The sequence below is a fragment of the Canis lupus genome, chromosome 26 (assembly GCF_011100685.1).
Source record: "Canis lupus familiaris isolate Mischka breed German Shepherd chromosome 26, alternate assembly UU_Cfam_GSD_1.0, whole genome shotgun sequence".
NCBI lineage: Eukaryota > Metazoa > Chordata > Mammalia > Carnivora > Canidae > Canis > Canis lupus.
In genome coordinates, this window is record NC_049247.1 from 17469337 (window position 1) to 17574939 (window position 105603).

At 42.6% G+C, this 105603-nt stretch overlaps 2 protein-coding genes, 1 long non-coding RNA gene and 1 pseudogene across 17 annotated transcripts; 3 read left to right on the forward strand and 1 right to left on the reverse strand.

Annotated features, from left to right (window-relative positions):
* Nucleotides 1-9663: 9663 nt before the first annotated feature.
* Nucleotides 9664-15292, forward strand: LOC102152728. The gene is made up of 2 exons (XR_005379280.1): nucleotides 9664-9845; nucleotides 14003-15292. It is a non-coding gene; the product is annotated as an uncharacterized LOC102152728 (long non-coding RNA).
* A 2568-nt stretch (nucleotides 15293-17860) lies between these two features.
* On the reverse strand, nucleotides 17861-50371 carry ANKRD13A (ankyrin repeat domain 13A). 2 transcript variants are annotated; one of them, XM_038575365.1, is made up of 15 exons: nucleotides 50205-50371; nucleotides 38754-38886; nucleotides 37839-37963; nucleotides 35375-35420; nucleotides 34075-34218; nucleotides 32879-33068; nucleotides 28996-29062; nucleotides 27555-27636; nucleotides 26596-26657; nucleotides 25544-25674; nucleotides 24651-24808; nucleotides 23908-24036; nucleotides 22157-22317; nucleotides 20549-20616; nucleotides 17861-19939 (listed from the first exon to the last, which is right to left on the reverse strand). In XM_038575365.1, the coding sequence occupies exons 1-15, from the start codon at nucleotides 50298-50300 to the stop codon at nucleotides 19744-19746; spliced, it is 1788 nt and encodes a 595-aa protein (XP_038431293.1). In that variant the 5' UTR covers nucleotides 50301-50371; the 3' UTR covers nucleotides 17861-19743. The 2 variants fall into 2 exon arrangements, with proteins under 2 accessions (XP_038431293.1, XP_038431294.1); XM_038575366.1 differs by having other exon boundaries at nucleotides 23908-24021; nucleotides 50205-50368.
* On the forward strand, nucleotides 33702-33786 carry LOC119866262 (annotated as a pseudogene).
* A 2685-nt stretch (nucleotides 50372-53056) lies between the features above and the next one.
* GIT2 (GIT ArfGAP 2) lies at nucleotides 53057-100065 on the forward strand. 14 transcript variants are annotated; one of them, XM_038575367.1, is made up of 20 exons: nucleotides 53057-53244; nucleotides 57624-57757; nucleotides 59253-59365; nucleotides 60004-60109; nucleotides 62017-62103; nucleotides 62221-62351; nucleotides 64390-64484; nucleotides 71507-71552; nucleotides 72734-72785; nucleotides 76299-76371; nucleotides 76624-76721; nucleotides 77765-77876; nucleotides 79244-79386; nucleotides 81357-81506; nucleotides 85161-85409; nucleotides 87043-87132; nucleotides 90895-90977; nucleotides 91569-91757; nucleotides 96081-96144; nucleotides 96848-100065. In XM_038575367.1, exons 1-20 carry the CDS (start codon nucleotides 53193-53195, stop codon nucleotides 97058-97060), a joined length of 2280 nt encoding a protein of 759 aa, XP_038431295.1. In that variant the 5' UTR covers nucleotides 53057-53192; the 3' UTR covers nucleotides 97061-100065. The 14 variants fall into 14 exon arrangements, with proteins under 14 accessions (XP_038431295.1, XP_038431297.1, XP_038431296.1 ...); XM_038575369.1 differs by having other exon boundaries at nucleotides 81357-81461; XM_038575368.1 differs by having other exon boundaries at nucleotides 72737-72785.
* The last annotated feature ends 5538 nt before the right edge of the window (nucleotides 100066-105603 follow it).

Consider the following 105603-nt stretch of genomic DNA (forward strand, 5'->3'; position numbering starts at 1 on the left):
ATCCTTCCCTGGACCATGCAGTGGCAGGGCACAGAGCCCCATCTCATCTTAGAGGGACCCCTCCACCCTACCCCAGGACTCTGCTAATCCTCCAGACCCTGCTTCCTCTGTCACCAACAGGTATTTTTCCAAAGAAAACAAAAACACTAATTCAAAAAGATATAGGCACCCTCATGTTTATTGCAGCATTATTTATAATAGCCAAGATATGGAAGCAACTCAAGTGTCTATCAACTCAAGTGTCTACACACACACACACACACACACACACACACACACACACAGGAATATTACTCAGCCATTAAAAAAAAAACAAACCATGATATCTGCCATTCGCAACAACATGGATGGACCTAAAGGGTATTATGGTAAGTGAAATAAGTCAGTCAGAGAAAGACAAATACCGTGTGATTTCACTCATATGTGTAATATATGGAAACAAAACAAACAAACCAGACTCTTAAATACAGAGAACGAACTGATGGTTGCCAGAGGGGAGGTAGGTAGGGCATGGGTGAAATAGATGAAGGGGATTAAGAGGTACAAACTTCCAAATATAAAATAAATAAGTCGGGCAGCCCAGGTGGCTCAGCGGTTTAGCGCCTGCCTTCTGCCCAGAGCCTGATCCTGAAGACCCGGGATTGAGTCCCACGTCAGGCTCCCTGCATGGAGCCTGCTTCTCCCCCCCTTCTCTCTCTCTCTCTCTCTCTCTCTCTCTCTCTCAGTGGTTGAGCATCTGCCTTTGGCTCAGGTTGTGATTCCAGGGTCCTGGAATCGAGTCTCTGCCTATGTCTGCCTTTGTGTGTGTCTCTCATGAATAAATAAAATCTTTTAAAAAAAGAATTATCAAATCAATATGTTGTGCACCTAAAGTTAACATAACATTGCATGTATATCATTTATATTGGATGTATCTCAATTATATTTCATAATAAAAAAGAAAATATATAAGATGATGAATTATAGGCAGCCTAGTTCCCGATTTATACTAGTGCTCTAAAACATCAGAGGGGGACACTTGATGGGATGAGCACTTGGTGTTATGCTATACGTTGGCAAATTGAACTCCAATTAAAAAAATAAAAATAAAAATAAATAAATTAATTAAATTAAAACATCAAAAAAATAAAATAAAATAAAACATTTGCTAAAAGCAAGATTTCAGGTTAGCCATTGTCTTGATACTGGAGTAGAAAGAAAAAAAAAACTGGATAAAGATGGTAAGCTGGTGATCTCCCTCACTGGTAAGTTCCAAAAGCTGCTCACTAGGTCACCTTTTATGTCTTTAACCCTAGCATCTGGATGTGTTTCTGAGGTCAGAGAAGCCAAACCAGGGCTCAAAGTCTGAGTCAGTCTGCCCAATTCCTGTCCCTTAGTGGAGAAAGACATACTCTGGGGCCTGAGCTCAAGGACTAAGGCAGACAGAACATGCTGGTCTCCATAATTGCACTTCCTAATCCTGACCTGCCCTCCAGCTAAAGTCCAGGCCATTCAAACAGGCAGCATCTCTTTGTCTTTGGACTGACTACCAAATTACCAAAGGATTTGCATCAAGCCTAACTCTGCAGAGATGAGACACGTGGCGTTTCTAGTCTTTGTCATCATATACAAACCAACACACATAAATACGAACTCACATCCTTACTATAATGAACCCTGACAGTCAGGAGGGAGGTTAAGCATACAACTGACCCAGAAGTGAGTTTTGGGTCTGAGAAACACTCGCCACACATGAGCATCATCTCATTTGGCCTTTGCAACAGCCCAACGAAGCAGAATATCTGTTATCACATCCATCTTACAAAAGAGGAACTCAAGACCCATAGAGGTTAAGACACATAGTTAGAAAAAAGGGAAGTGAGAATTTGACCCCTAGCATCTTGGCTCAAGAATCTATATTGTAACCACCTTATTCTACTTTTGCTGGAGCAGTTCTGGGTACAGAGAGGAAAATAAACAGACTTTCCAAAAGGAAAGTTAGAAGCATGTGGTAAGGAAAATGATGGGGTCGTGGCGGCTTTCCAGACCCTAGAATGTACAGAGAAAAAACTGTGGCTTCAAGTCACATAATCTAAGCATGATGCAATCATTGTCAATTCTGTTGCATTGCAAATGTCTCACTTAACTCCTTCAAATCTAGATTTAGGCGTGTTCTTCAGTCCCCAGTTCAGTGGAAGAGTTGGTATTTAGAGTCCTGAGGCAAAGACAAGTACCTATCACAGCCCCTAAGGAAATACTGAGTATCCAGCAAATGTAAATATCAGGGTAACTTTCCATATAATCCCTTTCACTATTTCTTATATTCCGTGTATGAGTGAAACCGTATAATGATTGTCCTTCTCCGACTGACTTGTAAGGGAAAGGAGGGGAACTGAATGGGAAAAATTAGAGAAGGAGACAAACCATGAGAGACTCCTAACTCTGGGAAACAACAAAGGTAGTGGAAGGGGAGGTGGGTAGAGGGATGGGGTAGCTGGGTGACGGGCACTGAGGGGGGCACTTGATGGGACTAGCACTGGGTGTTATATGTTAGCAAATCGAACTCCAATAAAAAAATATACTAAATAAATAAATAATAAAAAAATTAAAAAAATCTTGATAGTTTCAAATATATATACATATGTATTTTAATTTTAATATCTCTTTTTAAGATTTTATTTATTTATTCATGAGAGAGAGAGAGAGGCAGACACAGGCAGAGGGAGAAGCAGGCTCCATGCAGGGAGCCCGACATGGGACTCAGTCCTGGGTCTCCAGGATCACGCCCTGGCCGAAGGCAGGCGCTTAACCGCTGAGCCACCCAGGGATCCCTAATTTTAATATATCTAATTTTAATATATTTAATTACATATACAATTACTCTGATACATATATGTGCATATGTACATATATAATTATATATATAATTACTCTGATACATACATACACACAAATATGTATCAGAGTAATTTCTTCAAAGATCCTTTACCCTGCCCTTGCCTACTCCCTGGACAAGAGCCTTTCCACACAAATTGCAAAATGTAGAGAATGAGACAAACAAACTCGTGTTTGTTTCCTGTTGATTGGAAAAAAGTGTTTGGTGACAGGTTCCAAATTGTTTACTTGTCATTGGAGTTAGTTCCCAAAGCTTAACACAAACTTTGAAAGGGGATTATTGGAAAAAAAAAAAAAAAAGGTTCATTTGCACAGTAAACTCCCTGGCCAGGGACACAAGTTTCTGGAACACAGTTGTGACTTGATGTCACCAAACAAACAAAATGTGTAACTTTAGAAGTCCTCAAAGTAGTTGTTCTCAGATTGACAAAAGGCAAAAGCTGCCAGAGTTGATGGTTTTAAAATGTTCACAAAAGTAAATTTCACCCTGTCTCAGTACACAAAAGCATAAACATGATTCTGTGTGAGGAAAATTTTTAAAAAGGCAAAACCTTAATCAACAACAGAAGGGACAAAAAAAAAAAAAAAAAAAAAAAAACCAGAAAGGACAAATGGTACAGGAGAAGCCTCTTAATTCTCTGCTCTAAATGTAGCTGAAATATACATTTTGCAGCTGTATTTTAAATATATAACTTTTTTGGAAGCCAGCCCTCTGCCATCATCTGACACTCCACTTCTGCTGGAGTTTTAACATTTTCAAAATGTAATCTTCAATCCCCAAGTAAGAAAAATAGTCTAAAAGACATGAAGGCCATATGGGGATTCCTATTTCACAGCAACATGAACTGAGATGAACTGCCAATGTCAGAGGGAGGAGGCGAGAGTGCAGATGCTTGTGTCAGACGGTCAACAACCGAGACAGCCATCCCCTTGGCTAAGATAACTGGAGTACTTCTTCACCTTGGGTTTCTCTGGATCCACCATGTGTCAGGACTACCCAACTCAGCAGATAAGCCAAAGCAGAAAAAAAAAAAAAATGATAGGCTTAAGTGACTGCATGATTGCAGTCACTGCAAAATCTAGCCCAGGGGTCCTGGGCTAGATGCTCCATGTAATCAGACTTCCACGGTTTCCACCACCATGGTTATGCCAGATCTCTCTTCTTCCGTGTTGGTTTCATCATTCCAACAGAGGCCCAGAGTGGCTTTTAAAAACTCAAGCAAAAAAAAAAAGTATAATTTGGGTATAATTCCCATTGGTCTAGCTCAGAGTCACATGCTCAGGGATCTGAACACATCACTGTAGCCAGAGGGATGGCTGATGCTGATTGGTCACATCTGGGTCATGTGTTCACTGGTGGAGCTAGGAACATGTGTATTGCCCCATAAGCCTGGAAGGATGGGTGATTCCCCACAAGTCACCTGCTGTAATTGGAAGGAGGGAAATAGATCTTGGGCAGGCAAAAACAGAATTCATTCTATCTTCAACATGGCGTGTCCCAAGCCTTTTAAAATACAGCTGCAAAATGTATATTTTCAGCTACATTTAAAGCAGAGAAGCAAAGTTTTTCTCTTGTATCATTTGTCCCTTATAGGTTTTTTAAAAATTTTTATTTATTTATTCATGATAGAGAGAGAGAGAGAGAGGCAGAGACACAGGCAGAGGGAGAAGCAGGCTCCATGGCAGGAGCCTGACGCAGGACTTGATCCAGGGACTCCAGGATCATGCCCTGGACCAAAGGCAGGCGCTAAACCGCTGAGCCACCCAGGGATCCCCATCCCTTCTGTTTTTAATTATGGCTTTGCCTTCTTTATTTTCCCAAGATGTTCGCATCTCCAGTGATTCTCACGATGTTCACTTCCTCCTCAGAACTTCTGTGTTTTCCTGTGATTTGCTCAACACTCTTAAGGCTGCAGTTTTGTCTTTCGCCTGAATCACCTCAACAATGGACACTACCCCCCCTCCTTTATTGGCCAAAATGCCCCTATTATGCATTTTTGTGCATAATTCCTGCTCTGGGATGATTATTTGTGTCCCCCTCAACTCATATGTTGAAATCCTAACCCCCAGTGTGATGGCACTGGGAGGTGATTAGGCTATGAAGGTGGAATCCTCACAAATGGGATTATAAAAGAGATCCCACAGGGGCACCTGGATGGCTCAGTCCATTAAGAAGTCAACTCTTTTTCTTTTTTTTAAGATTTATTTGAGAGAGAGAGTGCATGAGCACAAGTGGGAAGGAGAAGCAGACTCCCCACTGAGCAGGGAGCCCAACACAGGGCTTCATTCCAGGAACCTGGGATCATGACCTGAGCTGAAGGCAGATGCTTAACCAACTGAGCCACCCAGGCACCCTAGTTGTTAACTCTTGATTTTGGCTCAGGTCGTGATCTCCAGGTCCATGCTCAGCACGGAGTCTACTTGAGGATTCTCTCTCTCTCTCTGCCTCTCCCCCAACCCAAATAAATAAATAAATCTTTTTTTAAAAAGAGAGAGGGGACAACTGGGTGGCTCAGCAGTTGGGCGTCTGCCTTGGGCTGAGTGCGTAATCCCAGGGTCTTGGGATTGAGTCCTGTATCGGGCTCCCAGAGCCTGCTTTTCCCTCTGCCTGTGTCTCTGCCTCTCTGTGTCTCTCATGGATAAATAAATAAAATCTTAATAAAATAAAATAAAGAGAGAGGGAGAGAGAGAGATCTCACAGAGTTCCCTTATCCCTTCCACCATGACAAAGCAATGAACAAGGAAGGGGACTCTCACCAGAAAATGACCATGATGCCGTAGACAGCACTCCATCTGGTCTTAGGGTTAACTTGCTTCAAGTGAACATACTCTACTTGCTGACCTAAGGCCCTTGACCTGTAACAGAACTAATTTCCTTGCCTTGAGATTTACAGGCCACTCGCCTTAAAGAATGAAGAACCAGAACTTTCCCAGGGCACAAAGGCTATATCATACATATAATATATATAATGAAAAAACATATATATATATATATATATATATATAATGGAAAATTACTCAACATAAAAAGGAATGAAATCTTGCCATTTTCAACAACATAGATGGATCTAAAGGGTATAATGCTAAGTGAAATAAGCCAGTCAGACAAAGACAAATACCATATAATTTCACTCATCTGTGGAACTGAAGAAACAAAACAAACAAAGAAAGAAAAAGAGACAAGCAAAAAAACCAACTCTTAAATATAGGGAACAAACTGGTGGTTGCCAGAGGGGAGTTGGGTGGGAGATGGGAGAAACAGGTGATAGAGATTAAGATTACACTTATCATGATAAGCACTGAGTAATGTATAAAATTGTTGAATCATGGGTCACCTGCATGGCTCAGTTGGTTAAGTAGCTGATTCTTGGTCTTAGCTCGGGTCTTTTTCTTTAAGATTTTTAAAATTTATTTGACAGAGAGCCCAAGCAGGAGAAGCAGCAGAGGGAGAGAGAGAAGCAGACAGCCTGATACTGAGCTCTATCCCAGGACCCTGGGATCATGGCCAGAGCCAAAGGCAGACGCTTAACTGACTGAGACACCTAGGCATCCTTCAGCTCAGGTCTCGATCTCTGGGTCATGCGTCTGGGCCCCACATGGGGCTCCACACTGGTCATGAAGCCTACTTTTAAAAAGAAGAAGAAGAATTGTCGAATCGTTATGTTATACACTGAAACTAATATAACACTGTATATTAATTATACTGGAATTTAAAAATAAATATGTATTTTTAGAAAACTAGTGCCTCCCAGTGCAAATCAAAACCACAATGACATACCATTTTAAAACTACTAGGATGGGGGCCCTTAGGTGGCTCAGGCAGTTGGGCATTGGGCTCTTGATTTCAGCTCAGGTGATGATCTCAAAGTCGTGATATCAAGCCCAATATTGGCTGTAGAGATTACTTAAATAAATAAAACATTTTTAAAAAGAAATATATATAATGGAATATTATTCAGCCACGAACAATAATGAAATTTTGAAGTATGTGATCATATGAATGGACCTTGAAAACATGCTTGGTGAAATGAGCCAGACACAGAAGAACAAATATTAGATGATTCCATTTACATGAAGTACCCAGAATAGTTAAGCTCATAGGACAGAAAGTGGGATAGAGTGACTAGGGGAGGAAAGAAGGGAGAGTTATTGTCTAATGGGTAGATAGTTTTAGTGCAACATGATGAATAAGTTTTAGATATACATAACAGTAATGGTAATTACATGAGATTATTAATGTATTTAATGCCACTGAACTGTACACTTATGAATGATAAAAACAATAAACATTATGTTATGTATATTTAACTGCAATATTAATTAGTTGATTGATTGATTGGCAACTCCCAAAATTTTGTCATTTTTGCTTTTGTTGTTGCTTTTTTTTTTACAGGAAAAAGCTATAAATAGAAATGTACTGGGATCCCTGGATGGCTCAGCGGTTGAGTGCCTACCTTCAGCCCAGGGTGTGATCCTGGAGTCCGGGGATCGAGTCCCACATTGGGCTCCCTGCATGGAGCCTGCTTCTCTCTCTGCCTATGTCTCTGTCTCTCTCTGTGTTTCTCTCATGAATAAATAAATAAAATCTTAAAAAAAAAGAAATGTATTACCTGAAATATAGGGACTTGGATATCACAAATTAATACTACAGTCTGTGATCGTGCAAGTATTCATTACACAAGCATTTATTGAATACCTAGTGTGTGCAAAGCATACACCACATTAGGAACTTAGAGAAGAAGGGTACAAAAATAAATGAATTTCAGATTGTGCCCTGAAGATAGAATTGTTATATTTAGCAAATAAAAACAAAAGATTGCCCAATTACATTTGAAGTTCAGGTAAACAACAAATATGATATCCCATGCAATATTAGGAATGTCCTTTTACTAAATGTTATTCATTGCTTATGTGAAATCAAAATTTCACATAATGAAATTTGTGAAATTTGTGAATGTCCTGCACTCCTGATGGAAGAAGTTTATCATCCAATTAGAGAAATAAGACATTTACAATCACCAGAATACAAAGTACAATGAGCTGAGCATCAAAAGGTCAAGGGCTGTGGGAATTTGGAGGTAGAAATTATATTTAATTGTAAATGGTCTGATATTTGGGGTTTTTTAAAAAGATTTTATTTATTTATTCATGAGAGACACACAGAGAGAGGCAGAGACATAGGCAGAGGAAGAAGCAGGCTCCATGTAGGGAGCCCAATGTGGGACTCAACCCCAGGACCTAGGGATCATGATCTGAGCCAAAGGCAGACACTCAACCACTAAGCCACCCAGGTGCCCCAATGGTCTGCTATTTTAGTATGTACAAATATATGTGACGTTACTAAGTGGAGAAAACAAGGCTATTTTCAATACTTTGTTTTTCTTCTGCCCCTCGCTTTTTTGTTTACTCAACATTATTGCTGCTCCACATCCATCCGACAGATATTTGAGAAAAACTTTCCTGTTCCCAGAACTGCTCCAGGCACCAAGGGCAGACAGACATTGTCCTGCCTTCATGGAGTTCACAGTTTGGTGGGGAAGACAGGCAACAACAGAAAAAAGTCAAAGAACAGAATTACTTGAGATAGTGATGACAACTATACAGAGACGATGGGCTGAGTGTGGTGGCTGTGTCAGGGACTCCGGAAAGGGCACTCTGAGGAATGGACCTTGGGTGGAGACTTCAGTGGTGTACAGTTGCCTGCCATGCACATGTGCCAGGGAAAAGTACTGCAGGCAAAGGGAACAGTAAAAATCCTGAAGCAGAAACAAAAACGAAGTCAAATGCCTGGGGCATAATTACATGTCATACATTATCATTAAACAATTGCTTATTCTATAAGAAATAGTGAAAGGGACCATAAGAGAAAGGAGGGGAAACTGAGTGGGGGAAAAATTAGAGAGGAAGACAAATGATAAGAGACTCATAACTCGGGATCCCTGGGTGGCGCAGCGGTTTGGCGCCTGCCTTTAGCCCAGGGCGCGATCCTGGAGACCCGGGACCGAATCCCACGTCAGGCTCCCGGTGCATGGAGCCTGCTTCTCCCTCTGCCTGTGTTTCTGCCTCCCCCCCCTCTCTCTCTCTCTCTCTCTCTCTCTCTGATTATCATAAATAAATAAAAATTTAAAAAAAAAAGAGAGACTCATAACTCTGGGAAACAAACGAAGGGCTGCAGAAGGGAAGGAGGGTCGGGGGATGGGGTAACCAGGTGACAGGGACTAAGGAGGGCACATGATGGGATGAGCACTGGGTATTATACTATATGTTGACAAACTGAATTTAAGTAAAATTTTGTAAAAAGTTAACTGAGGATGAGTTTAGAGGGATAGAAGATGAAAGAGGCAACGGGGTAGCGAGAGTGTATGTATGTTGAGCAAGTGGGAAGGTTGCAATTTTAGAAAAGCATGTCCAGGTAAGGGCTTCCTGAGAAGGAGGCATTTGTCAAATGGTAATACAGTGTCTATTTCTTGGGCCTGTAGCGAAGATCTAATAAGAAAATGCACGGATTCATAGAAAAAAGAAAAACCTTTGATAGGCCCAAAGTGGCCCCAAGAGACTCCTATGGAAAGATGCCCGCCTGAAGCTCACAAAAGGGGGACGTAGTCACGGCGGAGTGGTGATCCAGATGGACGTTGCCCCAGACGGAAGGGCGATCCCGCTGAACACGGCCCCGGCGGACGGGCGCAGCGGGAGGAGCCCCAAGCGCCCAGGGCGTCTGGTTACCCTGGCAACAGCGCGCGCTGGGTGGGAGGAGACGGCGGCGGAAGGAGGCGCGCGGGCCGGGGCGGAGGCGGGGCTTTGGGCGGAAGTGCGCTCTCCGCCGCTGCGGCCCGAGAAGATGCAGCGCCCCGTGTGCTGGTGGCTGAGCTTCGGCCTGGGGAGCTTCCTGGCCGGGCGGGCGGAGGCCCCGAGCCCCGTAGAGCCACCGGAGCGGAGCCGGCCCTACGCGGTGCTGCGCGGGCAGAACCTGGGTGAGCGGCGGGGGCGGGGCGGGGCGGGGCGGGGCGGGCGTGCCTCGCGGTCGGCTCCCTGCACCAGCGCGGTTGCTTCAGTGACCTGGTGGCCGGGCCCCTCTTCTCTGGCTGCGTGGGCCCGGGCTGGGCCACAAGGGTCCTTTAATGAGAGAGCTGAGAATTGCAGCCCTGATTTGAAGGTGAAAGTGAAACTCAGGGAGGCGAGGCTACCTGCCCCGGTGTACACAGCTAGGATAGCGGGGGAGGCCGGGGCTGGTACCGGTCAGCCTACTTTTCGGACGTTCTCGTTATTCCCCTTCGCAACTAGGAAAAGACCCGAATGAGTATCTGTTTTACGTAACCTAAAGAAACCCGAAGAGGATTTTTCCCTTTTGCGAAAAAAGTGAAAAGAGCGCTCGCTCAGCAGGTTTTTTTGCATTACACACCCGGAGCAGCGAGAGTGGCCCCACCAGACTCTGTCCCCGAGAGCTGCACTCGGCATCCTAGCATCACGGCGATATAGCTTTGAAATGTGTCTGTATCTGTCCCTGTTCTCGATTTTTAAAAAAGATTTATTTACTTATTCATTCATTTATTTATGATAGAGAGAGAAGCAGGCCCCATGCCGGGAGCCCGACGCGGGACTCGATCCCGGGACTCGATCCCGGGACTCCAGGATCACGCCCTGGGCCAAAGGCAGACGCCAAACCGCTGAGCCACCCAGGGATCCCCTCCTGTTCCCGATTTATTCTGGGTATCCTCCATTAGCTAAATGTGTCTTAAGGTATCAGAAAAGCCTGAGGTTATTTTGGGGGTCTGGGAAGGCCAAAATTTTTTCCTTGTAAATTAATGGCAACTTTTTTCACTTTATGCCATTTCTGCTTACTAAAGGTTTCATAGGCACAGGATGTTCAGTGAACATGGGAAACCAGTACTAGACCTTAGGTTTTGTGGAGCTTGAAAGGTACCTTTTGGGAGGAGCTCTGAAAGACACATATATATACATATGGGTACACCTGGTGTACATGGCTTTGGAAGGGGTCTTGGAGCTTAAAGTTTGACAAAATTCACAGTAACCCTCCCTCTCATTCTGCCAGAGCCACCCTTTCCACTGTACCTCATTGATACATGTACCTCATTGATAACATGTGTATCTCTATGCCACGTAGTGTCATCTTTGCATTATCTTGACTCTACATGAACTCTTGCATTGAATTTATGTATTGAGGGCAGCCCGGGTGGCTCAGTGGTTTAGCTCAGCGGTTTAGTGCTGCCTTGGGCCTGGGGCATAACCCTGGAGACCAGGGATCGAGTCCCATGTAGGGCTCCCTGCATGGAGCCTGCTTCTCCCTCTGCCTGTGTCTCTGTCTCTCTCTTCTCTCCATATCTCTATGAATAAATAAATCTAAAAAAAAAAGGAAGAATTTATGTATTGAGCACTTACTGTGTACCTAGCACCCTGCTGAATGATTTCCACGTGCTCTGCTGCTCCATCCTTTGGAGCAGTTTCTCCACCAGGGTACTACTGACATGGTGGACCAGATGGGTCTTTGTGGGCGAGGTGAAGTGAGGCACAGTATCCTGAGCATTGTAAAACGTTGAGTGGCGTCCGCGGCCTTTATCTGCTAGATGCCAGGACCACACTTAACTCCCTGTCTGGATAATCAGAATATCTGAAGACATTATCAGATGTCCACTGGGGCAAAATCCCCCTGGTTAAGAACCACTACTGCAGAATAATACTATTCGAAGAGTGGCCTGAGTGGCTCAGCGGTTGTGTCTGCCTTCGGCTCAGGGTATAATCCCGAGATCAGAATCAAGTCCGCCATCGGGCTCCCTGGGGGAAGCCTGCTTCTCCCTCTGCCTATGTCACTGCCTCTCTCTCTGTCTCTGTCTCTCTCTCTCTTTCTGTCTCTCATGAATAAATAAATAAATCTTAAAAAAAAAAAATCGGTCTGCAAACTGATGGGGTGTCCATACTATTTACCTGCAAAGAAAGGACCACAGACATTAAATGTTTAGGGATTTAACAGTTTGACACTGTTGCAACATCCAAGCAAGTAGACACCAATCCTATAGGAGTCCCTGGACTGACAAGGACTGCTTACTAGTCATGCCCATAGTAATGGCCCGGGACAGGCTACAAGCTATAAACACTAGTCCTTTACCACAGATAGTTTGGGAAACACTACCCTACACCATCCTGTGCAGTGGGTGTTTTTATCTCTGTCTTTACAGAGGAGGAAACAGAGATTGTGGAACTTAGGTGAGAACACAGCCTGTCAGTGTAGATTGGACTCCAAACCCTGAATTCTTGACCACTGTGCTATGCTGCCAGTTTTGGTCATAATGCCTTCATCTATCATGTGCATGTTATATATCCACACTCTAAGGAGTGCTTTTCATAGGGTACCACAGTCAGGTTTCAGAAACCCTTGTGAGGTGGGTTTCACTTGCCACTTGTGTAGATGTACGAAATGAAGCTCAACGATGGGAAGTGACTAGTAAGGAAGGACCTAACTAGTCTTAGGTTCAGCCTGAGCCTGCCATTCAGGCAACTAATACCGTGTGCAAAGTGTGGGAGAGTTAAAAAGATGTAGGCTGGGAGAATTTATCAATCCCCACATGGACATTATGTACCTAACCACCCGTGATTTTAAGCCTTTTCAAATGCTCTTTGAGGTTCCATTCTCCACTTCTAGTCCCCTGCATACCTGCTTTGGGAGTTTGCTTGGGTTTTGGGAGGCGGTGTTTTCTTAAGAGCCCTTTCAGAATGTCAAATGCAAGAAAGTGGCTTAAAAGGAATAAGGCAAATTGAGATCCATTGCAGTGAGAACCTTAGAAATTCATAGAATTCAAGATTTTGATTTTAAGGGCAGGTATTTAGGTAACAAGGCCTGTTTTGAGATGGGACATTTAGCGTGTATGAGTTGTAGGTTGTCTTTGTCACTTCCTGTGTTCTTTCCCTTCCTCACCAAAAAAAGTTTTTCTGTATGGTCAGTGTTTAAGTAATAACTGGGTTCCATGTGGGGGCATTCTGTAGGAGTCACAGATATCTCCAAATTACTGATTTAAGCAAAACAAAACTGTGGTCAAATCCTTTTTTTTTCAGTAGCCACACTAGAGAACAGCCATGTTTAGGCTCCCACTGGAACCTGGGATGGGCCCACATACTTGCAAACAAATGTACATTTGCTTGCTAAAAGGTAACATTTTGAACTCTCCTAAGAGCTCTGAGGCAGTCACACAAATGGGACTGCCCTTCACTTCACTGGGTTGCTGGTTATGTTAAAACCCCAGTCCTTGTGTCTAGTCTTGTACTGAGGCTCAACCAGAGTAATCAGTTGGAGGTCCCAGTTCTCACCTGAGCACTCTGGAGATTTTAGACGTGAAATTTACTCCAAATTGTCTCCAAGATGGAATAGATTTGTGACGTTAGTTCATTGCTTCTTGGATTAGAAGGCCTTTGTCTCATCCAGATATTGAAATGTTTTACTCTTTTTTTCATCTCCAGTTTTTATGAATGGCTTTAAAAACGTTGGGTTCCCTGCTTCTGTTTTTGTCCCCTGCAGTCAGATGGTTCTCCATACAGCAGCCAGAGGGATCTGTTTTCCCAGCTGAATCAGATCATGTCATTCTTTGCCTTCGGCCCTCTCTCTAAACTTACAATAAATCCATGTTGCCTTCATGGTTTACAAGGCCCTGGATGAACTGGCTCCAGCCTTCCTCTGGCTTCATTTCCTGCCTTGCTTCCTTCCCCCTCAGCTATGCTTGCCTGTTTTCATTGGGCTTGCCTCTTTTCTCTTTCTGGGCTTGTCTGGCCCTGAGTGCTTTCTTTTGCTGACCTGCAGATCTTCCCATGGCTGGCTCCCTCTTTTCATCTTGGTCCCAGCTTGCATATTACCTCCTCAGGTGCTTTCTCTACTGCCCTACCTACTATTACCCACCCCCCATCACCATCACATTTCTTCAACCCCCAAAGATGCTCTCACTTGTTTACGTCTCTTCCCCCATGTATGTGGAAACATCCCAAGAGAAAATCTGTTTGTGACCATTTCCCACACACCTGGTGCTGTGCCTGGCACTGAGTGGCATTTGGCAAATCATCATCAATGAGTAGAAGGAAGACAGGACCTGAAGCTGCCATTAGGAGATAACATGTTTTCCTTTTGCAGTGTTGATGGGAACCATTTTCAGCATCCTGCTGGTGACTGTGATCCTTATGGCATTTTGTGTCTACAAGCCCATTCGGCGTCGGTGACAGCCAAGCAAACAAGTTCTTCCACAAGTACTGGAGAAAAGATCAATTGTGTTGCACGTGGGTCATTGGAGAAGTTGGAATCAGAACTCCGCCACTTGGAAGTCCGACCACTTCAGTCTGGACAGTTGGTAAATGTGAAATGATTTAGAAAAAACATTAGGTAGTTTTTTTTTTCCTAACACTGTAATGTAAGTAACTGGGTCTGCCTCTTAGTGTTTCTTTGTATATCTGGCTACATTCAACACTTGTTACACCTTAAGACCTGAAGCTCCCAGTTTCAGTGTAAAGATGGGAAAGCGGTTAACTAACTATGTGAGTGGTGTGAAAACCACACAGGAAAGGACTAATCCTGAATGTTGGGAAATATTCATAAGAGGAAGACTTAACGTGTAGACATTCTATACTGGAGACCCATTTGGTCACAGTGGGGTTAAGAATCACATGTTTTTAGTTATATTGAGTTGGCTTGGAATGCCCTCGTTGCAAAGCTGTCTCAGCTGTGGGGAACTTGGGCCACCACTCCTCATGCTGCATGGCTCTGTACTCCAATGCCCCCAGTGAAGTCAGGGTCACATCAGGTAGGCCTATGACCAAGAGCACCCTGGGGTTGGAAGGCTCTGAGTTGGACTAGAAATGTGACTGAGAAAGAACTCCATCCTGCTGAAACACGTTGATCTTCCTGGGGCTGCACTCAAGCCTTTCCAGCCCCTGGCCTAAAACATGTGGCAGCTTTTCAGATTTGGGATCTAAAAGAAATTCAGCAGGAACTCTTTTTAGCCCTGGGTGAGGAGGTCCTCAGAAGTATATGTTCTGGTAGAAGAGCGAGTGTCAGGTGGGTGTGTGTTTACACAGATTTCATCTCAACCTTGAAAATGCTGCTGTTTTGCAATGTTGAACTGGATTTTTTCTTTCCTATTGAAATGATACTTTTGTACTTACAAAGTGGTTGTTATCAGTATTTATTTTAAAGATGCTAGGTTTAATTTGTTATTAAATTGAAATGCTTATCTTGTATTCCGTTCAGTAACTGCACTGACTTTTTTTTTTAACACCCTGCACTGAATGTGAAACAAATTAACGTGGGATACTGTAACTGTTGAACTTAAGGATTTTGTGTGTAACCCTAACATTGAGCCATTGAAGTGTTCACTGTTTTGTGCTTTGCGCCAAGTGTCAATTAAAATTAAAGTAAAATCTTACATGCTGTTTGACTCCTGGTGATTTAAGATTTTATTTATTTAGTCATGAGAGACACAGAGAGAGGTAGAGACACAGGCAGAGGGAGAAGCAGGCTCCACGCAGGGAGCCCAATGTGGGACTCGATCCCGGTACTCTAGAATCACACCCTGGGCTGAAGGCAGGTGCTAAACCACTGAGCCACTCAGGGATCCCCTGGTGATTATTTTCTAAGCGTCTAAAATGCAGGTGTATGTTGGCATTTGATCTACTCTCTCAGAGAAGCGCCGAGAAGTTAATTTTTTTTTTAAGATTTTATTTATTCATGAGAGACACAGGCAGAGGGAGAAGCAGGCTCCATGCAAGGAGCCCGACGTGGGACTCGATCCCGGGTCTCCAGGATCACGCCCTGGGCCAAAGTCAGCACTAAACCGCTGAGCCACCCGGGCTGCCCAAATTTTAAAATTTATGTGTGAAATAAGACAGTTGCCCCAAGGCGTGAGATATTATTTCGGAGACTGAGCCGTAAGTAATCTCCCAGGCCAGCCCAAGGGTCTGAAGACCTGGATTCGTGTCTCCACTCTTAAATACAAACAGGCTTAACTTCTCCAGAGCCTCAGTTTTTTCATCTGTAAAGTGGTGCTATACACTCCTTATCTTTCTTAATTATGGTGAAGATCAGACACCGTGAAACCAATACCACCAGGGTGGGGTCACCATCTTTGGCCTGTCCCTTAAAAGACCGTGGTTATTGATGGACTGCAGGGAGGAGGAGCAGGTGGGATTCTGAGAAACTGGCAGTGACAGCCAAGTCCCAAGAGTGCACAGCCCCACCTCATCTGGAGTGCCATGTTTTGATACACTGCCTAAAAATGTATTGCCATTTTTAGGATTTTAGAGGGGAACAGTAAAAACTTGGTAGGCCCATAAACCAACCTGGTAACCTACTGTTTGCTCAGGAATCACTATGCATTTTACTTTTCTGAAACAACCTTGTGATAGTTAATCCATATACAAATCCAACACCCAGCCTACCTCTTCATTCCAATGTTACCATCTGTTTAGTATGAGATTTCAAGCTAAAGTCAGGCGGAGTAATCTTTGTAGAAAAAGGCTTATTGTAGAGATGAGGAAGGGCACAAACCTCAATTCTGGGAAGAGAGAATTCTAAAAACGTTTATGCACCAGAGACTGACTAGTACTTTTCAAGTGGCATTATTTTACCTTCATCTCTGGGAATATGGGGTATGGAGGCAGCCTAAACCTCATAAAATGAACTGTGCTCCGAATATTTACCGTGTACCCAAATGAACATATTCACTTCATTTATACCAGTCATGCAAATGACTTAGCATTAATCTTCACTTTTTTTAAATTTGAGATTAATAAATCTGCAAGTGCTTTTTGGGATCTCGGGGCTCAGGAAGTCTTAATTTTTTTCAGCTGGACCGCAATCTGAAATCCACACATTTCCAGACATGGGCCTACTTTGGATTTTGAACCCCATCACTTAACTGCATGTACTGCAAATAGTCCCGTAAAGCAGTTGTCACACAACTTGTCCTCCTTGAAGTCTTCTGTGTTCAGCAACAAATTTGTTGTTACAGTAAATCTCTTTCCCATCATTTAGATTGGACTTCCCTTCCTTGACAGGCATGTTATGTGTGGTGTATTGGACATGCTCATGGTGCAGTGTCAAGCACTTTGTTAGACTTAGTTCCTAGTAATGTCTTATAGAAATGGCTGTTTCCTGCTGATAACTGAACCACCTAAACTTTAAGGAACCTAAAGGTGAAGAAGCTATAGTTTCTTAATAATCCACAGGTATTCCATCTCTTGGCCTAAGGTGACCTGGGTTTTCTTCATTATGCCCCACTGGCTTAGAGTATTGTGTACTTTCCCCCAAAGCATAGCAACTCCCTCACATCTTCCTGGAAATGCCAAGGCCTCATTTCTGGAGCCCAGATGTTTTTTACTGGTCACTGCTTCCGTTTTGTTTTTTGTTTAGATTTTTTTGAAAGAGAAATAGCACAAGTTGGGTGAGGAACAGAGGGAGATGGACTCCCCACTAAGCAGGGAGCCCAGCATGGGATTGAATCCTAGGACCCCAGGATCATGCCATGAGCAGAAGGTAGACGCTTCACTGACTGAGCCACCTAGGCAACCCTCTCCCCTTTTTTGTTTTAATACCAATGTAATTGGGTGTAGGATAAATCTGGAAGCCTAATTATCACCTGAATTTGTAAGAAAAGCCTCACAAGGACTTTACCCTCAGAGGGGAGAGCAGATTCAGTCCCACGAGAGATACGATGTTGGTGTGGCTTCCTGGACTCAAGAGGCAGCAGGATGACTGCCGTCTCTCAGCAGCCCTGATGCTGGCTGGCTTTTTGTTTCTTGTGTGAAACAAGTAGCATGGCGTGTGCAGATTGTATGACCCAGGTGGGAAGACTGAGAGGAGCAGGTCACCTTTATAATACATGCAGAGTGTTGCGAGGCACTCCCATGTGCCAGTCACATACGTAACAGGAAGTATGGGGACATACAGTGACTAGAAAAACCACATAAAAAGGAAAAAAGACTAAAAGGCTGTCTAGGATATTGTACAAGCACCCTCTTGGGAAGCAATCTTTATTTGCATTTTAAGAGAGTGAACACATATATGAAAAACGCTGCAACAGTTGACACAACACTCAGTCCCTTTTAACTGGCTTCCTGGGGAGTCCAAGACCTCAGTAAGCAGGACAATGGAATGCAAACATAGAAATCATTGATGATACACCTCAGTGTGTAAACAATGTGGCCTGACTGCAGCCATTCCCAAGAAGTGTCTTCACTCAGGGTAAACACAAAGTAAACAGAATGCCAAGCTGTGTATTTGAAACAAACGTGACACCACAGTATACTGGCCTTGTGTGCGCAATAGAAGGAATTCTGTCTGGTTGGACCATGACATAAAAGGCAGATGGTTATGTGGAATCCAAAGCACAAATCTCTGTGACTAAGAATATTTTACTGGCAACACTAACTGGAGGATACAGATGCTAACTGCAGTGTAGCTTCTGTCTCTCTTCCTATCCTGAAAGCAGCACAGCAGATAGACAGATGCAGAGCTGAGGAGGCCATTGTTACCAGGTTATGTCAGTGCAGCCTGTGGGAACGAATAGACGGGCCAGAGTGAGGGCGCCCTCAGCACTCCTCCCCGGGATCTTCCGTGTGGTGTGCGGTGCTTATTTACAGAAGGGTCAGATAAAATCGTTGAACTACTAAAGGTATCCAAAAAAGGCCTGAGAAAATCTGGTTAAAATGTATAACCTTGTATTGCTACTGATGGGAGTAGTTGTTTTTATATCTTTCAAAAATAATAAAAAGATTCTGTTAAAAAATATATTTATCCAGAAAGATGTTGATTTGAACTCTAAAAAGCAATACAGAATCCTCATTTTCCCTTTTGAATACAGAGCTATTGAGTTCTGCTTGTAGCTCCCTTTCTAACTACAAGGTCACCCCTTCCTCTCTAGTGAGCCTAGGCCTGTAGTGGGGTCTTCCTAAGCCTCTCCATGGCAATCTGTCACTAGGGAAGGCGTGGAACATACTTGGTTTGGTTCCGTGCTGTCCAATGTTTTGGCCAGCCTGCCCGCTTCGAGAACAAGCCTCAGGCTCTCCTAGCTGCTCCTTCAGGGCCAGGATTAGCTGCCTTGGATTTAGCCTGGAGGATCCTGCTCTCAAAGGAACGGCCTTTATAAATTCAAATCAGACCCCTCAGTAAGTGGAGTGAGGTGGTTTGAAACTATTGGTAATTTTTAAGGCTAAGGCAACATCCGTGGTCATTTGTATATCCTAATGTGATGCAAGTAGTTAAGCCTAATCTAAAACATATCCTGTACATGTCTCCTCTTTAACTCTAGCTGGGGATGGGAGGAGTGGAGTAAGGTGGAGGAGGAGCAGTGATGGTGTTCTAGAAACCCTGTATAAAGGTAAAAACAAAAGAGTAGATCGGCACAGATTATCCATTTCTTTGGTGAACTGTAAAGAAGTGCCTCATAGATTCTCATAAACCATGCTCTAAAAAGGCTGCTGCTCTCATATAGAAAAGCACCCTGACTCTGCAATAACTTGTTTTGTTATCACTCCTTGATAAAAATTAATCTACAAACTTGCGGGGATTGGGGTGTTTGTCTAAAGCTGGTAGTAAGAACGTGACCTGCAAGCCAATACAGCTAATGGAAAGTGACAATGCTCTCCTCCCCTTAGCCTGGAGGCAGGGCGCCTGCCAGTCCCCAGGACCCCCCCGGCCCCGGGGAGTGTCGTGGATGGGCCTGGGAGTTCCTGGTCTTGCACCTCTGTGTAAAAAAAGGGCAGCTGCTGTCTGCTGCATACATGCGAAGTGCGGTCCCTCAGCCCCGGGGCACTAGTAATGCAGCACTCCCGTGCAGCCTAGAACCTCTGCTTTGTGCAGCCCGTGAGCATGAGCAGAAAGGTCTATTTCTCGGTAAGAGACAGCTGTAAGACTTGCTGGAGCTCCTCCTCCTCCTCCCGGAGCCGGAGCTCCCGCTCCTCCAGCTCTCTGGCAGACAGCTCCATGGCCAGCTGCAAGTCGCTGTCAAAACGGCTCGTCTCACTCGAGACACCAGGGCACAGACCTTCTGAGCTGGTAAGCAGGCTCTCCTGGATGGCCCTGTGATGGAAAAAAGCGGAAAGAAACCAATGACCAGCATCATCAGGCCAGCGGCAGCGTCCACATATAACCGCTCACAAAGAGCATACCACACCAGGCACTGGATGTGCACTCCATGGGCACGCTACCATTCAATCCCATAGGACTCTAGAGGTGTGGGTGCTGCGCACACGTGAGATACTCAAGGCTCAGAGAGGTGAAGAAACCTGCCCAGGATCACCCAGCTGCTAAGTGATAGTATTAGGAACTGAACTTGGATCTGTTTTAAAGCAAAATCCAAGTTGTTCTTCAATAAGCTTGCACATATGCCTGGAGTATGTGAAAATACTTCACAAAGTAAATCTTTGCAGTTTTTACCATCCCCTCCTTTGAATAGATTATTTACTCATCTCTGTAGCTGCTCCTCAAAGTCCCCTCATTCTTAAAATTGTATATACTTCCCACTGAGGGTATCTAGACCCTGTGTGAGCATACATTCTTTGTAGAGGAACCAGGCCAATCAAAAAGGTGTCGTTTTCCCAACGGCACTGGCCTGGGAACTAGTCAACTGTATCGACACTAAGTGCCTGTGTTGGCCAAAGCTTAAGCCTTAAGAGTCACGCCAATTACCTCTCATATTGGGCATCGTAGGCATGTGTCTGATTGATCCCTCCATTCGAAGCTGGTCCTGAAAGTTCCTACAAAAAATAAACAAGATGGGCATGAATACCTCCTAGAAGGAACAGGCATCGTACCATTAAGGAGATCAAAGCAGTGTGTTATTGATAGCACTGCATGAAAAACTGATAGGGACTTAGGCTATCTCAAAAATGACACCTAAATGTCAGCTAGTATATGGTACACTACCCTGCTTAACGGCCACAGCCTCTCACGCTTGACACAGAATCTATCAAAAACAGCCCTGGGCAAAGTTTAAATGAATAAGGCAAATAATTCTTGTAAAGCAAGACTGCAATACATAATTCAACATTTGTCATCTTTGGCCACTCCCCTTTGCAAAATTTATGGTCAATACATGCAGATATCAAGGGGGAAAATAAGCTCACCTACAGAAGGGAAAGGAAGGTGCACTGGAGGGAGGGACAATGAGGTCCAGGGGCTCGGACTGCTCCCAGGAGGCCTCCCAAAGGGAATATGCTGGCTCTGGGTGTGGCCCTTGGCCCAGCAGCTTCAGAAAACTAAATGGTTCAAAGAATGGATTGATGGGAAATGCAAGAGGGGTAGGGCACACACTGCCCAACCTCAGAGCCTCAAGAATAAAACCAGAATACCAAAATCTGAGCTTGGACACTGGAGTGTGGGTACCACTCTCAAAGCTTAGTGGGCCTATGAGTGCAGGGGCTGAGGCTGCTTCACCAAAGAATCCCTACTCTGCAAACACGTTCCAAACAAGTGACAGAAGGAAACAAGAAACCAATGAACAGACAGACAGTAGAGCCCAGGACACACCAAGAGGTAGTGGACACAGAAAGAGCCTCCACTCCAGCAGAGTCAGGAAGCCACAGCAGGGTGGGAATGAAAGGAGTTGATGTGGAGGGGATGGCAGGGGTGGGGGGGGGTGGGGGGGGTGGGGGGGGGCAGGGGGGAAGAGCTCACGCCCTGCACTGCCCCAGGCAGGTGAGATCTGAAGGAAGAAAACACCAACTATTCTTAACGCTGGTCTGTCTGCTCTATCCTTAGCTCTACCCTTAGCCAGATACTCTGACAGTTTGGGATTATACCCCTTGCAACAGAATAAAAAATAGGAGTAAAAAACAAATTTAACAAGGAATCAACCACCATTTTCATCGCACACTAAACAGCCATAACACAGTGATTAGTCTTTCTTGGGGAGGAAGCTGCGATTCAAAACCCATATGCCTTCTTACAAGACTATCAACACATGAACAGTATTCCAGAAAAAACAGGATGATGAAAACAAGCATGGACCTACAGTTTCAGTACCAGCAAATTGGACAGCATACTCCCAAAAATATGACTGTTAGCTGCATGGGTGAACTGAAGAGAAGGACAGTCTGTCAGGAAACATCCTATGAATGATACAGACTAGGGTTGTACACATGGTGTCACATAAGAAGCTTCTGAGAGAGACCAGGTACAAAAAATAGAATCTCTCTAACACTGTGAATACGCCCAATGTGTGATGTACAGTGAGTCTTACAAGCCAGCTACAAATTAAACCCTCCCGTGCCCTGCCATTTGTTCTGCTAAATGCACCTGGCTCCTGCTGGACTCCAGTAAACTCTGCTGGATGGCAAACTGCATTATCTCGTAATCTTCATCTTGCAAATGCACATTTCTGCCATTGTCCTGAACGTGGTAAGATTCCGGAATTTCAAATACAGACTGATCAACCTCAAAGTTTGTGACGTGGGAAGCTGAAACACAAAAGGTGACAGTCCAGTGCCTCAATCAGTAAAATAAATTTCTCCTTCAAACTTATAATTTAAAATTTATAAAAATTTTTTCAATTAACAAAACAAAAGGATTAAAATGATTAAAATCAAGGTTTGCTACTACGTGAGAGTGATTTTGAGTAAGAATAACCTTGCCAGGGCAGCCTGGATGGTTCAGTGGTTTAGCGCCGCCTTCAGCCTAGAGTGTGATCCTAGAGACCCGGGATCAAGTCCCATGACGGGCTCCCTGCATGGAGCCTACTTTCTCCCTCTACCTATGTCTGTGCCTCTCTCATGAATGAATAAATAAAATCTTTATAAAAAGAAAAAAGAATAACGTTGACACAGAAAAGTACCAAAATACAGCCTTTTTCTTTTTGTCTTGTTTTTTTTTTAAGTAATAAAATTAACTCACAGTCATAAAAAAATAAAGATCTCTCTCTCCCTAAACTCTTTCTCGGGATCCCTGGGTGGCGCAGCGGTTTAGCGCCTGCCTTTGGCCCAGGGCGCGATCCTGGAGACCCGGGATCGAATCCCACGTCAGGCTCCCGGTGCATGGAGCCTGCTTTTCCCTCTGCCTGTGTCTCTGCCTCTCTCTCTCTCTCTCTCTCTGTGCCTATCATAAATAAATAAAAATTAAAATAAATAAATAAATAAAAAACTCTTTCTCTTATTTCCAAAGTCCAAAGGTAACCAGTGTTTCCTGTTTGTTTTTGAGGAATGCAGTGTATGTACACAACCACAACAAGGTCTCTTTGTATTTTTCCTTTTTATTATGAAATATAATAAACACATAAAAGAAAGTATATAAGATGTCTGTAAACTAAAATAAAAATGGTAAAATGGGGCACGTGGGTGGCTCGGTTGGGCATCCAACTCTTGGTTTCAGCTGAGGTCATGAGATTGAGCCCCTTGTTGAGCCCCTCATTGGGCTACATGCTCAGCATGGCTTGAGATCCTTTCTCTCCCTCTGCCCCTCCTCCACCCCACTGGAACCATACTCACTCTCCCTCTCTCAAAAAACAATAAAACAAATGCCTGTGTATCTTTCAACTAGTCCCAGACACAGAACAACATTTACCACAGTAAAACAAAACAACTAAAAAAAAATTCAGTTATGTTTCCATACACTACCAATGACTAACTGGAAAATAAAATTAAGTAAATAATCCATTTACAGTAGCATCCAAAAGATAATTTGGATGGACTGCAAGGGAGCCTGAGGAAATTTTGTGGGGTAATAGAAATGCTCTGCATCTTGATTGTGGTAGTGATTACCGAGGTACCCACATTTGTCAAAATGCACTGAACTATCACACTTAATGTAGGAGTATTTTATTGTATATATGGTACACTTCAATAAAGTTGGCTTTTAAGACTATGTTTCCTTTAATACAAGTGGGGTCATATTATACAAGTGGTTTTTTTCACTGAATCTAAATGAAATCTAAAATTTTCATTCAGTGCAGAGATCTGCTTCATAAGATACTCCAATGTCAAACTGAATAATTAGTATACTAACTGAATGTGTATTTTTCTTTGAAATCACAAAGCCCAACTTTTTTTTTTTACCTGAATCAGGCTGGGTCCCTTCAAGATTTTGAGATCCAGTTTCTTCAGCAGTGCTACAGCCATTAACATTTCCAAATGTAATCCGTGCATTTAAGACATGAAACAAGGGAATTTCTAACAAAATAAGAGCTTTTATAAATAAACTTTATGAGAATAATAGCCATCATTTACTGAGTGCTTACTATGCTAGGTCCATGTCAAATACATGAACATAACAACCCTTCCCAATATACAGTGAGAAAATTAATATTCAGAGGGGTTAAGCAACTTTTCTAGATCACAGTAAATAATTGATCAAGACTGTGCTGAAGAATGTCACAAATATGCAACTATCTAAACTGTAACTACCTCACAGATTCTATGTATTGTTTATGAGATTATGCATTCCAGTGCAGGCCCTAAAACATACTTCTGTATCAAAGGATCTTGGTGTCAACAGTCTTCCTCAAAAACAATCTAATTTGATGCTTAAATAAAGTGTGACATGAAAACAATGAATGCTCACATTTTTTATGCCTTTTTACATCTGTTAGCACCATCTGTGAATAGAACTGATGATCTCCTAATTTTGATATGGCAAGTGAACCAAAAGCCATATTAAACTAGAGCATCATTGTGACCTCCTCTGTTATGTCTACTCTCTGCTACTTTTGCCTAAAATGTTCTGGTGTTCTGAAGCACAATCTGTCACCCACAGAAACAGGCAGAACCTACAGGTGCTCCTGTGGTTTGGTAGAAAGTACCTATCTTGACAGGAAATCCAGGCGGGAATTCCAGTTTGATGAAATCTCTCAGCCGTGCAAAATGAGCGCTGGTTCGGGCCATGAGGTCAATGATAGGAATGACCTGCTCCACAAGAGAGAGGGGAAAGTCCTCACACATCCACAGCATTGCTTTAAACCTACAAGACGGACCAAGACAAGAGTGAGGCCATCACCCCCAGCCAGGGAAACTGAATGACTTCTATGCAGCCAGGTAGACAGCACTCCTCCTTATGCAGCCTTCCCAGCCACCGTACTTCTCTTAATGCGGAGCAGGAAAGAAACTAGACCCACACAACATTCCGATCACCATAAGATCTGGCTGTCAGGAGAAATGCCCTACACTCTGACCTCCCCCTGCAGCAGCCAGAATTGAGAGCAAGCATGAAGGAATCAAGAGCTGGTGGATCATTTCATCTGATCAGCTGAAGCTTGCTGGCAGTAAAAAATACAAGGAATTTTATATCCTATCTCTACTCTATTTGGAGAAGGGCTAATTAGAAGGTGGGCAATTGGGATGCCTGAGTGGCTTAGTGGTTGAGCATCTGCCTTTGGCTCAGGGCATGATCCCGAGGTCCTGGGATCGAGTCCCACATCAGCCTCGCCCACAGGGAGCTGCTTCTTCCTCTGCCTGTGTCTGGGCCTCTCTCTGTTTCTCTCATGATAAATAAAATCTTGAAAAAAAAAAAAAGAAAAGAAAAGAAAAGAAAAGAAAAGAAAAAGGTGGGCAATCTGCTATTTGTTTTTCTCAGATAAAGTTACTTCCAAATTATTTTTAAAGGAAGGGGACACAAAAATGACAACATGACCCCATGAAACAGCAAAACTTCTGAAATAAGAATCCATCAGTTGAAAATGGCCACTGAGCCTCTTACTTTTGCGTTCTAATTGTCAGCTCTTTCGGCCTCCCGATGTCCCGGTCCTTCAGATCAAACTCTTCATTAAAATACTCGTCAGGCGTGATGGCTGTGGGGTTGTTGGCAGTGGCACATTCTGTGGTGAGGTCCTGTCAAGCCAGAACTCAGGGATATCAGAAATGCCTAATGGTGCTCACAAGTGGAGACCTACAGCATTCAGCCTCTGCAGTGGACACACTAACCAGTTATAGATCAGGAAATTCTAGTCATTTCTCCCCCAACCTCCACCCCCGACTTTTTTAAACTAAGTTACTGCAAAGAACAAGAAATTCTACAAAGGTGTGAGGATATGACATAGGAAGCCTAATAGGTCTCCATGTCAAATATTTCTCCACTCTCTTGCATTTTTATCTCCTGACTGTAGAAAAGAAAAAAGAAATACCTGAAAGCATATAAGATCTGGAAGACCTGGAGTTTAAGCTCCAGCTCTGTCAGGCTCTCACTCAGGACACTGGGAAGGAAATCTCATTTTTCTAACCCTCTGACAGCCATTATACTAACTCTACATAGTTCTCATAGGGATCAAGTAAGAAAATGTTTGTTAAGGTGCTCAGTTAAGGGGCTCCTGGGTGGCTCAGTCAGTTAGCATTTGCCTTTGGCTCAGATCGTGATCTCGGGATCCGGGGTCAAGCCCTATGTTGGGCTCCCCGCTGAGTGGGGAAGTCTTCTTCTCCCTATCTCTCTGCCCTTTCTCCTGCTTGTGCTCTCTTGCTAATAAATAAATAAAACCTTTAAAAAAAAAAAAGTTCTGGTCAAAATAGAAAGTCCTGAATCCTTTTTAAGTTTACAGATGAGAGAGAAAGCACCTGACTTCTATATCATGACCCTCCTCTAAAATCTTTAGGTATAAGACTCATCTGTTTCTCTTCCAAAAGAGTATCTCAGATTTCAGCTTGGGAATGCTCTTCAGACTTGCAGACAGAGTGGCCTGTTCAAATTCAGTAAATGCCATCACAGCACAGAAAAGTCATGTCCTTTCTTGAACCTGGGAGCTCACTTCTTCCACTTACCCCTTGGGCTCCAAACTGGTGTTCCACAGTTCCCAGCAGAGATTCCAGTGGGTTCCTGTCCGCTAAGAAAGGGGGGAAAGTTTAGTGTCTAATATTATACCTCATTTGTGACTACAGAAGGAGATTCTCATCCTATTCTCAAGTTCTGGATCCCAGCTACCTATATTAGGAAGTCTATTTATGGACAGGCTGATAAAATCATCTACTATAACCATCAGCTAATCTATCCCTTACAAGACACTCATTTATTATTTATTTATTTATTTATTTATTTACTTACTTATTTATTTCAAGACACTCTTTATTAGGGTCTCTAACCTAGATGAGTAAGAGTTACAAGAACTACAGCAAAAAGACTGAGTTTAGGACTGAACCTGGATGGGCCACAGAGTCCTCATCTGTCAAACCGGAGTCCTAGTAACAGTGGTGGTGGAGGTAGCCAAGTACTACTGCGTGCTTGCTGCACTCTGCAGGAACCTTCCAAAGGTTTGCATGAGGAGACTCAACCCATTCTCCTGAGCACCGCCATTTCACTGCTAAGGAACCTGAGCCACAAAGGGTAGATAAGTTAAGACCACACCACTGGCCTCTGGTGGGTGGAACTGCCATAGAACAACTACATATTGGTTGGGCTCAGAGCCCAAGTTCCACCCAGATCTTTCATGGTCAGAGTTTGGAATGAATCACTTATTCCAGTGAAAACTAGTCTCTAATACCCTCATCTACCATTCCGGTCAAATCCATCTTTAGAACACAAAAACAAACCCTCCTGAGTGGCTTTAATTCCACTTGAAGCCAACTATAGGTAATACCTACAGGAATGGGCTGGACTAAGGAAGTTAGTTTTTCTGTAAAAAGGAAGTTAGGGTTAGGATGACCCTGACCTGACCACACTAACCCCAAAATTTGGTGAAGCCAATGAAGGCTCTCTCTTAGCTAAACAAAAGGGGAAGGATTACCTTTATATCTCTTTTTTTCTTCCTCCGTCAGATGTTCTGTCCGGATTTTGGTTATCACACTCACATTGTTTACTGTGTAAACCTTGAGAGACGTGTGCAAAAGAAAACAGTGACACAGGGAATCAAAACTCAAAAAATAAGCATAGCAAGAGCAAGAATGCTGAAGCCAAATTAAAAAAAAAAAAGAAAGAAAGAAAAAATTTCAGCAAAATAAAAATGGGAAATGGTTGACAATCATTAGGATCCTTCAGAGAAAATATACAGGCTATCAACTTAGAAATGCATCAGCAGTTAATTTGCATCTCTGACAGTTTTAAATACTGAGGAGTGAACAGGGACGCTGTGTCTTCCCGCCTGCCCTTTGTGTAACTAAACACCCTCAAACAAAGGTACTGATACTTAGGCCTCCCAGCTGGATTGCTATCGTGCTGAGGCACCCAAACCTGTATCCTGGGCTTCTGCACTGATCTGTGGTAATCTTATAACAGGACTGATTTAGCCAGCCATCTGCTGAAAACGGAATGAACACAAGGTTCTCTATACCTGCAAGACTTAACGAGGAAACCAGCAAATCACTAGGTAAAAGCTACTCCGTCTATGGACAAAAAGGTATTTGTCACCACCGGAGCCAGTGCTCTTTTCTCAAGGCCACCTGAGGAACATGGGTGGGAGTGGGGGGTCTGGAAGACCGACTCTCCCGGTGAGCAGAATTAAGTGTACGTGTCGTACGTGGATTCCCCAGGATCAGAGACTCGAGGAAACACACGCAGCACCGGAGCCACTGTTTCTAAGTGCATCTTGCTGAGCATGATGGAAGCGTCTTGGCCCACTCGGGTCACCAGAGGATCCTGCAGCATCCCGCTACAGCTCCAGGAGCCAGCAATCCCTGCTGGACTGCAGGGCTACCTGAAGGCCAGCAAACAGAGCACTCCGGCTGACAAGATGCCGAGGACCCAACTGACAGCTGTCTCCACCCTGATGACTATACTCTTAATGCACTGATGTCATGTGAGTGGGCTGTCAAGCCACTGGTTACAATTAGGCTGACTACGAAAACGGAGGCTCATTAAAGCTACTTTACTTTTTTTTTTTTAACCCACTCAGGTTATAAAAAAAGATGAACATACAGGTTTGAGTCTAATCCTTTCTTTTCCTCCTTAAAGAATGAAAGGAGCAGTCACTCCTACAGGGACGACTGGCACCTGGACTCACTTCTCTACACCACCATTGATCTCTGGCATACCCAGGGGCCTCCTCGGGACATACTAGCCTATTTTCTAAACATCAGGTAAAATACACATCCAAGTGAGAGACCCTAAGCAGTACTTTATTCCCCAGAGCATCTCCACGGCACAGAGGCATGAAAAAATCTGAACAGACTCCTCATTTGCATAGAAGCTAAATAGCTATATTAAATCTTATTTTAAGAGTTTCCTTTTACCTTTGCTTCGTAACCATTAACAACTTCTGCTTTATCTGTCCTCCAGCCCCAGAATCCGGATTTAGTTCTGATAAAAAGTGAACACCACAAATTTCTACATGTACAATATGCTGACATTCAGATTTATCCCTGCAGCCTTTACAGTTTATTTCCCCCAGCTTAAGGTGGTGAAGGACACTTGATGATTATGGTCCTACTGTCCACAAAAGGATGTTCTCAGTGACAGATGGCTTAAGCATCCCCACCCCCTCCCACAGTTATTAATCAATTTGCCTCACCCCTGGCATAGAAAGCCTCCATTCTTGGCTTCTTTACAAAAACTGCCAGCATAGGCAACAAAGGTGGTGACATTGACTGGACTGCTGTCCTAAAGAAATGAGTGAAGATGACCAGTGTCCAAGGGCTCGCCAAAAGGTGGTATCTGGGCCAGAGCATTTATCTGGATCATCGTAACTGTGGGCAAAGACATCAGCAGTTCTGTCCCCATGAGCAGCCACATCTCAATCGAGGAATTCTTAGAACAACAAGGCACAGACCATCCTGCTCCTCAGGAGAGTGGGTGGGGCAGGAACTCATCACTGTGGTGAGCTGCTTGGAGAAGCCATTAAGGCCTGCAAAACAGCTCGGGAGTCACACGTTTTATCAGGTTTGGTGCAGTAGAAGAAAGGTTATTATGTTAAAAGCAGTTTTTTAGCCCAGGCATGGATTCCAGGCCTGTGGAACCGCTTTTAAAGTAGCCCAGCATTCCAGCGGCAGCTACAGCATTGGTAAAGTGCCTGAAAACTCAGTTATTCAACTTAACATACTCCTGGGCGAAAAATGCATTTAGAGGCAAGAACAGCCAAGAAACTCTGGTTCTTTTTCAAAGCAGCTCACCCTGGGAAATACTACCACTCACAAGGGAACCCTGACCAGCCTGGTCTGCCCTTTTGTCTAGGACATCACATCCTAGCTCCACTGTGACTGCTGCACTTAGCTCCATATAGAACAACTGTCTGCCTTCTGCTCTAACCCCAGAAGGAAGTGGGATGTCACGCAGGAAGCTCCAGGAACTGCCAGATCGCCCAACTCACAAAGAAGATACATGTCATTTGTATCTCATGCTTTCAAACACCTTCATTAGTCCAGATGGGGTATGCAGTGTTTTACATGTATGTTTATAGCCCATCAGAGAAAGGAAGGACCAGAGCTTTACTCTTCCAATTAGTTGTCCACAATTAATGCAGCATGACCCATGGAGGGAGAGAGAGAAACACTAAAGGAATTACACCAAATGCTAGCTATTTCCACTTCACTTTTCAGAAACAAAACTGCAATCCTGGGGGAAAGGGCTTAGGGTCCACATTGATTCATAAACCAGAGTCCTCTCTTAGCCATCAATAATTGAAAATCAAGATAGTCCTTTTAAGTTAACAGAGTCAGTCCTCAGTTCCTTGTCCTTCACCAAGTCACTTGATATTTTGGCCTAGGAAAGAACTGCTTTCTGGCACACAGTCTTCCAAGGTACCAAAGGATGACTCAGTCTGCTCTCCTTCATCCTGCGAGCCTGCTGGGGAAGCAGAGCTGTGTGGTTCTCCCTGGGGACCGCCATGCAGCTCACTCCTCTGCATCTGCTCGGCTGGCAATCCTGGCTGCTCCACTTCCCTTTCCATTCCCATTCTGACAGCTTGCTTATTAAATTCAGCGTCCTATTTTAAAACCCAAATTCTATAACTCCTTGGCCCTTGATTAACTTTACAGGCAGAGACATCTGAAAATGACAGTACACCTAGCTCCCCCTCTGCCATTTTTACCTCTGCCTGTCTCCACTGAGACTGCCATACCAAAAGCCACTGAGCAAGCACTGTGGCTTGCAGGCTACTGAGCAATTCAGAGAAAGGCTCTGAGGGTGACAGGGAACATTCTGTTTAAGTCTGGCAGAGCATAATCTTTCAGAGAAGAGAAAAGCCCAGACTGCAGCCAGGGGGTGCATACTGGCAGGCCAAAAACTCATGCAGGAAGCAGGTATCAGAATCTCAGATCAGAGGAGAGAGATGGAGGAGAACGACTATCACAAGTGAGCACAACTTCCAAATTCAAACAAATACACACTCCCACCACCAGTGGAAAGGATATGTACACACTTCTTCTACAACTCAAGTGGCTCAAATCCTTGCTTGATGCACAAGAAACTCACTGACTGCCTGCATTCTGAGCACCATAAAAAAAAAAAAAAAGCAGCCATCTTCCTGAAACACTCTCTCCAAAACCAACCATTGGTTTCAAAAGGAGGTTAGCTTGAACCTTCTGAAGACCTAGTGACCAAATACCAGATGTACCTTAGTCCTCCATAAAAATGGAATGTGCCCTCATGTACCATCTACCCCCCTCACTGGGGCAGCTGCCAGTAATCGTCACACTCTTTGGAAATTACACTGGCAAACACAGACTTAAACAATGCTGCCAACAAACCAGAGGAACCAGGAGCTCTTCTCATGACATCTTAGGGTCATGGGGACTTTAGCAACGTCATTTCAAGATTCACTCCTTTCTTTCCTTCAAGGAAACTGAAAGCCGAAGAGACTGAGCCACTCCCAGAGCCGCACGGTACTTCAGCAGCCCTGTCAGTGGCATGTTCTTCCCACCCCTATCTCCACAGCTGGGCTGCAGGGGGTGCAGTGGGAGGGGCGGGGTTGGGAGGCTCCTCTATTCCCAGCTTCACCACAGAGCCCTAGCTGAAGGTGCTCTGTCTACAGAGGGATGTGCCAAAGCCTCAGGGGTCTTCCCCAGGCCCTCCCAGGTAAAGCCACAGTCAGCTCCTAATAGACAGCCATCACCTGGCAAGGCCAGGGCAAGGAGGCTAGTGACGGGGCGGGGGGGGGGGGGGGGGGGCAGTGATGACCCTGTCTCTTGGGGGTACCACTCCCCAAGCACCAGTGGTATCAAGACACCACACAAACTGGCATTTTGGTTTTCTCTTCTGCTACTAATAGATGCCCTAATTCCTAATTCCTAAATCTGAAGAAAAAGGCACTTCAGTCTTATGTCTGACTCAACAGAAAACTCTCATTCTTACAAATTTTCTGGAAACCAAGAAAAGAAAAAGAGAGGAAAGTCAGTACATTCATTTAGAGTAAAGCCGAAATCCAGGATAATATGTGTCCACGTTAGCTCAGGTTATGCTGCTTTGGTTTACAGAGCTGGATGTGACATCCTAGGCAAACGCTCAGGGCTCTTACTCCCTCAGCTCAAGGTGTCCTGTGGTAAAAACACTCAGGCCAACAGCTCTGACAGCCTCTACTTCCATTAACATTCAGAAGTGCTCCATGCCTCTGCAATGCCCAGAGGCAGATGACCAGAGACAGTGCTGTCATCCAGGTTAACCAAGGCACAAACCTCTCCAGAAGCTTCTTCTGGTAGAATCTGGAATAGAACTGAAAACACCTCCAGACTTTTGCTCTAAACTGTTAGTCCTCACAGAGGGAAAGGACCACACTTAACTATATGGTAAATGTGAATTTGACTAGCCAGTACAACCACAATCAACACTGGGCCAATTCTACCTTCCAGAATCTCAAAGCTGCATGGTTTGGGACTAGGGAGCCTGTGGATCTCCAAACACCAAAACAAAAAATTCAAGTAAAAGCCATTATAAAGGGCCCATAAAAGAATATGAAGCCATTTCTCTAAGACTTAACCAATGTGTTATAAAAATGATCTATGAAAGAGGATGTCAGCTATGGCTTCTACTTGGTTAGAACAGAAAGCAACATTAAAACCCTCTATGTTTATTATGCCATATTAGAAAAATCCCAATCCACCCATAATTTCCAATTCATATCTATATGCCACTAAAGATGGCAGTAAAGGGATTAGACATTAAAATGCAGAACCTAATGCGTACCTTTCAAAAGCAATATTTTTAGTATCGAGGCTGGTATTAATGACTGGGCTTGTGAGCCGCCTCTCAACTTCCCTGCCTTTTGGCTTCATCAAGTCCAGAGTGAGGCGCTCCATTTCCTGAGAAAGGTCAAAATGCTCAGTGGTGACCACTCTGTCATCATGGTTGACTTCCATCAGCTCTGCCCGGTTGTCTGTTAATGGAAACAAGAGTGTAACTGAGCACCATGCAAGGAAGATACAAAAACAAGGAAGGCTCAAAGTTAAAATACTGAATCATCTTTGACATTCCCCCCTCCCCCCCAGCCAAGTGCTATCAGATAAAACCTAAAGACTATTGATTATTGACTACCTACTTACATGGAGATTATCTGGCCAGTTTCCACAGCCCATAGGTCATCTTCCCCTAAGTTCCAGACATTTAAAACAATTTGCCTTCTTTGTTGGCAATACATCTGTGTACTTTTAAAAATGTATGATTTACTTAATTAATGTAAACTGTTTATGCACAACGCTGGACTGGCAATACCATTTTTCTCACCCTCCACTAGGAGGATCATGCCTTCTTATGGAGGGAATATATGGAGATATAAGACAGAGTCTCAAAATGAGTGGGAAAAATCAGAGAGGGTGACAAAACATGAGAGACCCCTAACCCTAGGAAACAAACAAGGGGTAGTGGAAGGGGAGATGGATGGGGGGAGGTAGATGGAGGGATGGAGTGACTGGGTGACGGGCACTGAAGGGGGCACTTGGAGGAATGAACATTGGGTGTTATACTATATGTTGGCAGGTCAAATTCTAATAAAAAAAATATACAAAAAAAAAGCTTTGCGCAGTGGCAGTATTGTAGCCAATGAGGTTTATCCGAGGCGTGATTATTGCTAATTGAAAACAAACAAACAAACAAACAAAAAGAGTCTCAAACTCAAGGCTCAAGAATGTGGGACAAAGACATGTCAAAGAGTAATAGTATTGGGTGGTAAATGATACAGACAAGAAAATTAAGAGAACTATCCAAAAAGAATAAAATAGAGGAATGGAGAGCTGAAAGTTAATAGGAATAACCAAAAAAGAAAAAAAAAAAAAAGCCCCAGACATGATCAGATAAAGTATAGAAATGCAAACACATTTTGATGGTTAAAAATCACTGTAACTCAGCGTTAGCAGCAATCATGAAAACAGAACAGAACCACTCACCTTCTCCCTTAAATATAAAACTACGCCTCCCTCTTATCCAGCTCATGTTCTCAAATCCCAGCAATGTGATATCCACACGCAGTTTGGCACCACTTTTCCAAATGCGACAGACATCATTAGGGCATATTCGGGAAACCAAGGGCACTGGAGAAGAGAAATGTACTACTGAGGAAAATCCTGAGGGCCAAGCAGAACACGCAGGCCCAGGAAATCAGCATTCGGAGTTTAACAAAATTATAGGAGTGGCACAACAGGGACTGACAGACCTAGGCTTGGCTCCCACACTGAGAATATAGGAAGTCACTTTCAAAAACTAAAAGTGGACCTTCTGTTCTATAGCTCTTTATAACGGTGCAGTTGTATGTCTTATCCAGAGAAAACCCTAAATGAATTTCCCAAGGGTATTCTTAATCCCAAAACTGAACCTCTCTTTCTGACGGTCGATCACCATTAGAGCTATAGTGTGTCCATCTGGCCTTCTCGCTCACATATGCTGTTCCTGCCATATGGCTGTGGCCTACCACATTGCCATACCCATCCTTTGAAATATCAAACCTAATACATCTAAGATCTGCTGCTGCTTCACCTGTGGGTATTTGCATTGGAAAAGAACTTGTAAGGTTTCCAAAAGAACCTGAAGTTCTCTTCTGTTGCGTACTCTTTACATCATTTAAAATGCTTCATTACAAATATGACTTCTTGCCTGACAAAGAAGTCAGAGTGAAACCTGGGAATTAAGAGCTGTCATTAACTAAGTTACTGGAAATAAAAGTGGAACACCTATGAAAATTACTGTCAGTCAATTTGCCTTACATAAGATTTTGGAGAAATACATTCATTTTGTAAAAAACCAAGCTATCCCAACAGTCATCTAATTTTCTTCCTTAGAATAACAAGTTTAAAATAAGTTGAACCACATAAGAAAATGAGCAATAAATTATGGTAAATCTACTTACTAAAATCTTAAATCCATTTAAAGTGACATTAAAAATACTAATAATATGGACAGGTATCAGCTATTGAGTGACAAAAGGAGGAGACAAAATTGTCTATATGTTATATTCACAGATGCTCAGGAGAAAAACCCTATGTGTGAAGGAAAAAACTAAGAAGGAAAATATACAAAGTATTAATGGTAGTTGTACTTAAGTGGGACTATAGATGCCAGTTTTTCCTTATTCTTTTCTAAGCATTTCTTAGATTAAAAAAAATACATTCCACTTTTATAACGGAAAAGTAAACTTATATTCAGGCTCAATAAATTTGGAAACAAATAACTTATAAACCCAGAGCCACTCACCCCAACTGGTGAATTCCCATTTCATCTGCACATAGAAATCTGGAGCCTGAAGGACAAAAGTTTAAAGTAAATGACCCTTGGCACTATTAACTGAACACAAACATGGTAAGGGTTAATGAGGTTTTAAAGGAGGGGAAGAAGCGAGAATACAGAAAATAAGAAACATAAAATGCAAACCCATCAAAGTAAATGCCTATTTTATAGGCAGGCTATTATTTTCTCTTGATATAAAATATGTCTAGACTGTTAATAAAGTTAACTGAGAGCAACAAGGTTAGAGAAGGATAAAATCAAATCTGATTCAGGACTCAGTCTGGTGCCTAACAGTAGCAGAAAGATGAGCCTGGAAGATGGGCTTATGCACTGCCATGCAATGTGGATAACAAGCAATTCTGAACAAAGAGAAAAAACATCATTCCATCTATTCTGTGGGAGAGCTTGACTGAAAGGTTTTGTGTTCTGGGACATGCTTCATATTTACTGGGCCTCAAAACCAAAAGAGGCTATCAGACATCACTTCCCCAGGGAGTTGGCTTTCCCTCCAGTTAACAGACATCTGTCCTCATTCTCCCCCTTAAACTTTTAGAATTTGGCTCTATAAAATTTTACACCACCAGAGCAGCCCTGTTTATTAGGACAGCTTTCTGACCTACTCTCAGTTCTTACAGAAGGTTCTTGGAGAGCTACTTATGAAATCCAACGGTTACCAGCCAAGAAGAGAAATGCTACAAATTCCAGGTGTTTCTCTGTTCCCTCCCACCCCCATGGCTTTTTACAGAAGCACAGGACAGGAAGACCAAGAATCTACCCTAGAGTAAAACCAGAATTCTAGTAATGGGTAAAGGCTCTCAAAGGGGCAGCAGACAAGAAATTGGGCCTATTTTAAGGAGATAATGTTGAAAGACAAAACGTCAGCAACAACATCTGGCGCCACTGGGCACACAGGTCATTCATAGGCTGTCTCTAACTTCAAGCAAAACACTCCAATGCTGTTTACTGCTCTAAATTAATACAGGTGAAAAAAAAAAATCCTTTACATGGAATTTTTTAAATGAAGAGTGACTCCATGTTAAGTCAGTTTCTGTTTTGCAAGTGGGCAAATGTGTTTTTAGTTCCTCCTACAGTAAGTTAGATACGAAAACAATAAATCCACTTAATCTTCTGTCACACTGCTTAAAAACAATGCATACAACTATTTCATATTTCCTAGATGGTTTCATGTAGTACACGACAAAATGAGTTGTCTTCAGGAATGATTTTGCTTGAGTGTCACAGAAATACATTTTTAAAAAAGAGTGCTCAGATAATGAGCAGTGATTGTCTTACTTACAGCAAAGTTGTTCCTTTTCTCAACAGAGCTGTTCATTTTTCTTTTCCTTTTTTTTTTTTTTGAGCTATTCATTTTTCTGAAGAAATATGTTGACTAAAGTTGTAAAGTAGATTTATCTAGCAAATACCTTTGGAGGTATTTTCACAAGTTCACTTATGTGCTTAAATTGAGAATAAATAACAGGAAAATGAAAGCACTGGTGCTTTTTGTCCCTTGCTGCCCTGAGAACATTGCACTATTGGCTCAAAAGATCATTCTTGCAGGTAACAGAGACTATATATATGAAGAATGGCAACCAGCATGCAAAACAGTCCATGAGCCTAGAAGCAAATTTTTATAAAAATGATCTCCAAAAAATAAAAATAATAAAAATAATAAAAAATAAATGATCTCCAAGTGTCACAAAGCCCATACACTTTAATTCATTGATAATGGTCTTTACCAGCCAAAAAACAATGTCTATAAATAAACTAAGCCAATGGATCAGAAGTCACAAAATCTAACAGCTAGGGTCAATAGGAATGGCAAGGAGAAAGTGCATACAAACTTCAGAGCCTCAGCAGGCCCTGGAAATCCCTGTACAGTAAGTAACCAATGCTCATAACAATTTCCTCAACATGACCTATGCTCGGGGTGCCTGGGTGGCTCACTCAGGTAAGCGTTCAACTCTTGATTTTGGCTCAGATCACGATCTCAGGGTTGTGAGATTAAGCCCTGTGTTGGGCTTCAGGCTGGGTATGGAGCCTGCTAAAGATTCTCTCTCCCTCTGCCCCTCCCTCCATCCCCCTGCCCTCATAAGCCTGTGCAAACTTTCTCTCAAAACAAAAAGATGACCTCTGTAAAGAAGGCCACTGTTAAGAAAATAGGCACCTAGACAAATCAATTGTTCGATGTCCATTTGTCTTAAGTTATCATTTTTAAGCAGCACTCAAAAAGGTAGGTCTACTGACCTAGAAACATAACTTGTGAAAGACCTCATACATTTAACAAATAAGTAATAATGTTCTTTGGTACTAAATATATTGTATTTACAATTCATAAAACTCTTAGGAAGGTACACGTGGATGTCTATGTCTCCAGCTATGCTGTCAGCATTTAGCTCAAAATATGGCATTGCCACATTTTTTCGGATACCTCGAGAATCTTCTGGAGCAGTTCAGGAACTCCTTCAAGGGCCATGGATGTGTTGTGGTAGTCCCTATGTTGAAGAACGGTGTACACCATCTCGGGGTCACCAGTGCTTACAGCCTCGTGTAAAACTGGAAACCAAAAAGGTGACATTTCATCACCCCATAGTCTCATGCTTTGACAAATTCCTAAGCTAGTTTGAAGAGTCTGAGACCCAACATTTTCTTCAAAGAGGGAGTCTCACCTTACTTTTATGACCATAATTGCTTATCGCTAGCTCTTAACTGAGTGAAAAGAAAATATAGCACTCGTAGCCTCTTGATCAAAACAACTTCCATCCTCCCCCCACACCCTCTTTCTTACCACTGGTTCTGAAATCCTGACAGTGTCTTCAGAGAGCGGGCTTTACCTGTGTGATCACACAACTGTGGTTACATGTGGATCAGGCAGGTAGGGCTTATGTGTACCCTTGCTCAGCCAACATAGAATAACTGACCAATGGTAAGATAGCTTACAAGCAAGTGAAATGCCAGGATTTCACCAGAAAAAGGCTACTTTTAGTCATACTTTTGTCTTGATTTTGCCTATCTCAACAGATTCACTGGAATTACCATCACATCCCTCAGGAGGAATCTGGCCTCCAAATTCATGTATGGTAGAAGGGTTTGCACTGAGAGCTGCTTTCTGGATAGGAGTCACCCTCCACTGAGGGCTGAGGGCCCAGGACACGGTTCGGACCATTGTGCTGCAGGTCAGTCAGTAGCCTCTGAGGCTCGCATCTCCTCACCTCAGCCCCTACTCCCAAGAGAGAAAGAGTCTTAAGATAAAGATAACTTGAGGACAATTATGATTGAGACTGACCTTTATTCAGAGAGAGATAACAAAACAAAAGGCTTTCAATTATTTTAAGAGTATACTTGCCTGTCCATCCCTCACGATTTTCTTTTGTAACATCTGCTTTATGTCGGAGCAACACTCTAGCAGATTCCAAATGTCCCAAAGAAACAGCAAGGTGCAGTAAGGTTCGACCTCGTGGATCCAGAGCCTCCACATTCTGTGAAGTAAACACTGGCATGTATATAATTGCATATATTATATCAAAACATGGAAGTGTGTGCGAGAGAGAAAATTTAGTATAAAAAAATAGAAAATAGTATTTATACATTAATTACAGCAACATGTGGAAGAATGAATGTTTGCATGTGGGAGTGGTTGAAATATTAATTTGAGGGCTATAAATAAAGATGATAGTTATTGAGTTCCTTTTTCTATAAAGTACCTAATAAATAACATTGGCTATAGGCCTCAGATCATCAGACATGTCCTATGCTCCCAGCAGCACTCAAATGAAGTCTAAATAAGGCCAGGGGCTTTCATGAATGCAACCACCCTGTGACACAGAACATGGGGGATTTCTCAAGCACTTATCAGCATTCAGGTCTAGAACAGGAAGTGGAGGACTTTAAGCAAAACTGAAAATACAGAAGATAATTGGGTCAGAATAAAATTACATTCTCTAGCTGTATTCCCACCAAAACGCCACTCTCATTACTGTATGCTGAGTTCCAAGTGCCCTGAAGTAGCAGCATCCACAGGTCCTACAATGAGCATGATCTGCCAGATGTGTATGTGGACATATTCATAGGTAAACGTGAAAACAAACACATGCCATTTTGGTCCATTTCCCCTCAAAGGTTTTCTTCCCCATGCTAGACACAGCCATTTGGCTTTTACTCTTCATTCCTATTCCGACCCTTCTTCAGCCACCTGCACTGAGTGGAAAGCCAAGTGGCAGTTTCTCTGGCATGAGCTCAGTCTGAATGACTGAATGCTGCCTTCCTTCCAAAGATGACTCTGAACGTTCTTCCAAGGACACAATAAACTTTCATGGGACTTCTGGAATGTAAAACTTAAAAAAAAAAAAAAAAAAAAAACTTTTTAAGTGCTCAAACACTTCTTAGGAAATGTGCTTTCATCTTGATTTGAGATGCTAGTTATGGTGCAGGAATTAACTGCAGCCTCCAGAGATATCCAGAACATGCCTCTTACTTGCCACAGGGGAGAAAGGTAAGCAGAACTAAACAACTACTGCCCAACAGCTATTGAACCTCCATGTTTTGTGAAGTGCATCATGACTGCCATACAATGAAGATAGGAACTGTTCTCGAGGAATGACAGCAATGGCTGAAGACATTCTGCTAAGTGAGCACTTGTCCTCCTGGACCAGTCCCAGGCCTCACCGTTCTCTCAGGCACTGGAATACCAATACATCTTTTGGAATGGGGCCCACACCACCTCCCAGGATTCCCTGGCTTTCCCTAAGGGTATGACTTGTCTGTCTCACCAGAGAGACTGAGAATTCCAAAGAGCTGGATCCAAGTCTCATATTTCCTAGCTCCTGCCACCCGGTCTCTAATTGGCATTAAATCATGATTTTTTAAAAGTAATCTAGGTTGCAGAAGGGGAGGGGGTAAAGGGATGGGGTAATTGAGTGACAGGCATTAAGGAGGGCACATGATGAGATGAGCACTGGGTGTTATACTATATATTGGCAAACTGAATTAAAATAAAATTTTAAAAATAAATAATCTAGCTAAAGACTTTTAACTGAGTTGAAGTTTAGCAGGAAACAAATAATTAGCAAATTCATTACCTCCTTACATATCTGTTATATAGACTGTTTCCTCACCTAACAAGTTCAGTCTATGGGAAAGGTGCTGGGTTTATTAGCACACTGCCTGACATAGAGGAGATGTTTAACAATATTTATCACACAAAAAAGGGGAAATTCTATTTAATGCAATTCACACCCCAAAAAGGGGTGTTAGAAGCAAACTAACATCTCAGACCAAGGACTGACACTCAAGCTCCTGAGCAAGCTCTAGATACGATGTGTAAAATCAAAGCCAGATACATTAAGTTGTTGACTTCTTCCTATTTTGGACCACAGGAAAAACTACATGTATGAACCAGACAGCAGCACATTTTGCATTGCTGATTGTAGCTCTTCAAGAGCATCCTGTGCCTCTTTCTCATTTGAAAAGAGAGAAGGGAGGGAGAATATTATATTATGGTGACTGGGATTAAAGACAGTGGGTGATTAAAGTGGAAATTAAAAAAAAAAGTGGAAATTAGCAAAACAGAGGATGACAAATCAATACAGAAAAAAAAAATCAACAAAACTGAAAACTGGTTCCTGGTAAATATCAACAAAATTGACAAACTTTCAGCTAGATTGGCCAGGAAAAAAAATAAGATTCAAGTTATCAAAAGCAAGAGTGAAAGGGGATATTACTACCAACTCTACAGAAATACAAAGTGTTTAAAAGGAACACTATAAAAAACTGTATGCCAACCAATGAGAGACTTAAATGAAAGGCACGTATTCCTAGAGTCAAACTAGCAAAACTAACTTAAGAAAAAGTAGAAAATCTGAATAAATTTGTAACAAGTAGAGATTAAAATCAGTAATTTTTTAACTTTATAAAAAGCTCAGGCCCAGATGGATTCACTGGTGAATTCTGCCAAATATTCAAAGAATTAAAATCAATTCTTCACAAACTCTTCCCCAAAAAATAAAATAATAGAAGATAAAGGAAAACTTCCCAACTCATTTTGTGAGCCCAGTATTATCCTGATAACACATTACAAAAAAGAAAACCATAAACCAATATCTCTAATGAATATAGATACAAAATCCTCAACAGTATATTAGCAAACAAATTTAGCAACACATAAAAAGGGTTATTAAACACCAGGACCAAGTGAGATTTATCCCAAATGCAAAGATGGTTTTAATATCTGATAATTAAGGGCACTTGGGTGGCTCCATGGTTGAGTGTCTGCCTTTGGCTCACATGGTGATCCCAGGGTCCTGGGAGGAGTTCCACATCAGGCTCCCCACAGGGACCCTGCTTCTCCCTCTGCCTATGTCTCTGCCTCTCTCTGTGTGTCTCCCATGAATGAATGAATGAATTAATGAATAAATAAATAATCTTTAAAAATATATCTGATAATTAATGTAACACATTATGTCAGTAGAATAAAATAAAATTAAAAACACATGATCATCTCAAAAGATGCATGCTGTGGTCTGAATGTGATCTAAATTCCTATGTTGAAATCCTAACTTTGAAAGATGATAGTATTAGGAGTGGAGCCTTTGTGGAGTGCTTAGGGCATGAATGGGGGGCCCTCATGAATAGAACTAGTGCCTCAATAAAGGAGACCCCAGAGAGCTTGCTAGTCCCACTTCCACCATTTGAGGACATGGTTGGAAAGCTCCTGCTATGAACCAGGAAGAGAGCTCTCTCTAGCACATCAAATCTGCCAGCACCATTATCTTGGACTTGGAGCCTCCTGTACTGTAAGTAATCAATTTCTATTTTTTATAAACTACCCAGTCAACAGTATTTTGTCACAGCAGCCCAAACAAGACTACGACAATACAGAAAAAGCATTTTATGAAATCCAACACACCTTCATGATACAAAATAAAAATAAAAAACAAGAAACAACAAATAGAAATAGAAGGGAATTTCCTCAAAGAGCATCCAACTATCAACACCCAGAGCTAACATTATACTTAATGGTAAAAGACTGGATGCTTTCCCCCCAAGACAAGGAACAAGACAAGGATGTTCTCTTCTATCCCTTTTATTCAACACTGTACTAGACGTTCTAACCAGGACAATAAGGCAAGAAGATGAAAGAACAGGCATCCAGATTAGAAAGGAAGAAGTAAAACTATCTCTATTCATAGATGACACGATCTTACATATAGAAAATTCCAAGGTAGCCACTAAAAAATTAGAACAAAGGAATTCAGCAAGGTTGCAGGATACAAGATCAATATACAAAAAACAATTACATTTCTCAGAGAACTGGAGAGATTACCAGAGGGGAGGTGAGTGGGGAAATGAGTAAAACAGATAAAGAGGATTAAGAGATACAAACTTCTAGTTATAAAACACATTAAGGCACAGAGATGAAAAGTACAGCATAGGAAATATAGTCATAATATTGTAAATAACTTGTTTGGTGACAGATGATGACTTTAATATCGTGAGCACTGAGTAATATATAGAACTGTGGAATCAATATGTAATACACCTGAAACTAACATAAGACTGTATGCTAATTATACTTCAATTTTTAAAAATGAAACAAAATAAATTGTATCTCTATACACATATAACCACTCAAAATGAAATTATGAAAACAATTCTATTTACAATAGCATCAAAAAGAAGGGCAGCCCCAGTGGCGCAGCGGTTTAGCGCCGCCTGCAGCCCAGGGTGTGATCCCGGAGACCCAGGATCGAGTCCCACATCGGGCTTTCTGCATGGAGCCTGCTTCTCCCTCTGCCTGTGTCTCTGCCTCTCTCTTCACTCTCTCTGAATGAAAAAATAAATAAATCTTTAAAAAAATAAAATATTTAGGAATAAATAACAGAAGTACAAAAACATATACTCTGAAACTACAGCGCATTGAAAGAAATTAAGATCTAAATAAATGGACCATGTTCATGGTTCAGATAACTTAATATTTAAGACGTCAATATTCCCCAAACTGAGCTACAGAGTCAATGTAATACTTATCAAAATTCTGGTGGCCTTTTGTAAATGGACAAACTGATCCTAAAAATTCTTAAGTACAAGGAGACCAGCATAATCAAAACTATCTTGAAAAGAGCAAAGTTTGAAGACTCACACTTAACAATTTCAAAACTTAACTATATACAAATCTACAGCAATCAAGACAGTGTGGTACTGGCATAAGGACAGACATATAAATCAATAGAATACAATTTTTAAAAAAATTTTTTAATAATTTATTTATGATAGTCACACAGAGAGAGAGAGAGAGAGAGGCAGAGATACAGGCAGAGGGAGAAGCAGGCTCCATGCACCAGGAGCCTGACGTGGGACTCCATCCCGGGTCTCCAGGATCGCGCCCTGGGCCAAAGGCAGGCGCTAAACCGCTGCGCTACCCAGGGATCTCTGGTCAATTGGTTTTGAGCAAGGATGCCAAAATAATTCAGGGGGAAAGAATAATCTTATCAGCAAATGGTGCTTGAACAACTGGATATCCACATGTAAAAGAATGAAGTTTTATATATACCATACATGAAAAATTAGCTCTAAAACGATCATAAACCCAAATGGAAGAGCTAAAACAATAAAACTCTTAAAACACAGAAGTTCACCTTTGTGACCTTGGGTCAGGCAAAACCATCTTAGATACAATACCAAAAGCATAAGAGACAAAAAAAAAATATATATATATATACAGATAAACTGCACTTCATCAGAATTGAAAATGTTTACAAGATACCATACTTTACAAGATACCATAAAGAAAGTAAAAAGACATCCCACAGATGGTGAAAAAATATTTGCAAGTCATTTATCTGATAAGGGGCTAGTCAGTATCCAGAAAATATGAAGAACTTAAACTTCTGAAGAATAAAAAGACAACCCAATTTTTAAATGGGCAAAGGATTTGGAATAGACATTTCTTCAAAGAAGATATCCCAATACAATAAGTACATGAAAAGAGGCTCAATTTCATTAATCACTAAGGAAATGTCAATCAAAACCACAATGAGATACCACTTCACATCCACTAGAATGACTACAATCAAAAAAATAACAAGCATGGACAAGGATGTAGAGAAACTGGAACCCTCATGCATTGCTGGTGGGAATGTAAAATGGTGCAGCCAATTTGAAAAATAGTTGCCAGGTCCTTCAAAAGTCAAACACAGACTAACCATATGACCCAGCAATTCTTCTCTTCTTGAGTATTTACCCAAGAGAAATAAAAACATACATCCTTATGAAAACTTGTATACAAATGTGCATAGCAGCATTATTCAGAGCCAAAAAGTGAGGTGGGCAGGGGGACAAATATCCATCAACTGGTAAATGGATAAACAAAATGTGGTACACCCAGACAATGGAATACTATTCAGCCATAAATAGGAACAAAGTACTGATAGGTGCCACAGTGTGGATGAACCTCATGAACATGGTAAGTGAAAGAGGCCAGACACAAACGGCCACATATCGTAGGATTCCATTTATAGAAAATGTCCAGGATAGACAAATCTATAAGATGGCAAGTAGATTAGCGGTTGCCTGGACTGAAGGGGTTGAGGGGAAATGAGGAGTGCCTACAGAGTACAGGGTTTCTTTCTGGGGAGATGAAAATGTTATGGAATTTGCTGGTGCTGATGGTTGCACAACTGAGTGAAAACACTAAAAACTACTGAATGATATACTTTAATGGGTAAATTTTATGATTAGTGAATTATAGCTCAATAAAGATGTTTGAAAAAACCCACATATGTATGTGTTTTATATAATACATAAAACGAATCTATCATCTATATACTGTTTGATGAGTTGCTTAATTTCTTCTGAGCTTCAGTTTGCTCCCTTGTAAACTGGGAACAATAAAAACACAGACCTTACAGAGTTCCTACAAGAATAAAGGCATAATACCTAACTAACGCTGTAAGAAGCACTAAAAAGAATTAGGTCGTATTATCCTACACCCACATTATGGAGTGTATATAAGCTGTCACTTTCTTCCTAAAAGAGATCTGTTCAGATTTCATTTACAGTTAATAGTGGGGCTTAGGGTCTCCAACCAAGGACTTTAGTTCAGTGAGCAAAAGCTTTCAGAATAAAACTGGAATTCACACTGGAAGCTGATTTCAGTTTTTTCTTTGTTTCTTCAGTCATAAACTGTACCAAATCAAAAATACTCCTTTAAACTATAATAGTGCCCCCCAGAAAAGAAAAGCTATGAGATTTCTGCAGGTCCCCATACTCATTGGTAATTTAAGCCCCTGGGGTTTGCTTGCTCAAAGCCTTGTTTATATCCTGCTGTCCTCCAGAGGTGGTAAAGGCCAAGCTTTGAGTGCAGGCTGCAGAGCCAGACAACAGGCCCACTTCCAGGACCCTGAAGAGCCTCATGTGCATTACTCAAGCCTTCTGTACCTCGGTCCTCAGTTCGATAGGAGTGTTTCATCAACTATCACTGTTCCCTGGTTGGGGGCCTCCAGCAAGAGGCTGCTAACTGGCCTTCCATTCTCTCCAGAGTCCACCCTCATTCCTGTGCATCTCAGGCTGCCCTGGTCCTCTGTAGCTGTGGCCCAAACTAACTCCCTCACCCCAAGTCAGGTGGGCAATGGTATCTGTAGGCATAGTTCCCTCAAGTGAGCCTGAGCCCCCAAGGGCCAAGGCGGAGCACCTGAGAGCAGGCTCTAGCTCCTCACCTTGAATGCTTGGCCCCTGGCTCCTGGTAGGCCTCCAGCCAACAGGCACCAACCTGAATGTGTGCCCAGTGCCTCACTCTGCTGGAGACTGGGGCACGAGCACAGCGTGGCTCCCCGTCAAGCTCTGAGGACTGCAGCTGTCTAAAACATCCTCTTCCTCTTGCCCTGATGGTGTACTTTCACCTGCTGACTTCCTCACTAGGGGCTGGCCCTAGAGTCAGGCCTCATCTGCTGTACCCTACTCGGTCCTGGGCTTCCCCCCATTTAAGGTGCACTCACCTTTGCATATGTCCCCTTAAGTGTTCATTCATTCTCCCAGCATCTGTAAGGCCAGACATGTTTAATAGACCTCTCTAGCTAAATGACAAACAACATAACCATGACACAAATCATTTCCACTGCACCTACTTCAAGGCCCCACTGAATATTAAAGACAGTAGAGCTGATGCGTTAAGAGGCACTTAATAAAGTACCTCCGCTGAGCCAACATGGAAAGCTCGAAACAACTGCAGAGTTGGCAAACTCCACACTCCAGCTCTCAGCAAGACCTTGGGGTGGGGGCTGACTCACACACACTCAGAAACGTATCCTATCCTCTTCATCTGGATAAATCTGATTCTTTCTGTGCTGTTGTTCCTAGGACAAAATACAATTCTTACAGCTTACCAGTGGGCCTGTTTCGAGTCTCACTCGTGGGATGAAAGGAATGAAGGAAGAGACAGCAGAAGCTTACTGGCAAATAAATTGCTAAATGAAACAGCTGGTTGTATTGCTGGGGTGATAGGAATTTTTTGTTTTTCACTATGTAGCCAATACATGTTCCTTGCAGTAAAATTGGAGCATACATAAAAGAAACTGAAAGCCCAGGAAGATTATAATAATAACAGCAGCAATGATGATAAATGGGATTATTCTCAGTTACTATGTGCCTGCACGTTCAGATCTGTTCTCTGCCTTATCTTCCACAATTCTGAACTGGAGGGACTCTTACAAAAAGAAGCAAACTGAAAGGGTTTAAGCATACAGCATTACGGCAGAATCCGACTTTCTGGGTTCATACCCTGGTTCAGCCACTGGCAAAGCATGCAACTAAGCCTCTCTCCACCTTATCTGGTTTCCTTATCTGTAAAACGGGAATCATAACACCATTCACTCCAGGGCACTGGTATGAGAATTAAATCTAAAATTGCATATAAAGCATTTCAGCACAATGCCTGACAAAACAGTAGGCTTTCAGTGCTACTCTCCCTATTTTTACAGATGATAAAACAATTCAGCAAGGGTAAATAACTTGCCCAAGCTCACAACGTAATCAGTATTAGCGCTAGCCATTAACCCAACTGCCTCCAAGTCATAGATGTATGTAGATGTTTCATAATCAAGAGGATCTTGATAAATATGAAAGCAACAAAATATTTCCTGCCACATATTTTAATATCAATGATCAACTTAACCCTTAACCAGTTACATAACTCGCAGGGTGCAGTGAAAAATGAAAATGCAAGTCTCCTTGTTAAAAAAAGAAAAAAAAAATTTAAGAATTTCAAAATGGTAGGGGTGCTGGGTAGCTCTGTTGGGTAAAGGTCCAACTCTTGATTTCAGCACAGGTCATGATCTCAGGGTTGTGAGATCTAGTCCGGCTCGGTGTTCAGCAGAGAGTCTGCTCAAGATTCTCTCCCTCTGTTCCTTCCCGTGTTGTCTTGCTCTTGCTCCCACACTCGTTCTTTCTCTATCTTAAATAAATAAATCTTTAAAAAAAAAATTCCAAGACGGTGACAGCAGAGCATTACACCAAGTACACCCCTTCTGAGCACAGGCGTCATGCCCTTGAAGCCAGCCCCATCTCTACCCCTTCAATGGCCAAGTTTCAGGATTCAGATTAGATTATGTGGGCACACAACTGTCAACCTTTCACGGCGAAGATGTTCTTTATGAATACACCTCAACTACTTACTCAGAGGGGACTGGTATACTATGAAATAATCTACAGGAATAACCAATAACAAAGTCAAAACCAAGTAATTAGCAAGAATGAACATTCTTTCTTTGACCCCCTTGACAGTAAAAGTGTGAAGGATCAATTTACTCCAGGAAAATCTGCTGCAGAATTATAATTCTCTGATCACAAATATCCTTAATGGTTTTCAAGGTAAGAAGGCACAGAGAACTTCCAATGAACACTTTCATTACAGCTTACAGGAAAAGGAGAGAATACAGCTATGCCACATCTTAGATTGTAAACCAAGACCGTGTTCTTATCTTCTCCTTATAGAAAAACTGCACCTCATTCAAGCTCTTTTCTTCACCCTCGATGAATAGAAAACCTGCTGTTTTCAGAAATCAGTATTGAAAGAGCCTGTGGCTTAATGATGGCAATGAACTTCTCTATCAAAAGGGACTTAATTCTGTGACTTTCTTTGTACTGTATCTCAATATTTCATAAGAAGCTGGGGCAGCCCAGATACTGAGGAAGTACAGATGCACAACACAGCAGGATTGTCTGGTCATTTTTCAAGTGTCCAAGATGAGAACACTTAGCGCTAAGAGCAAAATGATGGAGGATTCCCCTCTGCACCACATCTAGTAACAGAAAGCGAATGAAATCACCAGGTATACTGGTACACCTAATAGTGAATCATCTACTCTGGGGGCGTGATCTAATTAAGACCAATGACTCTTACAATAAAAGTTTATTCTGTCTGGACAGAGGATTTAAATGAAAAAAGAGCAACTCCTGACTCCCAGCAAGTGCTTAACAATTTTTTTTTTACAAATATAGCAGGGTGCAAGAACACACTCACTTAGCAGTAACCAGTCACCAAACAGGGTGTTGCTGACCTTGCTCAATTTTTGCCAACCAAAAGTGCTCCTTTTTCTCTAAAATTTCTTGACAATTTTGAGCCATTCAAAAATAGACTTCAGGGGCTGAAGGTGGCCCTGGGTGGCTCAGTTGGTTAAGCATCTGCCTTCAGCTCAGGTCATGATCCTGAGGTCCTGGGATGGAGCCCATGGTGGGCCCCCGGCTCAGCAGGGAGTCTGCTTCTCTCTGCCCCTCTCCCTGCTCATGCTCTCTCTCCTCTTTCAAATAAATAAATAAAATCTTGAAAAAAAAAAAAGAAATCAGGACTTCAAAGTCAACAAGAATTACACCAAATAATTACAAATCCTTATCCTAATTGCTAAGTGTGTTAGCTTATAACTTGAGGGCACCAATAACTCCCAGAATTGTTAAGATGCCTTTAAAAGCAGGGTTTCTCAAGCAGAACACTACTGACGTCTTGAGCCTGATAATCCTGTTATTGAGAGCTGTCTTGTGCACTGTAGGATGGTGAGCAACATCCCTGGCCTCACCATAGTACCCATTCCCCACTGGTAACCACCAAAACTGTCTCCACGCATTACCACGGGGGGGGGGGGGGGAGGGTAGGGAAGTGTACATCAAAAATCACCTCCAACTGAGATCCACCGCTTTAAAAAGATGGCAACAAATCAATGACAAGGAATCAAAGCACTTAAGGACAGAAAGGGATTTTAAGGATCCTGGGCACCAGTGATTCTCAAAACTTTGGTATGTATCAGCCTCCCTAAGGCCACAGAGGGAAAATGCCTTGCCCAAGGTCACAGGGCGAGTTAGAACCTGGGCTCAAACCCAACCAAGCCCTTCCAGACAAAAGGGGTGGGTGGGGTGAGCGGCGTGTGCTGTTCTCACCTCTTTGGGAGAGGCAGTCGAGCCTAATTGGTTCAGAGAGTGCACTCTGGAACCGGCCGGCCAGAGTCAAAACCCCGACTTGGTATGTATTAGGGAGGAGATCTTGCGCAAGGCAGATAACCTCGGAGAGCCTCAGTTTCCTTCTCCGGCAAATGTAAAAACAACAGTACCCACCTCCTGGGACAGCTGTAAAAGCTAAAAGACATACTGCCCACCAAAGCCCCGGCACGGGCCTGGCACGCAGTCAGCACTCGGGCACACGTCCTCTTACTATGACCGTCCCACGGCTGCAGGGCCCCGGAGGCAGAGGGCTGCAGATGGGCTCGGCGGTGGGGGCTCAGCGACCCCCCCCGCCCCGCCCCGCCCCGCCCCTCACCTGGCCCCGCAGCTCCTTCTCCAGCTGCCGGTAGTCGTTGTTCCAGACCAGGAGGTGCAAGGGAAAGTGGCTGCTGCTGTCGCGGGCCGAGGACATGGCGAAAACGCCGCCGCCAGGCCCTCGCCGCCCGCTCGCCAAGCCTCAGCCCCGGCGGGGTCTCCGGCGCCCGCCTGCCCGCCCGCCAGGCGGCCGGCGAGAGAGCGAGCACCAAGCGGGCGACGGGCGCGGTAGGCGGCGGGGCGGCCTACGGGCCGGGGGCGGGGCGCGCGGGAGGTCGGGGGTCGCGGGCCGGGTCGGGGTCGGGGACGGGGTCGGGGACCGGGCCGGGGACGGGGTCGGGGACGGGGTCGGCCGCGCCCACCCCGCGCCCGCCGAGCTCCCGCCCGCGCTGACAGCTCCCGAACCGACTTCTGCGGGCCGAACTGCCCCAAACAGGGAAGTGCGCGGGGCGAACCACCGCACGCCGCGGCGGGGGGAGGCGAGGCCAGCCACCCGGCCCGGGGCCGGCCCGATCCCGCCCGCCCCCGCCTACACACCGGGACACGCAGAGCCAGCCCAAAACAGAGCTAACGTCCTCGCCTTGACCCCGGGACCTCTACCCTCAAAACTCGGCCTGCCCGTCACCAGCCGCTTCCCCCCTGCTCCAGCGATCTCACATGGTTCAGTCCACAACTGGGCCTGTTCCACACGCTCGGCCTTCAGGGGGAGGCAGCTGGGACCCGGACCGAACCATTCCAGTTACTGACTCCCTTGCAGCCTTTTTGGAACTGGGCAGCGCTTCCACGATTGGCCAGAAGCCGTTTTGGAAGCGGGCAACACTAAACAATGTTAAAGGAGGAGTTCTAAACTCAGGGGAAGTGGCATTAAAGATCTGCAACGCCAGGGGATTGTTCTTTCTCAGGGTTTCTCGGCAGGGGCACATTGGAAACTCAGTCATTTGCTTCGGGGGCGGGAGGGGGGGGGGGGCGCGGGGGTTGTCCTGGGCTTTGTAGGATGCTGAGCACCATCTCTGGCCTTTCTACCCATTAGATGCCAGAGCACTTCTCCGCCCGAACTGTCTCCAGACACTGCCAAATGTCCCCTGGATGGGGGAAAATCATCCCCAATAGTTGAGAAACACTGTTCTGTGTGAACTCCGAACTGGGTTATAATTCAAAGGCACCTATGTGGGTTGTTTATTCCACATAAGAAGGTCATTCATTTTTGAAACTTAGCCACTTGAGTTTTGGATTATGGCTAAAAAGACTAATAGACAATACCCAGAATTGGACACATTCTGCAAATATTAAGTACATTCTTTGGGTTGCAAGCTCAGACACTACAGCTCTGTGATTCGATGAAGAGCCAAGTCAACTTAAGCTACTCACCAGCCTAAGCTATCTGCATAGTTGTCCACAACTAGACTGCACAGCTGGGTGAAGTTATTTAATGCATCCCGAAAGCATCCCCTCTGCCTCCCCTTGCTTGTGTGCATCCAGCTTTTCAGATGCCTGCAACAACAGCTGTTCAAGAATCCTGGCCTAATCCGTTCTCCACACGTGTTGAGTCCCGAAGATTTGTGAGTCTGCGAACCAAAACAGGATATAGGGGCATCAGGATGGCACACAGGGGCTCTCGCCGTGGAATGTGTGGGAATGAAGCAGTGATTCTGACGCCACACATTTAACACAATGGAGAGATAGGCCAAAAGCCAGGGCTTCTAAGTCCTATTCCAGTACTTCCTATTTTTCCAGAAGCTTTTGCAACTTCACCTTTCCCTTCATCCTTCAATGTTTATTGAACTCTCTCTTATTCATGAGTTGAAAAACTCCACAATGGCTGCTTACCAGAGTATCTAAAGTCAAAGCAGTGCCTGGCCCTTAAAAGGCATCCAGTATTTGCTGAATGGAGATCATGGCTGCGTTTACATATAATACATGCAATAAATATTCATTAGTATTAGGGTCACATGTCTTCTCTCCTTCACACTGATTAAATTGATCTCGTGTGTTTATCTCACTCCAACCTGTGGATCACTGTAGATTATCTATTCTTATTCTCAAAAGCAAAAAGTTGTGATTAGAAAATAATCGTAATACCAAATACCAATAATAGTGTGAGCTACTATTACTGAGTATTTACTATGGGGCGGCACACCTTATTTTTCTGTAAATTATCCCATTTGTCCTTAGCTGGGTAGTAAATATTTAGCTTTTTGGAAAAAAAAACAAAAACAAAACACATATGAGTTTTTTTTTTCAGCTATTCTTCATCCACTTCCTCTTCTCCTTTTTCTTCTTTACAACCCTTTATAAATGTAAAAATCATTCTTAGGTAGCAAGACAAGCCAAAAAAATCGTGGACTAGAGGCAGATAACACATCCGTTCCATCTTGCACATGAGTCGAAAACTGCAGCCAAAGAAACACCTACTGTTGCTTATTTTATTTTATTGTAGATCTACCACAGCAGAATGTAAGCGTCATAAGAAAAAATTTTGTCTTCTTTGCTGTTATTTCTCTTGCGCCTGGAACAGTCTGTGGAATACAGTAGATGCTCAATAAATACTGGGCAAGCGAATGAATTTGACCAGTTATACCAAGTCACTTGACTATCGATTGCCTCAGGAAACTTGTGGCTGCAAAACCCTGGCCATTAGATTTTGCTGCTTCCCCTCGTATTAATCAGTACTGGGACTTGCAAAGAGAGAGAGAGAGAGAGAGAAACTCAAAATCAAGAAAATACGCATAAACAGGGCAGAAGATGCGGGGGCACATATCTGCCCTCACTCAAGATGGCGGCAAGGTAGCGTGCCCTTTCCGGTCACATGATCTGCCTGTCGGCAAAGGGCGCCTCCCCGCGCGTGCGCGCTGCGCCGCGGCTGCGAGGCGCTGAAGGGAGAGGCGCCGCCGCCTGCGCCGCCGCGGGGACCCGTTAGAGCGGAAGCGCCGCCGCCGCCGCCTTCACTGTCCCGGGGACCCTGATTCCCGGCAGGTGGGAGGCGGGAGCCATGTCCAAGCGGCTTCGGAGCAGCGAGGTGTGCGCCGACTGCAGCGGGCCGGGTGAGTCGCACCGGCTGGGCCCGCTTCCCTCCGCTCGGCTCGGAGGGACCCCTGCCCCGGGGCCGCCCCCTCGGGTCGGGCGGGCCCCTGCGTCCGACCCCCACCCCCCGGGGTCGCGAGGAGGAGGACCTGGGGCGGCCCCCTGCCGGGCCTGTCTGAGCCGGGCGGGCACGGGGGCCGCCGCCCTCCCGCCCCTCACCTCCCCTCTCGCCCGCTCGGTCCCAGGCCGGGCGGGGAGGCTGCGGGGTCGGGGCCGCTTCCCCAACAGGAAGGGGCTTGGGCAATCCGCAGGAGGGCCGATTACACAAGTGGAACGCGGGCGTCCTCCCGGCCGCGGCCCCCAGACGCTGCAGGTGTTCCCCTCCTCCCCGCGCGGCCCCCGGCCCCGGCCCCGGCCCCGGCCCCGACCCCGGCCCGCGAGGGGGCCCTGCCCGGGGTGGGCGCGCTCGCCGCTTCCGTCCACCGATAGTCCCCGGGGGAGGGGACCCCCAGGGCTGACTTCCTGCCCCTAACATCCCGGCGCCCGCTCCACCTCCACCGGGGACGATCTCCAGGAGGTCGGGGTCCTGCAAGCTCAACCGGCGCTTGCTTGGGAGGCGGTGCGTGTCTGGAGTTTGGGGATCCGAGCGGCCCGGGTTCAAACAGGGTTTTCTCTGTGGGTGACCTTGGGCTGGTGATTTCCTTTGGCCCAGCCTTAGTTTCCTCATTTTTCCGACGGCCAGCATTGGGAGAACCACATTCAGTGGTAAGAAGAGTCCATGAATATTCTTGGGATCATCTCATCTACGTTCGTTCCTTTTCTTTTTCTTTTTTTCTCTTCTCTTCTCTTCTCTTCTTTCTTTTTGTATTGCATTGTTTAGTACAGAACCTTTGTGGTCCTTAAAGACAGACTTGAGGTTCAACATCATACATTAATTGCAACATACAAAACAAAATCGCTAGCAAATAGGTGCATTTGGGCATTCAGGCAGGCTAGACAGGTGGGCGCGTGGAAAGGCCAAAATCATTCTTCACTTGCATGAGGGGCTTAGGGTTTTCAGCTTTAGAGTGTAGATCCCTCTTAGCAATTGAAACTGAGTTGACAGGTCTCTATGCTATTCTTGGTGCCTGGATTAACCTGCTTTGAAATTCGAAGTAATTCAAAGGTAAGATGGCCCCATTGGTTACAGTAGCTCCCAGTTAACAATCCTAAAGAAATCGTTGAAAAAAACAGGGTTTTTTTTTTTGCAACTGTTCTGAACTTCCATCTTGTTATATGGCAGTAGAGACGGATTTTAAATAGTACTGTGGCAAGTCAGACCTTGTGTGGTTCTTTCATGGCCTGTGTAGTGCAAGTGGGGTTACCAGTTTCCTTTGCAGATTGGGAGGGGGGGTGGGGGGGGTGTAGATGAGTTGAAAAAGAGAACCAAGTTAGTGTGGGTTATTACAGACTCCATTGTATTCTCTGAAAATGTTATTTGTTCCACTTCCTTATTTTCTTGTTTTCAGTTGAGCTTTCTGTGATGTGTTTGTTTCACATGAGTCTAGATTCAGACTTCCTCTTGGAATGTGTATTCTTTACTCATTAGGTGATGCGGACGAATGAAAACAGCTTCTCCATTGCCAGACTAATAAGTGTCATGCCGTTCTGCAGCATTTCGTGCATAATTCAGAACATTTCTCTTCCATTGTATCATTTTCGGTGTTGTCTCAAGTGCCTAATCTACAGAGACTTGAGTCACTTCCTTCCTGTTTTGAATATAATTAGGCTACCTTGAAATGTTGTGTGAACTTGAGCAGCTAGGAATTTGTGCTGCCTTTTCTGCAGAGCCCCAATCAAAGAGTTACCTCTTTCTTTTAGGAGTTCCTTTAAAGATTCTGATGACTGCTGAGGCCTTTTCCCCAGAAAATGCACATGTAATCAATCACTCTTTTACACAGAACTTCTAATTTCTTAATGGGGCCATAGACATTTCTGAAGCCCAAGGAAGAAGCCCCAGCATAGAGCATTTAGGTAATCTGGAAAGGTTTCACCCAGCATCATTCCTATGAACTCAATTTTGATTTTACTTTGTTGTGAACATTTTGATATTTTTTCCATGAGATTCTGATCCATGATATTAAAGCGACTGAGAACGTCACTTAATGTGCATTACATCCTTGTTGTCTAATTACTATTTAATTTTCTCCAGGAACACTGTGAATCCTCTGAATGATAGGTGAAAACCAAAGCTATGCTTCAAAATCGTCTTTTTTTTTTTTTTTAAGTAGTAGTATGGGTATCAGACTACAAAAAGCAGTGTATTTACATATCTTTGTAGGGATCTTTCATCTTCTTGTTTCCAATCTTTGCATTTCCGAATAGCATAGTAGTATTGACGGAGTTATACTTACAATGAATTATTTTCTCTTTTATTTCAGGGCAAACCTTTAGCCATAACCACATTTTAGCAAATACTTTTCTTTTTTAATGACTTTAATTCATTTGGAATTAATTTTTATTTTATATATAGAGAGAAAGACAGCTAGTGTGCACTCACATACTCCTGCACACTTGCAGAAGGAGATGAGAGACAATCCCAAGCGGAGTCTGTGCTGAGTGTGGAGACTGATCTCATGACTCTGAGATCATGACCTGAGCCAAAATCAAGAGTCAATCACTTGACCAGCTAAGCCACTGAGGTGCCCCAAACCTCATTCATTTTAAATAGCTCGTTCTCTGAACTCAACTATCTGAAAACTAAAAAAAAAAAAAAAACTACCTGAAAACTCCGCTTGAGATTTTTCACTGTAGTAATAGTTCACCTGAATCATTTGATGTTTTATGTATTGACAATCAGAAACTTTTTCAGGGATGCCTGGGTGGCTCAGTGGTTGAGCATCTCCCTTTAGCTCAGGTCATGATCCCAGGGTCCTGGGATCAGGTCCTGCATCGGGTTCTCCACAAGAAGCCTGCTTCTCCCTGTCCCTGTGCCTATGCCTCTGCCTCTCTGTGTCTCTCATGAATAAATTTTAAGAAATTAAAAACTTTTTCAGTTATCGAGAATTTCAGCGAGCCCTTGAAAATATCTGAATGGTACTTAGGAAATAATTTAGAATAGTTATAACAGCTCACATTACTGAGTACTTACTATATGCAAGGAGTTTTACCCTTTATGTGCCCCCCTACTCTGACATATACTATTATTCCCATTCGATCCATAGTGAGAGGATACTCATATAACTTGTCTGAGATCATTGTGCGAGAAGTGGCAGAGTTAGGGTTCCAACCCTGGACTGCTTGTCTCCAGAGCCACCCTCTCAACCACCACACCCTCTGACTCCCAGGATTTGTCTCTGATTGAAATCTCCTAACTTTTCATTATATGGTTGGAAAGGATTTGAATAAACTGTTAAAAATGGTAAAGATGGTGTACATGCATTTTAGAGATTTTTGTGGACATTGAATAATTTTTAAATATAACTCTTAGACCAAGCAGCTTGAGCGGCACCTATTGTCACCCCATTGTGAGTCTGACGAAATCTGGGGTTTCTAAGTATGTGTTCAGTTTACTTGCCCAGTGTGGATTATTCTCACTGCTTACCAACTACGAATTATGTCTTGTCTCAAAGGATGTCTGCTAAAGCTCCATGAGACTTGGTGGGAAAACGTATTGTACATGCACCAAAAATATTACTCACTTTTATTTTACATCTTTACCTCTTTGAGGTTGCTGTTGTTCCCACTTCTGTTCTTTCAGATCAGTTGCAAGGTAGAACTTAGCAGTTTATTTGAAATGACTAATGGATGTCATAGAACATTTCCTAGCAGAGAAGGCCAGGTTCCTCAGTGTGTCCTCCAAGCCACCACAGCCAACAGTTTTACTGTTGTGTTGCTTGCAGCTTTCTGCTGAGCCCAGAGCCATGCAGAGATATGGCAGTAGATTAGGGTTACAGTCTCTGCACCATTTACTTCAGATAATGCTATGTGGATTTTTCACTGACATGGTTATGTTATCTTGCTGTTTGTGGAGATGGATTTGAAATGATTCACCTGTACCCTCTCAGTTTGTCTTATGTTGAGTGAAGAAGCCTGTCTCTGAGATGGTAGATTATATTAGGTCTACAGACTGTAGCCCTGTACCAGAAGGAGACAACTGGTTATTTAGGGCTTCAGCTCATGTATTTAGTCTCAATTAATGTACTCGATCAGCCAAGATAGGTGGTAACATCAGACAGGCTCACCAGCTTTGTGTGTTGACTAGCATTCTAAAACAACAGAAATAAAAAAATAAAAATAAAAATAAAACAACAGAAATGTCTCGTTTTTCTGAAAAACCAAACCTCAGTCATCTTTGGCCATCTGGCAGTATAGCAGCCACCTGGTATCCTCGCCATTGAGATGTCATTCTTCTTTCCAGATCCTTCCTGGGCATCAGTAAATAGGGGAACTTTTATATGTGACGAGTGCTGCAGTGTCCATCGGAGCCTAGGGCGCCACATCTCTCAAGTAAGGCATCTTAAACACACACCGTGGCCTCCCACGTTGCTGCAGGTAAAGACTAAGAATTCTCACAGTTTGTAATTTGAGCTCTTCGGGCTCATAGTTTTAGGAACTAAAATTTCTCCTACTCCTTAAATCTTATAAAAATGTTTCAATCAGCTGAATAGAGGTGCTATGCCTATTAATGCTGTATGTAAGAACTGAATTTGTCATTTGAGCTTTTTTTATCCCCCTCCTAACAAATAAATCTTGTGCCAAAATCTTAATTATAGATACAAAAATAATTGTTAAAATTTATTGGTAGCATTTTACTGCTCACTTTCTGGACTGTCACCAGAAATTATTTTTAAATAGTCCATCTTTTCTGTATACCACAATAAATGTTTCTGAAAGCTACAGTCTCAGGCTTTTCCTTACATTTCCTGCTTTGATGGAAGCATGGACTGAGATTCCTCTAAAATTCCTGAAACATCTGATTTAAGTTTTCTTGAAGTTCTTGTTACAGGTTAAAGAGGATATTGAGTTAACATGTTTCGATTGAATGCCTTACACTGCTAAGTGTTAAGTGAGGTCTTTGTTTTATTTGGGGTTGAATGTCATGTCACCTGTACTTCTATTTTGGGGTGCACATTCTTCAAGTTTTATTTGGAAGTCAGAATTAAGCATGTGTTTCGCCTTCATTTGTCTTGAGTACATATTTTACTAAATCTGTGGCAGCTGCACAATGTGTCTCTTAAACTTGCCTGTATAAGCCAAGGGGACTAAAACAAGTGGGTTTGGGTCTCTGATGTGACAGTGTCTCCACTAATGCAGAAACACAGATGGGGTTGGGTCAGGAGTCATGCTTTGAAATGAAATTGGGAAATATGGTTTATTAATAACTTTTACTCAGAAGTTTCTAACAACTCATTCTCATGTGAAAGTGGGTATTTACTGCTCTCAGGTCTTTGTTTACAGATTTCATTATAGGGCCTGAAGAAAGTCCGGAGATGAGTAGTTTAAAATGCCAGGCTTGACCCTAAAAGAACAATTCTGAAAGTATGGCACATGAACCACCAGTGGTACTCAAAAGACAGATGTAGGTAATACATATTTATTTTAATGGTTGCATTATTTTACTGTGTATTGGAAAACTTTAACTAGCACATCAAGCCATAATTGCTAGTAAAAGTTTTTTTGTTTTTTGTTTTTTTAATGAGTAGATTTAAAGAAAAATATTAGATGGAAAGTCTAGACAGTACATGGGTTAAGAATCTTGAAAATAGTATTTGGATAATCAGGCTTACCCCAAAGTGTCAGAGTGCTCTTCCTTCATAATCTGTAAGAATAATCTAATCAAACTCTTTTAGGTACTTAGCCATCTTCCTGGTCAGACCTGAATCCTGCATATAGGTTCATCTTTCTCATTCTAGAATCAGAAAGCAATGATTTGTAAGACATCCTCGCCGTGCAGTGGGTCTTGGTTTTCCCAGTTCAGTCACTGTAATTTCCAGTGAATATTTGTGGAAAGAAATTAAAATATGATTTTATACTGCTTGGTTTTTAGATGGTTGAAACTTTGTATAATAATGGTGCTAATTCTATATGGGAACATTCTTTGCTGGACCCTGCCTCTATTATGAGCGGAAGACGTAAAGCTAATCCACAGGATAAAGTACAGTGAGTGGAATGTTTATAAATACTTTTATTTCTTCATAACACTTGGGGCCCACTAAAAGGAGTGCAGCTACTTTGGACCAGCCCCCACAAGGGCAGCACAGGAGGTGGTTACACCCCAATTGTGCGTTGAGCTCTCTGCTCTTAGGAATGCAGAACAAGGCCAGGCACAGGACCATCTCTTTTGCATGGTTGTACAGCACAAGTCAGTGGCTTCTCCAGTTTGACACTAATGCTCAGAGACTGTTAATGTAATCTGATTTAAGCTTAGGTGCTCAAACAAGAGGCAATCAGACCAAAAATCTCCATTCTGGGCTCTGGTCTGCCTGATGCCTCACCTATAGGATGGGATACAATGCTGCTTCCTCACAAGGCTGTAGGTCAGTTAAGAAAATTACAAAGAGAGAAGCTCTAAAAAGCAAGTATTCTGCAGTCCTGGCCTTTAGAATGACTAATTGATGTTTTGAGACTTCAGGTCTTAAACTCCTGCTGGAACTTATTTCAGTGTCATTCATTTTCTTCTCTAGTAGGGGATATGGGTCACTTCCTTTTCTTTTTACGGCCTAAAGAATGGGAAATGTTGCATCTGAACTGCAAGTAAGCAGCTTTCTTTCTTTCTTTTTTTTCTGGGTGGTAATCAGTCCTAATAAAGCAGAATTCATCAGAGCCAAATATCAGATGTTAGCATTTGTCCATCGCTTGCCTTGCCGGGATGATGACAGTATGACTGCCAAAGATCTTAGCAAGGTGGGTCACACTTTTTAAAATCCCTAAAACTGCTGGATCAAATGATATATTGTTTTGTTTGAAAAAAACTTAAAGAGGAAGAAAAGAAAAACAAAACAGAAACTTTCTGTACTCTAAATAATTAATAACAACCTTTTTTGCAGTTGGTTACATCTTTAATTTTAGTTCAAATGGCAGCCATTCTATGTTAGTGGAGGTACAAGGAGGTACAAGGAAAAATAAGTATGTATCTAGAAAATTATTTATGTTTTTCAGAAATGGTTTTGAAATTATATTTCTTGAGGCACCTGGGTGGCTCAGTTGGTTGAGCACCTACCTTCAATTCAGGATATGGCCCCCAGGATCCTCTGATTGAACCCCGCAGGGAACCTGCTTCTCCCTCTCCCGACTGCTCATGTTCTCTCTTTCACTATCTCTCTGTCTCTCAAATAAATAAATAAAATCTTTATCTCAAATAATTAAAATCTTTTTTAAAAAAGAGAGGGAAGGTGAGCACGAGCAGGTGGAGGGGCAGAGAGAGAGGGAGAGGGAGAAGCAGACTCCCCACTGAATTGATCCCAGGACCCTGGGATCATGACCTGAGCCGAAGACAGACGCTTAACCAACTGAGCCACCCAGACACCCCTAAAATTGTATCCCTAAAAGTTTTTCATTTAACTTTAAAATAGGAACCATCCCTTGAGTTTGTTTCTAGAAGGGACTAGAAAGTTCGAGGGACCTCTTTAGGTTTCTGGGTTGCATACTGAGTAGGATCTTCAGGAAGCAGGATGACTGAAAGCTGTAGTGCTTATGATTCTTTATTATACTTGTAAAATGAGTAGATGGTTTTCTTTATGTGGGCCTTTGCATGATTTTGAGAGATGCCATGAGAAACATGCATTTTTATTTTCAAAGCACTGCTTTTAGGAAATGTTCGCACAGAGCTTGGACACTTGCAATCAGAATTTTAAACTTTGCAAAAAAAAAAAAAGGAATTTTAAACTTTGCATAGAAAACATATATAACTGTTACTTCCGTTAATAAGCTTGGCATGGGGTTTTTACCACAACTTAAGAATATTAAATACATTAATTGTAAAAATAAGGTGTGGATATAGATGCTGGAGTAGACTTCTGCATTTTTATAATAAGGGTTATTGCATTTTAGACAATTCTAGGTTAGACTTGAAAAAAGCAGCTAATCTTCTGCATGTTTAAGAGCTTTTCTGCAGTGGTACAGAATTTGGTATACACCAGGCCTATTTCCCAGCCTGAAAGATTTTGTTAAAGTATTATATACAAGGCCAAGAATGTTGTTATGAAGAGGGTGTGCTATAAAGCAGAATCCAGTAGTTTACAGCATGGGGTACGCAGCCCTAAAGCCCTAGGTTAAATAACAACAACAAATAATAATGATTATAATAACAGCAGTTGTATTCTTTGAGTGTTTCCTGTATACCAGGCTCCATGCTGAGCATTTTGTTATATCATTGACTCCTTACAGTAATCCTTGAATAAGTGGCATTGTTTTCACCATTTTAGAGCTGAGAAAACTAAGGTTCAGATTGTTTAAAGAACTTCCACAAGGTCACACAACTTGAAGGGTATATGGTTTTAACTTCAGGTCTTTGAGACTTCAGAGCTGTGTTCACCTATCTTCTCATACCCCCTTTCACTTCAGGTCTGATTGTACCACTTAGATTGTGCATTTGGGCAAATCAGCCTTCCCATCCTTATTTCCTTATCAGTAAAATGGACCTGGCCCCACCTTAGAGCTCTGGAGTGGTTGTGACCAGCAAGGGAGAGGCTTACTGAGCTAAATAACTGATTATCACTAATATAATGTATATTAAAATGATCTGCCAGCTGCTATAGTATACCATTCTTTACACTTTTAACAAATACTTTTTTGATTTGTGTGTTTTTCAGCAACTTCATTCAAGCGTGAGAACAGGGAATCTTGAAACCTGTTTGAGGCTGTTATCTTTAGGAGCACAAGCCAACTTCTTTCACCCTGTGAGAAAAGCATGAATTGATTCAGATACTAAATTGAAACTAAGTGGGTTGTGTTTGTTGTAGCCTTTAGTTTTATTTAATTTGCTTGTTAATCTACTTTTTATTAATATTTCTCAGGAAAAAGGAAACACCCCACTCCACGTTGCCTCCAAAGCAGGGCAGATTTTACAGGCAGAATTATTGGCAGTATATGGAGCAGACCCAGGCACACAGGATTCTAGTGGAAAAACTCCTGTGGATTATGCAAGGTGAGAGACCTAGATTTCTTGTCACTGCATCTTTGGTTAGGGATTATTTATGTTGGGTATTATTCATTGTTGGTGGCTAAATTGTGTATGATTAACATTTAACCCCTTTAAGTTAAGGATATACATCTCCCATTATTTTACAGATGAAAGCATTTCAAATACATAAGAGCTCAGAGCCTGGCAGAGTTGGAGGAGATAGAACCATTAGCTTAGCTAATGTGCTTAGCTTCCAGTGTGCTTAGCTTCCAGTCTTTCAAATGACTTCTAATGCAATGGTATTTGAGCCATAGTCCAAAGCAAGTATCAAGAATTGCAAAACCCACTCCTCAGTTTCTTAATATGTTTAGTCATTGCTTGAACTTAAAAAACAGAGCTATATAGATAGGTAGGCGATTAAACAAGTAATAGTAAAATGTTAATTATAGGTTTTAGGTAGCAGATGTCTGGGTGCTTGCAATAAAATTCCTTAAGTTTCTTCTTGTTTTAAAAACTTTGTGAAATGCTGGAAAAATAAAAAAATCCATGTTAGCCTTGAATATCATTTAAATGGTAGAAGATGGCTCATCTTTCTTTTTCCAAATTAATTTTTTATCAACTGCAAAGCATTCTACTGTTCTGCAGAGGATAAAATGGGTGAAATGCCAAAATTGTGCCTTCCCAGAATTTATTATCTCATGGAGGAGATGATTCATAAATACATGAAAGAGTTAAAGGAGGCAAGATAATGTGGAATTCATTGCCAAAATGGATAACTGGTCTTAAAAGGCATATGTAGGGTTTCTTCGTTTTGACCTAAGTTAGTAAGAAACTTCTTTAGTTGGTCTTTAAAAAATGGGTTGGATTTGGGTGTGTGAAGGAGAAGCTAAGACATTCCAAGTGAAAGAGAAGGATTGAGTTTACGTTCAGGAGGGAGGGATGGACAGGGCATTTTCAGCACAGCAGAGGAGTTTACTGGATGGAGCAGAGTGTGTCTAGGAATAATAAGAACTTGGGTATTGAGGAATATAGTATTTCCTAGATCTGAGACTCCACTGACTATATGGGTCGTCATTATGTCACCTACCACTTAAGAACAACTTAGCTGATTAAATGATGATGTACCATCAATTGTAGTATACTTCCTGATTTCACAGCTATTTAAAAAGAATGAGGGAAAGAGATCCGTATCTCAGAAATCAAACGTGTGGTAGGTCAGAGGAATATTTTGTAGTGTCTTGAAAGGTGGGAAAAGAAAGTGGCAGAAACGAGACTTCAGCTTTTAAGAGGAAGAGAACCCTCAGTACATGATACTTAAATGTCACTTACTTTGGAGTTTCCTCATGTGTATCTTGCATATAAAATAGTCTCTCTGTGTAATAATTTATTTATATGCCTGGTTGCTAAAAGGATTTCAAGCAGCTTAAGTATTTACTTGGTGAGTTAAGAAAGACAAACCTCATGTTTTCTCTTATAGAAATTGAAGTTAAGCAGGTAAACCTAGCTACAAGTGTGAGCTGTGCATTCTGTTGGTCTGTCTCTCCCTGAATTACAGACCTTGAAGTGGTTACTAAACTCTCATCTGGAATCAGACTGGCTGCATCAGGAACCCCTAAGGAAAGGACCTTCTTCAAAATTGACATTCACACTCGTCCTGTCCTGATTCAGAATTCCCACGGTTGGGGCCTGGATATCTACATGTTTTTTTAAAGCGCACTAGTTAATTTTTGAGAACCTCTACTCTAGATCATTTATTGGTTTTATTTTCTACCTCATTAAATGAAATGATTCTTTATATGTCCCATAAGTCCTCCGTTTCCTTATTAAGTATTCTGTTATGTAAATTAGGAAAGGAGAGGGGGTAGTTCAGACTATGAAAACAGTTTATAGAGGTGGGAATCAAAGTAGACTTTGACAATTTACCTCACACAAAAGGTTGATTATTCTAAGAAGTCACATTTGGTAAATTGCTCAGGTGTCTTGGAAGACATCTCTGTACTTTTTCATTTGAGAGCCAGTGGCTGGTAAGGCATATAAATGGTACTTTGTTTTCTCTTGGTAGGCAAGGAGGGCACCATGAACTGGCGGAACGCCTTGTCGAAATACAGTATGAGCTGACTGACAGACTAGCCTTCTATCTCTGTGGCAGGAAACCAGGTGAGTGAAAGGATAGCAGTCTCTCTACACCTTCAATCAGTTAGCGTCTGGAAAAACAAGTTGGAACACTATTACCCAAGACCTCTACTTTAAGGTATCCTTGAGAAAATTGTAAATAAGGATTTTTTTATTTGAAATAACTAGCATTTTCAGTTATATGTGAACAAAACTCCTTGAATTTTAGTTTTTAAGACTTTAGCTCCAGAGGAGTAACTATTTCAACAATCAAAGAGCATAATCCAACCAAAATTGAATGTGCACCATAGTTCTTGCACATAACAGGATTAGGAATGGAAGAGCATGTGCAGCCCGGGTGGCTCAGTGGTTTAGTGCCTGCCTTTAGCCCAGGGCATGATCCTGGAGTTCCGGGATCGGGTCCCGCGTCAGGCTCCTGGCATGGAGCCTGCTTCTCCCTCTGCCTGTGTCTCTGCCTCTCTCTCTCTCTCTCTCTGTGTATCTCTCATGAATAAATAAATAAAATCTTTAAAAAAAAAAAAAAAAGGAATGGAAGAGCAGAGCAATAACTTAGGTAGTTATCTGGAGAATTCTTCCAAGAAATGGAAGAGTCCAAAATGAACTTTGCCATTAGCCAACTTTACTTATGAAGTAGAACTGGGGTCAGCAAACCAGGGTCAGTGGGCCAAATCTAGCCTGTCACTTGTTTATTTAATTGAAGTTTTGTTGCAAGATAGCCATGCCCATTTGTTTACATATTGTGTGGCTGCTTTCACACTACTGCAGCAAAACTGAGTAGATTGAGGGGCTGGCTAGCTCAGTCAATAGAGCATGTGACTCTTAATTTGGGGATTATGAGTTTGAGCCCCATATTGTGTGCAAAGATTACAGAAAGAAAAGGAAAGAAAAAAGAGTAGGTTGAGTAGTTGCAACAAAGACCATAGGCTACAAAGCAAAAAATATTTACCGTCTGGCCCTTTACAGAAAGTTTGCCAATCCCTGACTAGAATATCCACATATACCTACACAGTGATTCACTTACCTAGTTGTATGGTAGAGTTAAGAGGCCCTGGTGTGGTTCCAGTTCCCAGTGAGATGGGGTAAGCACACCCCACCTTTTCTTTCCTGCTAAATATAATTAAAAGCAAAAGCTGGACCAAAAGCATTTAGTGTAGCTATCTAAGGACTCTGGATGGTGTGTTAGGGAACTCAAAGTAACATCAAACTGGTGATTAGTGTCCTATTTTGCTTCTGATATGGCTTTCGTGATAGCCTGAAATCTGGAACTGTATAGCAGGTGCAAAGAAGGCTTCTCTTTCTGGTCTACAGTGCAGTAAATGAGATCCTACAGGACAGAGAATTGGAGGATTCCCCTAGGGTTCTTTTTTTTTTTTTTTTCTCCTTCTTCCTTTTTCCCCCCACCCCAGCCTCTAGGCAATCCTGTGGCTGCAGCAGTGGTGGCACATCTGCCTAAATCTCTGACTGAGAGCAGGAGGAGAATCCTGATTGCTTTTATTTTTCTGTCTATCCTCTCACCACTTGGCCCAGGAGGCAGAACCTAACCTGGTCAGTTGTTTGCTAAAACAAAAATTAACATTCTCCATAGAATTTAAAGAAGACTTAGCATCTCACAACAAAATTCTCAAAGCATCCAGAATATCAGCTATAATTATTGACATATGAAGAACCAGGAAAATCCCAAAGACGTGGCAGGGGAAAAGATAGTCAACAAATACCAACCCTACATGACACAGATGTTGGAATTATCAAAGACTAAAGCAGATGGTAACATCATACTTTAAGAACTAAGCATGAATGTTCTTGAAGTAAATAGAAATATAGACTGTGTATTTTTCAAATAGAAATATGGAGAAACAAAAGACATAAAAAGAACCAAATAGAGATGTTGAACTGAAAAACACAATAACTAAAATTTTAAAACTCACTGAATGGGCTTTTTTTTTTTTTTAAGATTTTATTTTCACTTATTCATGAGAGAGACAGAAGCAGAGACATAGGCAGAGAGAGAAGCAGGGGAGAAGCAGACTTCCCATGGGGAGCCCAATGTGGGACTCGATCCCCAGGACCCCGGGATCATGACCTGAGCCAAAGGCAGACACTCAACCACAGAGCCACCCAGGTGCCTGCTGAATGGGCTTAAGAGCAGATTGTGGAGATGACAAAGAAAAGAGTCAGTGAATTGAAATAGATCACTAGAAATTACCCAGTCTGAACAAAAGAGAGAAAAAAGAGTGGGAGGAAAAAGAAACTGAATACAGAGCCCAAGGACCTATGGGACAATATCAGAATGTCATGTTTGTATCCTCAGACTCCCAGAAAGAGATCAGAAAGCCTGGTACAGATAAAATATTTGAAGAAACATGGGTTCAAAATTCTAGATTTGGCAAAAGACAATAGATTTATAGATTTAAGTAGCTCAGAGAATCCCAAATGGGATAAACTCAATGAAATCCTCACTCAGACACATCAAAATCAAACTGCTGAAAAAAACAAAACATTTGAAAGCAGCCAAGGAAAAAAACGACGTAACATGAAAAGTCAATTGTTTGAATGAATGTGAATTTTATTTTACCGTATTTTATTTTTTGAATGTGGATTTTAATTGGAAATAGTGGAGATGAAAAGTAGAACACCTTTTTATTTATTTATTTTTTTTAAGATTTTATTTTTATTTATTAATGAGAGAGAGAGAGAGGCAGAGAGCCAGGCAGAGGGAGAAGCAGGCTCCATGCAGGGAGCCTGACATGGGACTTGATCCCGGGACCCCGGGATCATGCCCTGGGCTGAAGGCAAGCACTAAACCACTGAGCCACCTGGGCTGCCCTAGAACAACTTTTTAAAGTCCTGAAAGAAAAGAACTTGTCAGTTTAGAATTCCACTTCCAGTGAAAATAACCTTCAAGAATGAAGGCAAAATAAAGACATTTTAAAATGAAGAGAACTAGTTGCTCTAACAGAAATGCGAAAAAGTTCTTTGGATAGAAGGGAAATGATATCAGTGGGAATCTGGAACTTCAGGAGTGAAAGAAAAGCAACTGAAATGATAAATATCTGGATAAGTATAATAGACGGTTTCCCTCCTAAATTCTTTGATATATGTATGACAGTTAAATGCTCATCTGGTGGAGTTTTCAACATATGTCAGTGTGATACATTTGATAATGATGACATAAAAAGGGGAGCAGGTAAAAGAAATATGGAGGTAAGGATTTTGCATTCTTCATAACATGACAAAATATTCTAAATAGACCAAAAGGTTATATATATACAATAATGCGTAGTACAACCACTAAAAACAGACTATGCAATGATAGGTGAACAGAACCTCTAGAGATAAAATGGAATGTTAAAAATTACTCAAATAATCAAAAGATACTTCAGAACATTCCAGAAAAGAGACAAAAAGAGAGAAAGAGGAACAAAAAACTGAGGCCCAAACAGAAACTAAATAATAAAATCATGGACTTAAATCCAAATGTGTTAATAATTACGTTAAATGTTATGTTAATGATCTAAATGTACCAAATGAAAAGAGATTGTCAGAACAGATTTAAGACAAAAAACTGATGGGCAGCCCAGGTGGCTCAGCGGTTTAGCGCCGCCTACAGCTCAGGGCGTGATCCTGGAGACTGGGGATCGAGTCCCACGTCGGGCTCCCTGCATGGAGCCTGCTTCTCCCTCTGCCCCCCTCTCTCTCTCTCCTCTCTGTGTATTCTCATGAATAAATAAATAATCTTAAAAAAAAAAAGACAAAAAAATGAGCCCTAACTATATGCTGTTTATAAGAAACTCACTTTAAATATAATGATAGAGGTAAGTTAAAAGCAGAAAGATATAAAAAGGTAAGCCCTGCAAACACAGTAAATGAAAGCTAAAGTGATTATGTTAATATCAAACAAAGTAGACTTTCAGGGCAAGGAAAATTAAGTAGGGATACAGAGGGACATAAGTTGGTGATAAAACAGTCAATTTACCAAGAAGATGTAATAATTCCACATGTGTACACATGTAGCAACAGAGTTCCAAAATACAACAAATTTTGATAGAACTAAAAGGAGGAAAGGTCAAATCCACAATTCTTGGATATTCAATCATCTTCATTTAGTGTAACAGAAGGAACTAGTAGATAGAAAATCAACAAAAAAGGAGCACCAGTGGTTGAGGTTCTGCCTTTGGCTCAGGTTGTGGTCCTGGGGTCCTGGGATCAAGTCTCATATATCAGGCTCCCTGTAGGGGAGAAATCATATTTCTCCCTCTGCCTGTGTCTCTGCCTCTCTGTGACTCTCATGAATAAATAAATAAAATTGAAAAAAGAAAATCAACAAGGATATGGGACACTTGGCTGGTTTAGTTGGTAGAGCATGTGACTGTTGATGTTTTTTGGGGTCATGAGTTCAAGTGCCACATTGGATATGGAAACTAAGAAAAGAAATAAGTAAAACAAAATTTAAAAGAAGAAAATTAGCAAGGATAGCAAACTGAAACCAAAACATCAGCCAACTGCGTCTAGTTGACATAGTGTATGCTCTACCCAACATTGTCAGAATACACATTCCTTTCAAGTACATGTTGAACATTCACCAAGGTAGACCATATACTGGGTTATATAACAAACCTTAACCAATCTAAAAGAATTAAAATCCTACAGAGTATATTTTCAGACCATAATGGAATTAAGCTAGTGATAAATAATAAAACTATAACTGAAAAATACCCAAATGTTTGGAAATTAACAACAAAGTTCTAAATAATCCATGGGTCTAAGAGGAAATCTCAAGGAAAATTAGAAAATATTTTCAGATGAAAACCACCAGTCTTACCAGATGGTGCAGAAAAAGCATTTAACAAAATTCAGCATCCTTCATAAAAGAAATAAACTTAGCAAACTTAGAATAGAAGGGACTTCCTTAACCTTATAAAGATTATCTGTAGAAACCCACAGCTAACATCATGCTTAATGATGAAAGATTGAATGCTTTTGTTCAAATATTAGAAACAAGGCCAGGATGTTCACTCCTACCACTCCTATTCAGTTGCCATGGAAGTCCTAACCAGTGTCAAAAGGCAAGAAAAATAAAAGACATACAGATTGAAATGGAAGCGATACAACTAGTCATAAGTAAAATGGTTCTATGTAGAAAATCCCAAGGATTCTAGAATAACATTCTTACAACTAATAAGTGAGTTTAGCAAGATTGCAGAATACAAGGGAAACAATAAAAAATCAATCATATTTCTATAGATTAGCAGTTGACAATTGGAAACAAGCTAGAAAAACACCACCATTTATAATAGCTCCAAGTTACATGCTTGTGTATATATCTGACAAAATATTCATGGGATCTACATGCTGAAAATTACAAAATGTTGCTGAAACAAATCAAGAAAGACCTGAATCAGTGGAGAGAGAACTATGTTTATGGGTTGGAAAACTCGATAGAGTTAACAAGTTGATTATCCACAAATTAGTTTGTAAAGTTAATGCAATTCAAGGATTTTCCTGTGGACATAAATGTGCTGATTCTGAAATTTACATGGAAATGCAGAGGAACTACAATGGGACTGTTTTGCAAAAGAAGAATGTGAGCAGAATCACCACCCAATTTTAACTCTTGATGTACTCAGACAGTGGATATGATAAAGAGATAGACATACAAGTCAGTGAAACAGTAGAGAGAATCCAGAAATAGACCCAAGGGTGTTCAGTGGATTTTTTGACAGTTGCAAAGGCAATTACATGGAAGAAGAATAGTTTTTTTAAGTATATAGACTGGACATCCATGTGCAGAAATATAAACCTAAGTACCTCTCACCTGGTATAAAAACTAACTCAAAATGAATTATAGATCTAAATGTAAAACCTAAAAGTATAAAAATTCCAGGAGAAAACAGGAAAGAATTTTTGTGATCTTGGATCAAGTAAAGTACTGGTAAATTGGACTTCATCAAAATTGAATGCTTTTGCCCTGCAAAAACTACAATAAAGAGAGTGAAAAGACAAGCCACAGCCCGGGAGAAAATATTAGAAAATCCTATGTCTAACAAAGGACTTGGATCCAGAATATTTATACCTAAATATGTAAAACTCAACAGTAAGAATCCAGTACAAACCGGGCAAAGACTATCCAGATGCCAGATAAGCACATGAAGTGAGACGTTCAGCATCATTGGCCATTAGGGAAATGCAAGCTAAAAGCATGATGAGATACTGTTATACACTTATTAGAAGGACTAAAAATTAAAAATCTGCCAAAGAAAGTGACAGCATGAGTGGCAAGATGTAAAGCAACTGTAACTCTCTTACATTGCTGGCTGGTAAACAAAATGATAGAGCTATTCTGTCAAAAAAGTCTAGCGGTTTCTTACCAAGTTTTACATACATTTACCTAATAACCTCCATAACCTAGAAGTCCCATTCTTGGGTATTTACCCAAGAGAAATAAAGACTAATGGTTACACAAAAACCTAGATGTGAATATTTATAATGGCTTTTTGTTCATTGGTGTTTGATCAACATCCTCCAGAAGCTAGATGGGGACTGGGTCAGTAAGCATTGCAGAGGGAAGCCGCATCTGGATATGCGAAGACCACCTGCCCCAGCCCTGATGGTTTTATGCTAATTGATTAATTTGAAGATGAGCCATCAGAGCCCAAGGGTGCTCCCCCATCCCACATGGAGTGCTGATAAAAGCCTGTTCTAAGCTAATTCAGCTCCCTAAAAGTTTTGTCCATGACTAAAGATCATCAGTTATACTGGGAATAAAATGTAGGATTAGCTTGAGTACAGGCTTTTGCTTAATGATGTCTAGACCTTTGTACCAAAAGAAAATGAGAATATGATTCTTTCTACTGGTCAGATCTTAGGGAGTTTGTAGCCAATCTGGCCACTTCTGTTCTCCCCCCCCCCCCCACCAACACTTCCCCATAATTCATAATTATGAGAAACTACTAGTTGCAAAACGTAAATTGGGAAAATTATGATGGTGTTCCTTTATTGATATTACCAGTATTTATATAAACAAAACTTTGACTTGATTTCTGTTTCAGATCACAAAAATGGACAGCACTTTATAATACCTCAAATGGCAGACAGGTAAGGCCATTGAAATACCAATCAATTTTATCTGTCACTGTTATTTCCTTGGTTGTATAGTGTTTAAGCGTATTATATTTTGTATTTAACAAAGCCCATACATTTTTCTCTTTTATGGCTATACAATTTGGAAATAAGACGGCTGTAAGTAAACCACCATGTAAAACTTAAGTTTGAAAGAGTATGAGTAACAAATTTATTAGTAAAATTGAAGTCAGTGATAATTGTCACAGTTTTAGCCAGTCGTGACAATATATTATGTCTATAGGTTATATCACAAAGTATTTCTGTATAGTAAGAAAGGATATTCTTTGTCTATAACAGGGATTGGCAAAATTTTTAAGGGCTAGATGGTAAATATTTTAGGTTTTGTGAACCATACAGTCTCTGTCACAACTACTCAGCTCTGTCAGTTGTAGAGGAAAGCATCCATGGCATTATGTAAATGAAGGGCATATCAGCTGAAATAAAATTTCATTTCTGGACACTGAAATGTGAGTGTCATACAATTCTTCTCATGTTATGAAATATTTTTCTTTTGCTTTTTTTTTTTTTTTTTTTTTCCCTCAGACCACCTAAAAATGTAAAAACCATGCTTAGCTCATGGGCTGAACAAAGAAATGGGCTATAATCTGCTGGCCCCTGGTCTGAGGTTAGCTGAGTTCACATCTGCAAGAATGAACTTTAAAATCCTTATTTATCCAATTACCTTTGCACAAATACTATCAAGAGTTAATGAAACAATTAGCTGGAATTCCAGATACAATCTTGCCATTCTGGTTTTTCATATTCTGCCCTTTTCGTATTTCTCCCTGTCATGTTTTTTTTTTTTTTTTTTTAGTGCTTCAGGAATTGTGACCTCTCACATAAAGGGCCTGGTGATGAACCCGGCAATAGTTTTTGTCTTCTAGTTATTTAGTGATTATTTTTCTCTCTATCATGTTACATGAGTATGAGGTTTCTTTTTTTTTTTTTTTTTTTTTTTTTGAGTATGATGTTTCTAAAAGGAGTTACAAGTTCTTGTGTTCACATTTTTCTCACTCTAACGGACTGTAGAATTTTTGTTTCTGACCCTGTCCCTCAACTGTTAATGTCTTACGGCCTTGGCTATCTTAGTCTTCTTCAGAGCTCCTAAAAATGGTGTTTATTTATTTGCTTATTAGTTTTGTACATTTTCTTAGCAGCCTGGATTTGTCTGAATTGGCAAAAGCTGCTAAGAAGAAACTCCAATCCGTGAGTATCTCTGTTTCCTAGTGACATTCAGTGTGGGAAGCCATGCATCCTGCTAATAATACCTGTCCTCCGCCCATTACCTGCTGTACCAGATGACTTTGTTTCATACTCTGAGATGTTGTAAAATCCTAAAGAGGGGATAAGTTTAGTAGATCCAATTTATTGGCTCTGCTTCAGGTAATGGCATTTTTCTCTGTCATTTTGAAAACGACTGTGCATTTGACATTAGGGAATTATTCTTCCTCCTGAGAGTTCCTAGTTTCTCTCAATGTCAGAGTGGGACTCACTCTTTTACAGGGTAGGGATGCCCTCCAGTAGCCTCCTAGGACACTAGGGAAAGACACGAGCTGATGTTGGAGTGGTGAGTGCCACAGATCCACTTGCTGCCATTTGAGATCAGGCCACAGTCGTCACTGTCTTGCGTAGCCTACCTGGTTCATCAGAGCTTAAGTGTATGCTTGCAAGGGCTGGTGGGCCTGCCCGGGGTGTGAGCTCAGAGCTCGCCCAGTTCTGCACGGCCCAGCCTCCCTCCAGTCTGCATACCTCTTCCCAGCCTGCCCATCTCAGCCTCAGTCAGGGCCCGAACAGACTAACTTCACTGGGCTCACTTCCTTTTAGTTTGGTCCCCACAGATGAGCCCTCACCAGGTTGCTTCCCCAGCCGCTTCCACCACCAGATTGCCTGCCTCGGGCTGCTCTCATAGCTCTCTGAATCAGAACTAAGATTCTTAACTTCCTGACATGACCTTGAAGGGTGGCATCCAGTGCTCACCATTCAGTTTTTCCCTGCTTTCCAACCAGTGCCCCTGCATGTGTGCATGCATGTGCACGAATGTTTTTATCTACTTCTTTTGGATTAACACTCTGAGGCCACCTTCATGTCTTCTTCTGGGAATCCTCTCTTTGTGCAATGCTCCCCTGTCCCAGCTTCTGGCCCTTTTGTCATTCAAGTAGCTGAAATTTCACCACCTGGACAGTGTAGGTGGGAGTTTCCCCAAGCCTGCCTCTGATATTGCATCTCCCCTAACGTATGACTTCCTCTTCATTTCTCTTTTTACAGAAGACCATTTACTAGCACTTCATATAATATTAAGTACTAAATATTACATAAAATGAATTTATCATTACTAGTATTTAACTGTTATATGAAATAAATGTATTTTATGCAATTTGGTGTCTCTGTGTTCTGTATCTGTTTTGTGTGTCTGTGTGTTTTATCACCTTTCTTAAATTAAGGAGGTCATGTGGTAAAATTAAGGTGATAAACTTTGGAATCAGCACTAAATAGTCTGTGATTTCCTTTTAATTCCTTGTAATATATAACCCAATTTTTATTTTAAATAATTCAAACATTATATGTAATACTCAAGCTCTCTTTGACCTGCATTTGCTAAACTGAAAGCTGCATGAAGTGGGGCGGGGGGGCGGTGGTCAGGTTTGTAATATCTCTGGCATGTGGCGGGTGTTAGATAAATATGTAGAACAAAGTTGAGAACAGCCCTCAAGAACTTGGGCTCTGGTCAGACTGGTCAGGTACAGAGCTCATCTATGACAAGCTCTTTAGCCTCTCTGTGCCTTGGTGTTTCTCCTGGAAAGGGGACTAATGATCCATCAACAGCTGCAGATCTGAACTGCTCAGTGAGGATGGGCTACTGGGATTATTTGTTGACCCCACTCTGTAGTCTCCTCCTCAGGGGCCGGGCGGGGGTGGGGAGGTGGATAGCTAGATCAGTGCCACTTCAGTGTTTATTCTACAGTACCTCTCCCTCCTGGATGAGAAGCTGAAAGAAATAGAAGACTAACATATTTCTTATGTTTGTTAAGTGTTAACATTTGCAGAGATTTAAACTTGGATCTTGGGTCCATCACTTGCTGGCTCTGTGACTTCAGGCCAGCTCCTAACTTCTGTGCTTTGATCTCCTTGTCTGTAAAGTGGGATAATAGTAGTTCCTATCTATCTTCATAGAGGTGTTGTGAGTATTAATGTGATGATAGCACAGTGCCTGGGATGTAAGCCTTCAGGTTTTTTTTGTTTGTTTTGTTTTGTTTTGTTTTAGCCTTCAGTATTGACGTTGTAGTTACTGAGGAATAATAACCTCAGCTGGTAGCCCCTTACTGGAAAAGACTGGATATTTATGATGCAAGTTCAAGTTCCCAATCCTTCATCATCTTATCTAGCAAAAGGCTCTCTGAGTTTATTTTCTTTTTTTTTTTTTTTTTTTGAGATTTTATTTATTTATTCATAGAGACACAGAGAGAGAGAGGCAGAGACACAGGCAGAGGGAGAAGCAGGCTCCATGCAGAGAGCCCGACGCGGGACTCGATCCAGCGTCTCCAGGATCACGCCCTGGGCTGCAGGCAGTGCTAAACCACTGCACCACCGGGGCTGCCCTCTGAGTTTATTTTCAATCATAAATTAACCACACTAAAGAAAATGTGGGAAATGGACAGGGGGAATCATCTGCATTCACTATATTCTTTTTTTTTTTTAACATTTACTATATTCTTAATGGATTCAGGCTCAAGATTTTGATATATTTCTTCTAATTCTTGTTTTATATGCATATCATTTTTTTGAACAGAGGCTTAATCCTAATTATAGAATTGTATATGCTGCTTTTTTCACCCAACAGTGTGCCCTTTAACAAGCTCCCATAAGGTCTATTAGCCAGCAGTTTAAATTGCCACATATAATACCTTCTGGTCAGCATGTGACTGGATGTTTACTGGGCCCCATCTCAGTGCCAGGTACTGTGTGTGGACATAAGGGACACAGGGGATAAAACAAATCCAGTGTCAACTAAAAAGAGACAGCCAGCAAGCATCAGGGTGTGTTTTATGAGGAAAAAGGTTCAGAGAGCTGGAGCCATGCTGGTGGAGGCTTAGCCTCACCCAGCTTGAGGAAGACCCCAACTGTCCTCCCCCATCCCGGTGGCTACCCAGAAGTGTGGAGATTGTTTCATTGGCTGACACTGCACTGTGCGCTGATTAGACAAGCTGTCTTTTGTTGGGGATGCTAAGTTTTTTCTGGGATTGGAGGCCTGCTTACTGAAGAATATAGCAAAGAGACTTACTGAAGTGTGGGTGGTGGATTCTGCAATGGCATGTTTTAACTTCTCAAAACAGCATGTCTTGGCATCTCTATCCCACCAAGTTTAGGATCTGGGGACACTGGCAAATGCCCAAGACCACAAGAGGGGACTTTAAACAGTCACACGAAAAGTTGGGACCTGGACCCTGCTTTGTGATCATGCACTTCAGATGATTCTCCCCTCCTTTACAGCACACCCCTATCTACATTTCACAAAGGAGTGAGACTGCTGTGGGAGGCAGATAGTTCTAGAGGATCTATACTATTCTGGAAATACTATTGTCTGTTTAACAGTGGATATTTACTAAGCACCGGACTTGGATAAGACATTGGAGATTAAAGAGTGAATAAGTCGTAGTGCCCACTCATTCTCCTAGTGTTAATCCTTGTCCCTTGTGTCCCTGATATTTTTTTTACTTGCAGCTAAGTAATCATTTGTTTGAAGAACTTGCCATGGATGTGTACGATGAAGTTGACAGGCGAGAGACTGATGCAGGTGACTGAACATGTGGCTTTCTCTTATAAGCTTCTGTTGTCAGTGGGCAGTGACTAGCTGCCCACCTCCATGTTTTACTTGCCCAATTTCTACTGTCCTGTTGATTCGTGTGTCCACATTTACTTTTGTGTATGTTGGTTTTGGAGTGTGCTTCCCCGAGTCTCCCTTGTGACGCGGGAGCTGTGGCTCTCAGAGAAGCAGTGGCACACCGGTGGTGATAAGATTCTATCTCTGACTCTTTCCTCTGGCTAGTCTGGCTTGCCACGCAAAACCACAGCACCCTGGTAACCGAGACAACTGTCGTCCCCTTCCTTCCGGTCAATCCTGAGTACTCTTCAACACGGAACCAGGCAAGTGGCCAAGTCTGAGAAGTAATCAGTGGTGTTATTTTGGAAATGGCTAATGTGGTATTTAACTTTCCCAGGACAGGTATTTTAAATTTTTTGATTGATTTAAGTGTTAAGGTCCTTTATACACACAAACCCATAAAACTCAAGAAATTGATAAGAAAGGCAATAAATATAAATAGAAGACTGAAAAAGAATATAAAATAATTCACAGAAAAAATATAAATGGCTTACAAATGTGAAGAAATGTTTAACCTTATTAGCAATCCAAGAAAGTAGCCTAAAGGCATTAATGAAAATTGCATCAATCAAATTAATAAAGAATGTAATAAAGGATACTCCAAGCTGGTAAAGATATAGCAAAATGGACTTTTTTTCTTATGCTATAGTTAAGAGCTTACATTGCTATAGACTTCAGAAAAGCAATTTGTTAACTGATTTTAAAAGTTTCAAAATTAAGTCCATCCTTTCCTCACAGGTAATCCTTATTTAGGAATATATGCTAATAAAATAAAAATAACAAAGATTTACGCATAGTGATTTTCATCAAAGTACTGTATAAAATAATAGAGCATTAAAAACAACCTAAGCCTCTGTTAGGAGGAGAAAAGTTGTGTAAATTGGGAAGACCTTTCGATTTTTACTGACTACTGGCTGTATATGATGATGAAGTCCCAGCATCTAAGCTATCACTTTTTCTTGAAATTTTAAATTTTTCTTCCAAATTAATTTTTCATAACTGGGTCTACTTCAAAACTGAATTGATAATGGGGAAAAAAGCATCAACTAAAAACATTTTGGTTTTGTTCACAAAAATAAATGTGCAAGGCATTATTGAGATCTCTTAATATAGATGGCTCTAAACTGTGTGCAGGGAAAACATTGATGTGTGCCTTCCCTAGGCTACAGTGGTGCTTTGATCATACTTGGGAGGCTTTGCTTGGGAGCCTTGCTCAAGTCTAACAATAGTGCGACTGGTCTTACGTGAATATCCACATGTATATTTTCACACTGAGGAATATTTCCAATTATTTTCTCACTCTCAGGGCAGACAGAAACTAGCTCGGTTTAACGCCCATGAGTTTGCCACACTGGTCATCGACATTCTCAGTGACGCCAAGAGGAGACAGCAAGGCAGTCCTCTTTCTGGTTCTAAAGGTAACTCTTGCAAGGTGCTTAAGTACTTGATCCTCTGGTCTTCTAACTTGGCACAAGTATTAAATTTAAAATTATAAGTTACTTAAAGCAGTTGTCATGAAAAGTTTATCTTTGTGAGCCCTGATGAATTATAAATATTTCAGTGTTGGGACACTGGGTGGCTCAGTTGATTAAGTGGCTGCCTTCAGCTCAGGTTGTGATCCCAGGGTCCTGGAGTTGAGTCCTGCTTCAGTCTGCTTGAAAGACTCTCTCCCTCTGCCCCTTTCCCTACTTAGGCTCTTTTGCTTTCTCACTCTCTATCTCTCAAATAAATCTTTTTTAAAAAATTAATGTCTGAACAGTAAGGTTATGTGCTGATCGGTTGACAAAAATGTTATAAGCAGAGGCTGGTAGAACCTACCCCCGTGTTTCCTCTCAGGATAATGGTTCAAGATTTGCTAAATCAGTCTCCACAGCAATTTTATAACCATATCAATGCAGGTAATGAAATGGACTCTTTATTTGTATATGTTTAGGGAAAAGACTGGAAAGGTATAGCACAAAATAAATCAATGGCTATGGTTGATTACCATTAGTTTCAGATTTTCTGTATTGAATATTCTGTAAATCCGATGATACATGTATTTTAGATATTAATTTGAAAAATTAAAATTCATTTTGAGTAGCCATAATTTATCACCCAGATATTACCCATCAAAATATCCAGAAACAATATTGGAAATCAGAGATCAACTTGAGTGAGTTGCCTCAGAGAGGAAGTTGGACAGACTTGGATAATTTGTGAAATCTTTTATTCAAAATGTGTTAGAGCCTATGGAATCATCCCTGCTCCCCTGTATGGTCTACATAGGTGTGTGTCCAGTGGGTTGTTCTATTTTTTCCTTTCTCTCTGGTAGTCAGCCGAATAAGTGCCAGTATGCCTGTTCTATGAGCACCAAGTTCCTAGGCTCCATTTTAACAGCCTCCTTTCAGTAACGTTACCTTGTAAACAAGTTATAGTTACAGTTGAATCACAGTTAATCTTACATTCGTTATGGCTTTAGTTCCCTGGTTTGGAACTACACTCTGTCCCCTTGGGAACCTGCCTTCTCAACTTGAGCAGCACTTCCATAAACCACCTAATTAATTTGCCCATATTTGGTGAGTGGCCCAAAGGGATGCTGAAATGCCTCTGTGATTGATAGTAGGTCCTCTGTCTGGTTGATGACTTGCTGTGTGATTCTTACATTGGTATGAATATAACATTGCTATTTCTGTCATTTTTCTCTTAGTCTTTGAATGGCTAAACCCAAAAATCCTCCCAGTGAATTTTGGGGGGTAAAGTTTTTTTTTAAGCCTGAAGAAAAGTTATTTGCTTCTATTGATAGACAATGTGGAGCTGATACTGAAAACGATCAGTAACCAGCACAGCATTGAGAGTCAAGACAATGACCAGCCAGACTATGACAGTGTGGCCTCAGACGAAGACACGGATCTGGAAGCTACTGCAAGCAAAGCAAACAGGCAGAAGGTGAGGTGACACATTGCACATAGAAGGGGAGAATATGTTTCTTTTTGGAATCATTCCTCTTGCAAAATCACCTTATTTGTAAATCACTGTGAAAGGTGCTCTGGGGGTAAAGTGAGGTTTACTACTAGCTTGGGCCAGCAAGGTAAATCCTTTTAAAATAGGGGATCCTGTGTCCCTAAATTTATTGCTGAATCACAGCCCTGCCCCAACCGTGGTTTTATAAAACTTGTGAGGAGGGCCTGATGTGTTTTATTCCTTCAACAAATGTTTACCCAGTGACTTCTCTGGATCATACTCTCTTGAAGCCTAGTTCCTTTCCTGTGAGGCTCTCCCTGCCTAGTAGGAAAGAGAACTGCAGTCGGAAGTACAAAGTGATAATGTCATAAGAAACACAAATAGAAGCCAAGGGTGGGGATGTGAGAGGAGACCCAGCCTGTTGACGAGGACAAGTGTCAGGGGAGGCCGTGTATGTGGAATGTCTGTTCATATGTACCTTAAAAGATGCATGGGATTAGGTAAGTGGAGAGGCAGGGAGGGTAGTCTAAGCAAAGAGAAGATGAAAGAGAGCATCTAGCAGAACGCGCTCACATGTAGAGACAGCCTAAAAGGGGTGAGACTCAAAGCACAGAGCAGGTGTCACACCTGGAGGATCATGCCACCGGACTGAAGAGTCTACACCTTGGCAGACAATGTAGTGTCTAGGAAGCTCTGAGGCGGAGCAGGAGGGCAGTGGTCAGCAATTTTGGTTCCTCTCTTTTGGGAGGACTATTTTTGCTGGGTCAGAGGGCAGAAGAAGGAAGCCCAGTTGGGGTACTGCTGAAGAGGCCATACTGGAGCCTATGCAGAGAGGGTCCAGACAGAAGAGAAGTACAGTAGCAGAATGAGTGTGGGCCCAAGGAGAAGGCAGTGGAGGCCTGCTGGCCCACCCACTGCTAAGTCTCCAGGACCTCGCCCCAGACCTGACCCACAGAGGAGCTCAGCAAACATTTGAGAATGGACAAATAGGAAGACAGATAGACAGATCTCAACAATAACTTCGAATGTTTGAGGCAGTGAGGTAAACTTACAGAAGATGTGTCCAAAGTTGTCCAGCTCACACAACTGTGAGAAAGGTAGTGCCATGAACAGATACAGGGAATGTGAAGGGGACAGCAAAAGTCACTTGTCCCATCTGATACACCCCTGCCCAGTGTTCTCAGAAGCACTGAATTCAGTCAGAGCGAAAGCCAAAATCATGACAGGATCCTACCAATTGGCCGCCTCCTCTCTGCCTTGCATACCCTCTCCTTCTAGCTAAGCTTTGCTGCTGACTGGAACGTTCCTCCTCCAGACAGCCACTGGACTAATGTCCTTCCGGCTGCTACTCATGTCTCACCTACCAAGGCTTATCCCACCTGTCTAATTAAAAGGCACCCACCTTCACCCCTTCTCTCCCCAGCCCCTCACCCTGCTCCATTTTCTCTGTTTTCCACAGCACTTGTCATCTGTTGTCATACTGTGTAGTCACTTATTTTTATTTTGTCCTTTCCCACTCTGCCGGGGTGCAAACACCATGGAAGCTAGAATCTTTGTTTTCGTTTTTTATGTATCCTGAGTCCCTAGAATACTGCCTGATGCTCACTGTGAATAGCTGGAATGAAGGAATTACTGAAAGAACGAATTTTTTAAAAAGAAAAAGGAATGAGCAAGAGAAAGACAGGCAAAACAAGACAAATGCACTGAGAGTCCTCATCAGACTAGATTTACTGACTGCACTCCCTGTTCTCAGAAAATCTTGACTCTGATATTTTTCAAATATTATAGTAACCCTACCTTTATGTTTTATTTTTGCGTTCCTCCCAGAAGCCTTGATTTGGTTTGATTAACTTTGCAGTCCAGCTGGCATGGTCAGAATTTGAAATTCTTTAGCTGTGAGTCTTGAATGTTATCATCATCTCAGATTGTGAACATTTTCCCCAATTTATTTTTAGAGTCTAGATTCAGATTTATCAGATGGACCAGTCACTGTGCAGGAATTTATGGAGGTCAAAAACGCTCTAGTGGCTTCTGAGGCCAAGATACAGCAGCTAATGAAGGTGAATAACAACTTGAGTGACGAGCTGAGAATTATGCAGAAAAAGGTAACACGTTAATAAATGCCAGGATGATTGACTCTTTAACTTCATAGTATAAGGAAGAATCCCAGGCACAATGCTGGTGGGCAAAGGGGAGAAAAGCAGTTATTGTAAACAAACATAAAAACCTTTGGGCCAACCTGTCTTTTTAGAAGTAGTATGTATTTGAATATTTCAGACAAAGTGTTTTTGATTAGAAATAAATCCAGAGTGAGTTTCCCAAGCAGTTGACATGTAACAGCCCAGTAAGTGTTTATATCAGCTGCAGCCGCCCTTGCACTACTCCATGCTTCCTGGGAATCTAGATGCCCTTCCATGGATGCGTGTCTTCCTACTGCTCATTCTAAAGAATCACACCAGGAAGTCAGAGCAGATAAAAGCCATGGGCAGGTGTCTGTGTTTATCAGCGCTGCATGCAGGGGGTGCCATCCCTGCTCGCTCGTATTCTCAGTTGTTAACCCACCCAGCTCTGGCAGCTCTGTCCCACAACCCCCCTGTTTTTCACCAGTACTTACTAATTTATGATGTCTTCAGAGCCTAGAGCAGGGCCCATCACAGAGTAGAGGCTCCATGAATATAAGAAAACATTTTTGTTTGCACTAGTGAGAGCTGTACACTAGTAAGAGACAATCTCGTTTGCCCCGCATTTTCTCATTTGCTGCCTTTTGGGAGAGTCAGAAATATATGAATAAGCTAATCCCTAAAAGGAGTATAGCTAATAGCAGCAAGGAATATGCTTAAGAGGGCGATTATGTATGTAAGTCTTTATGAGAAGGCTGTGCCTGTCATCCAGTTCTCTCCAAAATGAGATTTTGTATACTTCCCTTAAACAGAAACAAAACGAAGTATGTATCTGTGTCTTAATTCTGCCATTTGAAGAATAATGTTTCAGAATCATTATCAAGAACAGAGGACAAGGTGCACTCCCTTTGTGGCTGGGTCCTTCCCAATAATGTCCAAGGAAGGAAGGAGATCTGTCCCCTCTGCCTGTCAGGGGAGGACACTGCAGTGCACTCTCGCCCGGGGCTTGGTCTAGGTAGGATTCTTTTGCTATAGAGTTCTAGATCTTTTTTTTTTTTTTTTTTTTTTAGATAAATGTCTCCAAACTTAAAATACTACCTAAAGATCAACCAGATTAACATTTATCAACTCCTTGTTCTGGGCCAGTCTGACCCCATCTAGGGCCAGTGTGCAGCTGTGAACAGGGCAGACCAAAAGCCCTTTAGCTGTGTCATACAGGGCTTACTCTTCTTCTGTCTTTTCTGAAATATCTTTTGCTTAATGAATGGCAGTTTGTCCCCATTAATTGAACTAATTTGTTGAGGTGACTTTTTCTGAAACATGCTGACTTTGCCAGTGTAAATCAGTCTGCTAAGCATCACTTTTTTTTTTTTTTTTTTGCTCTAATGCTCCCTTAGCATTTGTAGAAATTGTCAGAGATAACCTCATATCTCTGAAAAGCAAATGTTTTGAGCCTTAAGAAATGTAGAGTGAAATTATTTGCCTTTGCTCATGGATTATCTCAATTCTTAGAAATGCTTTTGATTTCTGGAGCAATTGAATTATCTGTAACTTCTTATTTCCTTTTAACACTCCTTTCAAACAAAGAAATGTAGTCTGATTCTTATTAAGACTAGCATCACCCAAATTTATTCTAGGACATATCTCTAAATAGGAGGACTAGAATATTTTAGAATTGATACAAGGAACTTGTGCTCATCAAAACACATTCAAGTAAAATCCACACTGGATGTTTTAGAGGTATGACAAGTATTAAAATTAAGTTTCAGATTTCAAGGCATTTTTTTTAAAAACTCTGAGAAGGTTTTTACATAGACAAGCACGTGACCAGATACTCTAGTCGTTCATTGAGGGAGCATGTACCACTTCTCCTCACTCTCTGGATTGTGTCCCTTTCATTTTGGGTATGGGCTCCCTAATAAATAGTTTGACAGGCACCTTATGCTTGTCTCTATCCTGGAATGTAGGAATTTTCAGTGGCTGCTTGTCACTTTGCAGCTGTTCTTTGGAAAATGAGTTATAGACAGAAGTTATACCCTGTAAGCCTTTGTGGTGTAGAAGCACGCTCTCATTCCTTAGTGGATCATACTTGGAAAAAACAGAAATGAGGGTATTTTTGTGGCATAGGCTGTATCAGTCAAACTGTCACAAAAAATTGGCTCTATTACCATAAACTATGTAGAATTTGCTTATTTTGCAAAGATGTGTTGGTTTTATTTCAAAGTTAGGTTAAAGTTTGTGTGTGTATATAGTTGACAAAGTAGCATGATTTGTATCTGATCTTTCATATTTAACAGTTGCTTGGAAAAGATGCTAATTAATGAAGAGGAGCAGCCACTATTGGTGTACTATTCACAGATCGGTGCTTTCTAAATAAAAATTGAAAGTAACTCCTAACACTGAATGGGTTTGCTATTGAAAAAGTAATGATCTTCTGGTGCAAATACATTTGTTTATGGACTTAAGCCTTGCCCCTGGTGGGGAATTTGGTCAGAGTTTACAGTCTCTGTCAAAGAGTAGACAGCTGAACTTACACCACACCCAGCTTATAAAATGTCATGGAAGATGGAGGAGCACCAGAGGGGAAGGACATTGTGCAAACGGGACTCAGTTAATTGTGTTTCACATGCCAAACGCTAAGGAGTAACATGATTCCTTGCTGATCCCTTAACGCTAACTCATCAAACACCATGAAGCAGCCTGCATGTGAGGAATGGAAAGAGCAATCAGGGTCTCCAAGTGACAGCCTCTAACTAAAATAGGGTGGTACCAGGCAGATTAGAGTGTTTAAAGCTGACACCGCCGAGGTTGCATTTTTGGGTGACAAAGCCAAAGGAGAGAGAGAGGCCAAATATTCCAGCCCTGGCTGAAAGCTGACCAATCACCAGAGGGAAGCAAGCGTGCCACGTGGAGCGTTCAGATGAAGATGTTAACATAGCTCGATAGGCCTCCAGTTTTCTTCATGATATGTTAATATAGCAAACTTACCATGATTTGACCCCCTCTCTTTTTTAAGAAGTGCTAAATTGTTTGGAATATTAAGAGTATTCTGTAATAAAAATTTGTTGATCATGATTTTTCTTGTTGGCTTTTTGGGAAGCAGTAGCCCATCTGATTTTTCATAAGCTGAACTTCACTGTCTTTCTTGCTTTGCAAAGCAACTCTGGTTATCTTTGTGCTGCTTCCATGGTGTCTGCTGGCATTTTTGGCATTTGCAAATGGCTTAGGGCTCATTTGAAAAGCAGGTTAGATTTTCAGGAAGCGATAGCTTCATGATCTCAAGCTCTTGCTGAAACGGCATTAGAAGAATCCAGAGTCCAGCTCGCCTGCAAACATTTCCCAGGCCCACTCTGACCAGTTTTTCAGTGGTTAAACATTTCGTTTTTTAAAAACCCAAACTGTAACTTTTCTGCAATGAGAAATCAAGCTGTTTAATTTGCTTGAGCGATGAAGTGAATTGATTGCGTGTCACTCATGCTAGGAAAGTAGGTTCTTGTTTGTAGTTACCTGTAACTTTCAACCCAGCTAGCTGTTACTGTTCTTACTGTTTAAAGCTGGTAGTTGTATGCGTTTACTTGGTGTTTGCTTTTTCTGCTTGCTATAGAAAAACACCGTCCCACTGCCAAACATTTCTTTCAGCTTCAAACACTCCAGAGTGAAAATTCGAACCTCAGGAAACAGGCCACAACCAATATATATCAGGTGCAAACTGGTTCTGAGTACACAGACACTTCCAACCACTCTTCCTTAAAGCGACGTCCGTCTGCCCGGGGCAGTAGGCCCATGTCCATGTACGAGACGGGATCAGGTCAGAAACCATATCTCCCAATGGGAGAAGTGAACCACCCTGAAGAGAGCAGGACAAGACTCCAGCCTTTCCCCACGCACGTAAGTAACACCACTGGCGCTTCTGCTATTCACCCTTTGTCCAGCCTGACCTCCTGTATTCCCTCTTCGGAACCTGCAGATTCCCATGTCTCTTGCTTTGCAAAATTGGGCTAGAAGAGTTCTCCTGTGTTTGCTGTATTAACATGTCAACAGATATTTACATTTCCATAAGCAGATAGGGCCATTAGCTGAAAGCTTTCCAGCAAAGTTCAGGATTCTGGCTTTTGTTCAGCTCCCCTCCCCTTTTCTCCCTCATATCCATAATATCTTTCCCAGACAGCCAGTACTGGAACTTTTTTTGTAGCAGTCTTTTTCCCCCATTTCTAAAAACAAAAACAAATGGTAAAAGTGACCAGCAAAAAGAAGTACTTTCTTCTTTGAGATAGACAGGTAGGTGCCCCTCTGTGAAATTGAGCCATTAGAATTCAGGGTGGCTTCTCTGCCACTCCTAGTGAAGCAGGCGGTGTCTGCAGCCTGGGCATGCAGGGTAGGTCTAGAAGCCTCTAGCCTCTCCATGTGTGGTCAGCCTGCCTGCTTAGCTTCTGCATCTCCCTCCTCCTCTTCATGGAGAAAATGTTGCTCTGTCATTTCATAAAAGGGAAATGTTAAAACTTCTGTACCGATTTTACAAGTATTTTGTGCCAAAGATTGTATTCTGTAACAGGCTGCTAACCATCTTGTTTTACAATGGGATAAGTATGGTATTGAGATTTTCAAATGTTATATTTCTTTTGGATTAATTTATTTTAAATACCCATGTTTTGACAAAATGTTACATGTGGAACTCATGTTTTTTCAGAGAGTAGTATTTATCTTTTATAAACGTGAAAGTTGTTATTTCTTCAGTCAAATTTTATAGAAGTTTCCAAAAAACTCTCAGAGTAAATGCAGAGTAAAGGATTTGGTCTAGTAAATTAAACCTTAGTTTAATTTTGTCAGGCTTCAGTGCAGTAAAATTTCAGCGTTGTTATACTGTAGTTGGGGGTCCGTTACTTCAACTTTTATAAGTTGTTTGGGCTAAAACATTCTAAGGCAATTGATCTGATATACTTGATGTAATGGAAATGCCATTGAACTAACTTAAAAATCTTACTTTTGTATAACTGAAAACAAAAGTTAAGAAAAGCAATTTTGTCAACTTTCACAGTATACTTTTTTATTTTAGGAACATTTAGAATGTAATGTCATTTTATTGCTGAAGTTCTGTATCGATACCGAAAAGTAGATTGATAACCTTTACCAACCGAACCATTCATATAGTTTCTCATTTCAAGTATATCCTGATTAAAAAACAAGTATTCGTTTAAAGCCATCCATTAAAAAAAAAAAAACTATTACAAAATTAAATTCTCATAGGTGTTATCTTTTCTCATATGGAAAAGTAGCTTTATAAATTCCAAGTAATTTCTGGGAGGCATCTCACTAAAGGAGTAACCATTTCTGAGGTCCTGTCATCAGCTAGCATGGCAGTGAGCCTGCCTGTCACAGAAATTTCAGCATTGATCTCACATAGTGAGTTGCTTTTTAGGATTCTTTTACTGGGAAACTCCGGGCTGAATCCAGGATAGGTGGCGGGGGTTTTTTGGTTTGTTTTGTATTTTCCCGAGTGTGTGTTTTTTTTTTCCCCTTCCAGATCGGGAGGAGTGCGCTTGTGACCTCCTCTTCATCTCTGCCTTCCTTCCCCTCCACACTTTCCTGGTCGAGGGACGAAAGCGCCCGAAGGGTTAAGTACACTCTGACGGTCTGCTCTCTGGAGGAGGGGCAGTGCTCCTGGGCGCTTTGTGCTTCTCCTGGTCCTCCTGTCCCTCCACTAACTGCCTTTCTGTCCCGCATGAGGCAGCGCTTCCCCCAGGTGTCTCAGCACAGCAGCATGCAGGCACACACGCGCACACGCACACACACATCCATGCGTGTCTGTAGGAGGCAGTCTCCCTCTTATCTAACCCCACATTGCTCAGTTTCACTTACTACTTAACAAAGTTTGCAATTCACCCTTTAACATTTATTTGGAGCATACTGTCTTTTTAAACAATCAAAAAATTAGCTGGCTGCTGGTTAAATATTGTAATAGAGCAAATGTGTTAAATTTATTCAGATATCAGATTAACACTAGTCTTTTTGGGCTAACTGAAACACTAAGACATCATGCTTTATTATTTTTTATTTTTCTGCCTGTTGACATTTTTGATGTCGATGCCATACCTGACACACTCCAGTTTTGTGGTACCTGTGTCCCGTATCAAATTGCAACACATGGCAGCATTGGAGGTGTAGGTGGCTGTTACTATAAAGCTGTTCATTTAATGAATTGGTCAAATCCAGCTTGCTGATATATAATTTACATTCTCTATAACAATACGTGATTGAGGTAAGCAAGCCCCTTTTAGAGTAGGCAGACAGCAGTATTTATTAAGCACTTCCTCTATACCCAACCTTTTGGTAAGTCAGAGGGTCCTAGGGACTTAGATGACATTCCTGCTCCCAAAGGCACTGTCAGTTTAAAAAAGTCCTTTCCTGGGGGCCTGGCTGGCTCAGTTGGTTAAGTGTCCAACTCTTGATCTCAGCTCAGGTCTTGATCTCAGGATTATGAGTTCAGGCCCCACATGTTGGGCCCATGTTGGGCATGGAGCCTACTTTAAAAAAAAAAAAAATCCTTTCCTGCATGAGGAGTGCATGATGTCAAGCTGAAAAGGAGTAAGGAGCATGTACAGGCTTCGAAGACCTGCATTCAGGTCATGGCACACTCTTTAATGGAAGGATAGTGTAACCAACTCAAGAGGAGGAAAGGTGGCTGTGGATGGAGTTTGCACTGGGCTTTTTTCCATTCCCTCCACATCAGTAAGAATGACAGAGTCATACTTCTCCACTACTGGTGCCATATGGCCCATCAAGGCCCTCTGGGGGTTCTCTTCTGCACTTGGAGGTAGTCTATTAAAAGGAATTCTTGATGTATGATACTTAGTCTTCTGAACAATTCTGAAATTGAACTGTAGTGTTTTTATTATAATTTTTTCAGTTAAACTAAGGGACAGTTAAGTAGAAATGAAACAGCTCATTTGAAATTTTGTTAATAAGAATCAAGTAAACCTCTTTTTCCCACTGTGAAATTTGTTTAAAAAAAAAAAAAAAAACCTACGTTGGTAGTTTTGAGAATCCTTTCAAGGACTGCTTGCTGAGACAGTTTTATACAAGATTAACAGTTACATCATTTAAACTGATAATCTTGATTATTCCTGACAGCTTCATCATGAGTTTAGGCTTTTATGGTATGTCTGTATTCAGAGAATACTGCAAATCTATTCAGTAAACTGAACCAGCACCAGCTATAAAGTAACTTTTCTATTAACAGCTTTCAGAGAGCAAGCAGCACATTAACTAATAGGTCTTGATCCTAGCTCTGCATGTTTACAATAATTTTCATAAGATTAAATGCTGGCTAATTTGAAATCCTGTGCTATGTTTTTGTTGGCAACGATGAAAGACTGTAAGTAACTGATTTTCTGGATGGCCATTGCTATAGTTGTTTTCTGTGCTTAAGGAACATTTCCTGAGTACTTATTAGATATATGAGTTGTTACTCTTCTAAAATGTTTAAATGAAACCTGGTACTTTCGATCATTGTGGGGTAATGCATTTGATTTGTAATTACTACATTTACCTCAAGGAAAGCAAAAAGATTGATTATAAAAATGTGAGATTTTCTGGGTTTAATTCTGTTTTCTAGATTTTTTCCACTGGAGCAGCTCTGGATGAATTTTCTAGAATAATTATTTAAATACAAGTTTTTTATGTTTCCTTTTTGTATGTGCATGTCTGTGTGTACCTGTGCACATACACATGCACATACAAATACTCATCCATAATGTATGTGCATGTAAATATAAAAACTAGAGGAAAAGAAATGTAAAGATTAAGCATTTCCTGTGAAAGGTAAGATGGGGTATTTTTGTTTGGGGAGAGGTTTTTTTTTTTTAAGATCACCTTTAGAAGAGCCTGGTTTCCCTGTTCCCTGCATAGGGTACAGTGCCTAGCTTTGCTCTTCAAGCTTCACTTCTAGTGTCCAGTAATCGACTGATGGATTCATAAAGCCAGGTCAAAATAAGGCAGCTGGTGAAGCAGACTGCTTACTGGTAGGAGATGTAAACACAGGGATCCAGAAAGTTGTAGTAGATTTTATAGAACTTAGTTTTACAGACTCCCTGCATGGCTCCAAGCCAACACTTTAAATCATTTGCCAGATGAATTTGATTGGGTAAAGCATGAGTTCACATTGAATTTTAGGAGCCCAGCAAGCACCTTTTTTTTTTTTTTTTTTTTTTTTAAGATTTTGTTTTATTCATGAGAGACCCAGAGAGAGAAAGGCAGAGACATAGGCAGAGGGAGAAGCAGGCTCCTTCTAGGGATCCCAGGACTCAATCCCAGAACTCCAGGATCACGCCCTGGGCCAAAGGCAGACACTAAACCTCTGAGCCACCCAGGTGTTCCTCTGGTTAGGTTTTGAATCACCTTCTGCTGACTTATGTACTAAATAAAGAAATTCCCAAAGCATTGTGGATAAAATAATATTGAGGGAAAATCATTTTTATTAAACACTCCAGAACTAACATAGTCCCCTTCAAGGGAATGTGGTCCCCTTCAAATTTGGCTACCCTGGAAGACCCTATGCTTCACCATGCAGACATTTGCCCAAAACATTTTTAGTATTCCTCTTTTGAATCTGTGTCTCATTTTTAATATCCACAATTGCATCAAGTATTTATATCCTAAAGGTTAGATGTTTTAGGAAACATAAAAGTGGTTGGAAACCAAGGGTCAAGCTAGGTTACTCCATTTTGGTTCACAAACAACATGCAGCAATAAATTAATAATACTGGATTTTTTTTCATGTGGCTCATACAAACTGTTTCTGCGTGCAGTTCTTAGAGAGCCCTAAATGTTTTGAGCAGTGACAGTCCTCAGGGCATCAGGCACAGAATACTGGAGAATGTAGGAGACAGGACCTAGGTTCATGGTGCTGATTTTCTCCTGACTCTGTGACCTTGGCTTTGTCCGCCAGCTCTTATGGACCTTCAGTTTTCATCTGATATTAGACTAGATAATCTGCCGCTGGCTTCCAGCACTGAAGGTCTGTGGGCATATAAGTGCTGGCCTGTGTGCATTATATTATAGTTAAACTCCATATTCCTTAGAGAACTAAATACGGGTGTGTTGCCTCACATGTCTGCGTTAATTTATACCAAGGAGCTGTTTATGGAGTTGCCACTGAGCTAAGAGGAAAATGGTGCCAAGAGGGAGAGAAATCATTTCTGGATCTATGAGTCAACTTTTACTAAATTTTTTACTAAATTTTCAATAAAGGGCTGGCTTCTGTCCCAAGTGAGATTGGGGCCTGAAGGCCATGTAGCCCAATAGGTAACAGTTCCTAGGCAAGGCTCCCAGATGTTTTATGCTTAAAACTAACAGGTGTTGCCTTTATCTCTTGCAGGCCTCCAGGCTAGAAAAGCAGAACAGCACGCCTGAAAGTGACTACGATAATACACCCAATGACACGGACCCAGATGACACAGGGTACAAGAGGACTGCCCTGGGGTGGGCTCTCGAACCCAAGACCTAGCATCAGGAGATGCACTTTATCCCACATGTGCCTTCTCTCTATTTTCAGACCTATAAGGTTATAAAACATGGAGGCATAAGTTCATAGTTTAACCTCCTAACCTATTATTACCCCAGAGGCCTGGTTTTCTTTTACCAGCCTATTACACACATCTCTGAGTAGCTATAATGTGCTTAAAAATCAATACTTTTAAGTTAACATGAGGTCACATTCTACATTTGTACCCCAGGGGATGAGCTGGCATAGGGAGGGCTTTATAACAACACATCCTTGCTGTTCCACTTGTCTGCTCCCTTTCCGCGTCTTTACTCTTTCTCCAAGAGTCATAATTTCCAGCCCTATGGTAGCATGAAGCAGCCACCATGTGAGCTGTGGCTGCCTGTTGAGGAAACAGCCTCACTGTGAGTCTCCTGCCAGAGAGGATAAAGGAAACCACAGAAGCAGCCAGCTCAGGCACTCAGCAAATACACATGCACTAGCTCCTAGAAGCAGAGAAGCAGCTAATGAGCACTTGTCACATTTAGCCACTTCTTTGATGGTCACAGGTCAAGCAGAAAGGGAAGGCAGAGGAGTATGGTGTGGCAAGGCGATGGCTCAGTACCAGACACAGTGGAACCCCACACTGCCCCCAGCCCCATCCTCCCCAGCACGGAAGACGTCATCCGGAAAACTGAACAGATCACCAAAAACATACAGGAGCTCTTAAGAGCCGCTCAAGAAAATAAACATGACAGGTAAGGGGGTTTGAAAATCCTGCCTGGAAAAATATACCTGCTGTGGAAGAGATGTTGCTCAGTTCTAAAGGATTTTTTTCAGTATGCTTATTTTTTTAAGTTTTTGTGGTTTTTTTTTTTTTTTTTTTTGTGGTTTTTTTGTTGTTGTTTTGTTTGTTTGTTTGTTTGTTTTAATTTCAGGTTTGCATAACAGGCCTAAGAACAAATTTGTAAATTTCAGGGTTTTTTTTTATTTGTTTGTTTTTAAGATTTTATTTATTTATTCATAGAGTCAGAGAGAGAGAAAGGCAGAGACACAGGCAGAGGGAGAAGCAGGCATCATACAGAGGGTCTCCAGGATCATGCCCTGGGCTGCAGGCGGCGCTAAACCGCTTCGCCACCAGGGCTGCCCTTGTTTGTTTGTTTGTTTGTTGTTTTCCTTACATGGCATTTTCCATGTTCTTATGAACTGCTCTGGAAACTGATGCCTCTAGAAATAGAATTGCAGTATATTTAGGGTTAGTAATATTGCTGGTGCTGGATGGCGAGAGGAAAGAAGGAAGCTACCTTAGAGCTCAGAGTTGACTCATCCAGCCCTTGTGCTCCCTGTGGTTTCCCTAGCTAGAGCAGAGTTCGCTGACATAAAAGGTGTCCTGACATTTGATTTCTTAGGTCTGCCTGGCATGCAGGTATATGTGTGCGTGTGCGCACGCATGTGTAAACATCTAGAAAACAAAGTGGTTTACAAATAAAAGTTGATCTACTCGACACCCAAATAATTCTATGCTCCTGAAATAAGAGTCTTCTTCCTCTGAGCAGAACCACATCCTGTAGAGTTCTTTCTTATGGTGAAGAAAGGACTAGCTCTTATTCTAGTTCATCCTTTTGTTCCCTGAGAACTTCTGGTGAGTTGTTAACTGTTCTGGGGGGCTGCCTGGGTTCATGTGGCTAACCCCATGCAGATACTCATGAACTATGTGACCCCTACCCGCTGAGTTTATGAAAGCAGCAGAGGTCAGTCAAAACCCCAGAACGATCTCATTGCTGCCCGATCTCATTGTTGCCCGTGGGTCAGCAGAGCGTGGTGCTCTCGTGAGGAGCTCCTTAGCATGCAGTGCACTAACAGAACTTGTTCAAGGAACGCTATACCGCTCCTCCGTGGCCCTCCCTGTTCTCTTATTCCTCACAAAGCTGCACCAGCATCTTCTGCCTTCTCTGTGTCCTCAGCACCACCAGGCTAGATTCCTCTTCTCTCCCCTTGCCCTTTGTCCATACAGCTCTGACTTCCCCCAGTGTCCCTGCTTCCCCTTAGTGGGAGAGGAGTGGACAGTGTCTAGGGGAGCAGGAGAGATGCTGGAGGATCCTCAGAGGAAAAAAGGAAGGCTATTGGTCAGCCTCCTTCCATGAGAATTACGTGGCTATTCGTCTCCCCCTCCTTCCCAGGCAGCCTCTCTGTCCCCACCCCCCCACCCCCCTCCCCACAAAGCCTCACAGGCTGCAGGTGCTTGGCAGCAAGTGCCTTCATGAGCTCACTGCATAAAGCAAGATGTGTCACAGCGTTCCGAAGGGCAGTCTTTAAACAACTCCCAGTACCAAGATGACACCGCCCCCCCAGGGCTCTCCCGCCAGTTGATGACAGGCTTTGGTTTTTGCTTACTCCAGTTCAGAAGTGCCATGCTTGTATTTCAAACAAAGATACGTTTACGTTGCATTGTTCTCTTTGGCGGCTGTCAGAAAGATCTGCCTGGAGGCCATTTCTGGCCTCAAAGACCATAATACGGTGCTGGTTTTTCCTTTTTTTTTTTTTTAAGATGTGCAAATCCATTCAAAAAACATTATGATCTGATTTTTTTTTTAAATACCAGGAAAGGAAAAAAAATAAGTAAATAAAATACCATGAGAGAATGATGCAGAGTTTAATCATTAGTTCACTCTTTTAGTTTAAATCAGAATTGATCTAGAGAATTTATATTTTATGAACTGATCAACATTCTGTTAATTTCTGTGGTTACTTACAAATGCAAGGCACTTTCATTTAGAACTTTGCATTATACTGATTAAACCCATGCCTTTTCCTCTTGTTTTCCCCTCCTGTTCATCTGTCGCTTATGCTCATCCTAAGTAGACCAGCAGCTCACACAGATGCATTGCCCTGGTCCCTTGAGCCAGGCAAGCTGCCCACAGCCCCTGACTTTCCCTCAACCTGGTCTCTCCCCTGGACCTCCAGCCCCATTCCCTGCCTGTCTCTGTCTCTCTCTCATACACACACATGCATGATTACACAACTCAGGAGTACTACGTATTATGTACAGAAGCTTTTTTTGAGGAAATATAACAGCTTAAAGTTGTGGACATGAACTCCCCGAGCAAGAGGAGGTTAACTTTCTCATTAATCTGTATGTGCTTTCTTTTGTGTCTCATTGAGGACTTCCTAAACTGTTTTGTACTGAGTGAGTTTTGGGGAGGTGTCCTTAGGAAAATTTGCCTCTGTGTAGCAGGGAGAAGGTTGAATTACATTTCTGGGTCAAAATGAAAATTCTAAGTAAAAAATTCTCCGGTTGATTCTCTGTTAATGTGTTATTAATAGACATATTGGTTCACGCAAGATTTATGGTTGAGACAGTGGTTGCTGTAGACACAGCCTTTTTTCTCTGAGTGTGTGTGTGACCAGATGGGTTGTTGCCAGTTCATATACTAGTGAAGGGACTCCTTCTGCCTTGGCTTTTTTGTTACTCTGTGGATTAAGGTTCTACTTGCTCACAAAGGTAAAAGTCAGGATTGCCTGTTCGAAGGTATTTTAGGATAATATAAACCAGTTCCTTGAAATGTAATAATGTAACTAAAATGTAGTCTTAATTAAAATAGTTTTGAGACTAGATTTCATACAAAGATGAAGTAGAGGTTACTTATTGGGACAGTCTTTAAGCAGAAGCCAACTTTAATTCGAGGACTTTAAGGGCTTAGGCTGGATACTGAACGGGATTTCGTTCCCTGTCTTGGAAATTTTAAAACACAGCTACATTGGTGATTGTGGAAGGCCACACCCACATATTCACATCATATTTCCTAGCACGCCACAAACAGGCTGCTAATGAGCTTTTCTCCTAGCCCTTCCTGGGCTCTGTGGGTCATTTGTTCCAGAACCAGAACCCAGACCTGGTGGCAGCACACTAGCTAAGAACTGTCATTCAATCCCATCTTGATAACATGTACTACCCAGGGTGGAAGCCTACTATTTTGAAGGTGAAAGAAACCAGCCCCATATGCTACACACCACAATGCCAAGACTAAGAAGCCTAAGTGAAGCCTAAGTCTCCATTCCTGTACTTCTCATCACCTAAGAAGTCAGAGTCACCAGTCATGAATGGAAAGAAGCCTGCTCTAAAGAAAGGCATGACTCTGTTGTGTCTCTGATAGCAGGAGAGGCCTGTGGTGTGGTGGTGAGGGGCCCAGGCTCAGGGGCTAGCTGGCCAAGTTTGTGCTCAGCTTTCTCTCAACCATCTGTGGGACCTTGGACATGTTCTCTGCTTCTCCTGGCCTCCGTTTCCTCTTTTGAAAAATGGGAACAGAGCTGGCACTCTGTCAGTGCTCATAAAGCCTCAGCTCTCGACTGTCATCTAGGGGACCCTTAGGAGGCCAGGTGGCCTGGAGGAAAGGATGAAGACAGGCAGAGTCAATGTGCTCGGTCTTTTTAGAGCTCATCAAGCGAGCCGAGAAAGTGCTGGCTATGCTCATAGCCCTTTATTACAAGCAAAGTCATGGCAGCTTCATGAGAAAGCGGGTAAGTGTCTGATCAAGTTCAAGAGTACACCTCAGTGTTTTCTCTTTACCCAAAGTAAAGGTTTCGATTCTCCAACAGTTGAGATGCTTTTGAATAGATGGATTTTAGAGGTGTTTATCAGTTTTAACCAACATGTGGGTGTTGAGGTGTAAGCTCTAATTCTAATTCTAAGGATTTTTTTTTCAGTCCTTTATTTTTAAGTTCTGTGGCCTTTGCATGGAAATCCTTGTTTCTCTCTGAAGAAATGAAAAAGATGAAGCATGTAAGAACCAAATGACCCGCTGTAAGAGGTGTGACAAGCATCATAGACGGGCCATCTGTACCTTTCCCTGGGTAGTCTGTGTGTTGGCTACCTGGAGCTGTTTATAGCAGATTGAATGAACTTTCTGGAAGGGATGGGAACCCTGCTCATGTTGGCATGGTTTCTGCAGTTGGCTGGCGGCAGCCTCAGCCCCTTCCTTGGGGAAATATAAATGAAGCACATTCTGACCCTGAGTACTCTTCATCTCTGAAGTACTTTGTACTTTTGCTGTCTTTCAATAACCTCTTCAATATTCTTGCAGCTATATCCCCTGCTCAGAAAGGATACATGTAGCTGTTACCGAAATGGCAGCATTATTCCCCAAAGTAAGTCACTTCCTACTTACTTGGTTCAGATCCTTTTAAATGAACTTAAAGAAATTTTTTTAGAACCCGTGATGTTATGTTAACCTTTCCATAGCACGAGTTTTAAGTATGCAATCAGTCCTAGAGGACATGGAAATCATTTTGTCCTACATGAATATTGGTGGGGTTTTTTTGTTTTTTTAAAGATTTGTTTGAGAGAGGGTGTATGCATGTGCATGTGTGTGTGAGTGGGAGGTGGGGCAGAGGGAGAGAATCTCAAAAGACTCCTCACTGAGCATGGAGCCTGACTTGGGGCTTGGTCCCAGAACCCATGAGACTGTGCCCTGAGCTGAAACCAAGAGTCAGACGCTTAACTGACTGAGCCACGGAGGCACCCTAGGAATATTGGTTTTAATAAATAGGAATGTCTGAACCCAGTGCTAAAAGGCAAAGCATTCATAGATTAAAATTGTATCTGGAATATATCACCCGGGTAGGTTTTTCAAAAACCACCTAAGAATAGGTTGTCTTACTAAAATGACACTGCGTACACTTTGACCTTTGAGTCCGAGCACTTGGGCATCTCTGACACTGTGGGCCACACAGCTTGCCATGTCCCCAGCACCGCCACTGAGAAAGTGCATGACGAACAGCTCGAGCTGTCCTTGCAAGAATGGGTGTCCACTGTGCAGCTCATGGCAGGCGACTGTGTTCTTCTGTTCAGAAACCCAAGTCTGACACGGTGAGGACTTCCCTGCGCCTGCTGACATCCAGTGCCTACCGACTCCAGTCAGAGTGCAAGAAGACCCTCCCCGGGGACCCCGGCCCGCCCACGGACATCCAGCTGGTCACACAGCAGGTCATCCAGTGTGCATATGACATTGCCAAGGCCGCCAAGCAGCTGGTCACCATCACCACCAAAGAGAACAACAACTGAAGAGCCCAGTGCCGGCCCTTGTATTTTCTAGGCTTTTTAAAGTCCACTTGCAAATTGAGACATGGAATCCTGCCAGTTTTTACAGAAACATTTAATGAAAGTTTAAAACTTTTTTAAAAACTCAGTATTATTTTTGCATGTTTTCTAACAAATTTTTGACTATTAATTTAACCCACTTGCCTTATTTTGTGCCTGTTTGCCAGTTTCCTCTCTGATGTTCTATTGTGCTGCCAGTGATTGTTGTTGAGTTGATGGTCATAGTCATCCAAAAGCATAGTTTCATTGTTTCAAGTTTGTTAGAACTTTTCCATCCCTTTAAAACTGCCTGTCTAGGGTTAAAACTATAAATGAGATTTTTAGTGAAACGTTTTCTGGAGAGAGTTGGGTTAAAAAAAAAAAAAATCCACCTCATCTCTTCCCTACAAAGCATTGTGCAGTAATTTTCCAGCCCTAGTGCGAGAATCTGTAAGTTTGGGGTGTCTCCAAACATGGATGTAGAAAAAGGACTTTTGCCCTCTCTAAAAGTAGTATAACAGTCTCTTTTGGAAGGAAACAATGTACTGTTCCATTTCTTTTAACTGTTCTGTTAGATGTTTTTATATTTGATGTTTCTGTCTGGATCTTCTGTCTCTATTTTATTATCATCCTAAGGTCTCTGTGATGCCAGATAAGCACTCATCCCCCATGTCACGTGTCATTTGGCCCTGTCCAGGTAGGAGTGCTGCCACATTGTCACACGTGGCTCAGCGCTCTGCCTTCCCACAGGAAACCAGATGTGTCATTCCAAATGTGGCAAAGAGGAGCCACGTCCCACAAGCCATAGCTAATTTTGTGCCACCCCATTCAGATATCACTGCCGTAAACCGTGGGAAGAGAAGTCCTCTACTTCCTGACATGGTAATGTATCTCTTTCCCAGAACTCTGTACTCTAACCACTTAAAGCTTCCTCACACAGCCTATTTGGCACATCTCATCACCTTTAAGGACGTCTTATAAGGTAAGGTTTATACAATCATCTGAGTTTTTTTCTCCTCCATTACCTCACTGGTACTTAGAAATTAGACCTCATCTTTCACAAATTCCTCAGAGAGTGTGCTCTAGCTGACTTCCAGCTATCCCAAAGCTACGAAAGTATAGGTTTAAGTTCTGGAACATACTGACATTGGTTTTTAAACTAAAACGTTCTTGTTCTGAAGGCTACAGCATATTCCTGTCCTCGGTTCTTGCAACAGTTTTGTGAGTGGCTCAGACACTGACCTAGACCCGAGGGGCCAGGCAGCACTGATGGAGATGAATGAAGTGGGCCATTGGGGGAACAGTGGCCTGCCCAGTAGAGACAGTGGCCTCCCAGCCCCACTCAGGCCACCCTGTGGAAAAGTGGGCCCGGGATTGGCAGAGCTTTTTTTTTTAAGAGACCCCAGAAATACGGATTTTTTTGTGCCATTTCTCTGTTATAAACGTTGGTGATGAAACATTCTCGTAGCACACATGTGGGTGAAGTTAACCCTACCCTGTGTTAAGTTGCTGGTAGTCCTCATCTAACCCATATATTCTGTCCCTTAGTGCTCATTCATACACGTGAAGAAGTCAAAGTAATCACAGTTGCCTGAATACATGCTAAATAAGCCTGTATTTTCACAGAACTGTTTGACTCACAAAACATCTTTATAGCTTGACCGGATGCTGTCGTGAAGGAAGCACTCTGATGGTGTTTGGTTTACTAAGTCCTGCTGTGTGGATGCTTTTGCCAGATTTTGCTACGCTGAGTAGCATAGGGAAAGGGTCCACATCTCCAAAAGACTCATCCGCTTGTCTGCACAATCCTAAGTGCCATGTTCCTGTTGGATGCTGAGGGGATGCCTTCTACCTTAAATTAAGTTTAAGCCCCATCTGGTAGCCTTTCCTGCATGCTGCACATACTTAGCTGTCCCTCTTTCTTGCAAACACTTGCCCTCGTGTTGGGCCCATGTGGGGGCCTTGGGAAAAGCCCAGTGGGCATCCTGAGTTTTGGTGCCTCAGCCTCCCAGGGAAGACAGGCTTCTAAGTAATGAGTTGTCTGCTGGGGGGTGAGGGGGTGATGGTGGTGCAGGGGACAGCGTGTAGCAGCATCTTTGCTGGAACACTCGAGGGCGGGTGATAGAGGACCTTGCCTCTGCGCCCCTAGAGAATGTCAAGGAGTGGGGACCAGAGAGCATCTCCGGTTATGAGTACCACAGATGTTTGCTCTGGGAACCCACAGTGCCGGCGCTGCAGAAGAGTTCTGGGTAGAGTGACACGCCTCCCTGCAGTGCCCTGCACATTTCCTTAGTCTCTTCCAAGACCCAGTCCTGTTGGCAAATCGCACCTTGTCTCAATGGCCATTCACTACCTTTGCACATGTGTTCCATAGCCTTTGCACTAATGCTCGCGCTCTCTGGCATCCTTTTTTACTCTTAGTTCTCAAATCTCCCCCCTGCCCACACACACACAAGCTGATAGGACAGATGTGCACTTTATGAAACTGACACTTGCCGAAGGAGACAGCTCTGCCTTGCAGCTCCGTTAGCTGAAGACCTCCTCTGCCTCGGAACGCAAATAGTGCTTATTTGCCAAAGAAAAGGGAATCGGGCCCAAAGATCAAACACATCATTTCATACGATTGGAACCATAGACGCACACCTCAGGAGCTGTTACCCCATTCCTCCAGTGATTGAAGCTGCAGAACCAAGAGGGAGACTAGCGTGTGTCTATCCACAGCAGCTGTGAGCTCTCCAGTCATAGAATGTTCCTTCTTGTCCCCGTGAAGTTCAGCACCCGTTTTTACAAAAGAAAATGCTGCATAGGAAAAATGAAATGCCTTTCGTTCAAATGTTTTTTATCCATGTCACCCATTATTCTGTACTTCTGTGTATTGTACATTCTATTCCTGTAATTATTGTACAACCCTGTAAGCGTTGTAAAATCGTTTTGGAATTTGTGCCTGCTAGTTATGCAATAAACAGGCTCTATAGTGTCTTTGTAGTTAATTCTGTGTTTCTTGTCAATTAGGTGATATTTCCAGATTCTCTGTCAAAGTTTCAAGAAAGGTCCCCTCCCATAAGGTAATCTTTAATAAGACGGTAGTGAATATGTCGTTGTCCCCCTCTCCCCAGCGGCTCTTCTCAGTTTATAGGAATGAGGACCTTTTTTCCTCCTCCTGCTGATTAGCTTTCTTAAAAGAAATTCTACATCAACATGTCCTGCTCCACTGATCTTATCGTGTGTTCACTCCTGAAGTTTAATTGTTCAAATTCAGCAAAAGCCAGCTAGGCACGGTCCCCTTGTCTCCTCTATCAGAGTCTCAGAGCAAGGCCCATTGTGCAGGTTCCCACAGGGACGGTGGGGGTATACCTGGGTTCATCAGGGCCACCCTCAGTCTCCAACAGTTGTCCTCTAGGGAGGTGATTTGGGGCTCTTCTCTCAAAACAGAAGGAGCAGGGCCTATCACAAGGCTGGCGGAAATGGAGCGCCCTCCCTGTGCGAGCCAGCTTGCCTGAGGCCCTGGACCCATCAGCTCACACCTGGAGGTCTCTCCTAGGCTAGGGGTGCTCACCAGCCCCATCACAGCCCCAGGAACGCTCTCTGGAACACAGCCTCCCACTCCTACCACAGCCGGGCTCCTGGAATTCACTGCCCACACTCGAGAAGCTCTGCTGTAGACCAACTGTGGTCCCCTCCACCTCCTCGCCTGCTGCTTTTCAACATGTTTATATAATTATAATTACAGTTAACTCGTATCAACTCTTGACTCCATAGGCACCGTGCTAGGGTCTGAGTATTAACTCTTTCGATCCTCGCCGCGTCCCTGTGCAGCAGGCGCTGCTCCACCACGGGGTGAGGAAGACTGTCCCCAAGGAGCTACACTGAGGAGGGGCATGTGAGTTACCAGCAGTCCCGTTTGTCTTCCCCTTAATCGGCCCGGTTGGGTTTTCCTGCCCCTGGCAGGCCAGGACTGCAGTCTCCAAGAATGCAGCCTCTTTGGAGGTGAAACCAGGGGGCGGTCATGGTCCTTGACGGTCTAGACCAGACATCAGAGGGGGGCCCAAGCAGGATGTGAGACTGTGTGGATAAGTGGGGGCACTGTTGGCGTATGACCCGCACACGGGGCCGCCAAGCAGGGCTGTCTCATGCTTGAGCCCTGGGTGCCTAGACCCCTTCCACCGGTTCCCAAATGAATCCCGGAAGAACTGTCCGCTGGCTCCCAAGGACTGTGAGCAGCGCTTTCTCAGTCATGCGCTGCAGTGGGACAGGCTCGCTCTCTGCTTTCCAGGGGCTTGGTCAGCTCACTGTGGAGCAGGTCCCTGGGGGAGGGGCTGCTGGGGACAAGGGGAGGCCTGTGGGAACCTTGCTCCTTCCTGCCTCACCCCATCTCCCCCCCAACACCCCTCCCCGGCTCTTGCCACGCAGCTTCCTGACTGTGCTCTTTTCAGGCCCCAGAGATGGGAACACCTCTGCCCCAATTTCCCCCAAATGCACCTTCTCTCCAAGGACCTGCCTCTCCTCCAAAAATCCATCTTCTCAGCCCTTCCCCTCTTAGAGCACTCCTCTTTCCTTTCTCTTCCCTCTCAGCACCCCCTCCCCAATTCTTGTAGCAGGACCCCTGTGTCCTGCCCTCCCCTTGCCCAGCTCTGCACCCAACCCCCTCAGAACCCCACCCCCAGCCATGGCCTTTCCCGGGGACTGAGGCCTGCAAGCCCCATCTGGCTCATGGGCCTGTAACACTTTACAGACAGGGAGGTTTTGATGTTTCACTTGGACCCCCACTCTGCCCCTGGATCTAAGGTGGGCCTGAGTGTCCCCTTGCACCACACTTGCCATCTGCTTCCCTCTTCCAGCCCTTTCCACACTTCCCCCCCATACCCTCGTTATTCCTTCCTGAATGCAGGGGCTGAGTGATTATTAGCACATACTGCATGTGGCCACCATGCTGGGCACCAGTTCATAAAGGAGGAACAACCCATCTTGCAGAAGAGGAAACTGAGACTCGAGAGAGCTAAGGTGGGAGGGAGATGTGGAGCAGGCTGGGTGGCCCCACTCTCCTACCATTCCTCCTGCCTGGGAGTGGCAGAGCAGGAAGGCCAAAGCTGGTGTCTGTGTGGTCCCCTTCCTGCCCGGCAGCCTTGGAGGAATGGGGTCTGGGTGGCCACATGTGTTCAGTCTTCCCATTCCTCACTTTTGCCACAAATATTTCCAATCTTTTTGGTCTGTTTCAAATTGAGATGCTTGGTAACTGCTGCTCAAGGCTGATCCGTGAGTGGAGGACGTTGCCCATTTCACAGGTTTCAGTGACTCAGTGATCAGTTGAGACCTCACAGATTGCCCTGTGGCACAGTGACACACCCCATCAGCCCTTCTGGAAGGAGCAGCCCTGGACCTGCCGCTAGAAGCAGGGCTCCAGGGCCCACCCAGCGCGGGGGGAGGGGAGAGAGCTCCCCACTGAGGGTGGAAGCCGGAGTCTGGCCTGCTTCTGCCAAATAAAACAAGATGAAATCCTGCCCAAGTCCAACAACAGAGACAAGGGTGCTTTCCCCTGTAGGCAGGTTGTTTCCTGGGAGCAGGGAGGCCCCTTCTTGTCAGGAAAATAGGTCCATTTGGTCTTCCTGCTTTCTGTATTTATCTTACCACATCCCCACATCGCCCTCATCCACATTTCACAGGTGAAGAACTGGGCCCACAGAGGGGTCACCAGGCCTCTACTCAGGGGAGCGGCAGAGAGAGAACCTACGTTGCGTGGGCACACTCACCTCCCATGTGATCCCTAAATATAGAAATAGTGTCTACCACGTCCACGTAGAATTCTAAAGTGACCACCTATGTAGCCACAACCCAGGCAAGAAACAGAACACTGCCTTTCCCCCCAGGAGCCCCCATAGACCCCACATCCCCTAGACTTCAGTGCTCACTGCTTCCTAGCTTTTGAGCGTGTAAATGAACCCTACTGTTGGATTCTCTTCTCTCAACATTCTGAGGCAACTAAGACATGCATGCCTCTGCTTCGATTTTCCTTGTGGCATAGCATTCATGCAACATATACACGATTCATTATCTAGTATTTTATTGATGGATGTTTCAGCTATTTTTAGTTGTTGGCTCTTAAGAAAAAACTGCTTTGAAAGTTTCTATCTTTCAGTGCATGTAGGACTAGATCTTCTTGTAGGGGATATATACAGACCTGGATGGTGTGGAGCCTCCTGGGTCAAAAAGAATGTGCACCTCCAAACCTGTAACACTGTTTTTATCCCTTTTTCTAAAGTGTTGTACCAGCACACTGTGAAACTTCCTATTGTTCCGCATCTTCATGAACAGTGGTTTAACAGCTGTGTTCATTTTGTTGATCCCAGAGTACCTGGCTGGCTCAGTCAGTGGAGCAGGGGACTCTGGATCTGGGGTTTGTGAATTTGAGCCCCTCTTTGGGTATAGAGATTGCTTAAAAATAAATCTTTAAAAAACTTTGTCAGGCATCCCAGGTGGCTCAGCGGTTTAGCGCCGCCTTCGGCCCAGGGCCTGATCCTGGAAACCTGGGATTGAGACCAATGTCGGGCTCCCTGCATGGAGCCTGCTTCTCCCTCTGCCTGTGTCTCTGCCTGTGTGTCTCTCATGAATAAATAAAATCTTTAAAAAATAAAAATAAAAAAACCTTGTCAATACAGTGGGTTTGTGGTAGGATCTGCTTCATTATGCATTTCTCTGATTATAATATGGTTGAGTGCTTTTCTGTTTATTAGCCATTTAGATTTCCTCTTGCGAAGTGCCTGTTTGAGTGTTTACGCATTTTTTCCACTAGGTTCTATCTTTTATTAGTATTATTCTTCATAGGAATTTTAAAAATGTTCTGAACAGTAGTCCTTTGTTGACTGTGTTACAAACATCCTTTAACATTTTGTGGCACATCTTTTGAAATAAGCTTTTATTCCCCCTCTCTTTTTAAAGATTTTATTTATTATTCATGAGAGACACAGAGAGAGGCAGAGACAAAGGTAGAGGGAGAAACAGGCTCCCTGCAGGGAGCCCGATGTGGAACTAGATCCCAGAGCCCTGGGATCACGCCCTGAGCCAAAGGCATACGCTCAACCCCTGAGCCACCCAGGTGTTCCCGAAATAAGCTTTTTAAATGCAGGAAAATTGGGATCCCTGGGTGGCGCAGCGGTTTGGCGCCTGCCTTTGGCCCAGGGCGCGATCCTGGAGACCCGGGATCGAATCCCACATCGGACTCCCGGTGCATGGAGCCTGCTTCTCGCTCTGCTTCTCTCTCTGTCTCTCTCTCTCTCTGTGACTATCATGAATAAATAAATAAAATCTTAAAAAAAAAATGCAGGAAAATTTATCAATCTTTTCCTTGTGTCTTAAGAAACCTCCCCTATACTGGACCATTGTTTTATTTTGAAATAATCATAGATTCACAAAATAGATGCAAAAAGAGTAGCGGTCCCCTGTGCCCTTTGCTCAGTTTCCCCCAATGATAACTTCTAATAAGCTATAGTACAATATCATGATCAGGACGCTGATACTGGCACAATCACAGACCTTGTTCAGATGTTACTTTATATGCACGTGTATAGTTCTATGCTGTCTTATCCACATGTTGATTCGCATTCCCATCATACTGCATCACACCGCAACAGAGACAGACCTTCCACATCATCTCCTTTATGCCACCCCTTAAGAGTCACACCTGTGCCATGGCAACGACGACTCTGTTCTCCTGTTCTGTAATGCTGTACTTTCAAGAATGTTATACAAATGGAATCAGACAGCACGTGACCTCCTGACACTGCCTTTTTTTGTAATACCCATCCAAATTGTTGACAGACCAGGGGACTTGAGATGGGCCCCAGAAGCCATTGTAGGACGATGCCCTCACCAGAAACCTCCCACATCCATATTTGGGAAAGAGTCCTTAATTTTGTCTGCCAGAAGGTAGGAAATATCTCTTTAAGGGACAGAGGCGAAGTTGTTTAGTTTTGTTAGGTTGTTTTGTTAATTATTTCTAGTATTTGCCCTTTTCATTTATTTTTATTTTTTTTTTTAATTTTTATTTATTGATGATAGTCACAGAGAGAGAGAGAGAAGCAGAGACACAGGCAGAGGGAGAAGCAGGCTCCATGCATCGGGAGCCTGACGTGGGACTCGATCCCGGGTCTCCAGGATCGCACCCTGGGCCAAAGGCAGGCGCCAAACCGCTGCGCCACCCAGGGAGCCCTGCCCTTTTCATTTAAAAAAATAAAAATAAAAATTTTCCCCTTGTTTCAGAGGTTATGTTCTCTGTGTGAAATACAGAAAAGCACCCAAAATGAAAATGATTATCCCAACTTTTATTTTATTTTTAAAACTTTATTTATTCATGAGAGACCCAGACAGAGAGAGAGAGAGGCAGAGACACGACAGAGGGAGAAGCAGGGTCCATGCAGGGAGCCTGATGCAGGACTCGATCCTGGGACTCTAGGATCATGCCCTGAGCCAAAGGCAGACATTCAACTGCTGTGCCACCCAGGCATCCTGATTATCCCAACTTTTAGAAATCCCAA

Excerpts from the sequence above, each read along its gene's own strand:
- ANKRD13A (XM_038575365.1), bottom strand. The coding sequence starts at position 50,300 with ATGTCCTCGGCCCGCGACAGCAGCAGCCACTTTCCCTTGCACCTCCTG. Across the intron at positions 35,421-37,838 it reads TGCTCCAGAAGATTCTCGAG|GCTCCAGATTTCTATGTGCA; the intron begins GTATCCGAAAAA and ends TTTGTCCTTCAG. Across the intron at positions 27,637-28,995 it reads TTAATGGTTACGAAGCAAAG|GTTTACACAGTAAACAATGT; the intron begins GTAAAAGGAAAC and ends ACGTCTCTCAAG.
- GIT2 (XM_038575367.1), top strand. The coding sequence starts at position 53,193 with ATGTCCAAGCGGCTTCGGAGCAGCGAGGTGTGCGCCGACTGCAGCGGG. Across the intron at positions 62,104-62,220 it reads AAGCCAACTTCTTTCACCCT|GAAAAAGGAAACACCCCACT; the intron begins GTGAGAAAAGCA and ends AATATTTCTCAG. Across the intron at positions 90,978-91,568 it reads ACGGACCCAGATGACACAGG|GTCAAGCAGAAAGGGAAGGC; the intron begins GTACAAGAGGAC and ends TGATGGTCACAG.